Source organism: Chelonoidis abingdonii, chromosome 5 (assembly GCF_003597395.2).
Source record: "Chelonoidis abingdonii isolate Lonesome George chromosome 5, CheloAbing_2.0, whole genome shotgun sequence".
Taxonomy (NCBI): domain Eukaryota; kingdom Metazoa; phylum Chordata; order Testudines; family Testudinidae; genus Chelonoidis; species Chelonoidis abingdonii.
The window spans coordinates 36,250,080-36,394,258 of record NC_133773.1 but is presented as its reverse complement, the minus strand read 5'-3'; the positions used below and the strand labels follow the sequence as shown (position 1 = coordinate 36,394,258).

At 41.6% G+C, this 144,179-nt stretch overlaps 1 protein-coding gene across 1 annotated transcript; it reads right to left on the bottom strand.

The window, feature by feature from the left end:
- Window positions 1-26,697: 26,697 nt before the first annotated feature.
- On the bottom strand, window positions 26,698-134,793 carry EMCN (endomucin). The gene is made up of 16 exons (XM_032763041.2): window positions 134,580-134,793; window positions 99,504-99,557; window positions 96,435-96,488; window positions 92,941-92,988; window positions 90,259-90,306; window positions 87,961-88,014; window positions 84,892-84,945; window positions 82,059-82,112; window positions 69,629-69,697; window positions 58,217-58,246; window positions 54,252-54,305; window positions 52,310-52,405; window positions 50,438-50,462; window positions 49,525-49,586; window positions 33,591-33,664; window positions 26,698-27,172 (listed from the first exon to the last, which is right to left on the bottom strand). Exons 1-16 carry the CDS (start codon window positions 134,638-134,640, stop codon window positions 27,167-27,169), a joined length of 843 nt encoding a protein of 280 aa, XP_032618932.2. The 5' UTR covers window positions 134,641-134,793; the 3' UTR covers window positions 26,698-27,166.
- Window positions 134,794-144,179: the final 9,386 nt, after the last annotated feature.

The following is a 144,179-nucleotide window of genomic DNA, read 5'->3' as shown; positions in this document are numbered from 1 at the left end:
ACTTGTTTACCACAGAGAGGAGAGATGTGTCTTCTGGTAGTTCACAATCAGTCCAATTATTAGAGGCCTACTAAAGCTGTGGGAAGCCTGGGGGTGGGGTGGGGAACCTGAACCCACCTGCTGCAACACATGGGTCTTATTGCCAAATTTAACTGTGCTATTTTTAATAGTACTCCATAACCTTACTGAAAATTGACAGGTGATTATTGTTAGCCTGCACTGGGCTCTGGCTTGAAGGACAAATCTCTGCACTGGGGACAAGGGGTTATTTGTGCTTTGTACTAAAATGAATCAAATTAGTTTTAAGACCTTGGATGGAAAATGCATCAGATTTTTTAAAAGTAGCTCAGCTATCATTAATGCCTCTCAGAAATCCACAGAACTTATGGCAAATTCAAGAAGGATGATGCTATTTAAAGCCAGAATGTCCTTTAATCCCTGAAGTATAGTGAAAGACAGGCAAGAAAATTATTGGTATGTAGACTCTTTATAAACCCAGTCCAGGGAAGTTCAAAACAGAGGAGACAGTAACATTCAGATGTCGTGTTCTTCATAGCCAATCTCTACCTATATATTAAACATAGGAATAAAACATTTGCCAAGTTCTGATTGCTTTTGAGCGTTGCTAGGTTCACATTCTAACCTGACCCCCTAAAATGACTTCTTGCTATTACATTGCACTATATTTTATTAGGTAGCTGCTCAGCTAGATGTTCACGGCTTTAGATAAATCTGCTGTACTGTTCCCTGGACATTTAGTGCACAGTTCTGAACTTTTAAAAAAGTATTACCCTACTGACTTCAGTATCAGCTTTCATTTCATGGATGAAAGCAAGATCAGAATTAGGCCACTAGGGTTTACACCATCTCAAGTTCTTATCTCTGGTCTGCACATTTTGAAATCATGGATAGGACTTGTTTGACTCACAAACTGATCTTGCCACACATGGAACTCTGGACAGCTGGTGTTGCTTCTCTGATCACTTTTAAAATTTAACATTGTCTACCAATGCACCCTCTGTTCCCTACATGAACAAAAACCCAACATTTTCTCTGTAGTTCATTTTATGGTCTGTTCTTATAAGTTTCCTCCTATTAGACAGTCATTCATAACAAACAAATCATGCATCTAATTCTGTGATGATCATGCCTAAAGGACTCAGTTCCTAAAAAACTAAAATAAGAAACCTAAAAACAAAAGCAATGAAGCTTCATGAATCAGAAATGTAGCTACAGTATCAGAAATACCAATAGCTCACCTCCACCTGCAGACATATAATATGGCTTTATCAGCAGCTCTGGAATTCCAATCCCATGTCACTTCTACAGGTCCTCTTATTTTGTATGTTAGAACTTGTTTGTGGAAAGTTATCATTGACTTTTATGCAAGACTCATTACCAACACAACCACTGCACCATAACAAAGAACTCAAAGCCAAGCAAAAAACAGAACGTAAACCAAAAGGATATGACAAATATAAGCCCTAACCCTGTTAGAGTTCTGAGCTCACAAGACTTCCATCGATTTCAGTGACAGTTCTGCATGGATAGTTTTTGCAAAATTAGGCCTATAATACTCTTTATATGGAGAACAATCCAGTGCCATGGAACTTAGAAGTCATTCTAACAGATCAGCAAATCAGGTTTTTGCTGTACTCCTGCAAAGTACCTTTAAAGAAAAACCTAGTCCAGCATCTAGTCCATGAAGTTTTTTTATATTACTTGTTTAATGCATAATTACTTGCTATCAAAATTAAAACTGAATGACTGATAACAGAAATAAATCACAGCGCTACATCTCTTGGGAGAACCAACAGGATCTCCTCTGATGTTCTTCCACTGAAGTCCCCCACATACACACGAGGATGCTCTTGATACAGCAATATACATAGATAGGGCCCTACCAAATTCACAGCCATGAAAAACATCAGACCATGAAATCTGCTCTTGTGCATGCTTTTACCCTATGCTATACAGATCTCATGGGAGAGACCAGCGTTTCTCAAACTGGGGGTCCTGACCCCAAAAGGAGTTGCAGGGGGGTCAAAAGGTTATTTTAGAGGAGGTTGCAGTATTGCCACCCTTACTTCTGTGCTGCTCTCAGTTGGACAGCTGGAGAGCAGCACCTGTTGCCAGGTGCCCAGCTGTGAAGGCGATGCCCTACCAGCAGCAGTAAGAGTGGCAATACTATCCCATGCCACCCTTATTTCTGCGCTGCTGCCTTCAGAGCTAGGTGGCTAGACAGTGGCGGCTGCTGACTGAGGGCCCAGCTCTGCAGGCAGCAGTCAGGGTGGTAATACCATACCATGGCATCCTTACATCTGTGCTGCTGCTGGCAGCGGCTCTGCCTTCAGAGCTGGGATCCCAGCAAGCAAGGCAGAGCCGCTGCCAGCAGCAGCGCAGAAGTAAGGGTAACTACCGCAATCCACCACTACACACACACACGCAGGCAAGACTCCATTTTGGGTCAGGACCCCCTACAATCACAACACCATGAAATTTCAGGTTTAAATAGATGAAATTATGAAAATTATGATTTTTTAAATCCTATGACTGTGAATTTGGTAGGGCCCTATACATAGATGATGTCATTTGATACATGCACACATTCATCCAGAACTGCTGCAATTAAAGCTGGGCTACCCACATTAAAGAAAATTCCAGTGATCATATCTGCTAGGATACTGTGCCATTGTATTGAGCTGCTAGTGGGGCAGCCCCTTTTTGTCACACACACACACGCACAATACTCTGTCACGACCTCTCTAACTCTGCTAACAGGGAGAGGACTAAGAAATACCACCATGAAACAAGTTGTTTGCTTTTCATATTAAGAATTAACACTTTAATGGAGCTTTAGCACATTATATATTGACTTAATTTTTGTTAATTTATTCTTTTCTGTCAAGCAGGACCCCAGGGTAGATGCTGTTGAAAAAAATTAATAAAGGTAGTGTTAAAGTATTCCTGTCAACACACATTCCTAACTCCCTATGGATTCCTGAAAGAGCTAGTTGCCGAGGACAGTTTTGAAGCCTGGTTGGGAAAGCGTTGTCTGGAGGGTGCTTCTATCACAGAACAGCACTCAGCTTTTGGATATACCTTGGCCATAAGTCAAAAAGCATAAAACTGCCTGAAAAAAATATCTGCACCATCAAACTCCAGAAATTTCCTTTTGGATCAGCATCCAAGCCTAGAGTTTCAAACTTAATTGAAAACTACTTGCATAAAGATCAATAGTGTTGTGAACCAAAAGGCTTGCAGTTGTTGTAAAGATGAATAAGCCCACTAGTCATCTTTCATTATGGTTTATCCAGTTACTTTTAGTATTTATAGGGCACCATAATACAAAAATAAAGGTAACATTCAATTTTATCAAAACCTAGCTTCAGCTAACCCTACTATTTTCCTAACAAGTTAGGCAACATCATTAGACTGGGCTCCCACACCCTGCATCCCTTTACTGCGAACAGTGCTCAGACAGCACTTGTGGGAAGTTCAACACCTACTTCTCTATTTACAGTGTGAACATCGGTTCCCCACAGCTCAAGGTTCTTACCTTCTCCCTCGGCACAGGGTAGGTGACCAGAGATCTCACCTCCCTGAGATCTTGGGCTTCTCCAGCCCTTCCTTCTAGCCTTGCCTATTCCCTACCTCTGTTAGCTGTCCTCAGCTGATGAGCTGAGCCACCCTGTTAATTGGTTAACCATTCACTTTTTAATCAATTCTCTCCCTATTCTGGCACCTGTGGGGATGCTTACCCAGTTTCTAGAGTGGTGACAGTATGTGAGTAGCTTAAGGCTGGCTCACCACTGTCACAGGGAGAAGCTGGATAGAGTCATTTTTACCTTAGAGCTGATGAGGATTGAACACAGGACATCAAATGTTCATTTCTTTAAGCATCTGGACCTAAAGCCTACAGAAAGGTGTCTGGTTTTGTGGCACTCTTATTTAGCAGACTAGAAATTCTGTGGCTGCTTCATTTAATTTGTTTTCCAAAAGCTAGATTTAAATCAAATACAAAATGAATAATAGAAAAAATACTGAAATTAATTTCATACCAATTCAGTTCATTCCTTATGCGAGGGCTGTACTGAGAAGTGGGTGAAGTTGGAAGGCTGGGCAGTTTGGTCTGAGATATCTGGGTGTTTTGATACTAAAGAATGCAGGTGGAATTGTAGGGTGATAATCATTACTGGATATTTCTGCTAAAAAATCACTGACAGTTAAATAATTAGTGTGATTTTAAACTCTAAAACCTAATGCTGAGAGAGAGAGAGAGAGTCATAAGTGGCCTGATTCTTTTTAAAGAAAGGTGAATAGTACTCAGAACTCCCATTGGTTTCAGTTACAGATGATGGTGCACAGACCCCCTGAAAAACACTAATGGGCATTTAGCATATGCTATGAGTGCAGGGTCAAGACCTAATTGTTCATGTAGGTACAGCTAAGGGGCAGCATGGTCTAAGTGGATAGGGCACAGAATTGTAAGGAGATTTAGGGCTTGTCTACACTTAAAACACTACAGCAGTGCAATTGTGTCACTGTAATGCTTCAGTGACCATACTACCTACACCCCTGGGTGGGGTCCTCCTGTCAGCCTAAGTACTCCACCTCCCTGAGAGGCAGGCTGGCAGGAAAGTTCCCCTGTTGACCCAGAGTGGTCTACATCAGGAGTTAGGTCCATTTAACTGTGTTGCTCAGAGGTATGGATTTTTCATGCTCCTGAGCAATGTAGTTATAGTTCCCTAATTTCCTAGTGTAGAATCTGTCACTGACACATTGTGTGGTTGGGGCAAGTCACTGCACTTCAATTTCCTGACAGAGAAAACTGGAAGTCAGGAGGTATAGGAGTCTCTCTTCTTTAGAAAGCACTTTGATCTCTATGGATGAAAATTACTATTCAAATGCTAAGTGTTATTCTCTGTTTGAGGTGGATTCCTGAATGTAGGAAAATTCTTTTCTCTAGTATAATTAAAGCTCCCAGTTCTTCCTCCCACATTCATCTTATGAGAAGATAGATTTCAGGATCCAGAATGTTCAGTTTCCTAACACCATCCATTAACTTTTCATCATTTCATCCATCAGATATGTGGTCTTTGTATATATTCTATAATAATTCATATTGGTTCAGAAACATGCTGGTAAGATAGCAAGTTTTACATATCAGACCAGCCTAAGTAAAGGAGGAACATATTTGCATAATGGCTTCTACTCAGTTAAACAATATAAAACTAATTCTGCTCCTGAAATTGTTGCAGTAAACAGGCTTAATCAGGAGCACTAGCTCAGCATAACGTAAGAGGTCCTGAACATTATTAAGGAAGAATTTACATCTCCAGAGGTCATCCCTCTATTGAATCCACAATGAATCTGTGCTGTCCCAGATATCTTGAGATAACTCTAATTTGGGTACAGCAACGGCCCATCTTTCTGCTTTTTTCTCTCTCCTGGTCATCACATTGCTGTCCTTGCTCTTACCCCTCACCCTGCCCAAGTTCTATAATTCCCAGATTGACTAATAGGACTTTAATAAATATCAAGAGCTGTCATGGGGTACAGCACTCACCACTGGTCTGACATTTCCTCCTGATCACTCTGAGCAGGAACTATTGAGCTCAGTCAACATCCCCTTATGCAGCTTGCACACTTATTTCATCTCTCACAGGTCTGCAGCAACCCAGGAACCACAGCAGCTTCTTTGTGACTCAGCCTTCCAGCCAAGTCACACAGCAAGTCCCTCCTCCCTAGCACTTCTAGGTAATCCTCCCTTCCACTCGGTCAGTGACTGCTACAGGAGCCCTAGCCCACCCTCTTCTCTGGGCTCCAGTCCAGAGACCCTCAACTCAGCACTTCTGGGCTTTCTTCTCTTAGCCCTCACAGCTCTTTCCCTGGACTGTTTCCTACCACACCTGGCTCCCACTTCTTGAGCTCCAGAGATATCAGCTCCAAAACCCTCATTCCAGGGAGCAGCTACTACCTGCTTTTCTACAGCCTACCCCAGCAACCCCTTGCTGGGCAACACTACTAGGGTTTATACTCACCCCCACCTGTTCCTGTCCAGCTGAGCCCACTTCTGATTAGTGGCATGTTCTGCTCCTCCTCCAGGTGCACCCTGTGGAGTTAATTGGCCTGCCTGGCTACATTAACTTCTTTCAGCCCTAGGGTGGGAGAGGGGGTAGTCACCCCATAACAAGGGCTAAATGGAATAGTTTGGCTCCATCTGGATGCCTGTTGTTACTAACAGCTCTTTGCATCTGTCAGTTTCAAAGTGTTCCCATTTTTGAACTGAGATATAGTGAATCATGGGTACGATCTAGGCCCCACTGATATCAACATTCCCATGGACTTCATCCAGTGGTGCCAGGATTTTACCCCATATGATTTTAGGGTTAATTTATGCCTCTACTGGGATGTAGAGGAAGTGTAACATCTGAATGAGTCATCAGGCCTGATTCTTCCCTCCTCTGCCGCTCACGTCATCTCTGTATCTGTGCAAAGGGAGTGTAGCATGCTCCACTCTTATCTGGTAGCGTTTTACACTCACTTTGCAGAGGTGTAAATGACCACACATGGCACAGTACAAGAGAGAACCAGACCCAGAGTGCCTATGTAAGATTTAATGCCACCTGAGCTGCTGGAGGAGTGCAGTGAGAGGCTGCACAGGAGGCAAAATTTAAAAGGTATAGCTCTGCGCTGCCAGTGCCACACAGGTATTCTTGTGCCCTGGGCAGGGCCATAACCAGGGCAAGGTGAGGAGGGCAGCCATCCAGGATGCAAAACCATGGGGGACAGCAGAAAAATGGGGTGGAAACAGAGGTGTCATGTAAAACCCCATTTAACGGGTTGGTCAGGCCAGCCCCAGACGGCAGGACACGCCTCTTCCACTTCAACTCACCTCAGCAGCCCACCCACCCAGCCTGTCTGGATTGTAGGAGTGTAACCAAAATATCTGGGGGTGGAGGAGAGACCTGACCCTGCCTGATCCCTCCCACACGTGTCACCTCTGGGTAGAAAAATGATGGAGAAAAACCATAGAGGGTTCAAATATGCTTGCTTGCCCCAGGTGCTAAAATGCCTACTTATGGCTCTGGCTCAGGGCCAGGCCAGAGGCCCCAACCTTTTCTCTACCCAGGCCTGGCTGCTTTGAGGGCACTAGAATGCAGAAGGCAAACTGTCTGTGCACTGGAGGAGGAATCATGAGGGAGTTCCTTGTGCCCTATCCTCCACCCCTGTCTCAGCACGCCCACTCCAAAGGGCTAAGCGTAATCTGACCCTTAGTATTTGGTTTCCTTTATTTTCTGAGGGCCTATGAAGTGTAATTCAAATAACTTAGGAACTCCAGGAAGTGAGCGTTTTGATTCGATTGTTGTTCTGCTTGTAAAGTTCTACATGGCCTGGATGCACCAGGAGAGTTTATAGCATTTTCTTAGATCTACACACTGCTCCCCAGTGCAGCTTTGTCCAATGGCCTACTACTTTAAGTCCTAATTTCACAAGATGTTCTGCATATCCAAATAAATGTGTGGGCTTTTTAAGCACGTCCTATTTAGAACATCACTGCCAAAGTGGGAAAGTTAGGTAGGTTTGTTTGCAAATGATGCACTGCTATGAAATATTCTAGAGGAGAGAATGAAATCAACAACCTGTACTGGAAAAAAAGGACCTCAAGGACCATATCCTGCAAGCCCCTGCTCACTGAAGCCTTCAGTTACAGTAGCTTTTTCTGGCCTGTCCATTCTTTTCTTTTTCAAGTTTTGCTTTTTTTAAAAAGTTTCCTTTCCCTCCCTTTGCATGGAAACTTATGTCCTGTTTTATCTTGTCTTTCATAAAACAAGTTAGTGCCTACTGGTGCCTTTTGGATTGAGCTTTAAATCTGTTAAGTTTTGCAATTGTGGAAAAGGGCTTATTGTAAATCCTCCTTTGAATGAGCTACATTTTCTCCCTCCTGCATGTGCCGGCTTGACATTTAATAGTTGGTGAGGCCTGAAAGTTGTCAGTATTTGCAGCCTGAAAGGAGAAGTAAGTGCTCCACATGCTGATCCTAGAAAGCGTCACAAATTATTAATGCCCCTAAACAGAGTAGCCCTTAATATGAGAACATAGGCATTGCCAAACTGCTCTGGCTACTCCGGCATTTTGTCTCTGACAGGGGCCTACAGCAGTTGTTCTGAAGGCCAGCTTGAGCTGAGCGTTGATGCCCAGAAGAGAACTGATCCCCAGGTTCTCATCAACTAAAGCCATGTGACCACAGGCCATTAGAATTTTTAAGGCAGCTGTGCAATAGCGCTATGCTGCTTTGCTATTCTGGGAGCAACAGGAATAAATTGTAAAACATTCACATGTTTTATGAAAAAAGCATAAGGGCCAAATTCAGAGACTTTAGGTTACACTTAAGTAAGGGGTGTCTTCCAGGCCATTTTCATCACTGGTGTAACGTCATGGTTTGGAAAGCAAATATAAGTAGGGGTAGCACCTTTTTCCTCTGGGCCATTGAAGTGTATCATGAAAGGCAAGCAACAAACCTTTGTGATGGTTGAGCTCAACACCAGTATTCCAACAGGAATAGCTTATACATCACAATCACACTTGTGGAGCCTGTTTATCCTTCTGAGGCTGTTTCTCTGACCACACTCATATTTCCACACTATGGGGATAGCAGCCTCCTTTTGGATTTACATTTGCTAATAGCAGGGTGTCATTTAGGCTTGCAAGAGAGCTATTCTTGCTTTGAAGACTGTGAATTTCTACACATATGGAACAAGCCACAGTGGTTCTCAAACTGTGGGTCTAGACTCCAAAGTAGGGTGACCAGACAGCAAATGTGAAAAATCGGGACAGGGGGTGGGGGGTAATAGGAGCCTATATAAGAAAAAGACCCCAAAACTGGGACGTCTGGTCATCCTACCCCAAAGTGGGTCGTGACCCCATTTTAATGGGGTCATCAGGGCTAGCATTAGACCTGCTGGGGCCCAGGGCCAAAGCCCAAGGGCATCAGCCCTGGGCAGCGGGGCTTCGGCTTTAGCCCCCACCTGGGGCGGCAGGGCTCAGGTTTCGGCTTTAGCTGCCCACCTGGGACAGCGCCTCAGCAGGGCTTGGGCGGGCTCAGGCTTCAGTTCCCTCTCCTGGAGTCATGCAGTAATTTTTGTTGTCAGAAGGAGGTCACGGCGCAATGAAGTTTGAGAACCCCGAGCCAGCAAGAATAGTCATTTTTGGTTTTGTTTGTTTGTTTTCAATGGAGAGAGAATGGCACATGGAAAGGTGTAAGGCAGAAAAGCCAATACTCAGAAGCTGGTTTCAATTTTGGTCTTGAACAATTTAAATGATCTAGCAATAAGTAAATTAAAAATGGGGCTAAGCCATTTGGATTGAGGCGTCTGGTAGAGATCACAAAAAGAGAGAGAGGCAAGCAGTAAACACTGGATCCTAATTCAGATCTGCACTTCCTCAAATTTCAGCAGTGTTCTGCTCCAGGATTTTGGTTTGGACCCAACTCCACTACAGCTGTGCAATTCTGAGCTCTGAGGGTGGAATTGGATCTGAATATTAAAGTCCAGATCTCTCTTAAAGCTGCGGATTTGAATCTACCACACCAACCCTAAGCTTTGATATGCTTGAAATTCAGATCTGAATTTTATGGCTTGAGCTCAGCTGAATTTATGGGGCTAAAAAGATTTGAATCCCCCCACCCAAAATCCCCCCTGGTGGAACGCTATCAAATTGCTTATTTCAATAACTTGTTATGATTATGAGCATTTCACTGTAGCTTTTAGGGCATCGACTATTTTGGATCCAATTACGTATTTAGTATACACCCACAGGAGGAAATTCTGGTCCTACTGAAGTCAGTACGGGGTTTGCATTCTCTTCCAGGATTCTGTATAAGGTATCTCGGCTTCTTGCAAGGATTGAGATCTTTGAAGGTTCAGCTCAAGAAGGCAGCTAAGCAAGTGGATAGAGCTGCTAAGTCTTTTTGAAAACAGGGTCCTCCATGTTTGTGGTGTAGAGAGACAGACAAACCCCAGCAGGAATATGTTAAATACTATTAAAAGCAACTGAAAGAGAGTGAGTAACTTAACTCTTTCAACCAAAAGGAGTTTGGTTGACATTTACCACACATCATCTTCAGTCATGTTCTCTTGAAGCCAGTGGCAGTTTTGCCATTTGAAGGGAGAATGAACAGGCTAATTAATTCAAGCACAACTTTACCTGTAATTATGCTAATATCCTTGACTGCCTCAGGACAGGTGACTATGATGAAACAGCAACCAAACAACAATTAAGATGAAGAATGAATTTTAAAAAACATAAAATTTAACTATTACTCATCTAAGTTGTCATTCATAAAGATATAGAATCTGTTTTACCCAACCCTGCAGCACAGTACGTAGAGTATATGTATACTTTAAACTGTAATTGTCTCGCCTTATAAAAGTCTATTTATATTTTATAACATATCCACAAGAAACACAGATTTGACTGAGTTTTTAATTTTCATTTTACATTGCTTGACATCTGAGTGCTTCATTTTCCAATCTGATTGTTGCCTGAAAGCTTTTCATTTTTGCACACTTAGAATGCAGTGTGACCTGTGTGGGTGTCTTTAAAACCAGAGAAAGTTCAATCAATTATCCTTCTACCAAAGTCATGGGACTAACAAGACTTATTAAGACATGGCTATTAGGTGAGTATTATTAACTATGTCTATACTGGGTAGTTCATAAGGTATTTGCTTATGATCACCTCATCACAACAATTCCCTGTGAAGAGAGACACAGAAGGATCTTTCTAAGAAAAAATGCTTGTGAATAAACACCTCCTTTGCATCCCTTCATAAACAAATCAATGCCAACACCACAAAGACATCACAGGTCACTTATATACAAATAAGGCTGGATTGACAATCAACTGCATTTTCTTTTAAGCTTTTTAGTCAGTTTGTAGTACCAAAACAAAACAAAAAAACCCCAACAAACTATGTTGGAGTCAAAGCAGGAACAAACCACAGATCCTTGGAAATCATCATGAGGAAGCTTCCAGGCAAAGCAAATTGTCATCAACTTCGCAACAGATGTTACTGAGATTGCTGTAATAGAAGCTCTATGAAATGGATCTCTGCAAGGGTATGTGGCAGATACCGGATGAAGAGCTTGCCCTGAGACAACACATCTGATCGATTGGCTATAGTCATGTGGAAATTCTTTCCTTAACTGTTATAAAAATGACAAGAACTAAAATAGCTGAACTGAAATACAAGCCCTGATAAAATATGATTGATGCAGAGGACCTCATTGGTATTATGGTGCATTACTGAGGACGAGGATGTTTTCTCTCAGCTTCTATTTGGATCAGTTTGAACTTGTTACTAATAATAAAATAGCAGTTCAATAAATTAAGAAGATCTGATAATAGGGACACAGTTGAAGTAAGACTTTTATTTAACAAGCATATTCCTTGTCTTAGTTACCAATGTAGATTGTCTGAAGCATCAGAATTAAAAAAGAAAGTCAAGTTTACTTGTACTTATTTCTTCTGTTTGCTTACTTTTTGCATTGCTCTCAGCTTGGATAATAAAAATCAGCCAGTCAAGTTCACCTTCTTGCGTTCATGCGCAATGCTGCTGAGCTGAGCTTGCAAAACTACAGAGGAATATTTTAAAAATCCTTTCTTTGAAAGATTTAAAAATCATAAACATTTCTATTCATGTTCAATTTTGCGAAAACACTTTAAAAGAAGGAAGCTTATCCTCAACTCCATCACACCTCTATTATATTGATGGAAAAGAGAGATAAAGAAAGTGGAGAATCAGGCTCCAAACCTAAGTTTCTCTTTATTTAGCAGCATCACTTTCACAGTAATCATTATCAGGGCCGGCGCTTCCATTTAAGTGAGCTAGGCTGTTGCCTAGGGCACTACAATTTGGGGGGGCGCCATTTTGCCACCCTCGGTGGCAATTCGGCGGCGGGGGGTCCTTCCCCGCTCCGGGTCTTTGGCAGCAATTCTGGCGGGTCCTACACTCGCTCCGGGACCCACCGCCAAAGTGCCCCGAAGACCAGGAGCGCAGAAGGACCCCCTGCCGCAGAATTGCTGCCAACAACTGAGAGCGCGGAAGGACCCCCACCTAGGGCACCAAAAACCCTGGCGCCTTTCCTGATCATTATGCATAACTGTACACTTCACCATCCTAAAGGGTGTCTGGGGGTGTGTGTGGCTGCTTTTCAGCTCATGTGACGAAGGAATGTGTGTTAAAGGAAACTACAATAGAGGCTCAAAACAGTGATAGCCTTCTCAAACTAAACTGAGTTACTGTTGCTACCTCACCATCTTTTCATGTGTTGTATATTTACACCTCCCTACTGTCTTTTTCACTCCATACATCTGATGAAGTGGGTTCTAGCCCACGAAAGCTTATGACCAAATAAATGTGTTAGTCTCTAAGGTGCCACAAGGACTCATTGTTTTTACTGATACAGGCTAACAGGGCTACTCCTCTGAAACATTTCTCCATGATATGGGGCAAAAAAGCTTTAAATTGCCCCATCTAGTGGACAACAACAAATGATACGAGGCCTATTGGTGTCAATGGGCTTCTCAGAGGACGTTCAGAAAGGCTGTTGATCATCTGATATAAACATTAACTGAACATTGGCGTTCTCAGATGAATACAGATTGTCTGGTAAATTGAGAAGCCAAGGCAGGGGTGGGGGATGGGAATAACTACCAGAAAACATGGTTAAGCCACTACAAACTGCTTTGCTTGACAATAACTCAGTGGATATGGCAAACTACTAATTGATTCATTATTGAAATTGAAAATAGGCTTTTTTAGATGTGTTGATTGGGAGTGGAATGTATAAGGAAGCTCTGCAAGCTGGGTCTGTGGCTCTTCCGCAGGTTTGGATTGGGAGCATGGTGAACGAGACAGAGGAAATAATGTAAGGGAATAGAGGTAGCAAGAAATATACCGTACATTCTAGTTTATTTTTGCATCAAGGCCCCAAGGCGAATATTGCAATAGCAGAGAAAGTGAGAGCCTGCAGCCCTACTGCAACAACCACTTTCATAGACAGCAATGAATCTTGTCACATAACACTACTGCAGTGCCTTAAAAACACTGCTCTGCCATTCTTAGCTGTTGCATGATACTATTTACCATGCAGATCCAATGCAGTCATGAAATATGATGCATTTTGGGAACTGGTATGCTGAGATGTGATGTAAATATGCAGCAAAGTAAGTTTGTATAAGCAAAGCTTTGGCATTTGCTTTAAAACAAACAAACTAACAAACTAAGTGCTTTGACATGGATTTTAGCTGTCATTTATTTTTTCATATCCCAATCAAATAATGTTCAGTAAGTATTTGCAGGCATTACTGTGTGTCTTGCCTAGAGAAAGACTGAGAATCTGAATGAGGGAGAAGAAAGCAAACATTGGGAGCCTAATTCTGTTCTCCCAGCAGTGCAAGTCAGGACTAGTGTCTATTTCACATCTCTGCACATTGCATGTACTACTGCAAGGCTGAAGCTCATCTGTGCAGGAGACAGAGTATTCTTGGGGACTCCTGCAGGAAGCGGGAACTGGCTCAGAGCTCGCCATCTTCCAAACCAGTTCATGATGCACGTCGTCAACCTGACCTTCATAAATAAGAGCACTTACCCACAGGGAAAGAAACAAAAACAAACCAAAGGGACAAAAAAATAAAAACACAAAGCCACCCACAATTTTCCACTTGGGACGAGGAATGGAGAAAAACCACATGGTATAGATAATAGTCACTTTGCTTAATGGATTGTCCAGAAGATATTCAGTAACCATGGTGTGGAAGCAGGGAAAGAAATAGAGGGTTTAAGTGCAGCCATTTAAGTGTTAGAGACAGAGCAACTGTTGAGCTAAGTTTTAGCCTGAGATGGTGAGTCCTGTAGAAGCAGGGCTCACATCAGAAGTGAGTAAAAACCAGAAAAATAGTCAGTGTAACCTAGCTTTAAAATAACAATATTTAAAAAAAAAAAAGGAAAAAAATACTAAAATAAATAGCAAATAGCCTAAATAAAATGCAAATTTTTTAAATTAATGAATGTCACAAAGAGGTATAAATGCTTGTGTAATTTTGCTTGTATTTTGAAGAAACGGAGGCAAAAATGCTCTCTGCCAGCTGTGTTCTTCCCTTGCAATTGCTTAAATAAAGCTGGCTCTAATTTTGTTGCTTCCACCCTAAAAGTAAAGTTTGTTTCTTCCACAATGGTGATGGGAGCAATATAAGAACCTGAATAGACTAGAAAAGAGATAATGGAAGCCCAGTTTTCTTTAACCATAACCTTCTTCTCTAATATCTTCTTGGACTAGGTGCTATATTTTAATTCACTCAGTAAAACAGGATATTGCTTGAGATGGGTAAAGCTCAGGGTGGTTTTGCAAAGCTAGCATTAGAGGTGGTTCACCTCTGGGTCCCATTTTATCTCAATGCCCAATGGGCCTAATTCATTACTTTTGCCCAGAGTGTTCAGCAAAACCTCAGCTATGCAGTAAGATTAAGTCATTGCCTTTTGCATTAACTATAAAAATCCCGATAAAGTACTCTGCTATGTATCCCATGCAGACAGCAACTTGGGAAGTCAGAGGGATGATGCCTGTTGCTGGTGGCCATCTCCCTGGCAAGTGGTCCAGTGGCAGTCTGTTGCCTGGCAGCCAACCTCCAACTGCAGCTTGCCAAAATGTCTCCACAGAGGTCCACGTCCATGTCAACCTGGCAGTGTGGGCCTGCCAACTCACTGTCTATGCTGCATGAGTGTGTACACCCACAAACGACAATCCTGACAGAAAATGGGAGTGAATGGGAAGGGAACACCTGTTTTCATCCTCTTATGGGCATTAGTCTTAAGTCAGTCCTGTGCTCTGACACTTACATGCTAGAAAATATCACCATTCCATAGCGCTACCATGTGCACATCAGGGAAGCTGCTATTGTTAGCTGGCTCATCCCATCCCTACAGGAGAGGCATGAGGCAGATGTGTATTATATGTGTAGCAGCGGCCAAACCATCTTTTCTGGGCTGGGATATCCAACATTCAACACCTCAGCCAGGTCCAGCCTTTTTTCCCCACCTGTACCAGAGAAGAGCACTGGCTTCTGTATGAGGGCATGCCTAAGAAGGTACATAATCAGATTTTGAATTTGGAAGTGAATTTACTCCACATAGCCTTGCTTATTTGACCTGAAAGTTCAAGCACCTGGTGCCAGAAATTGACATATTAAACTTAAGATATGCAGAATGACTGATGGAAACTAAGTAGTTAATGAATTTTGTTATTACTTTGTCTGGCTGATTTTCTTCTTTGAGATAGTCTCTTAAATAGGCTTGGTTTCATTAAGATAATCCATTAAATACAAGGCTTGGTTTGGGGAAATCCTTCCAAATTTTGGATTCTTGGCAGTATAGTATTTCCACTGAAAAACAAAATTAGCTGAAGTCCAAGCACTAAGTCTTTTGAAAGAGAAAGCTCTAGGGATTACACTAATGTGTTCACAGTGTTCCTTTCCTTTAAGTAAGACTTAGAAGAAGATCACTGGAAAATATGACAAAGGCTGATGAGGGTGATCAAAATCCAGCAAGATCAACTCCCCCAGACCTTATTTAGGCGTAGTGCCCTCAGAGGTGGCTGGTGTCATGGCATTTAACTGTTAACTCAGGAAGAGTACGTATCACTTTTCATAGCCCTAAGGGACAAGGTAACATTCTACTTTGCTGCACAACTGTCCACCCTAGAGATGGGTCTGAGCTGCAGAGTTCAGAGCCTGGTTGTAACTTCCCTAAGGTCTTCAGCCCTAAGCCTCACTGGGTATGTCTACACTACGGGATTATTCCGATTTTACATAAACCTGTTTTGTAAAATAGATTGTATAAAGTCGAGTGCACGCGGCCACACAAAGCACAATAATTCGGCGGTGTGCGTCCATGTACCGAGGCTAGCGTCGATTTCTGGAGCATTGCACTGTGGGTAGCTATCCTGTAGCTATCCCATAGTTCCCGCAGTCTCCCCTGCCCATTGGAATTCTGGGTTGAGATCCCAATGCATGATGGGGCAAAATACAGCATTGCAGGTGATTCGAGTAATGTTCATCACTCATCTTCCTCGTGAAAGCAAAGCAGACAATCATTTGCGCTTCCTGGATTGCCCGGCAGATGCCAGATGATGGCAACCATGGAGTGTTTTGCTTTGTCAGGAACTCTATGTGTATGGAGGCCACTGAAAAGGGTACTGCAGTGCAGCCAGCAGCATTCATTGCCTTGCAAGGAGCAAGATGGTTAATCAGTCGTTCTGATAATGTGCTGTGCCATTGTAATTGGAGAGTAACAGTATCAGTCGTTCTGTACCGTCTGCTGCTGTCATGGGTGCTCTGACTGGCCTTTGCTGAGGTTCAGCCGGGGGCAAGACAAAACAGGAAATGAATCCCAGTCTATCCCTTTAGGTTAAGCTGAAAAATAAGGGCGTCCTGCCTAAATAGGGGCAAGTGTATTAAGAAACATGTATCAGAAACAGAGAGAACAGCCGCTCCATGTCAGATGCCTGCAGAAATGATGAGCTGCATGCCCATTCAGGGGGCCCCTGCACCAAACCCCACTCGTTGTTCTCTCCCACCCCGGGCTCACCCGGCAGTTCCCTTTGTGTTATGAAGTATAAAGATTGTGCGTGAATTTATTAGAACACTGAGGTTTTAGTGAGGTAATGAGGGGGAGCAGCTCCAGCCTAGATAGTCCAGGAGACAGAATCTTTCTTTAGAGCATAAGGTGGGGGGGCGCTGATGAACCAGCCCACAGTTGTATGATGAGGATGTTACAGCTTTGTAACATCGATCCGCGAATGGACCTAATTTATCCAAGCCCCCACCGCCTTACCGAGGCAGCAGGAGCCATTCACGATGCAGGACGAGGAATGGCTATCAGTCCTTGTACTGGGACCGTGCAGGAGGAGGGGAGGGGGAGAGGATGCGTTCTATTCATGCGCTAGCACCGGCGTCTACCAGCAGCATGCAGTAGACCTAGGGGAATAAAACAAGACATTTTTCCCCTTTTCGTCATTGGGGGGCGGGTAAATGGGCGACATATACCGACACCCGGAAACGTGTGACACGCATTGGGAGCTCAGCCCAAATGCAAAGAGCTTTGCGGAGACGGCGGTGATGTGTGGATAGCTGGAGCTCAGTACCTCCTCCGCCATTGAGTGTCCATTTATTCTTGCTTTCGTACGCTGTCACACCAGTGCTGTGAGCTCGACTTGTATCATAGCCTGGAAGATTTTTCACCATGCTGTCTTTCATTTCAGCTCTGTATGGATGCTGTTGTGAGTAGAACAGAATTTGTCTCCCCATACAGCGATCAGACCCCTATTCCCATAGGCATGTGGAGCTCTTGGATTTGGGGACCCTCGCCCACGACCCAGTGATCAGAGCTCTCACGCTCTGAAAACAGGAAATTGAAATGTCAAAGTTTGCGGGTCTGTTTCTGTCATACTTGTTCCCGGTCTACTACGAGTTGCATCCGAGTTCAGATTGCTGTCAGGTAGCGGTCACAAGTGCACCTGTGGGATACCGCCCGGAGGCCAATACCGTTGTTTTGCGGCCACACTAACCCTAATCCGATATGGTAATACCGATTTCAGCGCTACTCCTCTCTTTGGGGAGGAGTACAGAAACCGGTTTAAAGAGCCCTTTATATCGATATAAAGGGCCTCATTGTGTGGACGGGTGCAGCGTTAAATTGGTTTAACGCTGATAAATTCGGTTTAAACGTGTAGTGTAGACCAGACCACTGTTTCAATTTTAACAGCTGAATTCAAGGGCCCCATCGCGTGCAGAAAAGCCTGCAAAAGAGTTCAGAAGCCTTAATTGTAACTAGAAAAGGCCTTAACTGTAAAGCTTACGGAACCCCTGAAGGGCAGCCGCTATTATACATCAACATGCGATGGGGTCACATACATTTGTTTCAATTTCTCAGAACCACTTTCATCTCCAGTTCTTAATTCTATTGCAATGTGCTTTGAAGCTGCTTTTGAATCATTTACAACCAGGTCTTACCCTGCATGCAAAATGGCTTCAATTATTACTTTGCTTTAAAAACAAAACAGAAAAACAAAATCGCAGATTTGCCTACATCCGAAGGCTGAGAGTCAGTCTTTGATCCAGATGTAGTCAATCCACATCATGTTCTGCTTAGTTGGCTTGTTGCTATTTTATGCTCTTCTTTTTGTGGTGTGTTATAATGGCCTTGTATTTTAGTTGTATGTTTAGCTCCCCAAGAACTTCAAGCAGGGGTGGTGGATTTGGCTAAGTAATAAAAGAAAGTGAGGAGGGAGGACAAATGACAAATTGCATCAGTTAAAGAACACAGTAGTGCACAGAGAAATGTCCCACTGATCTAATCAGAGAGCTACAAGCTGTTAATAACAGCAACAGCAGTATTAGCATAGTCATTCCTCTATCGAATAGAGCCACATCTGGAAAAATGTTAAAGAATAATTGAAATTAGAAATGAAAAAATTCATCTAGCCCCCATGCCTGCCAGCACAGAATTGTTCTCTATAGTAGGTTTAGTTTTTTTCTTGTTAGAAGAATTTTGAATCAGATTCTCTGCTGTAAAAGAAACTTTGAGCTTCCTTTGTATTCCCTCAGTTCAGAGACTGCTCTGTGCAGTGCCATTCCCCTGAGTGCTGCTGTAGCTTGTACCAGCTGCCTATGGCCCCAAGGACTCATAACAGCAGCTGAGGATCTTTGGTGGACAGACACACGCCAACCAGGCCCATTGTACTGGCATTGCTATGGTAGCTCTCCATATGTTATTTGAGGAATGCCCTCGTCACAGAGAGGGGGGCATTTTCCAGGGGACAAATAAACTTTGCATTGGCAGGTTGGCACTAGCACAGCCTGAAGTCTGGCCCTTTATGTTTGCAATAGGTACAAAAAGGCTGTTGTAAAGATAACTGTAAGGCAGGTCTTGAATGAAACTGGAATACAGAGTGTTATTCTCTAGCACAGACATGACTATACAGCACGAATTAAAAATACTAAGGAGAGAGAGAGTTTGAGAATTCTTGGTTTGTTTTCTTTCCATAGCAACAAGATCATAGATGAGGAAGAAAGTCTCTTTTAGGGAGAGATGCTACTAGTAGTAAGCATAAAGAGAGGGGGTAGGATTCAGAGGACTGAGGGGGTATGTTCATGTAAAGAGGGGGCATTACACAGAGGTGCAGGTATGATCTGTGCTCACATATGGGCTGAATGAAGTAAGAGGTTTAAAGACTGATTTGTGTCCTAGCATCGGTGTGCAAATGGGGGAGAGAGCGAATGCCAGGAACCTTCCCCATACGGGAGCTGAACACAATCTCAGTTTGGCATTCAGGCAAGTGTAAGTGTGGACACAGACTAGCACCGTAAGGGCAGGGCCACCTTGCACCCACCCCCAGCTAACCCCGCCCCCCCCACAGCAGCTAACTCAGCCCCCCACCCTCTTGAAGAAACTGGGAATACAGAGTGTATATTCTCTAGCACAGGACATGACTATACAGCACCGAATTAAAAATATAAGGAGAGAGAGAGTTTGAGAATTCTTGTGTTTGTTTCTTTCCATAGCAACAAGATCATAGATGGAAGCAAAGCTCTTTTAGGAAATGTACTAGTATTTGTAAGCATAACGGAGAGGGGTAGGATTCAGAGGACTGAGGGGTATGTTCATGTAAAGGGCATACACAGAGGTGCAGGTATGATCTGTGCTCACCATATGGCTGAATGAAGTAAGAGGTTTAAAAGACTGATTTGTTGTCCTGCATCGGTGTGCAAGTGGGCGGGAGAGAGCGGAATGCAGGAACTTCCCCATATCGGGACGCTGAACACAATCTCAGTTTGCATTCAGCAAGTGTAAGTGTGGACAAGAAGCACCGTAAGGCAGGGCCACCTTGCAACCCAGCCCAGCTAACCCGCCCCCCCACAGCAGCTAACTCAGCCCCCACGCTGGGAGCCGCCCCAGCAGGCTACCCCCCCCGCACCCGGACAGCTAACCCCTCTCCCTCTGTACCCCCCCTCATAGCTAACCCTGCCTGGGGAGACCTCCTGCAGAAGCTAACCCTGCCCTAGCTCACCTCGGCGCCGCCTCCTCCACTGAGCATGTTGGCGCTGCTCTAATTCTCCTCCCCGCCCAGGCTTGCGGTGCCGATTGGAGGAGATGTAGAGCTGGGCTGTGTGCTCAGCGGAGGAGGCAGAGCGGAGGTGAGCTGGGGCAGGGAGCGGTTCCCCTGTACGCCCCCCCTCCTTATTGCGGGCAACTCTCTCCGTGCACCCTCCCACCCAGCTCACCTCCACCGTCTTGCCTGAGGGGGCTTTTAGGCGCCCCCAACCAGTAGGCACCCTAGGCGGCCGCCTAGTTTGCCTGAATGGTTGCACCGGCCCTGCATAAGGGGGCAAAGGAAGGACAGAGAGGTGGCTGGGCTATCATTTGCCTTGAATGGAGTACGTTTTGGAGGGTGGCTTTCTCCCTGCTTTCATTGTAGCACAGGGCCAGCTCCTCAAAAATATGTTTAGGTGCCTAACTCCAGTTGATTTCTATGCAAGTTAGTTTACTAAATACCTTTGAAAATCTGAGCCATAATGTCTCCCAGAGCTCCTGCTGGGGCTGTGTATCTCTGCACCATCTCCAACCCAGGGCAGTGCCTATATCTGGTAAACCACATACAACTGTTTAATACGACTAAGTTATAGCCCATCCTTCCAGCAAGTTGGCACAGCACAATAATAAATCAACATTCTAAAGTGGGATCTGTTCAAATGTGTTAACCAAAGAGTTTCTAAAAATGAGCATAAACTCTAAAAGGTAGAATTAGCCAGAACTTTCAAGTCAACATTAGAAAAAATACTTCTTACAAGGCTGCCAAATCTTCTGTAAGTCTGGGCAGGAACAAACCCAAAGAAATGCAGACACCATATAAAATGTAGACACTCTATGGACAAGCACTTGGACTCAAGCTGAATGCTGCCTAATACAAACACCGAGCATTCTTCTCCCCTGACAAATGTGACTCCCAGGTGCTTTCTTAATCATGACTCAAGACCTAATGCATCTTTGAAGGAGCTGAACATAAATTGTTTGCCGATCAAAAATGTCCGTTATTCCTGAATTGCAGCAATGCACATTAATTACCTTCTGATTATGTTCAGACTGTTGAAATTTTTGAATTTGGTTCATATTGCCACACAGAACAAATACAAGCAAAATTCATGCCTTGGATCTAGCTGTTGGTTACACAGAAGGTCAGACTAGATGACTTAATGGTCTCTTCAGGCCTAGTTTCTATTTCAGCCATGTTTTACTGACAGGTATCATCTCACTGGGCTTGATTTTGCATCTCTCCTAGAGATCCCATGAGTGTTTTATGTGTGTAATGTTTACCTTTCTGTTAATCTAAAGGCCTAGTTTCTCTCCTTGGTGGGGAGTTTGTCCCCCAGCTAGACCATTAAACATCACCCTTTTGGGGTAACAGAGTCCCAAAAGGGACTTTTCTAATCTCTTTCCCTGGGTCACAGCACTTCCTCAAGCATCTGTCAATCTTCTCCATCGTACAACTCAAGTACCCCTTACTGGTCATCCAGAGAGAAAGACTTGGCCCCTCAAAAATGAAGCAGGGGCAGGTCTGACCACTAGCTTGTCCCACTGAGAATATTTCCTTTGTTCTGCTACAAACATCCACTTCTTGGGCTAAGTTAGCCTGTGAAATTAGCCTGGCTGTCTTCCGAAGCCTCTTCCCAGGCCAGACTCCTTTCCTAGTCTCTCTCTTGCTGCTGAGCCCGGCTCCTGCCCCTCTCTCTCCTACACTAAGAAAGAGAGCTCTTTATATCCCTAGCCTCTTCCCCAGAATGCTTTGCTGCAAGGCCTAAAACTCACCGGTGTCCCTTGGAGCCACAATGCCAAGAATGCTTCACTGCAGAAACAGGGTAACACTTGGACCTGAGGGCTGCCTCATGCAGTCTGCAACAGGAAAACAGGGTCAGGTCCAGTATTTGTATTTGGTGTGGATTATATATTGTGTATTTGCAGAGAGAGAGAAGAGAGGCTCTTAATACAGATACAAAGTTTTATTGTAAGATTAACATTATCTGGACACTTAATGACAGTTTCTGCACACTGATATTGCATAATCACTTATATTAATCTTCCACACTCACATTTCTCAGCTCTTTCAAACTGTCCTATAAAGAATGTGCAACAAAACACCTATTTTACATTTATATGAAAACTCGGGCATAGATCCTTCTTTCCATTGGGAATCCTCAGCAGTCAGAAAGCTGAAGTGGGTATAATATTTTATATAAACTCTAGAATTGCGCATTTTAGATGGCCTCACCTTTTGAAAGTACAGACATCATGAAGCTTTTATCAGAGGGGTAGCCGTGTTAGTCTGGATCTGTAAAATCAGCAAAGAATCCTGTGGCACCTTATAGACTAATAGACGTTTTGGAGCATGAGCTTTCGTGGGTGAATACCCACTTTGTCAGATGCATGTAGTGAATTTCCGGGGCGTACTAATAAGCAAGCAAGGCTAGAGAATACGAGGTTTTGTTCAATCAGGAGGATTGAGGCCCTGTTCTAGCAGTTGATGTGTGAAAACCAAGGGAGGAGAAACTGGTTTTGTAGTTGACAAGCATTCACAGTCTCTGTTTAATCTGAGCTGATGGTGTCAAATCTGCAGATGAACTGAAGCTCAACAGTTTCTCGTTGAAGTCTGGTCTGTAAGTCTTTGCTGCAGGATGGCCACCTTAAGGTCTGCTATAGGTGGTGCCAGGGAGGTTGAAGTTGCTCTCCTACAGTTTTTTGTATATCACCGATTCCTAATATCTGTATTTGTGTCCATTTATCCTTTTCCGTAGAGACTGTTCCAGTTTGCCGCGATGTACATACAGAGGCATTGCTGGCATATGATGGCGTAGTGTACGTTTGGTGAGCGTGGCAGGTGAAGTGAACGGTGATGGTGTGGCTGAATCTGGTTAGTCCGTCATGATGGGTGTCACTGGTGAGATGTGGGAGGTAAGAATTTGTCGAGGTTGGGGGGAACAAAATGTATGGGGATCTGAGTGAGGGTTTTGGTGGGGGGGGGGGTCTCTCCAAAGGGGGGTAATATTAATGGGTGGGGCTATGTGAGGGGGGGGGGGGGGGGGGGGGGGGGGGGGGGGGTTATGGGGGGGGCGGGTTTTTTTGGCCACCCCCCCCCCCCCAAAAGTTGGGGGGGGGGGGTTGGTGGGGCTAGATGAGTAGAGTTCTAGTGCGTGTGAGACTATAGTTCAGTGCGTATGATGCTTTTGCTCAGCCAAATCCTCCGAGTCACTCAGATGATTCCAGCACCAAAGATGCATGAGCTTCTTGGGGTGAATTTGATGACAGTGGTTGTCACCCATGAAGCTCATTGCTTCCAATACGTCTGTTAGTCTATAAGTTGGCCACAGACTCTTTGTATGCTTTAGCAAGATGCCAGATAATACGGCTTAAACCCTCGTGATACTTATCTATCATAGAGAATTCAAGTCTGCAGTCTGTAGCACACTGTTGTGGACTGGTGCCCAGCTTCACAGTGCTTCATAAAAAAGTTTCCTTTGGTCTCTTATCGGTACGTCTACACTTACACAATTATTCGATTTTACATAAAACTCGTTGTAAAACAGATTGTATATTAGCGAGTGCACCGGCCACCACAAAGCCACAATAATTCAGTGATGTGCATCCATGTACCGAGGCTGGCGTCGATTTCTTGAGCGTGCATTGATGGGTAGTGCTATCCTGTACGCTATCCATAGTTCCCTGCAGTCTCCCCTTGCCCATTGAATTCTGGGTGAGATCCAGATGCAGGTGGGGCAAAACAAGGGTCGCGTGGTGATTTTGGTAAATGTGGTTACTCATTCCTTCCTCCATGAAGCAACGCAGACAATCATTTTGCGCCTTTTCCCCTGGATTCACTGGCAGACGCCATAATCAGTGGCAACCATGGACCCCGTTTGCTTTTTGTCACTGTCACCGATGTCTGGATCCGCTGACAGAGGCGTACTTGCAAGGCGCTACACAGCAGCATTTCATTTGCATTGCACGTAGCAGAGACGGTTATCCAGTCGTTTCTTTGTCCCATCTGCTGGCCACTGTAAATTGGCAATGACAATGATGGTTCAGTCATCTTTAACCTCCTGCTGCTGAGGTCACTGGGGCGCAAAGACAAAACAGGGAATGACCCCCGGGTCATTCCTTCAATGTTGTATCTAAAAATAGAGTCAGTCCTGCTAGAATATGGGGTAAGTGTACTAGAAGAACCAGGAGCACAGCCAATCCTGGCACATGTGTCAGATCCCACAGAATAGTTGAGCTGCATCCTTCTAGGGGTGCCACTGCAACAACCGCACCGTTTGCTTCCCATCCTCTCCCAACTTCTGGGCTAACATTGCAGAGCCCCCATTGTGTGTGATGAAGTCATAAAGAATGCAGGAATAAGAACACTGAGTTTTTAGTGATATCAAAATGAGAGGAGGCAGGCTCCAGCTGCTATAATAGTCCAGGCAGACACTAAATGGTGGGGGTGAGGGAGCCCAGCGTCCCGCTGCCGATGATAGTCCAGGCAGTACGAATCTTTTTCTTTGACATGAAAGGGGGGTTCTGGATGGAGTTCAGCAACCCAGTTGCTATGATGAGGACGGTTACCAGCCGTTCGTACAACTCTGCTGGGAATAACCGAGAGGTCATTCCTATTTTCTGGCACCCCACCCGACCGTCCTGAGCCAGCCAAGGAGACTCACGGGCTGACAACAAGGATGGCTACTCAGTCTACTGCACGTGTACGCTGCCACCGAGACGCAGGGGAGAGGATGCTTCTGTGTCAGTGCGCCCGCACCGGTCTACCATTAGGCATGCAGTAGACAGAGGGTGACATAGAAAAAATCAAGAAACATATTTTTCCCACCTTTGTCTTCATGGCGGGGGAGGGGGAGTAAATTGACGAGATATACCTGAATCACCCCGACAATGTGTTTTGACCCTACAGATGCATGGAGCTCAGTGAAGAATCAAATGCTTTCGGACTGTGGGGACCTGTGATAGCTGTGTCCCTAGTCCCCTCTCCCTTCCTCCATGAGCGTCCATTTGATTCTTTGCTTTCCCGTTACACTTGTCACTCAGCACTGTGTAGCCTGGAGATTTTTTTCAAATGCTTTGGCATTTCGTCTTCTGTAATGAGGCTGTGAAGAACAGATTTGGTCTCCCATACAACGATCAGCATCCATGATCTCCCGTATGGTCCATGCTGGAGCTCTTTTGGGATTGGGACTGCATCACACCCTTGCTGATCAAGCTCCACGCTGGGGCAAACAGGAAATGAAATTCAAAAGTTCGCAGGTTTCGTCTACCTGGCCATGCAATCTAGTTCAGATTGCTTTCCACAGAGCGCTCAGAGTTGTGCACTGTGGACTACCGCCCGGGGCAATACCGTTGATTGCGGCACGCTAACCTAATCCGATATGGTAATACCGATTTCAGCGCTACTCCTCTCTTTGGGGAGGAGTACAGAAACCGGTTTAAAGAGCCCTTTATATCGATATAAAGGGCCTCGTTTTGTGGATGAGTGCAGCGTTAAATCGGTTTAACGCTGCTAAAATCGGTATAAACATGTAGTGTAGACCAGGCCTTAGATACAAGGTGGGACCCATCAAAGAGAAAACAAGAAGCTGATAATGCCTACCACTGGAAGAGCACTTTTCATTTTCTAAGTACTGTACAAACATTAACTAATTAATCCTCACAACAGCTCTGTGAGTGGTAGGTAGGTAGGTGTTATTGTTGCCACTTTGCAGAGCAGCAAAACAAGAAAGAAGAGCTAAGTGACTTGCCTGAACGCATAGTGGAAAGCACTAGGATTAGAATGCTTGGTTCTCAATCCTGTGTTTAGACCACTAATCAGACTCCTGTGTCTCATTTTCATATTTCAGCAAATAAATGGAACTTGAATCAACAGATTGAGATTGATCAAATTATTATAATTTCCAAAGGTTTGTATATCTAGAAAAGCAGACCACATGGAGATAGCAGCACTATTTACATACTTACCTAAATGCTTTCTAAATTGAGATCTTCTGTAATTATCACTGGAAGGAATCATTAAATTTCCAGAGTTGATAAATAATGAATAGGAATTCCATGCATTACTCAAAATTGGAGAAACAAGGCCTATCACTGTTGTTATTCCCTTGACAAATGGAGCCTGTAGTATTGTAAATGCCTTGTAGTTCTCACTGTATATTGTAGATTAATTCTGAAAAAAATATTCTTACAGCAGATATAACGAAGTGACTACCCAAGGAACAGTAAAAAAACAAACAAACCCTATAATATTTGTTTGTAATTCGTTTGCATTTTAAGGCCCATGTGCAGCAATTTACAGTGTTTTAAAAAAATCTAATGTAAAATGTAATTGGTAAAATCACCCCCTTCATGGAAACAAACAAAACCAAAACCACTTTGATATTATCTCCAAGTGCCCCATCCTGCAAACATTTACTACCAGGTGAAGTGCATCCTATTATGAGTAGCCCCATAGAAGTCAATGGACGTACTTGTGGTAATGATAATTTTGCATACTAGTGTTTGAAAGATCAGGCCCCAAGTTTGCAATCTACTACATATTCTTTCAGAAGACTATTTATTGAGCATATAAGAAAATATATTAACATATTACTTCCTGTATGGGAAGAAAACATTTCTATATACAAGACAGACATCATTATTAGTCACACACCACCAGATTTTTACAATATTTGTATCATTTCTGAAAGTTTCTCTGCTTTAATATGTGTAGAAATAATAAATATGTACAGTACACCAGTTATGTAGCCGTTAAGAAAACACAAGAGAGTCTTTCCAGCAGAAGACACAAGGCATTTAAAGTATGGAAATTAAGAGCTAATCATAGAACAATTAACACAAATGTTCTGCCTGTCTATAGGAAGCTGCAGCTGATCCACATGTCCCCTGTGGAACTATAACTTCAGAGGGCAGTTCCTTTATTCTGTAGGAAGTTGCAGCTGATCCACATGTCCTCTGTGGAACTGTAACTTCAGAGGGCAGTTCCTTTATAATGTGGCAAAAGAGGCAGCTTCACATCTGAAATGGCAATAAAAATCTCAAGATTATCATCCCTATTCAGATTAGTCAGTATCAACTATTGGCATACAAACAAGGTTTTTATTATGGTGCCAAAATCAAAAGATAACTATTGGAATTATAGATGGAATGTTTATTCTCAATTGCTTACATCTGTAGGAATTCACATTATTTGTTCTCCCAGGGCAATATTTGATCAAAGGCCTCACCTGAGAACAAGGACTTGCCTCAGTTTATAAAATATTGATTTCAACTGAGCAGAATTTCTCACCAAATCTGTCTGGTCACGGAATGTGCAAATTCATGAAAGAAAACTTGCTCCTTTAAATCATTTGCCTACAACAGGCGCACACTGGTGAAGTCTAACCGAGCACCAAGCAGAACCCCAGCCTATAAGAGCACAGTGACCAAAGTTCCTGCTATGCCCATACAAAGGCTGACCCTATGAATTTACTATTATTCTCCAAAAGGCCTTAGAATGAAGGACAGGGGCAAGTTTGGCTATTTGTACAATAAGACTCCCCCCAAAAAATGACCAGTAAAAACATTGAGTGAATGCATTGTTTAGGAGCTGTTCCTGCTGCACTCATGAAAGCCAATGGGAGTTTTCCACTTCCTTAAGTGCAAGCAGGACAGAGCCGTCTGTACATTTCTCATTTGTTGTTTCTCACATACTCACTCTGAGACCTATCCTGTGATGTACAAAGCACCAACTCACATTGGCTTCAAAAGGAGTTGAGAACCCTCCCTCCTCCGATGAGGAACTTTGCAGAACCATGGGTTCTTCCCCAGAAATGGTGCCTCATTAATATATTTTTCACTGGTAGGTACTGTAATTTAAATGCTTTCTTTTTTTATCTACTAGAGATAGAAACTGCTTCTTATGTAAGAAAAAGGTTTATACATTTTGATCTGAACACTTTTTATCTAAATGTACATAGTCTTTCTAATTCTATTTAAAGGTTCATTTTTTTCTGAGTCTGTCTGCTTGCTATCCATATCTTCATGCAGGCTTTGGTGCCTTTGCTTTGGCACGTATTGCTTGGTAGTCTATGCATCCTATATTCCCCAGAATTGTATATGGCCCATTTGGGAAATATATTTTTAAATTTTATTTCACTTTAGCTCTCTGTGCCTATACTGCTAATTCCCATCTATCCTAATATTGTGCAGCATGCTGCTCGTTGATTGGCTGCCGGCCTGAGCCCTGGAATGGCTGCGTTTCAGTGCTGTTGATTGTTTGAGTCCTATTCCTGCAATCAGACCCATGCGGTTAGACCTCTGAGCATACTTGGAGCACCAGTGAATCACTCATGTGGATCAGCTTGCAGGATTATGGTCCTGCTATATAAAGCTCAGTGTTGTAGAAAGTGCTGTATGAATATAAATGTGTTTGCATTATATACATGAATTATAGAAAGAAAATGTAACTTTTTTGCATGGTAATAGTGCTCAAGCTCTCTGTACACTACAAAAGCCACTTAAATGCCTCTGAAAATATTAATATTACTTTTAACTTAGCAGCTTCATTCATTCACAGCAACCAGGTTTCTTTTCAGTGCTACCGAACTGCTGCTCATTACTGCTTCCAGTGGAAGCTGTTATGACTTCTAGTTAAAGTAGCAGAGTCTTAAATGGCAAATAGCTGTGTACACTCAGGCCCTTATCTTCCCTGTCGCACTTCAAAATGCCAGTCTGCATTCTGCAGAGAAGTATAAAGACATATTAAAAACCAACAACCAATCAGCTAATTACAATTGTGCATCTGTGGCAGAGGCCCTTTGGGAAAGGTCAGACAAACAAAGGAAAAGTGTGGCCGCAGCCATCTTGGGAGAGGTGCAATAAACAAGGATTTAAGATAAGAAAATCTAGGTGTCTTGAAAGGAAGAGATTCCCCAGTACAGAAATCTGCCTGCCCTAAAACAAAGACATGGCCACAAAAGAAAGTAACTTCCCCTCCAGTAAACACACTATGGATGTGGGTGGAGAAGCCCTAGTCACTAAGGCTGACTTGAAAGATCCACCATTTAGAAATCAGAAAGATGAATAAAGGAGATGAGGGAAGAGTTCCAAGTCTGCTAAAGATATTTAAAAAAATGAAATTATAATAGACACCGAAAGCAGACATAATTTAAATTAAGGGCTCCTTCAAAAGTAAACTCCCAATCAATGGCAAGCTTCTTTTTCTGATCCTTTTTTTAGGGATTTCAGAAGGTTTAGGGAAGGGGATATTATTCTAGGGGGATTTTAACAAAGGACTTAATCCCAATGAAATGTGCACAGAGCAGCAAGTGCAAATTTGTTGCATAATTGAGAAAATAAGGACCTGGGTGTATGTCTGGTGGGAAAAGAAACTGGATGTCTTCTACTCATGGATTCGAGGATTTATATGATTTAAATGTTCTAGGATGTTGGCTAATCTTGTCAAAAATCCTAATCCAGAAATGATAACTAGGTCTGATCATGCTCCCTGCATATATTAATTTAAAAGATTGGGACTCAGTGGAAAGAGAAAGGGCTTGACAGTACAATAGAACTTTGTTATATGACCCCCTTAAAATGTTCAGCAATATATGGAAAAAAAATTATAAAGGAAGAATCAATAAGTGTTTTGGGGATGCTGGAAAGGCAGTAATGAGAGGGATACTAACAAATATAGCATCACACCTCAAAAAGATGAGAGCTCTTGAAGAAGAGAGATTGGTTAAAGAACTTTCTGTTTTGGAAAGTAAACATAACTCTACAGGATCTAAAAAAGAGTGTATAAGAAAATAAAAGAGATAAGAGGGAAGACTAATCTGTCACAAAGACGAAAAGCTGGGCAAACACATATATTAAACAAAGATATTATGAAAAGGGCAATAAAGTTGATAGGGTTTTGTCCAGAAATTTAACAAAGAAACAGAATAAATCATCCATCCCTCTGATTAGAAATAAAAAGGCAGATTAGTGACTGGCATCAAACAGATCTCAGAAATGTTTGCTAACCTTTTCCATACTTGGTACACTTCAGAACATCCAAACCCTGAACTTATAAGTAGATATTTGAGAAGCATGAAAATGCCTCAGCTCTCAGAGGATGATGGGGCAGCTCTTGATAGGCAAATTGCTGCAGAGGAAGTTGAAGTTGTAATTAAGAATTTAAAATCCAATAAAGCTGCAGGTCCCAATGGGTTTTCTGAAGAGTATTATAGAGTTCTAATGCAATTGTTGAGTCCTTATTTTAACTGAACTGTTTAATAGTTTAATAATATTGTAGGGGAATGACATTCCAGGTTCACTGAAAAAGAGGCAAATATTGTGGTCATTCCTAAAGAAGGAAAATGCCTTACTAAGTGCACATCATACAGACCTATTTCTTTAATTAAAGGGGATACTAAAATTTATGCCAAGGTGCTAGCAAATAGATTGGGTGTCATCTTGTATAAATATATGCACCCTGACCAATGTTGGTTTGTTGGTGACAGGCATCTGTCTAATAATAGCAGAAGAACTCTGAGTTTGATCTATAATGTGCATTTGAGCAATTCTTCCCGTGCACTGCTTTTTTGGACACTGAGAAAGCCTTTGACTGGCTGGAGCGTGAGCACCTCAGATGGATTTTGGTAAAGATTCATTTTGGAAATCAGTTTTATAGGGGCATATTGCCCCTACGTACTCATCCTCGCACATCTGCTTTGGTTAATGGTCATCGATCCCTTCCTTTTAATTTGTCCAGAAGTATGAAACATGGTTGCCAGTTATCTCCCATGTTGTTTGCTTTGGCAACGGAGCCATTTGCGATAAACATTTAGAAGCAGCCCCTTGATAAAGAGCATCAAAACGCCTTCTTGGATTAGAACACAAAATAGGTTTGTATTCTGACAACATCTTGTTATATTTGCAGGATCCAGAAGCCTAGATAGAAATTACAGAACAATGGAATTTGGATAGCTATCGGGCTTCAAAATAAAGCATGATAAATCTGAAATTTTAGGACATATTCCCAAAAGGATCAAAGTAAATTGTTATCAGCTGTATACATGTAAATGGGTAAAGGAATCCTAAATATTTTAAAGAATAAATATTGTGGAGAAACAATTGTAGAGCACACTACCAGTTTGGGGTGTCTGCCCTGTTTTTGACAGTCTGCCCTGCGGTGCGCTCTCATGGTCATTGAGCCATTCTAGACAGCATGACAGTGCACTATTAAAATTTGTAAAAACATAAAAAACAAAAGGTGAGTTTTAAGCTTCTATGGCCTACAATGTGGGATGAACTCGCTTTCCCTAATTTGGCTTCTTATTATGCATCACCATTAAAAGACATGATTCAAGTTAACAACAGACCATCCAAACATTGGGTATAAATCAAACAAAACAGAAGCCCAAACAAAGGTATTCCTAGTAATTGTTGGGTTAAAAAGAAACATAGATCACCAAAAAATAAAAAAAATAAAAGCACCCACTCAACCAGACATCCTTAGCAGCTTTGGAGAAATTTAGTCAACTCCTGTTGCTTAGGCCCTCTCTTTTATCTACTTTCATTAATGATCAGGAATGTACCCCTAGGAAGTAAAGTGACTATTCAGTGTGGGGATTAGCTGAGATTACTCAATTCTCACAACTGTTCCTGGGGCCTGATTTGAAATCATACAAATATGAAAATCCCATATTTTCAATATTTACAACTCAAACGTTTTATTGTGAAAACTGGACACAAGGCAGCTCTATCTAGACCTTGAACTACATTTGAAGAGTTAGCCCAGGAACAAATAAAGTAAATAAATACAAGATTTAATTTCTAAGATGTATACAATTTTGACTGGAAAAAAATGTTAATAAGAAAACAACCCAGATAAAATGATGGGAGAGGGATTTGGACCTGGACTGAGTGGAAATTGACCTGGATGAGTGAGTCTGTACATAGGAAAGAAGATATACATCTTCAATTTGTGTAGCTCATAAAGAAAATGTTTATAAATTACTATATAGATGGCATTTGACTCCATTATATTTTTGCTAATATAGAGGTGCTCTGTTGGTGAGGTTGTGGTGAAAGAGTAAACATACTTGCACATCTGGTGGCATTGTCCAGGAACTGGAGAGTTTGGGAAGGAAATTATTAAGAGATTCACTAACTGCTGACTTAGTGTTCTAGTAAAGGATCTGTATTTAAACAGCATGACAAATACATTTATTTTTTCTTGTAAGCAGCTAAACTTTGTTTTGTGCATTAGTGGTAAAAGGTGACTCCTCATCCTATGGAATTGTGGTATAGTAAAATATGGACTGTCCTTTTCATGAAAAAGCTTTCACACCAAGTTTATACACAAGTGAAATGCCAAAAAGAGGATAGATTTTTAGAAATGTAGGTACCCTTTGTAGTGTACCCAGAGTAGGAGATCTCCCTAACCAGCCAGCCAGAATCTTTAGCAAGGTTCTTTGAATATTAACCGATCCTGAGTAACAAGTAATGTATGGTGTAGCATGTTAACATTTTATTATAACTTTGCCTTAATAAAAAGTAAATAAAATATGATATAATAAAAATGACAAGTGATTACTGTGAAAAGAAGGGCAAGGGTACAACCACAGGGGGAAAGATGGAAAGACATGACTGCCTGAAAAGACTTTATATTTGGAGAACATCACAAAGACCTTGATGGGTTTCAAGTTTTGACCTGGATGGATTCTCCAGAGACCCCTGCTTTCCTATATTCAAAAACGTGGGACAACATTCTCAAATTTAGGGTGACTGAAATCTAGCACCTTAATCCACATTGAAGCACCTAAATAAAAACTGACTAATATGTAGAGGTCTGAAATGTGCACAACTTCCTGTGAAGCCAATGGGACTGAGGTCTTTAGCACCCCTGTAAATCTGGCTGCTTTTATTTAGGCACTTAACTTCATATGTTTAGTTTGGGCTCACATATAAAAACGTAAAGCTCCACCCAATAGGAAATAATAGTCAACAGTCAAAGCAAAGAAATGCACTCGTTACGCCCCATCCTGCAAGGTGCAGAGTACCTCCATTTTCATTGGCTTCAATAGATATTGAGAAAATAGCACCTCTTAGAATTATTTCAGCACAAAGCAGGATTGACTCTTATTTTAGTAGAATGCTACCACATGATATCAGCTGTAGCCCATATAGAAATCTTAACTTTTTGAGTACATGAGTGGCAAAATATCAGGCCAGAGCAATGGAGTAAAATTCTAATATTGCTTTTACAACATGGGGAAAACCGCCCAGCTAATTTGTGATTCTAGTTCATGAAAGTTTAGGCAAAATGGCCTTAAGGTTCTTACTGACAGAAGTTATTAGTTTTTTCTGCTTATGATTCTTTGCTTTTTGTTTTAGCTTAACTGAACCATGCTAATGATAACAGATATTAATGAAAGTTACAGAAAACAGAATAAAAGAGTAAACATACATATTTATTGCCCAGGTGTGAGGAGGATTCATCATGTTGGTGAGTTCTATTCTTTCCCTGAGAGGAGTGCTCACCTAATGTAGAGAAGGTACATTTTGATTAATTAGGCATAGAAACATAATGAGAAACAAGTGCAGCAAGAATACATCACAGGCTGCTTTGCAAAATTAGCCGAGTTTCCCTGTCAGAATTACATTACATGCAACATTCTCCATTCCACTCCACACAGTGGATCTTGACTTGGCTATTCTGTATTCTCTGTAGCTTCAATTTAGAAAAACAGGGATGGACTTAAGCATTCACTTAAGGCTTTCCTGAATTGTGGCCTAAGTGCTCATAAGTTCCATATATATCTGTTTTTCCAGAACACCCTATTCTCACTAACATGTGTATGAGAGGAGACTAATTTAAGAGGTCTATATAGTTAAATTACAATGAAGTTTGAAACATCCTTGTAAAAATGTATCATATTTATCATGATTACATACTGTATAAACATGAGTCAATACAAATCAGAGGTGCAACGAATCCAGTATGTTCTATTCAACTGAAAACCAAATTGTAGCTATTTGAAATGAATAACTAATGGTTCAAGTGACCTTACGTGGGCAGCGATATATGCCGTATAATACAGTGCAATCTTCAGAGTTCAGCAGAGAGAGACCTTGATATCAACTGGGATTCTATTAGAACTGGTTGAAAAATCCAAAAGTAATTTTACAATAAAAATTGAATTTGTTTTGATTTCAAAGTGTTTAAAATGGAACCTTGTTTTGTTTTGTTTATTTGGATTTTTTAAAAAAGTTCATAATGTCTATCAAAACCATCAAAAAAGTTTTTGAAATGGTTATCAACAAATGTTTGCTTACCAGCCCCCGACCCCAGTTTTTATTAAACTAAAAATATCGGGAACCAGTTCAGTAGCTTTTTACTATACAGATGGGGGGAGGGAGGAAGGGAAGGGGAGGGAAGGGAAAGGGAAGAGGAAATATTAGAATAAAAGGTCCGGAGTTTTTTTGGTGAAAAATGGAGCAGTTCAACAATATCAAAATATTTTGTGACAATTTTTGTTTTCAGACAACTGCCAAAAATGTCAGCCAACTCTAGATGCAATACCGTTTTGTCTCAGCCAACTCCACAGATTTTTAAGGACCCTTTCTGACATCTTCATGGGTGATAACAGTCCTCCCCTGCCACAAACACTTGTTTTTTCTTCACCTGCATGTTTTAACCTTGCTCCACTTTTGGTCATCTGTACAGTATTAAGATAGGGGGTGGAAAGGAAGACAACAAATAGAACTGGTTGAAAAAAAATGGGGAAGGGGAGGAATTCCACAAAAAAAATTTGCCAAGATTTCTTTTGTAGAATTTCAGATTTTTCAAGATTTTCTGATCAGCTCTTCTGCCAAAGGTACCCCATCCCTGTTACCCACCATGAAGACATTATAAAAGAATCACAATGCCCCCACTGAAACAGGACAGTTCTAAAGCCTTGATCCAAAGCTGTTGATGTCGGTGTAAACGTTCCTCTTGTTGTGAATGATCTTTGGCTCGGGATCTAAAATGAGGTGTGTTTCTTAGAACTGGCAATAATGACTGCTTCAGAAAGCTGAGTATCCAGACTCAGCCCTGCCAGTAATAAAGAATTTGCTTCCTTTAAGGTCCAGGGAACACAGGACTACATTAGTCTCTCCCTGGATGGCAGAGACATTTAGTCCAGGCATGCTGCCTAACACATGATCTAGCCAGTGTGATGTCTGTGAAACCCATAGAAAGACTGATCCACTCAAAAATTGCTAGGTGTCAATGTCCTCTTTGCAAGATCAATGAGCAGCCACTGGGAATTTGATCTGACAGTGCAATGCCTCTATGGTTTTTTTTTTAATTGGTTGTCTGTGTTAACATATCACCTGGTGGGGAGTTTTGTGGGTAGAATTCTAGAATAAACCATAACAATGCTTGCTTCATCTTTGCTCACATATTTGGATTACACATCCTTAGTAAACACAGTATTAGAGTCTATATCTATTACTCCAAACCAACAATTTAGTGAGGAGGACAGAATAGAATAGAATTTCAGAATAGAAAAGGGAACACAGGAAGTCTCTGAACAAAAGAAACTACGGCAATAAAAGGACTCTTTCAGAAATAAGATCGGATTATGCCTCAAAGAAGCTATAGAAAATTTTAGCATATACATGGAGCACCTGGACAAGCCTACAAATGGGATATTGGAAAGCAGGAAAGGGAGCAGTATTACAACTGTTGGATCCAAGATGTTTGCTCTGCTGAATATCTTGAGGCACCAGGGGAAAAAAAACAAACAGAAGAAACTAATTTGAATGTTCTTATTGAAGTGTGAAAGGATTTTCATTAATCCAAAAAAAGTCTTAACTGAAAGATATTGTTCCCAAGACTGTAAAAAAGTAAGTTTTGACCCGTGTGTTTTATAGCAAGTCGAAAGGTTTGGTTTCCATGTGCATGTTAGAACAGCTGAGATTTCAATTTACTTGCAGAATTATTTAGCACTAAACTGTGCAGCATGTTGCTAAGTGTGGCTTACGGGGGAAAAGGTGTCTTGGTCAAAATCTCTGAATATAGTGAATCATTTTGAAAGTACTGGACACAGAATGCAAAAATATTGCTGTTCTCAAGCAATCTAGATAGGTTACATGGGCACATTGGGGGACTGTTGTTCAGAGAAAGAACATGATACAGGAATCACCAGAAACACCAAAATAGCTAGCCTTCAAAATCAGTGAGAAACTGACTTTTGTTTCCTTTAGCTGATTCAAGATTGTCTAGTGAAAGCTAAGCAGCATACTTAAGAAATTCCACCATTGGTGTAGGAGATGGAACATACTGAAGGACTATATAAAAGAGTGTGAGGTCATCGGTGACAACTGACACAGAGCTGCCTCTCCCCGTATGTTTGTACAGCACCTAGCACAATGGGACCCCAATCTCAATTGAAACATATATGTAATAGTGTAATAATACTAATGAATTTTCCCGGTGCCAGTTAATTACTGTTGAAAATTCATTTCATGATTGTCTACTCTACTAAAATCACTGATGGAATTGTTATAAAAAAGAGAAAATATGGGAATTAGGAGGTATTGACAGAAAAAAATTGATGCAGTTAAATGTGTTGTCAGTTGCACAGGTGTAAGTGCAATGGGACCCCACTTTACCTGTGATCTTGACTTACAACACTTCTCCAGTTGGAGTAGGAATTATCTCATATAAATTGGCAGAGGGCAGTGAGAAGCCAACTGCACATAAATCATGCACAGCTACAAAAACTGAAAGAAATGATGCACAGATTAAGACAGAGGTCTGAGGTACAGTATTAGGATAATGGAATTACACAGATACTAGCCCGGAAATTTTATTTGACAACTAACTGTAAAGCCTTACTGAAATCTTAAGATTTTGTTCCTATTACTTGTATCTTCCCTCTCTCTCATTCCCTTGCATTAGTTAAAAGAACAGGAGTACTTGTGGCACCTTAGAGACTCAGGGTATGGCTACACTTGCAGCTGTACAGCGCTGGGAGTTAAACTTGTCTTCGTATAGTTGAGTAGGAAAAGCGCTGCAGTCTGTCCACACTGACAGCTACCAGCGCAATGTCGTGGCCTCATTTGCAGCATCTGCAGCAGCATTGGGAGAGGTGCATTATGGGCAGCTATCCCAGCGTTCAAGTGGCTGCAATGTGCTTTTCAAAAGGGTGAGGTGGGGTGGAGCATGACAGGGAGCATGGGGGAGAGAGAGAGTGGATTTTTGGAGCCGACGCTGTGTCAGTGCCCTGCCTTGCAAGTTCCAACCCCTTCCTCTACCCTTCTCTCACTCACTGAAAGCAAACAGCAACTTTTTTTTCCCCTCACAGACCAGATAAGCAGCCGCGCTGAAATGGACCCCCCCCCACCAACCGTGGTGCTTCTCTTCTCAAGCCCCCTCCCTTCCAGCAAACACTAGCTGTGGGCATTCCAAAAGGGTCCCCCCTGCCTCTGCCCAGTCACAGCAAACACTAGCTGTGTTTGTTTTTTGATAACCAGCTCCGGAGCCCCGAGTTCACAACAAAACAAACAGAGGCATCACAACAAAACAAAGAGAGTTATCTTCACTTAAAAGGATTATGGGAAGCTTCTGGAGGTCAGTCACAGCGTAGTAAGATTATTCCCTGTTTACACTGGCGCCCCAGTGCAGCGCTATACTCTTTATTCCTCTCGTGGAGGTGGAGTACAAGCAGCGCTGTAGCCACAGAGATACAGCGCTGTATGTGCCTTGCCAGTGTGAACAGGGAGTGAGTTACAGTGCTATAAAGCCACCAACAGCGCTGTACTTCTCAAGTGTAGCCAAGGCCTAACACATTTATTTGAGCATAAGCTTTCCTGGGCTGCAGCCAACTTCATCGGATGAATGCAGTGGAAAATACAGTAGGGAGATATATATATACACACACAGAGAACATGAAACAATGGGTGTTGCCATCAGGGGTGGCTCTAGGGATTTTGCAGCCCCAAGCACGGCAGGCAGGGTGCCTTCCACGGATTGCCTGTGGAGGGTCTGCTTTTCCCGGAGCTTTGGCGGACCTTCCGCCTGTGGGAGATCCACCAAAGCCGTGGGACCAGCGGACCCTCCGCAGGCAAACCGCCGAAGGCACCCTGCCTGCTGCCCTCATGGCGACTGGCAGAGCGCCCGCTGCGGCTTGCCGCCCCAAGCACGCACTTGGCGTGCTGGGGCCTGGAGCTGCCCTGGTTATCATACACACTCTAACGAGAGTGATCAGTTAAGGTGAGCTATTACCAGCAGGAGAGAAAAAAACTTTTTGTAGTGGTAATCAAAATGGTCCATTTGCAGCAGTTGACAAGAAGGTGTGAGGAACAGTGTGTGTGTGTGTGGGAGGGGGGAATAAACATGGGGAATAGTTTTACTTTGTGTAATGACCCATCCACTTCCAGTCTTTATTCAAGCCTAATTTAAGGGTCTCCATTTGGCAAATTAATTCCAATTCAGCATTTTGATTACCACTACAAAAAAACTAGGATAGCTTCACAAGGAGTACTGTAATTCAGCACTGATCTTTGATATGGTCAGCATGTTATTATGGCACTTACTAAAAATTGTTTTTTGCAGCCTAGTAATTCAGATACTCTTATCAAAGTCATCAAGCGAAATTCAGGCACCAGACTATAGTCTGATATGCAGTTTCCTTCTTTTTGCAGCCAGTTGTCATCCTTAATCAGGATGGGGATGGAGGAGATAAAGAGCAGAACTTGGTTATCATGTGACGGTAGATACAGTTCTTGATTCAATAATGTATTTACTTGAAATAAATGGGAAATGTAGATCAGATGCTAGCTAATTGCAAACAAGATTCTGCAGAGTCCCAAGTGACAGTGTCAGGTTCACATCTTTTCAGTAATAGCACAGCTGAAAACTTAAGTGTTGTTACTGAATAAAACCATTAACCTGCAGCAAGCCAGGAGTCTCCAGCTATTACACCTAATGTACTAAAAAGTACACAGTACTAAATAAATTGATATGAAGGGGAAAATATTGTATTTAGTGAAGCAGTTTTTATTTGTTGAATGAAACTTTCACTTGGGTGGGGAACATATGGCATACGTAACACACATGAACATGTTAATTAGTTCTTGTAAGTTGCTGCCATACACAGAGTGTCCTGACAGATCAGCTCATGAACATCTATTCTGACACTGTTACGCTTCTGACTTGTGTCTCATTGGTTGAGTGTATTGTGACTCTTTGCTCTACAGGGGAATTTTGGGTTCTGAAATAGACATATCTCTGTTTTATATTTTTTCAGGTACCTGAAATTTATAACAGAGATGTTAGGTTTCCAGTTTGACTCAGGATGCTAATATTGTTACCCTGGGGACAGATATAACAATATCCTGGACAAAATTTATGAAATTAAGTTAAACCTTATTGAATTAAGTATTTTAGGAATCCACTGTATTAAAAAGGCAAACTTACATGTACTATTGTGGTATTGTACAGAATTTCTTCAGGAGGAAGACAGGATTAATGCAATCTCTGGGAAGCATTAGGAACTTCAAAGGAATTTTTGGGACACTATATGTGATGTGCATTTCTTAGGAAACACTTGCAGGGAAGTGAATGCAAACAACCCACAGAGGATTGCAATTTTTTTCGTGCTTCTCCTTGAGCAGAAAGGCATTGTCAGGCTGCATTTTCAAAGCAAACTGGCTAAATGAAAAGAACGAGGAGTACTTATGGCACCTTAGAGACTAACAAATTTATTTGAGCATAAGTTTTCATGGGCTAAAATCCACTTCATCGGATGAATGCAGTGGAAAATACAGTAGGAAGATATATATACACAGAGAACATTAAAAAAAATGATTATCATTACACAAGTTTTTCTCCTGCTGATAATAGCCCACCTTAATTGATTACTCTTGTTATAGCTGGTATGGCAACACCCATTTTTTCATATTCTCTGTGTATATATATCTTTCTACTGTATTTTCCACTGCATGCATCCGATGAAGTGGTTTTAGCCCATGAAGGCTCATGCTCAAATAAATTTGCTAGTCTCTAAGGTGCCACAAGTACTCCTGTTCTTTTTGCTGATACAGACTAACACGGCTACTACTCTGAAATCTAGCTAAATGAGTGACTCACAGGAGGCATGAAGGTTCTTGTTCTGAGGAAAGGGTGTTATGAACATGAACCCTGTGTGGGGTTTGAAGCACTGCTCACCTGCCAAAGCTCATGCTGGTGTTGGGGTAATTTTTGATAAGCTCATTAGCCTGCATGCAGGTTATTTTATTGTTTTTAATGTTTTATGTGCAATGTTTTATATCTTAAAATAAATATGCTTGCTTAGAAGGAACTGTGTGGTAATTTATAACTGTTGGTAATTACTCTGTTATCAGTCTCTGAAAAGAAGGCACAAGAAGCCTGCTTTGGCAGTCTGTCTTTTGCTGGATGATTCCACAGCATAGTCAGGGAATCATGCCATCTGGAAATACCCTTGTCAGAAGTGAGAGAGCTGTATGTCTCCACCCCAGATAGACAATGTCTGGGGAGATGGAAGCCCAGAGTGGGTGCCCTTTCTGGGCCACAGAGGGGGAATACATGTGCAGTTGCCTTGAACAGTGATAATCCCAAGCACAATACACATGCAGGACATAACCAGAGAAGCATGTGGAGTAACAGCAGCTGTCCTAAGGACAGGTCATTCAGAGGCCTTTATACTGCAGAGACAAGCACAAGGAGCTCTTTGAATTTAATAGGAGTGCTGCCCAAGTAAGCAATGTAGGCCATCAAAAATAAGAAGCTGTATTTTGTGTTAGATTTCTATGGGATGTTATTAATGAGGCCAAGTGTGCTTCGGTGTCACTCCACCACAACATCTATCAGCAAAAAACCCGGCATGTGTAACAATAATTTTGGTATAAAGCAATTGCAGCATAAGTGTGTCTTGGTCTGATGAAAATGTAACAATAGAGGCTAATTTTTCATAAAAGTGCAAAAGACATCTGTGGAGACCAGAAGCTGTATGTTCATCACTATAATTCTAAAATTAAAAAGGGAGGGAGTGTAAATAATGCTTGAAAATAGAACCACACTGAACTGAAAATGCAGCCACAGCAAAATGAGGGAGTGCAAAAATAAATTCAGTGATGACTACACAGTTGATTGTGGCCTGTTCAGCTAGTAACATTCACAGTAACACACTAGGAAATAGGAGACAGTGAGAGGCAGGTAATAGTAGGGGCAAAATCAGGGGACAGGTAGCTCTCACTTGAACCCAACCCAATGCTGATCTCCTGGCCACACTAGGCCTAACCAACCAATAGTTCCTTCTCACAACCAGCAGGACAGAAGTACCTATCCAGACAACAATGTCAGTTATGGGGCACAATGGAATAGAAAGATAAGGGATAGGTAGCTATCTACTGCTCAATAGCCAACCAGGGAAAGATGCAGAAAGAGGCAATTCCCCTGAGAGAAGGAGGTCTCAGGATACAGCTGGCAAACCAAGTATCCTGAAAATTCAGGTGCATATATCATTCCCCAGTGCTGTGATCCCTTAGCAGTCCCAAGAGTTTCTCCTCAGTGGCTGGGATAAACTTTGCTTTAAAAACTCTTGGAAACACATACAGGACACAGAAATAATAAACAACAAAATAACACTCATTTAAAAACACAACCACAGAGATGTGCAGAAAAATGTGTAATTGGACTAGATAGTAGCACTCAGAGGTCTCAGTCAGAATTGCGTGGTGGGTGCTGTACAGAAAAATAAAAGACATTCACTGCCTGGAAGACCATGTGGGGAGTTTATTTTTCAATTTCTATGAGGAAACAACAGTGACAGGTCATTATAAAATAAGAGACAAACTAAGAGAGGTTAAGAATAAAAATCAGACAGAAAGAAAAGAAGTACTTAAGGCCTGGATTGACATAGCCCTGGCAAGGATGACTTAGTTGGGGTTGATCCTGCTTTGAGCAAGGGATTGGACTACATGACCTCCTGAGCTCTCTTCCAACCCTAATATTCTATGATTGTATAATTTCTCCCAGGGGAGGACTTTCCATCAACAGCTCCAAGACTATCCACCTTCAAGGAGAAAAACAAACAAAAAAAGGCATTGAAAGCACAATAACAGAAGCAAAGATTTACTAAGTAGTCAAAGTCACCACCTTAAGTACGTGGGAATGCCTTTACCATTTCCAGGCACTGAGTATGCCAGTGGTCTGCTGCCTGCTGACCTGCATTGGAAGTCTCCTCAAAAGAGAAAGAGGGAATAGAAAGCACTTCCTACATCAGAGGGGTTTACACTTTCAGGTGACCCTGGATTCCTTCCTGTAGATCCTAGAAGAAATAAAGGAAATGAGAGAGAATGAAACCACTAGTGCAAACTGAAAAATGTGGTCTAATGTGGAACTATTCCCCATAGCCAAACTCCCTTTGGCATGAGCAGGGCACCCAGGATTGAGCCCACACTGGGTCAAACACACTGAAAACCTCAGAAAACAAACAGGTGCCTTACCTCCTTAAGCCCCATCGCCCAGATGTGCATGTGCTTATCACAGAAGATGCCTAGTCTCTAGGCCTGTAGATGGAGGGATAATTCCTTGTCTTCCTCTGACATGGTTCCAACAATAGCATGAGGGCATCATGTCTCGAGCACATTTGACCACAAATATGTCCTGACAGAACAAAATGCTTAAACAAAACATTGACTCCCCAGTGGAGTGAAGATGGGGGCATGCCTTAATTGTGAAATGATGGAAAACCATCGATCCAAAACACAGTTGCATAGGCATTTGCTCTGAGAGCTGTGCTAAGTATTCAGGTATAAGTGCCACAATGCACACATATTCCAATGTGTGGAGTGTTGAGTGAAGTAACAGACTCTTTTTTTCTGTCTCTCACTGACTAAATTCTGTCTTTCACTGATTTTTCTCACTCTCACTGTCTCTTCATCTCCTTCAGACACCACGTGCAGCATTCCTTATCATAAAGAGGGAAGCTGCGTGTTATGGATCATAGAGGTCATGGTGGAGAACAGCATGTTAAACAGGGCAATGGCACAAAGAATTCACAGGCCACAGTACCAAAATAAAAATAAAAATCCATTCTGTCAAGTATCTCACATCTTCAGAATATGCAGCTCACATGACTGTGCATGGAACATACCTGTGGGCAATATCATGGAAACCTGGTAGGTTCAATTACAACTGTTGGATACGAGAAGACCTAAGTTCATTAGTATTATTAATATCCAAAAGCAATGGTTGGAGATGCTCAAGTATACAATGGACCTGGGAAATACTGGGGAGTGTGGCTCTGTGTTCTGGGTTCGTGATTGGTTCAAATATTGTAGTGTGCTATCCGTGAGCACCTTGAACAGAGAGATGCCTCTTTCCTTCAATGTGGTTAATACCGAGGAATCATGGAACACTTACCAGGAAGGGGAAACAAGAACCAGCTGAGGGGAAATCACTATTCACAGACATCCATTCTGTCCCATTTCCCTCTGGTTGCATTCATCCTCTTGGGGAAAAGTATAGCAGCCCAAGAGAAAAGGAGAGGACCGTGCATGGACTGAGTACCAAATTGCCACCAAAGACCTGGATGTGCCACCTCTTCCCATTGGCTGCCCCAAGCACCAGAATGCTGCACTGGTGCTAGGAGCTGGCCCTGGAAGGAATGACACCTGGTGTATCAGAGTACATTCAGGTATCTGGATTCTCTAGGCAATTTGGCAATAACTTTTACATTGCCACATTCTCAGGAGACTTCATATTAAATATCATACTGGTGTGATAACAATATCAAAGACCATTGCTACAGTCAGACAGCTGCTAGTGCAGCTACTCCAGTCTTGGTTCCAGAGTGATGATTTATGATCCCCTATCCATGTATCAGTACAGTTCTACCATGTGCACTTCACATTTATGGGACATCCTCACTCCAAATGCTATGCCTCAGGGCTTTCTACAGATCTGTGATCCACTTCTTTCAATTGCCTTTTAGGGAGGTTAATAAATACACAGTCTACAATGAAGTAGATGAGAACCCAGCTCCCACTACAAAAGGAGATAGCTAGGATGTCATGTTGGGGTTTTTAAGATGTTAGACAACTGTATCTGGGTGATGACTGTACTTGTCTCTCACTTGTCAGAAAATCCTGCATTATTACTCATTGTCTGGAAACATGCCTAAAGTTGAAATGTCATATATAGAACTCTGTGGTGAATGCTCAGTCCTAGAACAGGAAAACCCAACGTAAGCGCATATATTCACAATTTTCCTGGCTGACTCTTGTGATGCATGCTACAGTATGTGATGGCTTCTTGTTGCTACCATGCAGAGCCCTTCATTTGCCACATAGTCAGTCTGGAGTGGCAAAGTGATATCTCTGCATGCTCCATGTAAAGCTTTCCAAACTATACACAGTATCCAAAGTTCTTGTCCAAGTCAAATTTTCACCACAGGGTGCATTTATACTCTCTCTCACTTCTCAGGTATTCTCATGTACTACTAAACTCTCACATGAAATCCATACCTTATAGACATATATTCTTCAGCACACACATTTTTCTTATTTGTTTCTAAAATGATGAGAACATTAAACTTAGTTTTACATGGTTTTCCTAATGTCATAAGGCCCATTGGCAGAACAAATGTATTTGGCCCAGCTCTTTGGTTGGAAGACATTTTCTGCTCTTTTTCAACATTATTTGTAGATATCCCTCTGTATGTTCTAAAATTCTTCGCTACTTCTTTAAAGTATGATCCAAATGCACTGCTGAAATAGGCCAGTCTCCTTTGTTCTCTATTGCCAGAGATCAGATGCAAAATTCTGCCTTGACACACATCTCATCCACGCAACCTGCATGGATTGCAGAAGACAGTGAGTTTCCAGGATTGCATGTCAGGGCAAAATGTTTCCTGGTACTTTCATTTGCTTTTCTAAAAAGTCATTGTTCCTTCCTCATCACCAAATTGCTGTGGATAAATCCAAAAACACCAACTGTGCTTATTGACAAAGCTTACTTCAAATACAAGATCAAGATTAGCCATTTATGTAAACTTCCCAAAGCACACTGCCTCCATGGAATATTGAGTGACAATACACCCAATCAGTGAAACAACAGAAGCATTACCATTGGTTGAATATACACTTTGAGGGCAAGACACATCTAAAACCACTGAGAGATGATTACGATACAGGAAAACATTCAAGCATGTGTTTAACTAACAAACTGAATAGCTCCATTGACTTTGATAGAACTACTCACACATGTACATTCTTAGCTGCTTTCCTGGATTAAGACCCTCAACTTTTTGCAGATTACATATGCACCACAATAAAAATAATAATAGAGTCAATGGCAGCCAAAGTGAAGTCCTTTCAATGCTATTTGTGAAAATGAAGCTGGCTATACTACGATTTCCTCTTTAATTGAAAAAAGAACAGGAGTGCTTGGGGCACCTTAGAGACTAACAAATTTACTTGAGTCTTTAATTGAGTTGCTTTTCCTGAATCTAGTTTAAAAAAAAAGGAATGCATATAAAAGTTTATATGACAGATATGGCAGTTTGGGAGATCTTATTGAATTAAGCTTAAATAGCTTTGGAGTCCATTGTACTATAAATGCAAAGTTGATGTGCTATGTGGGTTTGTATGTAATTCCTCTAGGGGGGAGATATGGCCAATGTAAACACTGGGAAGGATTATGAGCTTCAAAGGACTATTTGAAACAATGTGCCTGACAAGAATGAATTTTGGGACAAAGTGAAGTGTGTTTCCCAGGAAATCTCTAGGGGGAGGTGTGTGCAAAGGTATCACCTTTGATTATGCAAAAGGTCAGCCTTTGGAAACGACACGCTGAGGAGGGCACCTTTGTCTCCTGATTACCTATCCCTGGTCTCGAAAGATCAAAGGCCTAAGCTATACAAAGAGGTGACTCTCAGATTCATGGAGGTGATTGTTCTGAGCCAGCAGCTGTTATGAACTTTTAACCATAGGAAAACCCTTTGGTGGAATTCAAAAGATGGATCACTTGCCAGAGTCCTTTCTGGAGCTGAGGGGTGATCTCTGGTAAACCTATTAGCATGTGTGTAAGTTCTTTTATTGTGCTTTAATATGTTTTTTCTGTGATGCTCTCACATGAATTTACATGCTTAGAAAGAACTGTGTGGTAAACTATAACTGTGGACAATTACACTGTTTATAGCCTCTGAGGAGAAAGCAAAATGCAGACGCAGGCCATTTAGGCAGCCTGGTAAAACACTCCATCACCAGGGAGAAAGATGTGGGTCTCTTCCCAAGAGAGTTGATGGCTGAGGAGCTGGGACCATAAACGTGGGTGCCACTGTTGGATCACTGAGGAGGAATGCAGGTGCACTGTGACAGTTTACATTGCTCCAGAATAACTTTTTCACAATGTAATTGTTTTTAGTATACTCACTAACTTAGTCTGACACTTCGTACTTTTCTGTGTATCTGTGCTATTATGAAATGACTGTCTTTGGGCCCAAATCTGCAACCTGTATTCAAATGAGTAAATCTTTCTTACATTAATAGATACTTTGAGGTGACTAGGACTTGTGTGAGTAAGGAGTATTTTCATCAGGTTTGTAATATGAATGGACCCTTTTTCAGATTTTTTTTAAAATTTAATTAAATTAAATCAAATCATTTTAGGAAACTTGGAAGAAAAATGCCATTTATACCCGCGGATATGTATTTAATTTCAGAATTTATTAAAATGTAGAATTTCATCAGTAAAAGAGTCAGGTGTATTAAATATGAATAGCATTAACTAGGGGGGAAATTCATGTTCCCTAAGTGGTTATGATTCATATCTTCCAAATGTAGCAAACATACAGCATACCTCGGTAAAAGAGAATATTAAGCATTCTCTCCACAGAAGGAGTTCAGATAGCCAACTTGTGATCTAGAAGCTGATTAAAAAGACCTCAGGCCCCATCTTGTAAAACACGGGCACCTGATTCTCTTCTCATTTAACTGATTCAAAACAGGAGTAACCCACTGAAATCAATGGCATTATTCCAGTGTTAAAATTGGTGAGAGGGAAGAATTAGGTCCTGTAGGTGTCCAAGAAATCTAGTAACTACCAGAAGCTTTATGCAGCTTTTTAAAGAAATACTGCAATTTTACAAACACACACACACACCACTCCAATCCACTTAAAATACACCTATGATCTCAGTTTCTAATAATACATTTTAAAAAATCCCCAAGCAAGCCCTGGAATTCAATTTTGTGTTTTATAAGACCTGGATTCCATTTGTCTTGCAACAGCAGGTCAGGGTCAGTTAGAGAGTGAAGGAATGTGGCTCTGCAGCCAGCCTAGGATAAATGGGTACTGCTCCAGCCAGGCAAAGCATTTGGAGCCTGATCTCTTTGACTGCAACAGGCCAACGGGAGCAACGGGATTTGCAGTGCAGCCAGTAGACCGCAGACTGTACCACTCCTTGCTGCCATATGTGTGAGGTAGTTTGGGTTGGCTACCAGCCCCAGAAGATCACACAGGATTTTGAGGAGAGGGCACAACAGCTATGTAGCAGCCCCTTGAAACTGCCACTGGGGGGAAGCAGCCAGCCAGGACCCATTAAAGACTCCAGGAAGAGGAAGAAGGGTGGAGACTTGAGGAACTCTTTCCCTGCAGATTTGTGATGGCGAGTGTCTACAGCTGCGGTGGGGAAGGACCTATGTAGGTCAGGAAGGGTCCTGTATTGGGATGGAGAGGGAGTGAAATCTCAAATCTCATGAGGACAGTTGTTCTCATGAGAAGGTTTGCTTTTTTTGGTGCAGTAACTGGGATTCAGATTAGCATGGTCTGAGTCTTGATCTAAATCACTATCTCAGTCCTCCTGCATTTCACAATATTTTCTTGTAGCTCCTAGTTCCACTGCAAGTTCTGTAGGGATATTATTTTATTATGCTTAAAATGAGGAAAGTTTAATTCCTTTCACAAACATTATATATATCCTCTGTTTCCTCCTTCAGATTTTATGATGTCAATAATTTACAATAAACAACATCAAGTTAGCGCATGACAGAGTAAATTGTAATACAAAGCCATAATGAGGGCAGTATTTTGTAACAAAAGAGACTGTTGAGTGATAGAAGCAGAGCTGGGTGAATACTGCAAAAAAGTAATTGCACACATTAATTCAAACCAAAAGTAGGAATTTTGGAGACAGTATTTGCAACTCCTTTTATTTGCTTTCTGCAAATACTCATAATCAGCCAAGTTTTGTTCACAAAAATATCTACATAATGGGTCACACATGATTACACTCCTGGAAACGTTTCCTGGGTCATCTTAAAAGCCAAGGTCTTTGTGGGGATGAGAGTCATACAATCAGAGTAGAAACATAGCTGACTGTACATAACTTGAACAGTAGATTATGAACAGCAAATACTAGAAGTATGTTAGCAAGCAGTTTGCAAGCAACCATTTGCTGAAGAATTGTGAATAATGAACAAAGTCTGTTCACAGATCATTTGCCAACAGAAAAAGGGGATTATCAAATATGTTAATAGTTCACCCTGCTCTACGTAAGAATGCAAGTCCCCCACATAAATAAATAAATAGATAGATAAAAGAAAGAAGTGTTCTTGTGAAGTCACAAGGATCAATTATCCAGACTTACTACATTTCCTAGATTTGGGCTCTTGTTAATGACTGGTGTTTAAAGGGACAACAAAAACTTTAAAAAATCACGTTTTAAAAATTAAATTTGAACAAATTTTGAAAAAAAATTATTTTCACTATAATGTTTGAGTCTGATCCAAAACCTAGTAAAGAGACTCCCATTGACTTCAGTGGGCTTTAGATCAGATCTTTTACGTCCATTTGGCATTTCTCTCAGCTGGGACAAATGAGAATCAGTGAAGTCAACTTCTCAATGCTGCAATGCTTAGGCTGCAAATATTGCAGACCACTGTTTATTGAGTGGGACAGCTGCTCTGCAACTGTTGTCCTTGAGTACTTGCATTTTAGGTCCTTATTCCATATGTGGCATCCTGACAACGTGAAAGTACCTTCTGTCCACACCATTGGGTCAATTGGAGTTCTACTCAGGGAAAATGGCTATTCCAGAGGAATACTGAACTTGCTTCTAGCATGGTGCAAATTCATAATACCAAATGTCATTATGATTGTTTCTAGGTTTTAGCTATAAACATAGCTTTAATCTCCTCAGACAAGCAATTTTTCCCCAACTTTCATTAAAGACAGAGTCTGCATTTACTTCAAGTCACTATTTGGCTGCTACTAAGGAATCATTTTGTGATTTTTTTACAGGACAGGGACAGCGTAAACATCAATCGACATCCAAACTCTTCTTCTCCCCAGCCTTTTCGATCAAAGAAAAGCATCCACTTACCCGTCTCAGGAGAAGCTGTCTTTACAGAAAGAAGTTTGACACCCTCTTTATCTGTTGTGGCTCTGTTTTAGTTGGGAGACATTTGAACAGACAATTAGCATCTGACTTCTGCATATTTGTCAGTGCAGAAAGTACTAAGGGTATGATCCTGTATGGTGGAGTCTGTCATGTTGGGAATCCCCACTGACTTTAGTAGGGCTTTGCATGGGTACAAAAATCTTCTTGCATCACTCTGATTGTAGGGCCTAAACCAACATTTTTCAAAGTGGGTGTGCAGAGGAGAGGGCTAATGGGAGAAGCTGCTGTGGGATGAGAGAAGCTTCCTTTTCTGCTCCTGCAAGGTCTCTAATACACCTGGCCACAGAAGCAGCTCAGGCATACAGGGCTACAGGTTCAAGAAGAAGCGCGCCAGCCAAGCTTTGTGTTTCTTCACTCAAAACACAGTTCAGCTTCATGGACACGTCTCGGCCCCACTGAGTCGGCAGTGGGCCCTCCAGCCATCCCAAGAAGCATGTACCCTGATGGATCTGTCTCAATTTTACTCTGTGGCAACACATGTACAGCTCATCGTGCCAATGCAGTCTCATTGAATGGAAGTGAATTAGTGAGTTAGGGAATGGGGAGGAGAGCAAAATAAAAAAAAAAATAAAAATAAAAGAGAAACAAGAGAAAAAAGAAGGGAGATGGGAAAGAAAAGGAGAGAAAGAGGAAATGGACAGAAAAAAGCAAAGAGGCACAACTGTGCCCTGAAATACATACTCTCAAAATGGTGTTTCCCCCTTTTGGATATTTTTATGGGTGTTAACAGTTTATTATATTTCAATTGAGAAAATTAAGAACATTCAGAAATTGCTGCCTTCACAAGAGCCACGTGACTAGGCTTAAAGGACTGCAGGGGCATAGTTTAACTTACTGTTCAGTCCCAGTCTCTTGTCTCTCTGGAAGAAGAAACAAATTTATGTTATTCTGATTGCCTAGATATGGGCTAAATAACAAGCTTAAACACAGCCTGACTAGTATAAGCCTATTTTGAGATTTTGTAGCTCTGCATCAAATATTAATACAATAATAAACAAACAGGAATAACAACTTGCACTTATCATGCAGGGTCACCATGATTTGTAAAGGTGGCCAAGTATGATTATCATAATTTTTACAGAAACTCAGGAACAAGGATTAAATGACTCACAGAAGATCACATAACAAGACCACGAAGCTAAAGGGAACTGCTGTATGGGTTTTCCTGTATCGATTGTCCAAGTTACAATCACTGCCCATCAAAGAATAATCTCAGTTTTCATGGGTTTGTTCCAGGTCTTGCAAGCTTAATTTTGCAGCCATGCCATGTTTGGAACTCCCACCGTCCCCACACACCAAGGACAGTTAGACACCTGAACTTTTTGTTTGGGGCTTCTCATGTATCAGTATTTTCACATTGATCCTAATTTCATGGCGTTGGATCGACACAGAACATCAGAGTACAATGTGATGACAGTATCATCATGGTGTGATTTGAGACACAAAAGTTTTCCCTTTTTTTTTCATATCTGTAACACTCCAAAGTTACCATGTTGCAGTCTCCAGCCTTCCAGACAAGAAGTGGACACAGACAAACAAAGAATTATGCGTGCTATGTATTCCACATTCTTTATTCTTGTCCTGTGGGTGGGTGGGTGAGGGAGGAGGGTTAGATTAGATATATTTCTACAGCACTGGTTTTAAGAGTGTGGACGTTTAGTGAGCTAGAGGTAGGCAAATACTTCAAAAGATGTCCACAAATATTCATTACAATTTTAAAATGAATTTGCTTTGATTGAGTTTGTATTTGCAGGGGGAAGTCAGAGAAATTCTCTCCACTTAAAATCTTCACTCCTTGGCAATGAAGATTCAGTAATTTTCCAGGCAAGGAATCATTTCCCTTTTATGTTTTTGCGGTCTGCATTGTCATTTTCAAAATTTATTACAACATGCTATTTACCTTGGCCTGTAGCTTCAAGGCCTTGTTATAACTCCACATTTCCAGCCCCCAGGAATTTCACAGCTAAATCCCTGCACAGAGCTCCCAGCTCTTGCCGGCTTGAAAGCAGAGAGACCACATTATGGATTCAAATTTGTCTCTCCTACTTAATAACACACTGCATTTGCCTCTGGCCCACTAAGCTCATTCTCCAATACGTCTGGCAAAATTAATGTAGTAAAGTTATTTCCCCCTGTGAGCCTCAATATTTTATGGGTAATACTGGAAATGGTGGCAGACTGCTCTGTCCAAATCACTGCTTATTGATGAAAATACTGGTTTCCCTGGGATTTTATGTGGACAAGGGAAAATATAAACATGGGATCTCTCCAAAAAAAGGAAAAATTGATTTTTCCCCTTGTGCTTTGAACAGAGCTAAAATGAACACAGCTGATTTTAACAACAAATGCAACTTATTTTGCCCCTTGCTTTTCCAAGCAATTTCTGTCTGCAGACTATGGTCATTGACAGCGTCACCACAGCTGTTTGTTAGGTAACTGCTAAAGAAGAGAGAGCATTAAACACATTGGATTTGTGTGTTCTACAACAGGTGTTGTTTCCTCCCCTACATATACCCCATAGTGATCTTAATAAAGAAGTGTTAATTCCTTTTTTGACTAAATATTTTCAAATCAGCACGGTTATCTATCCGAATACAATAAAATTTGTATGCTAGGACAGATTTTAATACAAACATTTGCAGTGTTCCTTTAATAACGAGTAGTATATCGAAGAGTTCCTGGCTGCAGAAAAATGTTGAACAAATACCTGTGGTTTTCCTCTGGCACATTCTGTACAAAGCCACCAGAATGAACACAGAAAGGGTTATTACTATCAAGGCAATCACAACTGGCAAAATAATATCTGCAAAAAGTGGAGAAAATAATTTTACCAATCACATTCCACTGGCATAACTTTAAACATATATAAATATCAAACAAATTAATCTCTTCTCTTAGCTCCTCCTCCATTAGTACAGCTGAAGCTATTAATTTCTCTTGAATCTTGTTACATTTGTTACTCCTCATGCATTCACTAGGTGTCAGCCTTGCAGCCTTTTTGAAAATCAGGCCTTTAGGCAACAAAGAAAGATTTAGTGGCTTCCTCCCCCATCCCTGATCATTTTGGAGTCTCTGTTTAAATATCAGACTCCTAACAGTACAGAGTGTATTCACATGCACATGTCTTTAGGTCATTAAGGTTATAATTTCTCCACACATGGGAATACTCTAATCATGATAAAAATACAAAATGTTCACCTTGAGAGTTAATAGCCCCAATATACATTTTCAGCACCCATATTCCAGGAACAATTTAAAAAAAAATCATGTACTGCAAAACAAGGCAGATTTGAAATTCAGTGACTAAAGTGATTATTTCTTTTTTATTATGGTAATCACAGAAAGACATGTAGGAGTTACACAGTTTAGTAACATTCTGCACAATACCTATGACAAGAGATACAAAAAGAAAGATTTCTTTTAAAAATGAGGCAGTTTGTCTCCTTTTATTATTTCCAACCATCTGTTGTTTCCTGACAGGTATTTCCCAGCCACGTAGTAAGAACGTGTACAAGGAAAGATTTATGTAATAAGAGAGACTTTCTGGAAAATGGCCCCGTTTCTCTCTAATTATAATTTTTCATGGCTCCCTCCTTCACGTTCAAGTTTAACAGGCTAGCCTGGTGGCCTAAAGGAGGGTTCTCTGCCCTGCAACGTGGGAGATTCCCAGACATACACTAGCACTCCCGAAGCTGATAGAGCACTGCATCAATTCAACAGCAACCTTCTCTCACTGTTTAAACAGTGGTATTGTCTGGATTCTGGGAAACCTAGCTTTATTTCCTAGACCACCTCCAGCTCTCTCCAGGCTAAGAATGATGAAGAAGCAATAGGTTCAGATTCTGCGGAACAGCAGTGGGGGGATACTTTGCATTATTCAATAGCAGTCTTTCTGACAGGCGAAGCACTAGCAGTGATACTACCTGGATCCAAAGGAAGAGCTGATCTAGATAAAAAAAGATGGAGGCCACTTAGAAGGGCCTCCTTGGTAGGGGGATAAAATGGGGAAGTAGAATCATCATAGCTCCACCAAGGATGGAGTTGATCCTTTCCAAGTTTCTTGAGGTGATTTAAAATATAGCTACATCTGCACTGGAGCTAAGTTTAGATCTTAGAGAAAACTGAATATGCATATAGCTGAGCAAATATTAAGAAGAGTATTAGAAAGCAGACCTGCAATAACACTTCCTCACAAGATGTACATGCGTTTTATCATATACAAGAAAGGGAGTAGCACCCTCAGACCAACTGCTTGAAGAAGTTTGGAGAATACAACCTAAGACTGCACACATTTACCCTGTGCCTTGACTGGCTCTCTCAGTGCCAAATTAAAGGTATGTGAAAGGCAAGCAATTTAGTCCTGTATTTCCCCAGGTCACTTTTTCACTCATGTCCCATTGCCTTCAGTCCATGGGAATAATTGCGCTGTTTTGAGTTGAGAGTAGTGTTAGCTCAGTGCTCATTAAGCCTTGCTTCTCTATGAGTAAAGCCTTATAACAGAGACAGTTCAATCGGTTTCATAATGGAGCCCATAATCCAGGAAGGACTGAGATCAGGCTTCTTGTTTCATTGCTGTTCACTCACCTAAAACCAAACAGTTTCTACCAGCAAATTCTAAAGACAGAGAATGAAGAAATATATGTACTCACTGGAATACTGGTCATTATCCGCTTGTTTGTCATTGCTACCAGGACTGCCAGGACCTATTGGCAAAGAAACTAATTATCTCTCAGGTGAATTCAGACCTTGTTTTATAAAAGCATCCCCTCTTTAATTTTATCCAACCAGTCCTGGAATAAGAGCACAGCTCCTTCCCTCCCACCCCACCGCTGTCATATGTGTTCTATAGAGAAGGTATCATTTGGGCTGACAAATTGCTTTGGTGACTTGGGCTCTGCAATGGGGAGGAGTCTAGCTGAGGGGAATCTGCTGTGGGCTAGGAGAAAATGCTCATCAGGAATGTGCACTGTGAATGTAGCATAGCATCCAGCCCTGGGACCATCTACATGCTCTCTCTCTCTCTCTCTCTCTCACACACACACACACTCTGAGTGTGCATGCTCAGTGTTTCGGTACACATATTTCCTGCCATGCAAAAAAATAAATAAATAAAATTGTGGGTGAAGATTAGACGTGCATCGAAAAGAGCAACGACGATAAGTCTGACTAAAAGAATCCACAGTCAGAAACCAACAATAAATGAAAGAACACAACAGGCTGAAACTTCAGAACTTTAACCACTTTCTTGAGAGTCAAGTGTTTTCGTGGGAGATGAATGCTCTCTCTGCTGTGTTTATAGACAGAAATGGTTGCTTAGTTTAATCAGTACTAGGAGTACTCTAGGGATTTTCCAGGATCTGTCTTCTAACCACTGTTTTCTACCTTTGGGCACTAATTTGAATTGAAATCAGCTATCAATTACCAAAGTAGTTTATTACCTCACTGCAGAAAGGTTAAAGAAAAACAAAATCACTGAATCTGAAAGAAAAAGCAAACACCTATGCTTCCGTGCTTACATTTCACTGCACACATGACTACATTTTTTAAAAAAGGAGGTCTGAGTCACACAAGATGTGGTATCGTGCACCTAGAACTGCATGTGCAATTACTGCAACTAAGCATACAAACTGGGCAAATGGCCTGTCTCAAAAAAAAAGGTGTTAGGTGCCTAACTATAATAAAACAATAGCAGAGCCACAGGATTCAGGGAGCCTGGGGCAAAGCAATTTCGGGGGCCCCTTTGATAAAAAAAAAAGTTGCAATACTAGAGAATACTATATTCTCGTGGGGGCCCCTGTGGGGCCCACGGCCTGGGGCAAATTGCCCCATCTGCCCATAGTAAGGCATAGTATTTACATACAGATACAATATAAGAAATAGCTCTATAATGGAGTAAAAAAAGAGAAAGGTGGATTCAAGAGAGCTAATAGCACACAGAATCATAGAGCTGAATGCCAGAAAGGACCAACAGATCGACTCATTTGTATATCACAGGCCACCAACATCATCCTCACACTAAACCCAACAACCAAAAGTAGACCAAGGTATTACACAGCCCACAGAAGACTAGCCTATTATGTGTCACAGACAGAGTATATAGTAGGGTTATGTATAATACATAGCATAGTTATTACTTTTTTATGTATGTTATGGTGGCCCCTAGAGGCTTCATTCAAGATGGAGTCCCACTGTACCACAGACTGCTCAGCACAACACACAGACACACACACACGAGTCGCCATCCCAACGTGCTTATAATCTAAATAGAGTGAGAAAAAGGAAAGCCCCATTTTACAGATGGAAATTGAGGCACACACAGAGATTAAGTCACTTTCCCAAGGTTGAAGGAAATCAGTGGCAGAGCCAGAAATTGAACTCAAAGCTCCTGAGGCCCAGTTCTGTGCCTTACACTCTAGACTATCATTTTCTTATATTGGTACTGTAAACATGTAGGGATAGCATATAATTGTAATAACAAACTGAGCGTGAAACTCAGCTAAGCCTTAGAGCTGGGGTCAGCAACATTTCAGAAGTGGTGTGCCGACTCTTCATTTATTCACTCTAATTTAAGGTTTCGCATGCCAGTAATACAGTTTAATGTTTTTAGAAGGTCTCTTTCTATAAGTCTATAATATATAACTAAACTATTGTTGTATATAAAGTAAATAAGGTTTTAAAAATGTTTAAGAAGCTTGATTTAAAACAAAATTAAACTACAGAGCCCCCTGGACCAGTGGCCAGGACCCAAGCAGTATGAGTGCCACTGAAAAGCAGCTTGCATCCCACTTTTGGCATGCGTGCCATAGGTTGCCTACCCCTGCCTTAAAGCATGGGCTGTCCCCTGCTGTACTAATTTCAAACTCAAGGCCAATCTAGAGGGAGCTTCAGTTTTTAATCTATTCTTCTTAGATTGCCATAACTCTGTGCTCAACTATAAAATAGTACCTTGCCTACAGCTGAAGAGGAGGAGAAGGGACAGGATTGCTTCTCTACAGGCTTGCTGGATATTACAGGGTTTATTGCATTTTTCAGATAACTTTAAACAACAGGAATGTTTATCATGCAACATGTCTGGTTGGCAGCAGCTACGCTGGGAGTCATGAGATCTGGATTTTATTCCAGGCTCTGCTACTGATTGGCTATGTGACCTTGGGAAAGTCACTTAATCTCACTGTTTCCCTTCCTATCCTATTTCTGCCTTGTCTAGGATTTTAAGATCTTTGTGGCAGGGATTATTGCTTACTATGTACTGGTACAGTGCTTAGCACAAGGGGGCCCTGATTTTGATTGGCATCTTTAAGTGCTATAATATAATATAGATAATCATCATCCAAGGCCCTTATATCTGCAAAGTACAAGTTACCTCTTCTGGGGTGTCTGTCTGCTGGAAAGTGAAAATGCAGGAATGGAATTCATAAGCCATCATAAAGAGCCTGAGATAATTCTAATAACTTTCATAATTCAGTGCTATCTCTTCAGATTTCTCAGAGGAATATTATCAAAACATTCTTTACATTTCCTGTACTTGCTATAGCACGAATTATGCAAGCAAACAGAAAGCACAAATTCAACTGATCATGGATACTGTTTAAATCCAGTAACAAACAAATTAAACAGAAAGGCTTGTCACAATAAACGTGGTCCCAGAACTCGGCATGCGTGTTCTCAGGTGAGAAGCTAAGGATTTTCATTCATCCTTGTGTTTTCTTCTAGCTCACTTCATTAAATGATGCATAGTAACACCCACTTATGTGACTGACTGACTGATTGACTGAAGAATAAACCATTTACAGGACCAGTAGGATAAATCACTGGCATTTTATATATATGAAATTCTCAAAAAGAACTGCAACAGTTAAAAGGGATCTCTATTAAGAAGCTAAAATGGGTAAAGGAATACAAACTTGTACTCAATTATCAGTTTTATTAGCTAAAATTCTCCCCCACACCAAGCCCACCCACCTATACTCCCTGTCTGAATGTGAATTTGGAAGATGTTTAACAAAACACAAAATGATCTGTGCAAGTCTTAGAGTATGGGGAGAGGGTTAGTCCTCCTGGTTGCAGGAGGCGAAGTTCTAGAAAGAGCTGGAAGAGACAAAAGAACAGCATACAGAAGAGCCTGCTCTTTGATAACTCCAAAGAGCGGTCGAAAGGACAATACCAGCTGAGCGGCTGGCACAGAACACTGTTGCCCCCTGAGATCTGCCAGTACTTGCTAATTAAAAGAAAAGTGATACAAGAATTAAGAGTGACTATAATAAGCATCTTAGAATATTTTGGCAAATATTTTATTCTTGTATCAATTTTCCACTGCAACCTAATCTCTCTTTAGCCTTTTTAGAGAGCTTTAATTTTGTGCCTGTACCCTGTATGTTTTCAGTGTCTCCTGCTGTAATAATATGTTCAGTTGGATTATCAGGAGAAACTATCTCTTACAGCAACAAATATATGTCTCCTCCCATTTTAGTGCTATACTTCGAACTCATTCTTTCTCCCTGGAGCTTCCTGGTGTCCTTTATATGTATGATCCCTCTTTCATTCTGTTCTCCCCTCCCTGCATTCAATTCCCTTTAATGAACGTGTAAGGACTAGGTTCTTTTCTCACTCTTACTTGGTGTTAATGGTGATGTCCAGTGTGAGCCTATAAAAAAGAGACAAAAAGAACACTATGGTTAGCAGTTGCTTTAAGATTAGTGGTACCGTGCTGTGTGGATACTTGGAGGAAACTGCTTGCATGCCTTAGAAACTAATAAACCCCAAAAGCTGGTGTTGCTTTAAAGAATTCGAAACTTGCTTTGTTTGAAAAAGTTTTGCACTTAAAAACTCTTTGTTATATGATAGAGGAACAGGCTTTAAATTGAATGCCCATCCCAGCTGCAGTGAACATTTTTCACTAAGGGTGGCAAAGCTTTTTTGCATGATGCTTAGAAAGCTACAACTGGAAAGATACTAAATCAGTAGGACTTATTCATGAGGCACTAGATAGCCACTTATTCAGTGAATTGCATGGGAGTGAGCTACAGAGTAATTGGAGTACGCTCTCCCAGTATTGCATTGCTATTTTTGAAGCATCATGGGTGCATGTCACCATGCATCACTGTAGTAACACAAAGCAGTGCTGAGATGTAAGGCTCTGGCTACTTTTTGTGACTCTCTTCGATTCTGTTCAACGTGATAGCTTCTCTCTTCTTTCCAGGCTCAACAAAAGAAGCTCTGGTCAGACCAATGGATTCTACAAAGAATGCATGTGGGTCCCCGACGATACCTGGGGGTAGGTATGATTACCCTAAGGATGAAATTCACCCTGTGCAGAGAGCCAGCACCAGGCCTATTTTGAGGATTTAAGAAGTACATAGGCTTTGGGTTCACCCATGTACAGGTTGTGAATTTCAACCTTTTGTTTTAAGAGAGTTTAGATCCCTAGCGCAAAATTAGTCAGAATACATTGAGGTTACTTACTGTAGAATTACCCTGTTACAACCTGTCTTTTAGGTTAAGTCTGTATTGCAACAGAATACACAGGAGCAGTAGCAAAAAAGGGGAAAGCAAAAAATAAAAGCATGTACATTTGAAAAAGAACAGTATCTAATAGAAAACAAATAGCCCCTATCTTCACTTTTGTCCCCCACTTCTTCCTCTATGTTTCTGCTACCTACAATCTGCGCAGTGAAACTTTTAGAAACAGCAGTACTTGCCCGTCCTGGGCCCAGCGACTCTGCTTTCTAGCCATGTTATGAACAAACAGAGATCTCTCCTGCACGGTATGGAGCTGCAGAGGGCTTTCAGTCTGCTCTGCTCCTCAGAAGATTTAGCCCTCCGACTTGTTTTTAGAAGATAATATTAGGCACTGTGTACAATGAAGTTTCTTTTTTTTTAAAAAAGGAAACATAGTTCTAATTGCTTAATCTTAGCCTAAGAGCAAGAGTAGTAATAGTTTAATCATTGTGTTCTCAGTGATGTAAGAGCTCCTGTCCACCTCTGACCATATTGCTGTAACCCTTGTTCCTCCTTGCCCCATTCTCTCCATAACTGCCAACTGACTCCTAGCTGGTGTGACAATAACAGATCTCCTATGCTTATGGGACTGGGTGGGGGTGGAAGTGACCTTGCACAGCATCAGCAGGATCAGAGAAGCATAAAGCCACTGGTGCTATGTGCCATTTGATTGTAGCCAAGGGCCTGTTTGCTGCAACTAATATATTCCGAAAAAGTTCTGAGACTACAACTTGAGTACGTGCCTTTCAGTAGATAGCTGGTATTTAACTGGCAAACATCCCAAGTGTCTTCAGTGCCTCATTGTGACAGGTAACTAGTTACTTCAGACCCTCAAGTGTCACAAACCCTTTAAAAAATGAATATTCATTAATTAGCTTAGTGATTTTTGGCTAGTAGTCTGCAGAGCAGCAGGAGTAATGTGCATCGTTAATGAAGAAGAAATGGACCTAATGCTTGCTAACCTATTACTGTTAGATGCAACATTTTCTCCAGTAATTGTGTGGTACAGTAATTCCTATTCTTGTTAGAATGCTGCTGTGCCATGTCTTGACTAGAACATCTTTGGAAATTAAGAAGGCTAGTGAATATTTCAGATTTGGAGCCATGGATTGTCATCACATCCAACAGTGGTCTTTATGATACACTGTTAAACTCTCTCACATGTGCATTGTGAAAGTCAATGAGAGCTGGGCACCAAACTCCTCTTTGAAACTCTCCCCTTTTATATACTGTTAGTGGAATGCTGACCCTTTAGTGTGACAGAGGCTTCCCCAGCATGGGCTAGCTGACTGTGACTGTTTCTATCTGGTGTGCACCTCACTGTCATCATCCTTATCTTGGTGGTCTCCAAACTGACTTACTGAAAGGGGGCTACCTTTAATGAATATTCAGAAGCTACAGATGGTGCAGGACACAAAGCCTGATAAATTAGTGGTGTGAAAAACAACAACCAGTCCTCCTTTACAGACAGCCCCCCCAACCTGAAGCAAATACTCACCAGCCACTACACACCACACAACAGAAACATTAACCCAGGAACCAGTCCCTGTAACAAACTGCGTTGCCCATTCTGTCTACATATCTATTAAAGGGACCCCATCATAGGACCAAACCACATCAGCCACACCATCAGGGGCTCGTTCACCTGCACATCTACCAATGTGATATACACCATCATGTGCCAGCAATGCCCCTCTGCCATGTACATTGGCCAAACCAGACGGTCTCTACGTAAAAGAATAAATGGACACAAATCTGACATCAGGAATCATAACATTCAAAAACCAGTGGGAGAATACTTCAATCTCCCTGGACACTCAATAACAGACTTAAAAGTGGCAATTCTTGAACAAAAAAACTTCAGAAACAGACTTCAATGAGAAATGGCACAGCTGGAATTAATTTGCAAACAGGACACCATTAAATTAGGCCTGAATAAAGACTGGGAGTGGATGGGTCACTACAAAAAGTAATTTTTCCTCTGCTGATACTCACACCATCTTGTCAGCTGTTGGAAATGGGCAACGTCCACCTTGATTGCATTGGCCTCGATAGCACTACAAAAGTAATTTTCCCTTTCTTGATGTTCACTCCTTCTTGTCAACTGTTAAGAATAGGCCACTTCCACCTTAACTGAATTGGCCTTGTTAGCACTGACAGCCCTCCTCCCCGTCCACCACTTGGTATGGCAACACTCATCTTCTCATGTGCTGTGTATTTATACTGCCTACCGTATTTTTCACTCCATGCATCTGATGAAGTGGGTTTTAGCCTACGAAAGCTTATGCCCAAATAAATTTGTTAGTCTCTAAGGTGCCACAAGGACTCTTGGTTGTTTTAACAACCAGATAGCAGCTGTTCTCCAAAGCTTGTAGAAGCTTCCAGTTTGCACCTGGGTGCAATTCAAGGTGTTAATTTTGATCATGAAAGTCCTACATGAGTTTGGCCTGGCTTCCTTAGAATCTGCATCTTTCCACATGTGCTACCCTGGCCGTTGAGAGGAGCTAGGATATTTTTGCTAACAGCCTCTAACTGGTGCACTCTCAGCTCTGGAATTCTCTTCCTCCAGTTGTCTGACAGAACCAGCCAATTTTGTGTTTAGTGAAAGGCCTGTCTATTTTCTTAGGGCTTTTTCTTTGCAGGGTGATAGTGAGGACTGCAGTTCTCTGATTTTATCCTGGAAGAATCTGTAAGGAGAGGTAGACTACAACTCTGCAAGAGAGACTGGCATGTGATCTGCACTCCAGCTCTTCTGGATGGTGAAGCAGCCCAAATGCTGCTTGAGGGAAAGCTGCCATAATTCAGAGCAACCCTCTGGCTACTCTAAATGATACCAAGGGCTAAATCAGCCCCTGGAGCAGACCAGAATCCTGGAGGTGTGTAAAGACACTTTCAGGCCAGGCTCCAGGGGTTTTGCCACCCCAAGCAGCCAAAAAAAGAAACCCCAAAAAACAAAAACAACCCCCCCCCCCCGCGATCGTGATCATGATCTGCGACAATTCAGCGGGAGGTCCTTCGCTCCAAGCGGGAGTGAGGGACCCTCCAATGAATTGCCACCAAATACCTGAAAGTGCCGCCCCGCTCCGGAGTTGCCACCTCAAGCGCCTGCTTGATAAGCTGGTGCCTGGAACCGGCCCTGGTCACTTTTGCCCATGTGCTGGCCCTCTGCATAATGGTGAATTACTCCAAGTGTAATCCTGAACAGTTCACTCATCCTCTGGTGTCCTACACTGCCCTTCTATAAAATGCAGATATTACTTACCATACAAGCATACTTACCATACCTAATGTCTGAAACACTACATAAGTGCTATTGGTTATAAACATTAGTATTACTAGCCAGAATATGCTCACTAAAACACAGAATGACTGCTGCTGTGTGTTTGTCTCTACACCACAAATGTAGTAAGAAGGAATCATATGGGAAGAGTGGGGTCAAAATGAACACACAGATCTACTTACATATTACCTGTCCCCAAACCCTACTTTAAAAGAACATTACTAAAGTTACAAAGTCAAGCACACAGGAGTCAGGAAATGCAACCTTAATTTGGCCTTCTTGTACATACGCAGTTTTTTTGTGTCATTTCATAGGTTTTTAAAAAAGCAAATTGAAAAAAAGAGAAATCCCATCACGTGGCCTTATATTGACACCCACAGGGTTCAGCAGCAGGGTTGAAACCTTGAGATCCATCACAAAGATCTCTGCTGCATGCTGTCTGGGCACCAGGCTCTATCTATTTAGCTTAACACAGAGATGGTTAAGGGATGACTTGATTACAGTCTGGTAAGTATTTACCTGGGAAACAAATATTTAACAATGGGCTCTTCAGTTTACCAGAGAAAGGTATAACGATCTAATGGCTGGAAGTTGAAAGTAGACAAATTCAGCCTGGAAGATGTATTTTAAAAAAAAAAGAGCTTAATTAACCATTGGAACAACTTATCAAGGGTCGTGGTGGATTCTCCATCACTGGTAATTTTTAAATCGAGATGTTTTTCTAAGAGACACACTCTTGGAATTATTGTGGAGGAAGTTCTTTGATCTGTGCTATGTTGGAGGTCAGACTAGATAATCACAATGGTCCCTTCTGGCTTTGGAATCTATGAATAATGCACACTGCTGTTCTGACAGATCTCTGTTCACTTTAAAGACAGACAGTGAAGGGCATTAGAGGACTCTGAAACTATTTAAAGGGATACTACCCACTTTAGCAGCCCATCTTAGCCAGGGATTACAAAAATCACCTAACTCATGACCATTATTATGAAGTATTTTTTCCAGATGTGATCTGCATTCTACCAAAATAGAAAAGAGAAAATAGAGAATAGTGAAGAGAAGGGAAAAAAAAAAAAAAGAACTGGCATCTGGGATCCCTACCCTCTCTCTTTTCCTTCCATCTCCAGTCAAACAACTGGCCTGTTTGTTCTGGAGGTGGCTCATCAGTGATATATAACCCACATGTTCAAGGTGACCAACACAGTAGATGTTTTCAGTTTGTATTCTCTAAATATCCAGCCAACAGACAGGTGTTTGGAGGGGTCATACACAGCTGTTTTACAGAAAGAGAGATGGGAAGAAAGGCAGGAGTAAGATACTGCAGTTGTTCTGTCTGTTCCTAGTCAACCTCATCCCTTGGGGCTGTAAGTTAGAGGGGCAGATGCTCTGTATAAATAATCTGGGAAGACATCCAGATTCATCATTGAAAAGTGAAGTGTACAACATTGGCTGCGCTCAATCCTTGTTGGGTGGTGAGCAAAACAATTTTTTATGGCACAACTGACCACAGTTTGGTTTGAAAATACCTGACTCAATCAATTCAGAGATGGTTAGAAGATTGACAGATGGTGAAAGAGATCAATAACTAACCTCCTTCCATTGTATTCTCAAAGGTCCTCTAACTAAATAGCCTCAATAGCCTGTAGTTTACTATTACAATTTTGGAGGGTAGCCACATGAAACTGATATACAAGCAAAACAAATGCTTAAAATACAAACCTGGCAGATTTCTCAGAGGGGATTATTGCAATATAAATCAGAGTAGAACAGACAGTCTTATAAATTCCTCATTGGACTGACCATACTTTTCTGTCCAGATCTATAATTATGTAAAACAAAACTTTTTTTTGCTACATTTGACATATCCCAATCTCCTCAATTGATTGTCACATGCATCTTGTTGCTCAGAAGTTGCAGCCACTGCAGTAGCATTAAGATAAAGACTCTGATAAGAGTTTCTATATAGTAGTTTGCTTGTGTACATGAAGGATCAAACCCTTGTGGCCTCACCCACATGAGTTGTCCTGTTGGTTTTAGGGAGATTACTCCTGTGATTTAAGTGAGTGGGATTTGGTCTGATCTGCACAATGAAGATACTCATAGTTGTAGGGGGTCAATTCATTTGACTGTATCTTAAATCAGCCTGTAGTAGGAATCACTTAATCCTAACACCCTGCTTGGTGGATCTACACTCATATTGCCTTAACCTACAGAGTCCATGAGTCCTTCAGGAACCATCTCATGCATCCTTTGTTGTTTAAATCAAAAAATAAAATGGCACACTATCTGGTATTGATCATATTCAACTGGATTCTAATCCACCCCATAAATATCCTTCATCTGCTTAAAAACAGAAGACTGATTAGCAGTATGTGCTCATTTGCTCAGCTGGAGGCATCTCAGAATGTACCATTTGTCTATTAGTATGTATATTATGAGGAAGGGTTAAAGTAAGGTGAATGTGTGTGCGAGTTGGGGGCAAGAGTGGAGCTTGCTCTCTTTTGCTAAAAGCCATGGGGAGCTCCACTTCCTCTTGCTGGCTTGGGTAAGCAGAACTATCACAGAGCCCTCATACTCCTAGGTTGGCTGTTTCAATCTACTTTAATCACTGCATTACAGTATTATTGGTCTCTGATATTCCTTGAAGTTCTTATATAGGCTCCCCCACTCATTTCAGCTGCTTTCCAGCTCTCTCAGATATGCCTGAGCCACTGCCTACGCTTTCCGGGAGAGCTAGCTGGAAGCTGTGAAGAAAATGTAGTTTCTGCAAAAATACTTTCAATGGGAAAATTTCAAGTTTGCGAAAATTTGTTCCATTTCCTGTTGGGAAAAATCAAAAACAACAAATATTTTGTTTCAAGTTGAGTAAAGCTAAATCAAACTATTTTGGTTGGTCAAACAAAATCTTGATATTTTATTTTGGATCAATTTGATATTATGTTTGTCCACCTGAACTGCCCATTCTCCTGGGCTGGACTACATTGCCCATGATGCACTGCAGTTTCCCATACATTTGATCTGCAACAATACATTATGGGAGATGTAGTCCAACCAAAGAGTCTGGCCCCTATTGGAGAATAGGGGCCTGAAGCCTTATATCACTGGAAATGGAGATCCGCAGCTTCTCAATGAGATACATGGCATTTGTTTTAGCTCTACAGGGGCACTAGATAATGAACTGTAAATTCATATGATTGTTAAAGCTATTTAACGGTTTCTGTTTAGTCTTTGATCTCTGAACAATTGGATTCATGGTAACTTTATAGGAGGAGAACTACAAAAACAACCAATAACATTTGTAAAAAAACTCTAAAACCTACACACAGTGTATGATGAGACATTGTATGAAGATTTTACTGGTACTTGTTCACTGGTGGCTTTGCTGCTCATGAGTATGCTCAGGGAGGGTGTATTGCCTCTTCGAGACTAAAGGAGTCCCCAGAGCCATATCTCACTGAGGTGATTCTTCTGCAAACAGAAGCAAGGGACAAAAGTGTGATTGGAAAAGTAATTCCAAGGTGGCTACTAACTTTAGGTAGGGCCCAATAAAGGACTCTTAAATGTGGAAGGGGCAAGTCGCCCTTCTCTCTCAGCCAGACAGCTGGAATCCTGGGAAAGGTAGTCCTCAGGCTGATGGGGGTCATGGGGCTTCACAGCAGAGTAGCAAAGCAAAGTTTTCTGTGTTTACAAAAACCAAAAACAGAATAAAACTTTCCTCGCAAACTTTATTATAGAACATAATTGTATAAATAATTTAATACACCCCAACATCTATCAATCCATTGTTTCAATTTCATTTCAACACGTAGAATTTACCTGTGTTGCTTAAAAAAAAATCAAATACCCTTAATTTAAAAATGGTGATTTATTTGTATTGCATTATATCAAAATTGAAGACTACATATGGGGCATGACATATTTGCCAAAGGCTGTCAAGCGAACCAGTATATCAGAATAATTTCCAACAGTGTATGTGCCTTGTGGCTTTTGTCCCAAACCCACTGAAATTAATGAAGACTCCCAGGGATTTCAATGGACCTTGGATAAGGTCCTTTAAAAATGACCAAAAACATCCTTGCTAAAAGGCTGATGCTTATACATTTTCTTTAGCAACTAAGTAAATATTTCATTGTATAGAAACATTGGACAAGATGAAGTACTGTGTTTACACTCCAGTTTTATACCTGTGTATAGCAGAGTCACACTGGATTAAGACAGGAATAATGCAGTGGTGAATGAAGTTCATCATGTTTAATCTAATCACATCAAAGTGCTACAATGGGCCCATAACTTAGTTTCATGCTCAGCTGACGCATCTCTCTCAACAGATATACTTTATAGGGCTCCAACCAGAGAATAAGCCATTTGTGGGAGATCTCAAAGGTGTTAGCTACTCTTTTTATCAGCTGCTCAAAGGATAGGACTTTCCCATCTCCAACGAAAGAAAATAAGTGGTGGCTTTTGCATCTTACTCTGCAGTAGGTACTATGGAAAGCAAGCAGCAGTGATCTCCAAAGCTACAGCTAAACAGCTTTTAGCAGATCAGTTCATAGCATCCATGTATGTGGTGATCCATCTGCTTTGAACAGCTGCTGAGATCTGGAACATATGCATCTGTGTTAAGCTGAAGCTCACATCAGTTGTTATATTTCTATTAGTCAATGGAGCCTAGGGCTCTTTCTTACGCTATTCTTGGAGAATCTAGTCTGAGTTAGAACCATTTTCTGCTGGAAGTGTATAAGGCTAGGTAATAGTGTCTGCTTGCTTCTAAGAGAGCTGATTTTGAACTGTGCTGACAGCTGCTACAGACAGCAATCTGGATTGATCTTGGACTCTTGTATGATTTTTTTCTTCATTAAACTTTGGTGTTAAAGTTTGTGGGCCAAATTTTCCTCTTAATTTACATGCAAGCAAAACCATCATCTTTAGTGGATTTGTACAGGGTATAAATGATAGCAAAATTTGGACCAGTAGGCATTAAAAGAAACCCAAATAGGTAGTTTGTGATTCCTCGACAGACAGTAGAGGTAAACCAGACAGAAACATTGGACTCACCAGATCATAACAAACCACTTTCCATCTAGTCTGTCATCTACTTTCAGCCATGGCCAGTACCTAATGATTCAAAGATGAAACCTCCACACCAGCCAGTTGTACCAAGTGGCTCATGTGCTGTTGCGGTTACAGTGACATGGAGTCCACTTGCCCATTTAGCTAAGGGTGGCTCCAGGGCCCACACCCAGTTGTAATCCCACAGGGATCACATGTTCCAAGAGTCACCTCACTACTGGCAGCAACCCCCAGGTCTAAGTACTCTACTCATATTTAGCTGCTATGAGAACAGATTGTTCTGGGTAACATGTGTATTCCACAGTGGAGGATCAGTGAGAGAACATAATCTTCATTTATCTTTTTCAATACAATTTATTCAGCGTGGGCGAAATTCATTCCTGTACAGAGGGATGGCCAAGGTACTGTTATGAACTGGGTAAAACAGAGTTAAAAGCTCCTTGAGACTGGGCATGAACACACTTTTCAATCACCAATACTGTCAGGATAAGTTAAATTACAAGCCCCCCCACCCAAGACAAAAGTGGTTCTTCATGCTACCCAAGAGTTTTGGGCAGAGGTGTTTTGCTGAGCATTGTCTGGATAAGTGTGTGTGTGTGTTGGGTCAGGGGAAAGGGGAAAGGCAGAACACGCAGAAACACAGAGGATAGAGAGAGACATACACACACACTCAGGGGCAGACCACAAAAGTCACTGTAGGTGCAGCTGAAAGCACAGCATGGGACCCTGGAAAAAAACCTAGGGGGAGGTTATTTGGGTCAGGAGTGCTGCCAGAAAAGAAGCTTGGGCCTGTAAGCAATAGAAACTATTTCTTGTTACTTTGATTCCTACTGCATTCAGAGACACAGGACTTGGTACATTCTTGGTAAATAAAACTGCATCAAAGAAATACCTGAGGGCATGTATACATTTAAAACACTGCAGCTGCGCTGCTGTAGTGCTTCAGCATTGACAGTACTTATGCTGATGGGACGGGTATTTGCATTGGCGTAGGTAATCCCCCTCTCCGAGAGGTGGTAGCTAGGACAACGGAAGAATTCTTCTGTTGACCTAGCACTGTCTACACCAGGGGTTAGGTCATCTAGCTACATTTTTCAGGGGAAAGATGTAGCTATGCCAATGTAAGTTCCTAATGTAGATCAGGCCTAATGTATCACCAATTTTAACTCTGAACTGGAACGACCTATTAGACGCTGAGTTTTTGGCTAGCTGCTCAGGTCAGAGGTAGGGATGTAAAATATCAAATGGTTAAACTGTTATCTGGTATTAGTCTAACCATTAACCCACCCTAATTGTTAAACCCTGGCGTGCCGGTTGGAGCGGCCTCAGCCCTTTAATCGGTTAGCTAGTTAAATGATATAATTTTTATCTTTTAAACAGTTAAATATTGTTTAAATAGCTACATCCCTAGTCAGAAGGGGTACTTATGCCTTACTTAAAACCTGATGTAAAGCCCATTGCAGTTATTTAGAAAGAATCCCATTAACTTCAGTGGGCTTTGGATCAGACCCTTAAGCCTATACTGAAGGCTGAAGTGGGCACAGGCCCTCTACGCTGCACCCAATGTGAGCCTAAAGAGGCAACCAAATGAGGAGATTCTCTTAATTCAATCTGTAATTTCCTTTACAGTTAAATCTCAACAGCTGATTTGGGGCCTGCAGTAGTATCTAAGCCTCGTGTCTAATACACAGTATTTGGATCTCCTAAGTAGATGGAGCAGTTCTTGTGCCAATCCTCTAAAGAGGCTGACTCATTCAGATATAGCCAGTGCTTATAAATGCAAGAGCTGCATTGAGCCTGCTAGAGATTTGGATTTTGATAAAACCCATAACTCAGATCTATAAGAGACTTAATTTGATGTAGGAAGTAGAAGGAGACAGTGTAAATCTGAGTTCTATGCTTATTACAATGCCAGTGTTCTGTAATAAAATCCCCTCTTGGGCACTCAGCAATCCAGATCTGCCCTTCCCACTGACACATCACTGCAGTAATTCATCATGTGCTTATTCCGCCAGCTGCAGAAAAGATTTCTGCATGCTTAACAGGAGGAGGCTGAATTCACAGCAAAGCATCACAGCAGAGAAAGCAGGTTGCTGCTGTAAAACAGAGTCACATCATTGTTTAATGGGTCTGTTGTCAACAGTTGATTATAAAAAAGCTTTTAAAGGGATGCCTTACCAGCCGTCATCAAAGTGGAGTCTGATGCTGCCGTCACAGAACTCCCTGGCAGTGATTCAGTTTTCCCTGCTGATATTTTGGTAGGATAAATGACAGTATGTTAACCACTGTTCTCAACACATATTTGTCAAAGGAATAATCAGCAGGAAAGCACGGGGGAAAACTGGAGCTGTTCTGTAAATCTGCTGTCTGAGCATCAGGTTTTGCCTACTACTTGTGTCCAATAGCCCTTCATTTCTTTTAATTAACTGAAATTTTACATATATCCTCTCTTGATCTCAGGGTGAGTTACCACTTATCTTATATACAATCCACATACATTTCAGTTTTTCCATATAGTACACTTAATTTCCCTCCCCGCAGGCTGCTAGCTAACTGGTTTTGATATTAGAACCACATCAAATAAGCCAAAAATGATTGTGAAGTGCAGAGAACATCAAAACCAAAATTATCTGTGTGTAAAAAATTATGTATAGTCAACCAACTTAGCAATTCATAGACACACTTCAAAAATTGAGGCTACTTTGGCTAAGCATCTTTCAGGCCAAAAGAAAGTGTGCATTTCCAATCAAAATCTTTCTATTTCCCATAAGAGATTTTAAGTGGAAAACAAAGTGATTTCTGTGGAGCTTATACCTTACACATACACACACATAGAGGACCAAATTTTAAAAGAGGATTCACTCAGGTCTGTAATTTTGCACCTATAGTCAATAGCACATGCAGCTGATTGCAGATGTGAATAAAACCCAGCTCTTATCAGCACAACTCAAAAGCACATTATAAAGTCAGCCAGCATCATTATTCCCATTTAACAGATGGGGACTCTGAGGCAGAGAGCAAGGAAGTGACTTTTCAAAGATTACCCAGCAGGCCAATCGCAGAACAAGGTCTCCCGAGTTCCAGTCCAGTGCTCTATCCACTAGGGCATAGCGCAACATCAAAATCCTCAGGAACAGGAAAGCCCAACCCCCATTCCAATGAATGGTAAATCATTGTTCAAATAATCAAGGCAGCTTTGAAAACCTCGCAGTAAATGTCTACTTGATTGTGCTCCTGGTAGTCAGAGGTCTAAATTATATTAATTATAGAATTCTAATATTTATATACACACTTGATTGTGTCTGCTCTTTTGCATCTGTAATTCACTACAAACAAATATACCAGACACATAAAGCGGGTGAGGTAATATATTTTATTGGACCAACTTTTGCTGGTCAGAGAGACGAGCTCCGGATCTTACGCACAGCTCTTATTTGGGAGTGTGGACTGCAGGGCAGATACAGTAGTTTTTTGATTTAGTAAAAGCTACTGGGGTTGTCCTCAAATACTAACAGAAGACAAAGGAGAGTGGCCTAATATATCAATAAACAGAGGCAGAGGGAAAGAGTGCCTGTGGAGGGGAAGAAATATGGTAGACTGAGAAAAGAGGCTATTTCATTCTTTCACAAAGCACACAGACTTTGTGAGGGCTTTTCCAAATCTACAATGAAAGGTGACAGCAGCAACAGAAATAGTAGCAGAGATGAGGAAAGCTGTCAAATCTCTGCTGTGTGGATGGGATCATCTTCAGAAGCTTTTACCAGGGGTTGGCATGGGGAAAGTGATTTCCCCAGTTAAAAAGCAATATATATGTTCTTTTGCAGAAAGTCCTCATTTTTAATATTGATCCAGCCTATTGGTTTTTTTAAATTTCATTAGGCAATCTTGAATTATTGTCATTTGTCCTCTAAGAGGCACTGAAGATGGGTAGTGGGAGGTAATGAAGAGTAGCTGAAAAAGAAAGGCAGTGGCCAATATTCTAATAGACTAGTCTCCGTTTTATGGGCAAAATTCTGGTCTGTCTTTTGTACTTTCACAGAGGGAAACGAGGACACAGGAAACTCCCCTCCCCTATCCCTCCAGTGTTCAAATAAAGATGGTGGAATGCAGGTAATGAAGCCACAATCACCTTTCGTGAAAAATTATGAGGTCTCAAAATATGTTTTCATTCTGCATCAGAACAAGAGTGACTCACCCCAGAATAGCCAATTGAACGTTTGGGATGCAGGAAACCTAGGTTCAAATTCCTTCTGTTAATCAGGCAGAATAGTGACTTTAAACTGAGTCTCCCACCCCAATCCCAGGTAAGTGATCCATCAGTCTTGCTATTCTGCTGTATTGCTTTCATCAGAAATTCCATCCTGGCCTTGAGAAACTTTCCCAACAATATTTGTGTCAAAACGGTTACATTTCTGCAAAACATTCTGGCTTTGATGAAACTGCATTTTGGGATGGAAAAAAAAATTGTTGATTTTTTTAAAAATCCAACGCTACCCTTGCCTTCCAGAGACAGCTAGATACTGTTTTATTAATTTGCAAATGCAGTTGGAGCGCGCGATGGATGGAAGAAATCTTGCTGTGTTTCTTCTGCCCCTAGAGTGGACATGCAAGAAAGGCCACCCTTCATGTTGTTTTCAGTCAGAACCTTAACAGTGAATGAAAATTGAAATGACCTTACTTTGATTATGGGGCTAAATCCCACAGTGCTTAATCAAAGCTCCCACTGATTTAAAGAGAGTAAAGGTTGGGTAAGGACTGCAGATGTAATCAGGGAACATTTGCCTCTTTGGTAGTAGTCTATAAATGGGAATTAGTTGGTTAAATTGAACATTTTAGTTTCTTGCTCCAAGTGTTAGGGCTTTATAAGTAAGAAGATCACATAATAAGCACCACCCATTAAGTTGCAGACAGGATGAGGGTGTGTTGGGTAGATAAGGAAAATCATATCAGTTGAAATAGTCCTGAATTAAAATGTCAGCACCCATTTCAATTCAAATTCCCACAAATTTTGAGGCCCTATATCCTTGGGCCTTTTCCAGCTCAAGACCATCTCTATATATTAATGTATGTTTTGTTTCTGGAATACACCACTCACCAGACTTCCCCCACTTTCTTTCTTCCTTATTGCTTCAAAATATTAAAGAGGTTTCCAAGCCTAGTCTACTCCAGGATGTCAATACTGACCACCACCGGGAACTAAGCTGCACAGATAGAAATGCTTTTCCTCATCAGCATTTCCTCACATGCCAGGAGCCCTACCTGTTGGAATGTTTTAGTTTCAGATGGCTGTGCTGCACTGAAACTCTTGAGTCAGGAACTTCTATCAAATCGAAAAGAGCCATATTAGTGATTTTTGCTTAGGGCTTTTGACACTTTCTCCCACACTTCAACAGCTTCTGCATTGGGGATGTTTTAGCCTGTTGTTCACCCATGCTTTCTGCAATAACAGCTCCTGAATGGCTGGTCAAAATATAGTGGAGAAGGATGATCAAACACATTAGACTGTTCAATACAAAGGCAGAGCCTGAATTTTGATGCATACAGACTCTGAAGGTGCAACTGACAAGTAAAAAAGAGGACTAATTTTCAGGCCCAAAGGGTGGGGACTGAGAGTAATATTGTTACTATTGTTAACATTGTTAAAATTGTCACTCTTCCCTAGCCTAAATTATCCTATGCTCACTTTGAAGCAGTTAAATCCGTTACATTATAGAACACAGATTTAAGGAAAGAAAAAGAAGCCTTGATGACTTATACCATTTAAAACTAGACTCAACAACGTTTTAGAGAATATGCTGGGAAGCCATTACGCACTATTAGGGTGCTGGACTACACGACCAAATAAATATTTCCATCTTTAAATTCTATGCTAACTTAAAAAAGGAATATTTTAAAGGCCCCAATTCAGTGAAGCACTTAAGCAAGCGATATGGTGAAGTCCTTTTCTATTTGGTAAAGCATCTAAGCATATGTAAAAAGTGCATCCTTCAGTGTTTTGCTGAAACGGGCCAAAGTATTACTCTAGCTTTGAAAAGTAATGGTGAAAATGGCACTTTCTTACTCAATAGATCTGCTCTAAGTCCAGGGCTGGCTCCACGGGACCAGCGGACTCTCCGCAGGCAAGCCACCGAAGGCAGCCTGCCTGCCATCCTTGGGGCGGCAAAATGCCTAGAGCCGCCCCTATCCAAGTCACATCTATTTACTTTAGGGACAAAAGTTTGTACTGAATTTAACTCCCTTTTCAGTCAACACAGCTGAGGGAGAGGCAGCTGGATTCTACTCCTGCTTGTTTGTAGCAGGGTTAGCTCTGCAGCACCCTGCCTCCATTTTCCTCTCAAAGCTCCTTAATAAATGATCTGTTTTGAGCCAGTACTAGAAATGTGTAAAATCTGGGCTTTATTGTTTAAATATGGGAATGCTATTCTGGGACCACTCTGATCACTTTATATGGTCATGTCTTGATTATCCACTCTCTTTTAAAAAACAGACAAACCAAAGACCTTATCATCCCACCTCCTCAAATTACAAGGTTGTTCAAATCCAGTGCATTGGCTCAAAGCCATCTCTCTCATAAAAATAAAACACTTTAGTGTCTGAGCCACTGGAGAAGGACTTCATTATGGAGAGGTTTACTGTGGAATGAAGTATCTGAGAAGTAAACTTAATAGCTAAGAGAACACTTCCTCTCAAATCCCTAATTTTACCACCATAACTACATTGTTTGTGCTCTCTACTGTTCCACACTATTGTTTAGAAATGCAGCCTCCAATGGGTCCAGAAGTTGATCAGCAAAAGTTATTGCTTATCACTACTAGTTTTGTCACTTGCTTCTGTTATTGATGATGGTGATGTAGTGACCTTTGTTGGTGGTTGTGAAGAGCTGGTCTGGGAAACTGGTTCCCAGGTAACATTTGAAACAACTGAAAGAAAGAACATTCAAGTTCTCTTTATTTTACCTATTCCCCACCCCCTGTAAACACATGTAGCTTCTCTATCACATATCTCTAGGCCCACTTGCATTAATATCTTTTTTAAAACACCATCATTCATCTAAATTGACAACATCAGCAATACTGAAAGAACTCCCCTCTCCATACAGAAAACCAGTAAACCAGAATACACCCACACGCTCCCTAATAACTTACTCCACTAAGGAAAAGCCTATCTAAATACATGGGGTAAAATCCTAGCTCCACGGAAGACAATGACAAAACTACCATTGATTTCAAAGGGGGCTGGATTTCACCCATTAACTTGGCAGCACATGAGGGCTGCTTGCCAAGACTGCCCCTGTGACATTTGGGGGTTTATCTGGGATTTCCCACTCTGGTGTAGGCAAAGAACTGGAGAGAGAAGATGATGAGAAGGAGTGGCAGATTGGGCAATATGGAGACATTCCTGTGCCGGGTAGCTGAGCAACAAATGGAGTTAAAGAAACCCCTTCAGGTGTTTCAGATGACCCAGTGCACTGAGAGATAATCCTTGTTTTCCTGGCCAACAGAACAACAAAGCCTACAGCAATTTATTGCAGGCTAATTACAGGTGCAGCAACAGCTCCTAGAGAAGCTGTTGAGTCCCTCAGTAGGGAGTGATATCTAAGTGATAGACACAGGCTTGGGCAAAATGGGTCCAGTGAATGATCCCAATGGCTTTTTGTTTATGTTTGAGAAAGTGGCTTTGGGAGCAGGCTGGGAAAAGATGGTAGGGAGCTTCCGATTAGCTCCATATCTCTCAGGAGAAGCTCAAGCTGCCTACATGGTGCTGAACAAGCTGCGGATTAGGATACCATAAAGGCAGCCATTTTAGATCATATGAGTCTGTTGGCAGGATGAAAGAGGCAAAGGTTTCAAGCAGCAAGCTGCATTGCACAAAAGTTATTAGACTGGACCAGCTGTTGCAGAGTCTCCCCTGAGGTCACCAGGGTTTGATGCAGGGGCACCAATCTGCTACTTTAGAAGCTGCCATTAAATTCACTGTGGAGTTCATGGAGGCTGTTGTCCCTAGTAAAACAAACTGTCCATGTAAAGGGCATGACCCACAGAGGAAAAGTGGGGAACAACCAACTACAAGAGAGGGGGAGGAAGGAAACCCTGCCCACAAACTGTCAAATTGTTTGTTACCAGTGTTGGGGCTCAAGACATCTGAAGAGGGACTGCCTCTACATGGACTGTAATCTTGCTGAATTCTGTGAGTGGATGGAATCTTTGGGAAGCAGTCAAAACAAACGCATACCGGCTCCATGAGAGTTGGCAGTGGGGAGCAATGAGGGACAAGGCCTTATAGATTCTGACACAGGGTGCTCATTGGTTAGGAGAGATGGGAGGAAGCCCTACTGGATGAAGCTGGGGGAAAGACTGAAACTAACGTGCATTGATGGGGAAGGGAAAGTCTGTCCAGTAGCCAGGTTGTCTCTGGAGATTTGGGGAACATTTTGGTGGAAGCAGGGGCAGATAGTCAGGACATGTTCCAAACCTGTGTTAACTGCAAAACATTTGAGCCCTTTTCCTTTGAGGAAGAAGAGAGATGCCCAGAGAAGCAAATGGCTAGAGAGGGAAGGACTGGAGCAGGTGAGACAACAAGAAAGAGGCCAAGAAACCAAAGGAAGAAATAGGACAGACTAGACAAGAGACAAGCTAAGAACCAGATTCCTGGGGGAGAACCCCAAGATAAAGGGGTATGAAAAGGGGGAAGAAGTAGAAGCAGATAAGTTAGATGAAGATGGCGAAAGGCAAGGCAAAAAGGTTGAGGACCGAAGAGATCCAGAAGCAAGGGCAACAGCTTATTGACATCCAGGGCAAGGTGGGTAATATTGTAGATGGGGAGACTTCAAAAGTGGGCAAAAAGTCTGATGCAAAAGGTTGCCCATGGTATGAAGAGAGATGGGCAGACACTGAGAGGAAGAGGCTGCCCCTCCATCAGAATGTACCTTTTACAGACGGAAAATGGAGAGGGTGTCTACAAAGATTTTAGAGAGCCAGATTAAAGAAATCTTGCACATGGGAGGGGACAGCAGCCCCTAGAGGAAAGAAAGGGCCCAGGGAGGAAACATTTTTTTAAAGGGGGGAGAGGAGAGGTAAATGACAGAATGGGAGTAACCTATGACTGGGCTCACATGGGCCAAATTGGGAGACTGGACTGGATGATTAACCAGTTAAAGGGATTCAGGTCATCGGCTGGGGCTGTTAACTGGGAGAGAGGGAGGCTGGAAGAAGGGCGAAGAAGTTCAGGATCTCAGAGAGGTGAGACCTCTTATTCCCCCACCCTGTGCCATCTGGGTATGTTGAAGCTTGAAAAAAGCCTTAAGGTGATGAGACACGAAGCTGCATAAGACATAAATAAAGTACACTGTGGCGAATTTACATAAGTGTGTGTGAGGACTGCCTGCAAAGGGAAATCCAGGGTGAGGAGCCCACCCTGAGACACTTACATTAATTTTATACTTAATGTAACACTGCAGGATTCATTGCAGCTGTTCGTGATCAGAATCAGGCCCTTGATGTTTACTGAAGGGAAAGACTTTCAGTTGGCAAGGGAAAGGCATATTGCAGACTGTAACTTTGCCAATGTAACTCAACTCCAGCTAGCTACAATACCACCTGTTATTTCAACCTTAGGTCTCTCTGGAGCACAGACTGCCAACTGTACTGGATTTTATGATCTGAGAAATTTTCCTCATAGGGGGTCCAATCCTGAAGTACTTCGGCAAAATTTCAATGAGAATGCATCTCATTGATAGTTTTCCTGACTAGGGACTGAATGGAGACTTCGGGAGTGGACCCTGATTTGGAAAGACTCCAAGAAAGAAGGAAAAAGGATATATGTTAAAATAGGTTAAAATGAAAAGCAGTATGTTTCTGGGGGGTGGGGAAGGGGTGGGAAGGGGGGAGTTCTGCTCTCACTGACATTGGTGTAAATCAAAAGTAACTATTTGCTTCAGTGGAGATATGACTTTTTATTTACATTGGTGAGAGAGCAGAATTAGACCCAGTGTTTGCACCCATGTTAATAGATAAGACATCATCTGGAGGACTGATTAATATTTATTCTTTGGAGATTCTGGGATTGCTTACCCTATGGAAAAACAAAACAAAACCAACTTTGGAATTAAAAATAGCTCTGGTCACAGGGGTAGTAGGATCAGATGAGCAAGTCAAGTGTCCTTTGTCCTATTTGAAATCCACAGGACTGATTGACAGGATACTCAATCTGGCAACATAAATAGTCCGAGCTAATTAGTAAAATGAACTCAGTAGGTTGCAGCAGTCAGTCTGACTACTGACCAGTAATGTAGGATGTCTTCTGCAGGCTGAATTTTTCTGAGAGGAGGGGGGAAAGTTTAGTGAAAATGTTCAGCCGTTTCCAAGAACAAGCCTAGGGAAATAGTTTTGTTGTTTTGCTCATGTTAAAAAATTCTGATAATCTTTTCTTTAATCAGCTGTAGCACCCTTAATCTTTGGAGCAAGGACTAGAAATTTGGCAGGAAATGGCTGTTTTCTCAAGGATGTGCCTTTTTCCATCCTCATGAAAATTCACCAAAACTTGGCCTTTGAAAAAAATCACAGTTCATACATGCTTAACAGAGACTTCTTCAGATTTAGCAGCTAAAATCTCTGAAGATTCCATCCTCACCAGATACTCTATCCCCTCACAACTTCTAAGGATGACAGACTTTGTTTTTTCAGTTTGCTTTTTTTTAAAACCTGAGAAATTGCATTCAAAAACCTTACGTTAAAAGAACATTGTTAGGATCGCAAAGTTAAGCCCTGAAAAGTTAGGAAATGCCAAAATTAAGGTTGCCAATACAACCTTAATTCATCCCTCCTTGTGCATATGCATTATGACATAGTCTTTAACTGCATGATCACACAGTATTTTTTCCACAGAACTCCTGTGTTATTTAGTGCATATGCTGGACTTGTGCTAGGGACAAATCAGAGTTGTGTAGTGAAGGAAACTGTTGTCCGGGGAACCCCTGCGCATCCATCCTGTGCAACAAACAAGGCAGGAATCCAGTGGAGAAAACAGTATGCAGTCATGTAATTAAAGACTATATTATAATGCATATGCACAATTAAGGTTGCACAGGCAGCTCGGTGGAGTTCAGCACAATTTTCTACTGACATTTATATTCCAAAACCAAAAAACATCTTCTTTAAATGCATGCTCAAGTTTGTGGTGTAGAGAATCTCTCTCATTGTCTCATATGCACAGCAGGTGATAGAGACCGCTGAATCCCAGGCAAAGTGAAAACATTGAGACATTTGTACTACTGCTTATGCTAATGGTTGAATCACTGGAAACTGAAAAGTAATATAAAGGATTGTGTTAGTGCAGACAATTTTCAGGTCTGTTTGGTGCTAAAATATGAAAGTTAATAACGTGCATACAAAACATTTGTAACATTTAGGATCCTAATGCTTTCCCTTATGTTTCCAAAGATGTGCAGGCTTTAGCTATACCACTCTGGCCTGGTCTATGCTGGGAGTGGGGGGTCGATCTAAGATACGCAACTTCAACTACAAGAATAGCATAGCTGAAGTTGACATATCTTAGATCAACTTAGAATCACTTACTTCACATCCTCGCGGCGTGGGATTGACTGCAGCCGCTCCCCTGCTTCCACCTTTCACCGTGGAGGAGTTCTGGTGTCGATGGCAGAATGGTTGAGGATCAATTCATAGCGTCTACACTAGATGTGATAAATCGATCCTCGACAGATCGATCACTACCCGCTGAGTAGTACAAGGCCTGATACTATTCAACATTTTCATGAATGATCCGAAAGCAGATATATCATCACAGCTGATAGAATTTGTGGATGACACAAAGATTGGTGGTATGATGGGGCCAGGGTAAGCATACAGAGCTATTTGATCACTTGATAAACTGGGTCCATTTGGATAAAATGCATTTTAATATACCCAATTGAAAAGTTATTCACCTAATAACAAGCAATAGAGGCCAAGTCTACAGAATGGGGGTCTGTATACTAGAAAGCAATAACTCAGAAAAGGATTTATGTATTGGTCACAGTAGTCAAGCAACTCCACATGAGCTCCCAAGGCGATGCCATGGTAAAAAGGGCTAATGAGATCCTTGGATGTATAAAAAGGGGAGTAGTAAGTAGGGAAGTTATATTACTTCTTAATACAGCATTGGTGAGACCAAATCTCGAATAGCATATATAGTTCTGGTGTCCACATTGTAAAAAAGATATTAAAAAATTGGAAAGTGTGCATTACAAAGCCACAGAAATGGATTGAGTGCTGGAGAAAATGCCTTAAAGTGAGAGATTTAAAGAGCTTATTAAAAAGAATGTTGTTGGGGTGACTTGATTATAGTGTGTAAACACCTTCACAGGAAGAAAATACCAGGTACTAAAGGGTTCTTTAATCTAGCAGAGAAAGGGATAAAGAGAACTAAAGGCTGGAAAGAATAGTAAATATGGCAGGCGACCAGCCTGGCTTAACAGTGAAATCCTTCCTGATCTTAAATGCAACAAAAGACTTTACAGAAGTGGGAAGATGGAAATGCACATGGAGGAGTATAAAATATTGTCAGGCATGCTGAGTGAAATGATGGAAGCAAATCACACTTGGAATTGCAGCTAGCAACGATTTAAGAGTAACAAGAAGGGTTTCTTCGGGTATGTTAGCACAGAAGGTCAAGGAAAGCGGGCCCATTACTGAATGAGGGAGGCAACCTAGTGGCAGAGGATGTGGAAAAAGCTAATGTAAGCGTTGTTTTTTTTTTTTTTTTTTTTGCCTCTGCCTTCACAAACAAGGTCAGCTACCAGTACTACTGCACTGGGGGAGCACAGTATAGGGAGGAGGTGACCACACCTCTGTGGAGAAAGAAGTGGTTCAGGACTATTTAGAAAAGCTGATGAGCACGAAGTGCATGGGGCCAGAAGCACTGCATCCAAGGGTGCTAAGGAGTTGGCAGATTTGATTACCACTGGCCATTATTTGAAAACTGCGGGCGATTGGGAGGCGGAGGTCCCGATGCGGAAAAGGCTAATGTAGTGCCCATCTTTTAAAAGGGAAGGAGGACGATCTGGGCAACGCGCAGTCACGCTCACTCCCAGTCCTCGGAAAATCATGAGGCAGGTCATCTCAAGAATCAATTCTGAAGCACTTAGAAGGAGAAGAATGAGTGAAACTAGACTGTCAGCATGGAGTTCACCAGCGGCAAAGCTCATCGCCAACTATTGCCTTCTATTGATGAGATAACTGGCTCGTGGAGAGGGAAAGGCCCTGTGAGACTTAGCAAAGCTTATTTAATAGCTGCCCACAGTATTCTTGCCAAGCAAGTTAAAATATGAACCGTAAGTCTGAAGAAGCTGGCTAAGATGTAGTTCAATGTAGTGATCACTGATCCATGTCTAGTTGCTGGCGTATAAGTGAGTGCCACAAGGTCGGTCTAAGCGGCATAGTATTGTACAATATCGTCATTAATGAACGGAGTGGGATGTTCACTGCAGCAAGCTTTGCAGATACACAAACAGGAGGTGTAGGATACTCTGGAGCGTATGCATAAGGATACAGAGGACACTAGTCAAATTAGGGACTGGCCAAATCTGATGATGTTCCAAATCAGAACAAGTCGCAGATCTTGCATTGATGGAAGTATTTCTGATATGACACGTTCAGACAGCATGTTGTAGAAAGAATCTAGAGGTACCTGACAATGGAAACTGGTAGTTGAATCAACCGTTGGTCCCTTGATCAAGAAGGTAACAGTCATTCTGTGTATAATAGGCCATGCAGCATTCAAGGGACATGATGTCGCCCCTCTCATTTGGCCTTCGCGTGGCCTAACTCATACCTCAGTGATCCACGTTTGTACCCATAACTAGAGTATTGTGGTTTGGAGGTTATTCAGAGGGCAACAAGATTAAGGTGACATCATAGACTTAATGAGAGGGTGAATGGGATATTAGGGTGATTACGCGAAGCGAATCGGGAATTTTACAGCTCGTTTTTAATACTGAAAGAATGTTGGAGTAGTCCAAGGGAAGGATTCTGACTTCTCAGTGGAATGTCAAACGGATATAATTCTTACGGTATTACAATTGACTGTAATTAATCACAAGGCTATCGATATTAAAAGGAAAACAAAGTTTCTTCTTCACTAGATGCGTTGTTTGCATACGCCTAGAAGAGTTGCTTCCAATACATGATTAGTGGTTGGATCTCCTTACGCTTAGTGATTTGAAGTTCTTGACAAAGCCTGCTTAGGAATAGTTGAGGATTTCATGCTTGCGCCAGAGTGGTATATCTTTCGTCCTTCCAACCTGATTTCTATGATGCTCTTACTATAGCTAAGCAGAAAATTCAATGAGATATGAAGATCTATTTTTACAGTGAAGCTAAATCATTGGAGCTCAAAGGATGTATCTTCTTTCAGATCAAGATGGATGTCTTTCGATAATATACTTTACAAACCACAGTATTCGGACTTATACAATAGGAGTGAATAACACAATGCTGTTTCATCGAGTCGAAATAAAGATGAGCGTCCTTTTGCTTAAACTTAGAATTATCTAACCCATAGATTAATGTGTTTTAAACATTATAAATAAGATTATAAAAGGATGTAGTCTTACCTGCAGTTGACTGAATACTCTTGGATGGTGTAGTCATAGATGAATTTTCTTCTGCTGATATTTTGATAAAAGAAAAACTGTTAGTCAGTTAACCACTATTCTGAACAGATGTCTGTCAAAGGAATAATCAATAAACAATGGAGGAAAAGTGGAGTCATTCTGCAGAGCAGCTCTCTTTGAGCAGGTAGTAATACTTTCCTTTGATGGTTTATAGATTAACCTTTTCTTTTAAAAACTGCCAATTGTTTTGTGCATTTTGTGATGCGAAGAAACATTTTGATCTCTTCTGGAGTGTGTTTTCTAACAGCTTCCCTGAAGACTCCTGCAAATTTTGCAAGTGCATCTATTTTGTGCATTGTTACCTGTGAAGAGATGCCACCACAAATATTGCTTGCATAATTAAGAAGTTTGTTTCAAACTTTGACTTCATATCTTTTCCTTTAACAGGTTTGTGTAAAGATTGTGTTCATTTGTGTAACAGCTACTAAACTACTAAAATTACAGCAACTAACTATGGGGTGTTGAATATATGCAGTCCTGGGCATATCTTGATCTGCTATATTCCTGGATTCCATTCTGAGTGGAGAAGCTTGGCTTCTTGTATTATGGCCAGATAAGTAACTGAATGAGAGTCCTTGGGAAAAACCAGGTAGGAAGCATTCAGAAGGAAACTCTTTCTTTACTGGACTCTTCTCTTTTAAAAACATCCCAGTAGGGTGCATACTGGCATTATACTGCTTGAATCATCATCATTCTAACGAGATGTAAAATGTTAAGTAGCGAAAAATCTCACAGCACTCTTCAGAAGGGCAAGGATATTAACCTAACATCAGCATTCTGGTCAAATCCCAAGGTGGATATAATCTGCCTACCTGAAATTCCCTCTTTCATTCAATATCACATTCTTCTCTTCCTCTCCTAAAATTGAGATATTGTGTAGTTTTACAATATGCTTGGGAAAGATTTAGCACATTTCACCAAAAAAATGACTGCCTTTCAATGACAGTACATAAGGCCAAATTCTGCCCCCGCACCCAAGACACACCATTTCTTAATAGGAGTGTGTGCATGTGTCTGTCAATTTGTATCTAAATGTAGAATTAGTTCAACAATTTATATAAAAACCATAATTTGTTACATTCAGTCATTGTGTCAATATTCTCTGATTTCCCCTGACATTTTCCTGTTGGTCACTCAGTGATACAGTTCTGCCCTTCCCGCTGATACCTTACTGCAGTAATTCATCAAGTATCTACTCAGTCAGTTGACTTTGAGGTTCTTCTGCAGAAAAGATATGTGTCTGATTGGCAACAGCAAAACCAAATTCACAAGAAAGCATCACAAAACAGAGAAAGAGGCTGCGGCACAGAACAATGTCAGATAAACCTAATTTTATTCTTTGCTGAAATTACAAATTTGGTTAATCTAGTAAAGCTATTCCTGATTAACTATTCCTGATCAACTCCAAGTGTAAGAGTGCTTTATTCAAATTAGTTGAGCACATGGATTAAGCTAAATTGAAATAAGGCACTCTTATTCTGGCATAAAAGCGTCCATAATTAGAAATAGTCAGGAATAGTTAATTGGCTTTAAATACATTCTCTGCCTTCTTCCAAAGTAAACTTTCATGTGTAGATAAGCCTTTAGACTTTTGTAAGGCATTGACTTAGTAACGCACAACATTCCAATTAAAAATTAGCACTACAGAATGCCAGTAAAGCATGTGACAAGTAGCTAAATGACTGGTCTAAAAAGTTAGTTCTCAATGGGGAATCATCATCAAATGGTGTGTTTATCATGGGGTTCCCCATGGATTAGTACAAGGCCTGATACTATTCAACATTTTCATGATGATCCGAAAGCAGATCTATCATCACAGCAGATAGAATTTGTGGATGACACAAAGATTGTCCTGGCCCCATCATGCCACCAATCATACAGAGTTATTTGATCACATGATAAACTGGGTCCATTTAGATAAAATGCATTTTAATATAACCAAATGAAAAGTTGTACACCTAGGAACAAGCAATATAGGGCATGTCTACAGAATGGGGGTCTGTATCCTAGAAAGCAATAACTCAGAAAAGGATTTATGGGTCATAGTGGTCAAGCAACTCCACATGAGCTCCCAGTGCGATGCCATGGTTACAAGGGTTTGAATGTATAGACAGAGGAGTAATAAGTAGGGAAGTGATTTTACTTTTGAATACTGCATTGGTGAGACCAATATTGGAACAGGATATATAGTTCTGGTGTCCACATTGTAAAAAAGATATTAAAAAATTGGAAAGTGTGCATTACAAAGCCACAGAAATGGATTGAGTGCTGGAGAAAATGCCTTAAAGCGAGAGATTTAGAGAGCCCATTAAAAAAAAAGTTGTGTGGTGACTTGATTAGAGTGTGTAAATGCCTTCACGGGAAGAAAATACCAGGTACTAAAGGATTCTTCAATCTAGCAGAGAAAGGCATAAAGAGAACCAAAGGCTGGAAGATGAAGCCGGACAAAATTCAAATGAGAAATAAGGCACACATTTTTAAACAGTAAGGGTGATTAATTATTGGAACAAGCTACCAAAGGAAGCATCTATTGATGTCTTCAGATCAAGACTGGATGCTTTTCTGGATAATATGCTTTAGCCAAACACAAATAATTGGACTCAATACAGAGGTAGCTGAATGAAATGTAATGGCCTTTACTATACACTCGGTCAGATTAAAAGAGCTAATGGTCCTTTGTTGCCTTCAACTTCAGGAACCTATGAAACATCATTGATTAATGTGTCAGTTCTAAACAGATCATAAATAAGATTATAAAAGGATGTAGTCTTACCTGCAGTTGACTGAATGCTCTTGGATGGTGAAGTCATAGGTGAAGTTTCTTCTGCTGATATTTTGATAAAAGAAACACTATTAGTCAGTTAACCGCTGTTCTGAACAGATGTCTGTCAAAGGTATCATCAATAATCAAACAAGGCAGGAAAAGTGGAGTCATTCTGCAGAGCAGCTCTCTTTGAGCAGCTGATAATACATTCCTTTGATGGTTTATGGATTAACCTTATCTTTTAAAAACTGCCAATTGTTTTGTGCATTTTGTGATGCGAAGAAACATTTTGATCTCTTTTGGAGTGTGTTTTCTAACAGCCTCCTTAAATACTCCTGCAAATTTTGCAAGTGCATCTATTTTGTGCATTCAGTTACCTGTGAAAAGATGCCTCTGCAAATTTTGCTTGCATAATTAAGAAGTTTGTTTCAAACTTTGACCTCATATCTTTTCTTTTAAAATGTTTGTAGAAAGATTGTGTTCATTTGTGTAACAGCTACTAAACTACTAAAATTATAGCAACTAACTACGGGGTGTTGAATATATATAGTCCTGGGCATATCTTGATGTGCTATATTCCTGAATTCCATTCTGAGTGGAGAAGCTTGGTTTCTTGTATTATGGCCAGATAAGTAATTGAATGAGAGTCTTTGGGAAAAACCAGGTAGGAAGCATTCAGAAGGAAACTCTCTCTTTGCTGGACTCTTCTCTTTGAACAGCATCCCAGTAGGGTGCACACTGGCACTATGTTGCTGGAATTATCATCATTCAAATGAGATGTAAAATGTTAAGTAGTGAAAAATCTCACAGTACTCTTCAGAAGGGCAAGGATATTAAGCTAACTTCAGCATTCTGGCCAAATCCCCAGGTGGATATAATCTGCCTACCTGAAATGCCCTCTTTCATTCAATATCACATTCTTCTTTTCCTCTCCTAAAATTAAGATGTTGTGTAGTTTTACAGTATGCTTCGTAAAGATTTAGCACGTTTCACCAAAAAATTGACTGCCTTTCAATGACAGTACATAAGGCTAAATTCTGTGTACGCGCGCACACACACACACACACACACCCCCCTTTCTTAATAGGAATGTGTTCATGTGTCCACCAGTCTGTATCTAATGGTAGAATTAGTCCAACAATTTATACAGAAAATATAATTCGGTAGATTCAGTCATTGTGCCAATATTCTCTGATTTCCCCTGACATTTTCCTGTTGGTCACTCAGTGATACAGTTCTGCCCTTCCCGCTGATACCTTACTGCAGTAATTCATCAAGTATCTACTCAGTCAGTTGACTTTGAGGTTCTTCTGCAGAAAAGATATGTGTCTGATTGGCAACAGCAGAACCAAATTCACAAGTAAGCATCACAAAACAAAGAAAGAAGCCTCTGTACAGAACAATGTCAAACAAACCTGATTTCATTCTTTGCTGAAATTACAAGTTTGGTTAATCTAGTAAAGCTATTCCTGATTAACTATTCCAGATCCATTCCAAGTTTGGACACTCTTATTCCAGAATAAAAGTACTTTATTCAAAATTAGTTTAGTACATGGATTAAACTAAATTGAAAGAAGGCACTCTTATTCTGGCATAAAAGCGTCCACACTTGGAAATAGTCAGGAATAGTTAATTGGCTTTAAATACATTCTCTGCCTTCTTCCAAAGTAAACTTTCATGTGTAGATAAGCCCTTAGACTTTTGTAAGGCATTTGACTTAGTACCGCACAACATTCTGATTAAAAAATGGCATTATAGTATATAAATAAAGCATGTCTCAAGTAGCTAAATGACTTATCTAAAAAATTAGTTGTCAATGGGGAATCAACATCAAATGGTGTTTTTATCATGGGGTTCCCCATGGATCAGTACGAGGCCTGATACTATTCCACATTTTCATAATCATAGCTGATAGAATTTGTGGATGACACAAAGACTGGTGTTATGATGGGGCCAGGGCCGTCATACAAAGCTATTTGATCACATGATAAACTGGGTCCAATCAGATAAAATGCATTTTAATATAACCAAATGAAAAGTTATACACTTAGGAACAAGCAATACAGGCCATGTCTAGAGAATGAGGGTCTGCATCTTAGAAAGCAATAACCTAGAAAAGGCTTTATTAGTGTTTAAAGGGTCATAGTGGTGAAGCAATTCCACACGAGCTGCAAGTGTGATGCCATGGTTAAAAGGGCTAATGCGATCCTTGGATGTATAAACCCAGGAGCAGTAAGTAAGGAAGTGATTTTACTTCTGAATACAGCATTGGTGAGAAAAATATTGGAATAGTATATATAGTTTGGGTGTCCACATTTTAAAAAAGATTAAAAAATTGGAAAAGGTGCATAACAAAGCCACAGAAATGGTTCAAGGGCTGGAGAAAATGCCTTAAAGTGAGTGATTTAAAGAGCTTATTAAAAATAAGGTTGTGTAGTGATTTGATTATAGTGTGTAAACACCTTCACGGGAAGAAAATACCAGGTACTAAAGGTTCTTTTATCTAGCGGAGAAAGGCATAAAGAGATCCAAAGGCTGGAAGATGAAGCCAGACAAAATTCAAATGAGAAATAAGGCACACATTTTTAAACAGTAAGGGTGATTAATCATTGGAACAAGCTACCAAAGGAGACTTCTATTGATGTCTTCAGATCAAGACTGGATGCTTTTCTGGATAATATGCTTTAGCCAAAGACAAGAGATTGGACTCAGTACAGGGGTATCTGAATGAAATTTAATGGCCTGTACTATACACTAGGTCAGACTAAAAGATCTATAACATAATATAATATATGGAGATATACCTATCTCATAGAACTGGAAGGGACCCAGAAAGGTCATTGAGTCCAGCCCCCTGCCTTCACTAGCATGACCAAATACTGATTTTTGCCCCAGATTCCTAAGACGCCCTATCAAGGATTGAACTCACAATCTTGGGTTTAGCAAGCCAATGCTCAAACCGCTGAGCTGTCCCTCCTCCATTGTGCCCTTAAACTTCAAGAATCTATGAAACATCATTGATTAATGTGTCTGTTCTAAACAGATTATAAATAAGATTATAAAAGGATGTAGTCTTACCTGCAGTTGACTGAATACTCTTGGATGGTGTAGTCATAGATGAATTTTCTTCTGCTGATATTTTGATAAAAGAAACACTATTAGTCAGTTAACCACTGTTCTGAACAGATGTCTGTCAAAGGAATAATCAACAATCAAACAAGGGAGGAAAAGTGGAGTCATTCTGCAGAGCAGCTCTCTTTGAGCAGCTGATAATACATTCCTTTGATGGTTTATGGATTAACCTTATCTTTTAAAAACTGCCAATTGTTTTGTGCATTTTGTGATTCCAAGAAACATTTTGATCTCTTTTGGAGTGTGTTTTCTAACAGCCTCCTTAAATACTCCTGCAAATTTTGCAAGTGCATCTATTTTGTGCATTCAGCGACCTGTGAAGAGGTATTGCTGCAAATTTTGCATGCAGGTCCTCCTGATCGCGGCTCTCACTGGCTGCGGTTCACTGCTCCAGGCCAATAGGAGCTGCCTGAAGTGGCGCCGACTGAGGGACATACTGGCCACCATTTTCAGCAGCCCCCATTGGCCTGGAGCAGCTAACCACGGCCAGTGGTCCGGCCTGCCAGGGGCTTTCCCTAAACAAGCAGCGTCCCAAGTTTCGGAAACGCTGCTTTAGGGAAAAACAAAACCAAACCACTTTGGAATTAAAAATAGCTCTGGTCACAGGGGTAGTAGGATCAGATGAACAAGTTAAGTGTCCTTTGTCCTATTTGAAATCCACAGGACTGATTGACAGGATGCTCAATCTGGCAACATAAATAGTCCGAGCTAATTAGTAAAATGAACTCAGTAGGTTGCAGCAGTCAGTCTGACTACTGACCAGTAATGTTGGATGTCTTCTGCAGGCTGAATTTTTCTGAGAGGAGGGGGGAAAGTTTAGTGAAAATGTTCAGCCGTTTCCAAGAACAAGCCTAGGGAAATAGTTTTGTTGTTTTGCTCATGTTAAAAAATTCTGGTAATCTTTTCTTTAATCAGCTGTAGCACCCTTAATCTTAGCAGCAAAGACTTGAAATTTGGCAGGAAATGGCTGTTTTCTCAAGGATGTGCCTTTTTCCATCCTCATGAAAATTCACCAAAACTTGGCCTTTGAAAAAAATCACAGTTCATATATGCTTAATAGAGACTTCTTCAGATTTAGCAGCTAAAATCTTGAAGATTCCGTCCTCACTAGATACTCAATCCCCTCACAGCTTCTGAGGATGACAGACTTTGTTTTTTTCAGTTTGCTTCTTTTGAAAACCTAAGAAATTGCATTAAAAACCCTACATTAAAAGAACATTATTAGGATTGCAAAATTAAGCCCTGAAAAGTTAGGGAATGCCAAAATTAAAGTTGCCAATACAACCTTAATTCATCCCTCCTTGTGCATATGCATTATGACACAGTCTTTAACTGCATGATCACATAGTATTTTTTCCACAGAACTCCTGTGTCATTCAGTGCATATGCTGGACTTGTGCTAGGGACAAATCAGAGTTGTGTAGTGAAGGAAACTGTTGTCCATGGGACTCCTTCTTCATTTGTTGCAGAAGTTGGAAGGTGCGTAGTGGATGAGGCAAGCATTTGCAGGAATAGAAAGGATGGTCCCATGGTTAAGACAGCTGAATGCTGCTCTGGAAACTGGATTCTATCCCTGTCTCTGCCAGAGTTCTTGTGTGATGGCAGGCAAATCACTTGAACTAAACTTTTTATGGGCGGTTACTAATTGTGTGTTTCTCATTTACTGGCTGCCCAACTTGAGACCCTTTAGTCCAATTTGCAGAAGTGCTGAGTGCTCACAGCTGCAATTGAGTTCAGTGGGAGCTGTGCTCTGACATATGAAGTGCTACATAATATTAAGAACTCTGAAAGATCATATTCTAGACAGCTTAAATTGGGTACCCAAAATTAGTGGATATTTTGACCTTAATCTCTCTGTGCCTCAGCTCCCCATCTGTAAAATACAAATAACAGCACCCCTTCATCTCACATAACAGTTGTAAAGAGAGATGAATAAATGGATTGTGAAGCCCTCAAATACTATAAGTCATCAGACTGCCAGAGAAAAGCTCATAAGGAAATTAATAATTCTGTCTTCAGAGCATGATTTCAACAGTGTGCATGGGGCCATACATTGATCAATGAGGATAAAAGAAAATATTGAATAACTGCTCATCAATTGGGTGATATCCATCCTGTGCAACAAATGAGGCAGGGATCCAGTGGAAAAGATAGTATGCAATCATGTCATTAAAGACTATATCATAACGCATATGCACAATGGGACTGAATTAAGGTTGCACAGTGAAAACCTTGAGAGCTTACCTGAGAGATTTGTACTACTGCTTATAGTAACGGTTGAATCACTGGAAACTGAAAAGTAATATAAAGGATTGTGTAAGTGCAAGGTTAACTTTAAAAAATTAAGAAAATAGTTAGGAAGTAGATTGACGCCTGAGAACTTGTGGATCTAAAGGCCTGGAATTACTTCAAGTCAAAGTTGCAGAAACTATCAGAAGCCTGTCCCAAGAAGTGAAAAAATTCTAGGCAGGAGTTGTAGACCCAAGCTGGATGGGCAAGCATCTCAGAGAGGTGATTAAGAAAAGCAGAGAGCCTATAAGAAGTGGAGTGGGAGTGATCAGCATTGGAAAGTATTTATTGAGATCAGAACATGTAGGGATTAAGTGAGAAAGGCCAAAAGCCTGTAGGCTGGACTTTGCAAAGGGAATTAAACCAATAGTTAAAGGTTCTATTGCCTTAAATAAGAACACAAAGAAAGAAGAAGTGGGACCACTAAATACTGAGGATGGAGTGCAGGTTAAGGATAATCTAGGCATGGCCTAGTACTAAAAATGTTTGCCTCAGTCTTTAATGAGTATAATGAGGAGCTTAGGATAATGGTAGGATGAAAAATGAGAATGAGGATATGGGGTAGATAATACACATCTGAGGTAGAAGCCAAACTAACAGTTTAATGGAACTAATCAGGAGGCCCAGACAATCTTCATCCAAGAATATTAAAGGAACTGGATATGAAATTGCAAGCCCATTAGCAAGAATTTTTAATGAATCTGTAAACTTGGGGGTTGTACCATATGACTGGAGAATTGCTAACATAGTTCCAATTTTTAAGAAAAGAAAAAAAAGTGATCCGGGTAACTACAGGCCTGCAGTTTGACATCTTGTATGCAAGGTCTTGAAAAATTTTGAGGATAAGTAGTCAAGGACATTGAGATCAGTGGTAATTGGGACAAAATACAACATGGTTTTACAAAAGGTAGATTGTGCCAACCACCTGATCTCCTTCTTTGAGAAGGTAACAGATTTTTTAGACAAAGAAATGCAGTGGATCTAATTTACCTCATTTCAGTAAGGCATTGATATGGTTCCACCTGGGGATTATTAGCTAAATTGGAAAAGTAGGTTCATATGAAAACTGAGAGGTCGATAAGGGACTAGTTAAAAGGGAGACGACAATGGGTCGTACTGAAAAGGTGAACTGTCAGGCGGGAGGGAGGTTACTAGTGGAGTTCCTCAGATCAATTTTGGGACCAATCTTATTTCATCTTTTTATTAATGACTTGGCACAAAAGTGGGATATGATAGTAAATTTGCGGATGACACAAGACGGGAGGTATTGCCAATACAGAGAAGGACAGGAATTCATACCGAAGATCTGGATGACCTTGTAACTGCCAGTAATGTAATAGGATGAAAATTTAATGGTGAAAAGTGCAAGGTCATGCACTTAGGGATCAATAACAGAATTTTTTTATAAGCTGGGGACGATCAGTTGGAAGTAACAGAGGGGAGAGAACTCGGAGTATTGGTTTCATCCAGGAGGACTATGAGCCAGCAATGTGATATGGCCGTGAAAAAAGCTAATGCAGTCTTGGGATGCATCAGGCGAGGTATTTCAGTAAATAGGAAGGTGTTAGTACCATTAGACAAGGCACTGGTGAGACCTCCTCTGGAATACTTGTCCGGTTCTGGTCTCTCATGTTTCAGAGAGATGATTCAGACTGGAACAGGTACAAAGGAGGGCTACTAGAATGATCCAAGGAATGAGAAACCTGTCATATGAAAGGAGACTCCAAGCTTGCTTGTTTAGCCTAATATAAAGGCGGCTGAGAGGAGATATGATTGCTCTCTATAAATATTCAGAGAAATAATGACGAGGAGGGAGAGGAATTATTTAAGCTCCAGTACCAATGCGGACACAAGAACAAATGGAATATAAACTGGCTAGGAGTTTAGATTGAAAATTAAGATGACGGTTTCTAAGCATCAGAGATGTGAACGTCTGGAACAGACTTCCAGGGAGCAAGGGGGGAAGGCATATCTGGCTTCAAGACTAAGCTGATAGTGTATGGAGGGATGGTATGATCGATAGCTAATTTTGGCAATTAATGTCTTTTACTTTAGGGGTAATATGTCCAATGCTGTGATTGGATGTTTAGTGGAGTGGGATCTGGGTTACTAAAGAGAATTCTTTCGGTGGTTCTGGCTTGGTGGAGTCTTGCTCACATCTCAGAGTTTAACTGATCACCTATTTGGGTGGGAAGAATTTTCCTCCAGGGCAGATTGGCAGAGGCCTTAGTTTTTTTTTGCCTTCTCTGCGGTGGGGCATGAGTCACTTGCTGGAGGATTCTCTGCACCTTGAAATCTTTAAACCATGATTTGAGGACTTCAGGAGCTCAGATATAGGTTAGAGGTTTGATACATAAGTGGGTGGGTGAGATTCTGTGGACTGCATTGTGCAGGAGGTCATCCATAATGGTCCCTTCTGACCTTAAAGTCTATGATTCTATGAATTAAGGTTGCACAGGTAGCTCCGAGGAGTTCAGCACAATTCTCTATTGACATTTATATTCCAAAACCAAAAAAATTCTTCTTTCAATGCATACCCAAGTTTGTGCTGTAGAGAATCTCTCTCATTGTCTTACATGCACAGCAGGTGACAGTGACCGCTGAATCCCAGGCAGAGTGAAAACATTGAACGCTTACCTGAGACATTTGCACTACTGTTTATAGTAATGGTTGAATCACTGGAAACTGAAAAGTAATATAAAGGATTGTATTAGTGCAAACATCTTCCAGGTCTGTTTGGTGCTAAAATATGAGAGTTAATAATGTGGATACAAAGCATTTGTAACATTTAGGAGCATAATGTTTTCCCTTATGTTCCCAAAGATGTATAGGATTTAGCTATACCATTACATTCACAGCAAACTGAAATTAGTGGGCGCTGCATGGCTAAATCACATGGAAGCATAGGGGTTTCTGTTGTAATGTTTGGTGGTATCGAGAGAATTATTCTAGTGAACAACTGATTTGCTAATTTCTCCTGAAGATGGCTCACCATTCTTATTCAGTTGCTCATGCTGTAATTCTCTCACAGTGGAGTGAGAGCAACACCAACTGTAGGCCTTGTCTATGTTTGAAAGACCTAGTGTTCTCTTGCTGATATGGTTTATACCAGTTCCCCAATCAAAATGAGCTTGAATGGTAAATGTAACTGTTGTTACACTAGTCAAACTCCTAACCCATAAATTACACTAGCAGAAATTTTAGGTGTAGGACAGCCTTAGTCTCATAAACAGTCCATGATTTGTTGTTTAGAGCATGGTCAAAGGAATGGGAGACAAACAACAACACATGGGTGTGCAGCATGGTCAAGGTATCTTGTGTCATAATCTACACCAGTGAAAAGCCAACTCTTGGGAGATTGTCACAATAAATGGTGCTTTTTTTTAAAAGCACCAGTGGCTGGAACCAAGTAATTTTGTGAAAATCTTAGCTTTGATCACAAAAAATTTCTAGCCTTCATGGATGTGGAGAAAAGTTCTGAGAACATGATCCAAGTGCAAACTAAAGGCTCAGAAATTAGAAGACAAATTTAAAGAACCACCAAATTTATACATTTTTTAAAATCTTCTGATTTTTAAATCTTTTTTTTTTTGCTTGAGTCATGATTTTTGCATGGTGGGGCTGGCAATATGATTGCACAGTGGGTGTAAAACACTACTTTTTTACACCCACCCCATACTGCTGCCAATGACTGCATAAGGTGCGGGGCAGCAGACAATCAGGGCCATGATAATCAAGTTTAGGCAGAAGAGATCGGCTTCACTAGTGAATAGAATCAGCAGAGAGGCATAAAATCATCACACAGTGTGACATCCTGATGTTTGGCTTTGCATCATGACATGTTGTGATGATTAACATTCTATGGTGTAGGTATAGAGCAGCACACTGTTGTTATGATGTGACTCCATTCATAGTACTCTCATGTCGTCCCCCTGTATTGGCTGCTGAGCGGAGCAGTCAGTTTTGTTCCTTTTGCTCAGAATACTGCACTCGCATTAGCATTTCTGAGACCAGCCAGACTGAGAGAGCTGAGATATGACCTGTAAAGTATTAGCTGATTAGAAACCAGAGGAATCGGTGCGCTCTATACTATACTATAGACCTGTGAATGGTATATTAACAAAGCTGGCCTAAAATGGCAGAGTCATTCTTTCCTTGCCCATATTTCATAGTAGGGCTACAAAGCTCTGTTTAGACACCCCCTTTTCTATAAATCTAGGCTTTGTTTTGTATGGCATGAAGTATATTGATAATTTGCTAATTCACATTTCTGGAAGATGCTAATCTCGATTTTTCTTTTCCATGGGGAAGTTCTCCAAACAATGGCTCCTTATGAAGAAAGGTTCCTATTCCTCCAATTTTTTCATATTCAGAAGTGCATCCTTTATCAAGTAAGCTGGAATATGGAAATACCCTTAGAGACCATGGAGGGAAAGGGTCAGATATGGGGCTTTTAAAAATATAGGACAGCTTAATTTTTCACCTTATTTTATCATTTACTTTGTGCCAAGTGCATGCAAAATGATAAAGGATGATTTAGTAATATTTCACGCCCATGCGGCACAGCTGTAAATGGTGACACAAGGCAGTGGGGAATCCAGCTCATTGTGTGGTTTTAAGAGGTGGTTCTCCCCCCACCCCCATTAGTGATATCTGGCCATATCTGAACTGGTGGGCTAGAAATAAAAAACTCTGTATTCTACAAAGTCTTGAGCCTCACGGTCCTCTCCTGCACCCCCATTTGCTTACCATTTAGTGACTAGGTTCAAGCTGCAACATATGGTGCTAGCTCATTGCATTACCTTGCTATGCACAAATTTTTTAATCTGAACTGCAAGGCAATAAATAAAGTCTAACCACTAAACTTTCAACATAGTGCACAGGCTTTGCAGCCTAGCAACTACTCTTGATTTAAACACAATCAAATAGTATAATATCTATGTACCTCTTTGAAAGTGCAGGGTAAAGAACTCTATGCTAGAGGCAGTCATTGTGTCAGTTTTCTCTGATTTCCCTTGACATTTTCTTCTTGGTCACTAAGCGAAACATTTCTGCCCTTCCCACTGATACATTACTGACATAAAAAATTAGTTCTCAACGGGGAATCATCATCAAATGGTGTGTTTATCATGGGGTTCCCCATGGATCAGTACTAGCCCTGATACTATGCAATATTTTCATCAATGATCCGAAAGTAGATATATCATCACAGCTGATAGAATTTCTGGATGACACAACAATTGGTGATATGATGGGGCCAGGGCAAGCATACAGAGCTATTTGGATGACATGATAAACTGAGTCCATTTGGGTAAAATGCACTTTAATATAACCAAATGAAAAGTTATACACCTAGGAACATACAATGCAGGCCATGTCTACAGAATGGGGATCTGTATCCTAAAAAGCAATAACTCAAAAAAGGATTTATGGGTCATAGTGGTCAAGCAACTCCACATGAGCTCCCTGTGTGATGCCATGGTTAAAAGGACTTGAATGTATAGACAGAGGAGTAGTAAGTAGGGAAGTGATTTTACTTTGGAATATAGCATTAGTGAGACCAATTGTAAAAAAAGATATTGAAAAATCAGAAAGGGTGCATTACGAAGCCACAGAAATAGTTTGAGAGCTGGAGACAATGCCTTAAAGCGAGAGATTTAAGGAGCTTATTTAAAAGAAGGTTGTGTGGTGACTTGATTAGAGTGTGTAAATGCCTTCATAGGAAGAAAATACCAGGTACTAAAGGATTCTTAAATCTAGCAGAGAAAGGCATAAAGAGAACCAAAGGCTGGAAGATGAAGCCGGACAAAATTCAAATGAGAAATAAGGCACACATTTTTAAACAGTAAGGGTGATTAATTATTGGAACAAGCTACCAAAGGAAGCATCTATTGATGTCTTCAGATCAAGACTGGATGCTTTTCTGGATAATATGCTTTAGCCAAACACAAGTGATTGGACTCAATACATGGGGAGCTGAATGAAATGTAATGGCCTTTACTATACACTCGGTCAGATTAAAGATCTAATGGTCCCTTGTTGCCTTAAACTTCAAGAATCTATAACATCATTGATTAATGTGTCTGCTCTAAACAGATTATAAATAAGATTATAAAAGGATGTAGTCTTACCTGCAGTTGACTGAATACTCTTGGATGGTGTAGTCATAGATGAATTTTCTTCTGCTGATATTTTGATAAAAGAAACACTATTAGTCAGTTAACCGCTGTTCTGAACAGATGTCTGTCAAAGGTATCATCAATAATCAAACAAGGCAGGAAAAGTGGAGTCATTCTGCAGAGCAGCTCTCTTTGAGCAGCTGATAATACATTCCTTTGATGGTTTATGGATTAACCTTATCTTTTAAAAACTGCCAATTGTTTTGTGCATTTTGTGATGCGAAGAAACATTTTGATCTCTTTTGGAGTGTGTTTTCTAACAGCCTCCTTAAATACTCCTGCAAATTTTGCAAGTGCATCTATTTTGTGCATTCAGTTACCTGTGAAAAGATGCCTCTGCAAATTTTGCTTGCATAATTAAGAAGTTTGTTTCAAACTTTGACCTCATATCTTTTCTTTTAAAATGTTTGTAGAAAGATTGTGTTCATTTGTGTAACAGCTACTAAACTACTAAAATTATAGCAACTAACTACGGGGTGTTGAATATATATAGTCCTGGGCATATCTTGATGTGCTATATTCCTGAATTCCATTCTGAGTGGAGAAGCTTGGTTTCTTGTATTATGGCCAGATAAGTAATTGAATGAGAGTCTTTGGGAAAAACCAGGTAGGAAGCATTCAGAAGGAAACTCTCTCTTTGCTGGACTCTTCTCTTTGAACAGCATCCCAGTAGGGTGCACACTGGCACTATGTTGCTGGAATTATCATCATTCAAATGAGATGTAAAATGTTAAGTAGTGAAAAATCTCACAGTACTCTTCAGAAGGGCAAGGATATTAAGCTAACTTCAGCATTCTGGCCAAATCCCCAGGTGGATATAATCTGCCTACCTGAAATGCCCTCTTTCATTCAATATCACATTCTTCTTTTCCTCTCCTAAAATTAAGATGTTGTGTAGTTTTACAGTATGCTTCGTAAAGATTTAGCACGTTTCACCAAAAAATTGACTGCCTTTCAATGACAGTACATAAGGCTAAATTCTGTGTACGCGCGCACACACACACACACACACACCCCCCTTTCTTAATAGGAATGTGTTCATGTGTCCACCAGTCTGTATCTAATGGTAGAATTAGTCCAACAATTTATACAGAAAATATAATTCGGTAGATTCAGTCATTGTGCCAATATTCTCTGATTTCCCCTGACATTTTCCTGTTGGTCACTCAGTGATACAGTTCTGCCCTTCCCGCTGATACCTTACTGCAGTAATTCATCAAGTATCTACTCAGTCAGTTGACTTTGAGGTTCTTCTGCAGAAAAGATATGTGTCTGATTGGCAACAGCAGAACCAAATTCACAAGTAAGCATCACAAAACAAAGAAAGAAGCCTCTGTACAGAACAATGTCAAACAAACCTGATTTCATTCTTTGCTGAAATTACAAGTTTGGTTAATCTAGTAAAGCTATTCCTGATTAACTATTCCAGATCCATTCCAAGTTTGGACACTCTTATTCCAGAATAAAAGTACTTTATTCAAAATTAGTTTAGTACATGGATTAAACTAAATTGAAAGAAGGCACTCTTATTCTGGCATAAAAGCGTCCACACTTGGAAATAGTCAGGAATAGTTAATTGGCTTTAAATACATTCTCTGCCTTCTTCCAAAGTAAACTTTCATGTGTAGATAAGCCCTTAGACTTTTGTAAGGCATTTGACTTAGTACCGCACAACATTCTGATTAAAAAATGGCATTATAGTATATAAATAAAGCATGTCTCAAGTAGCTAAATGACTTATCTAAAAAATTAGTTGTCAATGGGGAATCAACATCAAATGGTGTTTTTATCATGGGGTTCCCCATGGATCAGTACGAGGCCTGATACTATTCCACATTTTCATAATCATAGCTGATAGAATTTGTGGATGACACAAAGACTGGTGTTATGATGGGGCCAGGGCCGTCATACAAAGCTATTTGATCACATGATAAACTGGGTCCAATCAGATAAAATGCATTTTAATATAACCAAATGAAAAGTTATACACTTAGGAACAAGCAATACAGGCCATGTCTAGAGAATGAGGGTCTGCATCTTAGAAAGCAATAACCTAGAAAAGGCTTTATTAGTGTTTAAAGGGTCATAGTGGTGAAGCAATTCCACACGAGCTGCAAGTGTGATGCCATGGTTAAAAGGGCTAATGCGATCCTTGGATGTATAAACCCAGGAGCAGTAAGTAAGGAAGTGATTTTACTTCTGAATACAGCATTGGTGAGAAAAATATTGGAATAGTATATATAGTTTGGGTGTCCACATTTTAAAAAAGATTAAAAAATTGGAAAAGGTGCATAACAAAGCCACAGAAATGGTTCAAGGGCTGGAGAAAATGCCTTAAAGTGAGTGATTTAAAGAGCTTATTAAAAATAAGGTTGTGTAGTGATTTGATTATAGTGTGTAAACACCTTCACGGGAAGAAAATACCAGGTACTAAAGGTTCTTTTATCTAGCGGAGAAAGGCATAAAGAGATCCAAAGGCTGGAAGATGAAGCCAGACAAAATTCAAATGAGAAATAAGGCACACATTTTTAAACAGTAAGGGTGATTAATCATTGGAACAAGCTACCAAAGGAGACTTCTATTGATGTCTTCAGATCAAGACTGGATGCTTTTCTGGATAATATGCTTTAGCCAAAGACAAGAGATTGGACTCAGTACAGGGGTATCTGAATGAAATTTAATGGCCTGTACTATACACTAGGTCAGACTAAAAGATCTATAACATAATATAATATATGGAGATATACCTATCTCATAGAACTGGAAGGGACCCAGAAAGGTCATTGAGTCCAGCCCCCTGCCTTCACTAGCATGACCAAATACTGATTTTTGCCCCAGATTCCTAAGACGCCCTATCAAGGATTGAACTCACAATCTTGGGTTTAGCAAGCCAATGCTCAAACCGCTGAGCTGTCCCTCCTCCATTGTGCCCTTAAACTTCAAGAATCTATGAAACATCATTGATTAATGTGTCTGTTCTAAACAGATTATAAATAAGATTATAAAAGGATGTAGTCTTACCTGCAGTTGACTGAATACTCTTGGATGGTGTAGTCATAGATGAATTTTCTTCTGCTGATATTTTGATAAAAGAAAAAGAAACACTATTAGTCAGTTAACCCACTGTTCTGAACAGATGCTGTCAAAGGAATAATCAACAATCAAACAAGGGAGGAAAAGTGGAGTTTCATTCTGCAGAGCAGCTCTCTGTGAGCAAGCTGATAAATTTACATTCACTTTGATGGTTTATGGATCTAAACCTTACTCATTTTTAACAAACTGCCAATTGTGTTGTGCTTTTTGTGATGCGAAGAAACATTGGATTCTCTTTTAGAGAAGTGTGCTTTGTCTATACAAGCCTCCTTAAATACTTCTGGCAAATTTTGTTCAACAAGTGACTCTATTTGTGCATTGACACGTTACCTGGTTGAAAAGATGCCTCTGCAAAATAAATCGTCTGCTAATTAAGACGTTGATTCAAATTTTTGACCTCGATGTCTTTCTTAAAATGTCATAGTTATACATCTGTTGTAACAGCTTTCTAAAACCTACGGTCTAAAATTGTAAGGCAACTAAACTGGGGCATTGAATAATGTATGTCCTGGTGATACCTTGATCTAGCTCATCAAGTGGGCTTCCTGTGGGTGGAAGAAGCTTGGCTCTCTATGGTATTCATGGCCAGATCGAATCGAAGGAGAGTGCTTGCCGGAAAGCCACTGAGGGCCAAAGCTTTCTGGAACACAATCTTCTCTCAAATGTCGACAACAACATCTCTATCATCCAACTAAGGCGTGTACACTGGCACTATGCTGCTGGAAATAAAAATCATTCTGCCCTCACAAATTGAGCAACTCATAAAATACTTTAAGTAGTGAAAAAATCCATACAAGTACATGCTATCAGAAGGGCAAGGATATTAGCTAACTTTTCAGTATTCCTGGCCATAATTATCCCCAAAACGGATGCATAACTCTGCTACCTGAAATCCCTCTTTCATTCAATATCACATTCTTCCATCATACCTCGTCCCTAAAATCTGAGATATTGTGTAGTTTGCATCATCCCTCTGCTGATGGGAAAGATTTAGGCATGTTTTCATCAACAACTTGTGACTTTTGCCTTCCAATGACAGTACATAAGGTCCAAATTCTGCCCCCCACCCCACCAGATACAACATTTCTTAACAGGACTGTGTGCATCGTGTTCCATATAGTATGCCTCTAAAGGCGGAATAATAGACCCAAATAATTTTATACAGAAACTATGATGTTATAAAAATGCCCTGGGATCACATCTAGGCAGGATTCTCTATGTGATATAACATAATCACCATTAAAGAAAACTATTCCCCGAATTGAGAGAGATAATGCAAAGATCGAAACAGCCTATTAAAAATACCTCTATAAAAATTTAGTGCAGTTCCCTTAACCGCTATAATAATTACCCACAATCGCCACTATGGGATATGGCAGTCAGGGGATTAAGGCCATTTAAAAAAAGAAAGTCAACACATCAATATACAGTTTTAGACAATACCACTGAGTGCAATTTGTATTGCAGAAAGCAACAGGGATCAGTAAAAGATGGCACGACAGCCACCCTTTAAGTGCTGCACATAAAACTTGCTTTTCTTTAGCTAAACATAACTTTAAGTTGGTTGCTTGCTTCAGCCAACTTCCCAAATGTACCAGACAGCAGTCATCACTGCCCACGTTCACTTTCCAGCCCCACACCTTCTCTCTGAAACTCTCCAATGATAGCTAGTCAAGTCGCCCAGCTCCCTGACTTTCCAGGGGCACATCCCTTTTCATAGTGTGGACTCATTTTCGCTTCCGACTAGTTGGCTTCTGCCTCTCGATACTTTACAGGATCCCCACGCTAAAGGCAGTATATCTGTGATCTGTTGTTATAAATAATAGCAATGACAGATTTAACGGCCCTTCCCTCCTAGATCAGCATCTCGTGGGCTGGCGGTGGAGAACAGATGCACACATAACCTTATAAATGTTTTATATATTAACCAATAGCTGTAAATAAACTAACAATTGGTGAAAATCTAAACCTCTTCTCCTAGTTGCTTCTGCGGTATGATTCTCTCATGAGGTAGAATTAAAACAGACTTGCTGAAGTTCCATACACGCAACACTGTCCAGGCAATATAAATTTATTTTCACTTTGCTACATTCAACCTATTATTTAACAAGAAATATACAGAAGTAAACGAAGATGACAAACTGGAACTAACAATACACCCATATAGCAAGAATCCAAGCAGGTTAAGATCATTAATAGATCACAGAAAAATTAGGTATCTAACCCATATTAATACACAGCGCTTTACCAGATTTACGCCAACTAATTAGAAGCATCGCTGTGAAGATGTATTGATGACCATCTTTGCTTATTGCCGTTAAAAAACAACCATCAGGGAAGTGAGTTAGACTATATTGAAACTAGTAGTTTGCCCTTCGTGCATACTGTACTTCTCACTGACAAGCCAAATGAAGAATTAGGTCCTTAATGTAACAGTCTTGGACCAGAGGATCTAGGAAGTTCTCTGATTTTTTCAGTGCCAAGGCTAAAAGTATAGCACCTCCGTATACACGAATCATCTGAGTATTCAGTCTTTTCAGTATTAGGAATCCTAATGTATTGATAGTGGTCAGTGGTAACACATACTAATTTATTAAGATATATTAATTGTAAATATTGCCATAACGTGATATAGGAACAATAGGACTATCTTTAGAACCCATCGTATCCTATATCTCACTGTGGATGGGGCCCATGTGCAAACCCCAACACCTGGAAAGGAAGGTAGTTAAAAGCTGCTCTGGCCCCACCACACCTTGCGCCAAAACATGCCACAGTGCTGAGAGAAGGCCACTTAACTTCCATCTAGGGGAATGATGGTCAGGATCCCCGTTCGAGATACACATGAGGGGGAAAAAGAGTCCAGTTACGAGGCTGGCTTGTTATTTCTAAAGACAACTTTCCATTGAGGGTTTGCAGAAACAAGCCCATCCTGACTGTGATCAGAAGAATAGCTCTAACACACCTATGGCAGGCAACCAGCCTGGCTATAACAGTGAAAATCCTTGGCTGATCATTAAAACAACAAAAAGAGCAAGCTTTACAGACGTGAACGATTAGACAAATGACCAGGGAGGAGTTATAAACCTCCATATGACTCAGCCCATGCCAACGCGGAGTGAATATCCAGGAAGGCCAAAATCATCACGTCTGAAATTGCAAAGCTAGCACAACCGAACGGATGTTAAGAGTAACAGAAGAGGGTTTCTGTCAGGTATGTTTAGCCATACAAGAAGGTGGTAAACGGAAAGATGGGCCCCATTACTGAATGAGGGAGGCAATCTAGTGGCAGCAGGATGGGAAAAAAGCTAATGTAAGCACTGTTTTTCTTTTTTGCCTCTCCTTCACAAACAAGGTCAGCCTTCCCAGACCACTGCACTGGGGGCAACTAGTATGGGAGGAGGTGACCAGCCTTCTGTAGAGAAAGAAGTTGGTTCAGGAACTATTTAGGAAAAGCTGGATGACCACAAATGGTATGCATGGGGCCCAGAAGCACTGCATCAAGCAAGGCGTACTGAAAAGCGCCGTTGGCAGATTTGATTGCCACTTGGCCATTATCTTTTGAAAAACTGTATGGCGAGATACGGGGGACGCGCTCCCGGATGACTGAGAAAATAGGATAATATAAGATAGCCCCAAATCTTATTTAAAAGGTGAAGGGAGGCAGGATCCAGGCAACTACAGGCAGTCAGCCTCACCTCTCGAGTCCCTGGAGATATCATGGAGGCAGGTAGCATCAAAGGAATCAACCTTCTGAAAGAAAGATGCTAGAGGAGACCGGCCAAGGGAACCCAATGAACAGTCAGCATGGCCTCTCACCAGGGCAGTGTCAGCATGGATTCACCAAGGGCAAGTCATGCCTGATTAACCTAATTGCCTTCTATGACGAGATAACTGGCTTGGTGGATGAGGGGAAAGCGGTGGACATGTTATTCCTTGACTTTAGCAAAGTTTTTGATACGGTCACCCACAGTATTCTTGCCAACAAGTTAAAGAAGTAAGGACTGAAAGAATGGACTATAATGTGGGTAGAAAACTGGCTAGATTATCGAGCTCAACGGGTAGTGATCAATGGCTCCATGTCTAGTTGGCAGCCTGTATCAAGCGGAGTGCCACAAGGGTTGGCCCTGGAGCCAGTTTTGTTCAATATCTTCATTAATGATCTGGAGGATGGCGTGGATTGCACCTTCAGCAAGTTTGCAGATGACACTTAACTAGGAGGAGTGGTAGATACGCTGGAGGGGAGGGATAGGATACAGAGGGACCTAGACAAATTAGAAGATTGGGCCAAAAGAAATCTGATGAGGTTCAGCAAGGACAAGGGCGCTTAGGATGGAAGAATCCTATGCACTGCTACACACTAGGGACCGAGTGGCTAGGCAGCAGTTCTGCAGAAAAAGACCTAGGGGTTACAGTGGACAAGAAGCTGGATATGAGTCAACAGTGTGCCCTTGTTGCCAAGAAGGCTAACGGCAGTTTGGGCTGTATAAGTAGGGCCATTGCCAGCAGATTGAGGGACGTTATCATTCCCCTCTATTTGGCATTGATAAGGACTCAGCTGGAGTACTGTGTCCAGTTTTGGGCCTCACACTACAAGAAGGAGGTGGAAAAATTGGAAAGAGTCCAGCAGAGGGCAACACAAATGATTGGGGGCTGGAGCACATGACTTATGAAGAGAGGCTGAGGGACCTGGGATTATTTAGTCTGCAGAAGAGAAGAATGAGGGAGGGATTTGATACCTGCTTTCAGCTACCTGAAAGGGGGTTCCAAAGAGGATGGATCTAGACTGTTCTAGATGACAGAACAAGTAGCAATGGTCTCAAGTTGCAGTGGAGGAGGTTTAAGTTGGATATTAAGAAAAACTTTTTCAAGCACTTGAATGGGTTACCTAGGGAGGTGGTGGAATATCCTTCCTTAGAGGCTTTTAATGTCAGGCTTGACAAAGCCCTGGCTGGGATGATTTAGTTGGGGATTGGCCCTGCTTTGAGCAGGATTTGGACTAGATGACCTCCTGAGGTCCCTTCCAACCCTGATATTCTATGATTCTATGAAAAGGGGAGCAGAGCAGCTCAGGAGGTGGCAGACAGTGGAGGTTAAGAGATTTATATTCGGAGCTCCTGTGAAGGAGCATGGCAGGAGTTCCTGAGGTCTGTTTATAGGGACTTGGTCAACTCCTTGAAGGAGGAAGTCACACCTCTTCAAAGGACTTTATCTTTGAGTTCAGCTAATAAATGATTTTATCCATTGGGAAGAGAGGGGCTGGTAGGAAGTATCCAGGGAGGCAGAAGTATAGCACTTTGAGGCACAGGATTTAGCTGCTTACTAAGGGGCCCTTGAATGGAACCTGGTGGAAAGGCTGGGCCTGGGTTCATGTACCACTACCTAGGGAGTGCCAAAGACAAAAAAGTCTACCTTTGGTGTGGGAAAATCTAGTCAAGGGAAGGCCTTGAAAACAGAAGAGTCTGGACCACGAGACCCTGACCCAATGGGAAGCTGGGAACCCCTTGCCCCAGAGGACTACGCCATTGCTGGACTTTTTATATACCCAAAAGATGCAGATGCAAATGAATGACCTGGCCTTAGGGATGAATTTATGCTTGACTTCAGATTCACCATACCCCCAACCATGCATGCTCCTACAGCTGTAGGTAAGCACCTGTCAGCTCTTTGAAAATGCTTACCTGTACTCCCCATGTCGGCAGTAATCCCTAATATAGCCAGTGGTGGGAGCATCTCATGCTTACAGGGCAGCAACTGGCTCACTCAAGCTTCTCTTGTTTGTGTTCCCCTGCCACTAAATGCAGACACGTGACCTATGACTATGGAATTCTCAAGCCTGGGCAGCATGTTCACAGCATGGTCCCTGAGAAGCTTGTAACTTTTGTCAAGTAAAGAATAGAGAAGATAGAGCTACTTTGATGGGGAGTCAAAAAATAATGAAAGAGCCAAAAAGACTAAAAATAAAACATAATGAAGGGGGAATAACAGGATGGCAAAAGAGGACAGAGGAAAGACAGGAGAGGTAGAGTAAAGAACACAGGAAATGAGATGCAACGGAACTGTGTTGGGACATGATGCAAAGGGATGTGAAGGAAATGGGAACACCCATCTGCCGAAACAAGCCAAAGGGGGCTCCTGCAAAAATAGTTAGGAACTATTGTATACAGTGGTGGAACAACTCAGCAGAAATAAACAGTTGTAAATCAACAAGATTTCTTCCTCATGTGCTTATTATAAAATAAGAAAGTAAAATACTTTCAGAAGCATAGAGTAAACACAAATTCCAGTATGGGGTTCAACCTACCACCCTTGGGTGTGGAGACCTATTCTCTTAAAAATATTCTCTTCATTTTGCTTCAATCTTCACTAAAAAAATTAATTGTGAACAGATACTTAACATAATATTAACAAGGGGGAAGGAACACAAGCCAAAAGTACGGAACAAACAGGTTAAAAAGTATTTAGAGAAGTTAGATGTATTCAAGTCGGCAGGGCCTGACAAAATTCACCCTACGGTATTTAAAGAATTAGCTGAAGCCATCCCGGAACCATTAGCAAAGAGACCCTGCAGAATTATAGACCAGTCAGGTTAACTTTGATACCTGAAAACAGGGCCGTCCTTAGGATTTATGGTGCCCTAGGCGAGATTATTAAACTGGTGCCCCTGTGCCTGTCTTGCTCTCAGAAACACAAACATAAGCTTACAGTATTAGAAAACTTGCCACAGGCATGTTACTAAAACCAGTTTAACTTAATTAAGCACACTGTAATGCTGATGAACTAGCACTAAGAAGTAGCATTACAGAAAAAATTCTCATTTGACAGAATGATGCAAATAATATAATTTTTTAAATTTGTCAACATTTTATTGGAAATGTATATGAAGAGGTATTGAAACAAGTCTATGAAGAGGTATTGAAACAAGGATGTTGTTTTTAATTAAAAGCAATCTGGTCTGGCTTTTTGCAGCTGCAAAATCAGTAATAAATGTCATGATATGACAAATTGCACAAAGTGTTGTATTGTTTGACTGCGAAGAATAAGCCAAGACCCAGTCAAGTGCTCCTGGACTCGATCGTTGTAGCAGCGGAGATAGTTTTTAATGAGCTTTTAGTTTTGAGAAAATCCGTTTCTCCTGATGCTACTGTTACAGGAATGCAGTAAGAATCACGAGTAGCAATTACACATAGGATATATGTCAACAAGTTGCTGGTGATGAGTAAACTGGTACAATGATCCATTCAGTCGATTTTGTAGTGGCCCATTTGATGACAGTGTACATCAAATTGTTCATACAGTTCAAGTCCATTTTAATCAAATATAAGAAATAATCGATTGCCAATGCTTCAGGCGGGCTCTCTAGGTCAGGGGTCCCCAACGCCGGTGGCTCTCCTGCTTGGATGCGCCACGGCGTGCCACGGGGGCTCTTCAGTGCGTACCTGCGTACTGGCCAGTGGACGAGCGATCCGGCCAAAATTATCGCACTGAAATTCGGCTCAGCATTTTTGGCCGGTGACGCCTCTGGGATGACACGCTTTGCCGCGCATGAACAGCGTCATCCAGAGGCACCGCCAGCTGAAAATGCGGCAAATTTTCGGCGGCATTTCAGCGGATGCCCGTTCCACTGCCACGGCTCTTCGTCTTGCGCCTGTCAGACGAAAAAGGTTGGGGGATCACTGCTCTAGGTTCGTTGCACTTTGTCATTAGTTGCTCTTGTTCCTATTTCGTTTGAATTTAGTCCCTCTTCAGCCAGCCTTGTCCAGCTGAGTGAATGGAACCCAAGGCGACAGGCGGGTTGAGTGGCTCAGCCGGTGGACTCAGGTGGGCGTCGGCCTGCTCAGGCTTGCTGCCAGCCTGGGGTTCCTTGGGGGTCCCAGGCCAGCAGCAGGTGCTGGAGTGGGGCTGGTGGCCGGGACCCTGGTAAATGCCAATGGGCAGGGGTCAGCCGAACCGAGGTCAAGAAGCAGCGGATAGGCTGAGCCGCTCAGCCACGCCACTGCGTGCCATCAAAAAAATCAGCTTGCGTGTGCACTTTGGCACTATGTGCCATGTAGGTTGCGACCCCTGTCTCTATACACTTAGTAAGGAGATGAGCATTATTACAGTTGTTGGAGGTTGCTCTATTTAGCAGTAACAGGGAGCTATTAGGAAAAGTCAGTCATCATTTTTTTAGTTTCTCTGATGAAAACTGGCCCACTCCCTTCCCCATATCAAACTTGTCACAAATAATTGTCAACAACTTAATTTTCTGTTTTTGGCTAAGAATATTGATTTTTTTTAAAAAATATATATTGAAATTGAATTCAGGCATTCGTTTAGCAAGCATTTTTGGCAAACAAATTTGTTAAATGACAATCTAAATGCGGCAACGCAGCACTGCTTTCATGCTTGGCTCACCCCCAGGGCCTGCTGGTCTACAACAGCTGCAGTAGAGGGAGAGATAGGTGGAAAACTGCAGGACCCCAAAATCCACCTCTTGGGTGCAGAGTGGGCAACAGCAAGCAGCAGCAAAACCCTCAGGTCTCCGATCACACGCCAAAATGGCACCACCGCCAGGCCCAACGCGAGACCATGGTGACAGTTAGCACAGCATCTTGATCTCAGGGATGCGGCAGGCCCATGGAGCCACAGGCAGCTCATTCTGCGCCTATGCAGGCTCCCTTTAGATTGAGATGGATTTCACTGCCAGCTTCGGGGGATGAGACGCGCTCCCCAGGCTAGGGTGACCAGATCCCAGATGTCCTGATTTCTATAGGGGCCAGTTGCCCGTATATTGGGGGCTTTGGTCTTATTTATAGCACCAATTTACCCACCTAGGTGTGTCATATTAGCAAGTTGAAAATTCAGAAGAGTTATTTATTTTTTTTGGGGGCAACCAAGCTATATAAGAAAAGAACCAAAAATTGGACTTGTCCCTATAAAATGGGACATCTTGCTCACCTACCCCAACCCCTGTCCGATTTTTCACACTGCTATCTGGCTATCCGTCCAGCCTTGTGTGACCATTCCTCAATTCTGCTAGCTCCAGTGGAGAGTTGCACGTTTTCCCCTCAAGTGAGGGCTTTGGGATGGGGCTGGGGTTGGCGGTTCACACTGCAGCAGGGTGCTTCAGGGTTGGGGCGCTGGGGGCACAGACTCTGGGGTTTGTGGAGGGCTGGAGGATTAAGGAACTTGGGATGCAGGGAAAACCCAGGGGGCTTTTGCTTTTTCTTAGGTCTCTAGGCCAGAAGAGCACTCTCCCCCCTTCTGCTTTATTGGCAGAGCATAAGCTCCAGGGAGAGGACCTCGTCCTCTCCCCCCTGCCCCACGCGTGACACTCATCTGCACCACGGTCACTGCACATGCTTCCTAGACTCTTTCAGGATCCCAGAATAGCCCATGCTCCCCTATGAGTGGTACCAGGCAGGTTGCATCATGTTTGGCCTCCCCACCCTGCTGCTACACCGGTGCTTGGGGCGCGAGGGCGAGAGCTCCCGCATGTGCTGTCCTTTTCCCCCTCCTCTCTCCCTCTTCCCCTCCCAGTGCTGCTACTGCCACTAGATCTCTATAGTCCTTTAGGCAAAAAGCAGCAAAACAAAGGAGGACACTGCTGTTTTCTTAGGCAGGGAGCTCCGAGATGGGAAGGAGATACCCGCTCCAAATTGGTGGAAGCACAATCCCCAGCTTGAATATTCTGGTGCGTTGAGCACCGTCTCATGCTTTCCCCTGCAGGGTGAGTCCTTTCTCCCAGCCCTTCCCAGCAGCCAATCACCTCCCTCAGACTGTGCTGCATTCAAGCTCTTTCTAGCCCAGCAGCCTTGCTCTTACATGCTCCACTGCTTCCCGTCTGGTGCCCCCAGACCTTTTGGGGCCCTAGGCGGCTGCCTATTTTGCCCATGGCTAAGGACGGCCCTGCCTGAAAAATACTAGAACAAATTATGAAACGATCAATTTGTAAGCACAGAGAGGATAATCACCAACATGGGTTTGTCAAGAATAAATCATGCAAAACCAAACTACTTTCTTCGGTTTACAGTGTTACTGGCCCAGTGGATGTGGGGAAGAGGTAAACATGATATACCTTGATTGTAGTAAAGCTTTTGACAGAGTCTAGTTTGCACACTCTCATAAGCAAAGTATAGGGATACGTGGGCTGGATGAAATCACTATAATGTGGGTGCACAACTGGTTGAAAGACCACATTCAAAGAGCAGTTATCAATGGTTCACTGTCACGCTGGGAGGAGATAACTAGTGAGGTCCCACAGTGGTCTGTCCTGGGTCCAGTATTATTCATCATTTTCATTAATGACTTGGATAATGAAGTGGAGAGTATGCTTATAAAATTGTCAGATGACACTAAGATGGGTGGGGTTGCAAGCACTTTGGCGAACAGGATAAGAATTCAAAATGACCCAGACAAATTGAGAATTGGTTGAAATCAACAAGATGAAATTAAAGACAAGTACAAAGTATTTCACTTAGGAAGGAAAAATCAAATGCACAAATACAAAATGGGGAATAACTAGTGAGGTGGTAGTACTGCAGAAAAGGGTCTGGGGTTTATAGTGGATCACAAATTGAATATGAGCTGACAATAAGATGCAGTTGTGGAAAAGGCAAATATTCTGGGGTGTATTAAAAAGAGCATTGTATATAAGACACAAGAGGTAATTGTCCAGCCAGCACTGGTGAGCTCAGCTGGAGTAATTGGTCTAGTTTTGGGTTCCACACTGGACAAATTGTAGAGAGTCCAGAGGAAAGCAACAAAAATGAAAATGTTTGGAAAATCTGATCTATAAAGACAGGTTAAAAAAAACTAGATATGTTTAGTCTTGAGAAAAGACGATGGAGGAAGAGGGAAACTTGATAAATCTTCAAATATGGTAAGCTCTGTTATAAATAGGACTGTGATCAATTGTTCTCCATATCCACAGGTTACTCTAAATTCACCGATCAATGTATGTCTACACTGCAGTGAGCAACCCAGCCCAGGTAGACAGACTCATGCAGGCTTGGCATGATCTAAAAATAGCCATGTGGACATTTTGGCACTGGCAGAGGCTCAGGCCACCCACCCAGGCTCAGATGCATGGGCCATCAGCATTGAAAGGCTGACCTCAATTTCCCCGAAGTCTGAAATTGTTTGGAGCCTTGGTTTTGGTGCAGAGCCATCTCTAAAGATATTACCCAAAAGGTATTCCTTGAGCCAGTACAGATCACAGAATCTTTTCAGCGTAATTTCCTCGCAGTACACCTCATGTTCAATTGAATAATGTAGATAATAATAATTGTGGACAGTTCATTGTTGGAAAGAAAATGTGTGCATAAGGGGTGATTCAGATGATAGGATAGAAGAGAAGCCATGATGGAAATTTGTCGCTTCAATTACTCCTCTATTTGGATTTCTCATCTTTCCTGTACAATTATTCCTAACAATGAGGGTATGTCTACACTGCAATGTAAGCCCAGGATTCAAACTCAGGCTCAGACCTAACCCTCCTTCCAACCACACGCAAATCATACTAATGCAGGGCTTGGATGCAGGCAGGGATAGAGAGTCTGAGCATAAGGCAAGCTGGGACCCAAGGTTCAAGCCCTATTGTGACGCAGTGCTCTGGGAATCTGCCAAAAGTATCCCACAATCCCATGGGCTGACTTTTTGTCCTCTGGACAGTGAATTTTGTTGGATAGTCAAGTTTTCCCACAATGCACCACAAACAAAGGAAGTCTGAGATATGGGTGGTTGGACTTGGGCCCACTTTATGCAATATAGACGTCAGAGCTCCAGGTTGGGACCCAGGGTTCAACAGTTTCTAATCTGGGGTTACAAATTACTGTAGATGCTCAAACCCTAGATTAACAAACCCATGGTCTGCTAACTCAAGTCCTACTAACCCTGGGTTTACATTGCAGTTTTGACATATGTTGAGTGTTAAATGAATTTGAATGGGAGGAGTGGAAATGGATCACATTTTACTACAGCAGTTTCAATACCATGTAAGGAATGACATTTTAAGGGCAACCAGGATAATGACAATGAGTGGAATTCATTAAAGGAATTCTTCTAGCCCCTTGTCTCCAGTAGGCAACACGCTGTATATAGCTAGTTCATTTCCATCAGATGTGACTTTTGTTACTCACTGCAATTAAGAGAGTCAACTAGTTCCATGAGCAGTTCACTACCAGTAATTAGCAGGGTCAAAAGTTCCAGATACTCTTAAGAGCAGAGTGGTTTTGATCTTTGGGTACAAAACTAACAACTCAGTATAACCCTCCCTATAATACTTTACTTTATAGGAAGCTCAAAAGTAACTCATCACTTAACATAGTTCTGTTCCTGAAAAATGCGACTTTAAGTGAAACGATGTTAAGAGAATCCAATTTCCTCATAAGAATTAATGTAAATGAGAGGGTTAGGTTCCTGGGAAATTTTTTTCAACAGACAAAAGACTATATATATACATACATACATACATACATACACACACACACACACACATACACAGAGTATAAGTTTTAAACAAAATTTAATACTGGTACACAGTGATGATGACTGTGAAGCTTGGATAAGGTAGAGGAGTCAGAGGGTGGGATATTTCCCTCACTGCTAAATGATGAACTAGCAATTGGCTGAGCCCTCAAGGGTTAACTCTCTCTCTACACAAGGCAGCAGGAATGGAGGGAGATATGCATATTTCCCTTAAGTTCACTGCCTTGTTAATTAAATCAGCTTGCTGAGAAGGCAGCTGCTGCAAGCTCCTTCTGTCCTGAGCCCTGCTCTATGGAAGATGGGGTAAGCGGGGTGCAGGAGAGAGGGGGACACCCTGACATTAGCCCTCCTCTTCCTTCTCTCCCCCTGCACAGCAAGCAGGAGTCTCGGGGAGCAGCTCCAAGGCAGAGGGCAGGAGCAGCACATGGCAGTGGGAGGAGGGACACAGCTGAACTGCAGGCAGCTGCTGCACAGGGAATTTAGGGGAGTGGGGAGCTGATAGGGGGGCTACCAGTCCACCCTGGTTCCAAGCCCCCACCAGCTAGCTGCAACGGGCTGCTCTTCCTGCAAGCAGTAGACAAAGCAGGAGGCTGCCAAACATTAGAAGGGAGCATTACACAACTTTAAACGAGCATGTTCCCTAATTGATCAGCAACGTAACAATGAAACAATGTTAACTAGGATGACTTTAAGTTAGGAGTTACTGTACACCATTAAGACTGAAGCCTTTAACCCCACTGTATGCCAAAGTCAAACAGCAACAGGGGAGATAGATGATGGAGAATTCACATTTTGCATTGTACGAGGCTCTTATATTACGATCTTGATTGCACAGCATTAGTAATTTATTACTATTTAACATTTAGATTGCAGTAATGCCTAGAGGCCAACCACATCAGGGCCCCATTGTGTTAGGTGCAGTACACACAACCATACCATTGATCAGAATGCTAGTTATTCAAAATATTTCTGAGACATTGAAAATAGTTAGAGAAATGATGGTTCAGTTAATCAGGAGTAACCTGAAAGTTACATATACTGCAAGACAATGCTGAAATGTAGCCATAGTGTGTCAGTTAAGTGGTGTTTGAGTAAATGCTGTTATACCATACTATACATATCAGAAAGATCAGTGGGCACCACAGAAATTCTGGGGAAAAGGATTTGTATCCCAAACAGAATGCACTATCAGGACGTTTAAACCTAACTTTAATAGTGCCTCTTTAAAATCAAATATGGTCACTATTTTCAACCTAGGCATTCAAAAATCATGAGATTAGAATAAAACTCGTGAGTTTTTAAAAGTAATAAACTTGGGGTGGGGAGTTGGTCTTCTGGTGTTTGGAGCCCTTTGGGTTCACATTTTCACCTTTTCTTTCACTTTCCTCTGTAACCACGAGGACTAAAAACTAACTTTTTAAAAAAACGTAAACGCTGAGGTTCTCATGTGTTGAACCCAGGGGCAGGACCTTTAGGGGAAACACTAAATACTGCAAGACTTGTGATAAAATTACACTAAATGTAGCCATTTGTTAATTTCATCGGGCAAAAGACAAACTGCCTCCCAGTTTGTTTATATTTCTACTACAAGCTCATGCAGCAGTTATAACACACTTAATGCACACATTCAAAAGTGCTTGCAATGGTAAACAAATATTACCAGCCAATTTGAAATTGCATTGCCTATCACCAGCGTACCTTACGCAGGCACACACAATGTCATTCTAGAGATAATGTGGATACAAAGTGCTGGTGTTGCAGGGGCACCATTGCAAGTGGTCTTCGCAGCACAGTCCCTAACGCTCGTGCAACCCTTTCTGTGACTACTCTGTGCACTCTCTCTTGTATTCCTGTTTTTTTCTAGCTCTGAGGTACTGCAATTTCAGTGATTTTATTCATACAAGTTTTCTGTTTTAGAAGCTGCAGTGCAATGATTGAAGGAAGTGGTTATATGTAGTGGTTCTCAATCTGGGGTCTGGGGCTCCTTGGGGGACCGCAAGCAGGTTTCAGGGAGTCCACCAAGCAGGGCCAGCATTAGATTCGCTGGGGCCCAGGGCAGAAAGCCAAAACCCCATCACATGGGGCTGAAGCCTGGGGCCCTGAGCCCTGTCACGCAGGACTGAAGCCAAAGCCTGAGCAATGTAGCTTCATGGGGGCCTCAGGCAACTGGTTTGCTTGTTACCCCCTCACATGGGCCCTGGCTTTTATATGCAGAAAACAAGTTGTTGTGGCACAGGTGGGCCGTGGAGTTTTTATAGCATATTGGGATAGGCCTCAGCAAGAAAAAAGCTGAGAACCCGTGGTTATATGGACAGGCTGAACAGATTCACAACGGCCAGGTTTAATTGCCCCATTGCAAGTTGTAAAGGGGCATTTTTCTAGTACAGACTAGACAAAAAAGTGTAAGCCAAGGAGACGTGCCAATTTCTTTAGGTTTAGGTGCAGAGCAGCATAAAGCAATGGCCCACCCTCATTTCAGTTTGCCAAACAGACACCCTGCCCTTCAAATACCATCCCCCACAAAGGGCAAATTAAACCTCAGTTTTTAAACACACACACAGTTGCAGACCCCTCTTCCAGAAGCAATGAAGAAGGGAGACATCCACTCCCACAGAAGGGGGACATTCAGGCCTTATGGGAAGCTAGAAAGGCCAGAGCATCTCGGGACAGTAGTCCTACTATGACCTGTTGAGGGTAGAGCAGCTCTCTGCTTTGATGTGGGAAGCGCAGGGAGTAGAAGCAGCTGGGAATAAGAGGAGGGAAGGGCAATGAGTAGATAGGAACCAGAACCCAAGCTACTGCAATGGGAAAGGGGGGTAATGATGCTGCTGAGAGGGAATCTAAGCCACATAGAACACGAGGCCTCTTACCATGACAGCTGGGAGTGATCAAAGAAAGGAAGGGGTGGAAGCAGTGGAACCTGATGTAATTTCTCTAAAAGAGAACAAAGAGTAGCAGGAAGTGAAACATTGGTGTTGATACTTCTCCTCCTCCTTCCCAGAACACATGAGTACCACTCCTTGTGCGCCAGACAAACAGTCCATAAAAGCTATTTATATCCAAAGTGCACAGAAAACTGTTCCTACACAAAATACTATAGAGCGGAATGAACAGAATAATAGTGATTCACTACTGGCACAGTGGCTTAAGATAATTAATGGCATATTGTCAGCTTACAAATCAAACTTTTGCCTAACTATTTTTACCCATTGTCATAAATAGCACTTAAAATAACTAATGGACTAAGGAAAAAGCATTTCCGTCACTTGCTGTACAGTTTGCAAACTTTGTGCTCTGACAAAGTCTAGTCAGTTTCACAGATACCCCCCTGTATAATCAGGCAAAAACCAATCAAAAATACCTACTACAGTATCTCCACCTCTGCATTTCCAATGAACTGTGTGTGCCCATGGGAAGCTCTACACTACAAACTTCAGCCAGCATAGCTCTCAGGGGTGTGATGAGATGCAGTTCCTAGCCAGCATAGCCATGTTAGCAAAAGCCCCTAATGTAGATGAGCTTTTGCTGGTATAGCTTTTTTCACTCAGGGGCTGGAGCTGAGATAAGCTATACTGGCAAAAGCATGAGTTTTACCCGTACAAACTGCATCTACATTACAAACACTTGTTGGTATAGTATACCCTGTATGCTCAAAGTGTTTCCTGCATAGACCTGGCACCTCGTACTATGCTGAGTAGTGCAGGGTCATTCTCTATTTTTGTGTATTACAGAGTGCCATATGCCTTACCTGTGCTATACACTAGCAATGAAATGCTGTACTCAGCACTTCACAATCATCTGGGAAGCTGGGCTCTCAGTTCTAGAAAGATCTGGAGGTATTTACACATCCAAAACAGTGGTTCTCAACCAGGATATGTGTTGGGAGTACACAGAGGTCTTCCAGGGAGTACATCAACTCATCTAGATATTTACCTAGTTTTACGACAGGCTACATAGAAAGCACTAGCAAAGTCAGTACAAACTACAGATTCATACAATGACTTGTTTATATTGCTGTATGTACTATACACTAAAAAGTACAGTATTTATATTCCAGTTGATTTATTTTATAATTATATGGTAAAAATGAGAAAGCAATTTTTCAATAATAGGGTTGTGCTGTGACACTTTTGTATTTTTATGTCTGATTTTGTGAGCAAGTAGTTTTTAAATGAGATGAAACTTGGGGGAATACAAGATACATCAGACTCCTGACAGGGGTAGTCTGCAAAGGATGAGAGCCACTGCTCCAGACGATCTCCCTCCCTTCTCCTTTTTTTTTGGCGGGGGGGGGGGAGGAGGAATTGTAGGAGTCACTAAGGGATGATTTACCCACAAACTTGGACTGGTTTAACTAAATCAATTATAAAATACAGTTTTGATTAAACCGGTGCAAGTTTGTGTGTAGACAAGGCCTCAGGCTCCTCCTGTGCACCATATGGAGGAGTAAGGGAGAACAAAGTGAAAACCCTTTTCCCCTCACAACAATCAAGCGTGGGAATATTGATCCCCTTCCAACTCACCCCACCCAATAACTGAGAGAAGGCTATAGCACGCTGAAGCATGCTTAATTGCTATTATGTTGAGACCTTAATTGCCAAGCTTAATCCTGGACCATACTTTTAAAGAGATAAAATGGAAGTCCTAGAAGATCTTAAACTATAAAAAGAAACAACCATTTTAAAACAAACAAGGTATTTTATTATAGTTAGTATGTTTAGCACAATATACATTTCCCAAAAAAGCAGAATATACTTAGTCTTAACAGAGTCTGCTTTTTTGGCCTAGTGTGAAAGATTGACGACAGGGTATAGGACTCGTATACTGATGCACTTATCATATTCAGTTAAAAAGTTTGCCAAACGTACAGACAAGTATAAAGCTGTCTTCGTTGCTTTACAGGCAGTTGTCATACAGTCACTAAACGGGATCTCTTGCTCAACTTTTGATAGTTAGGGTAAGATTTTTCAAAAGTACCTAAGTGACTTAGTGAAAGTCAATGTGACTTGGGCCTCTGAATTATTTAGGTGCTTTTCAGAGTTTTTACCCTAAAACATTTTAAGAATGTGAAGGGAAAGGACTCAATAATTACTGAGAACTGGCTAATACCACTGCCCTGCATCGGATGGAATCAGAACCACTTAGCTGTTTGCCACGGGCTCTATACTGCTAACAGCTTATTGAGATTCTCCATTAGAGGGGAGGGCCTTTTCTTTTAGAGCACAAAGATCTTAATTCTGTTCTTTCTATTGCCCGGAAATACCAGGTGGTCAAGATGCACAATGGTGTGACAACTATGAAGTCCTACATTGTCATAAACAGATTGTTAAAGGGTTAATGTCTCTTTTACCTGTAAAGGGTTACAAGCAGGGAACTGGAACACCTGATCAGAGGACCAATCAGGAGACAAGATACTTTTAAATCTGGGTGGAGGGAAGCTTTTGTGTGTGTTCTTTGTCCGTTGTGTGTTCTTCTCTTGGGGGGTCTGAGAGAGACCAGACATTACTACAGGCTCTCTAAGTTTCTGTTCAAATAGTAAGTAAGAACAGGCGGTTTTAGTCTTTTTAATTGGTTTTCTCTATTTGCAAATGTGGATTTGGCTGGTTAACTTTTATATGTGTAGTTGCTGGGAATATTTTGATTTGTATTGGTACTGGGGGGGAAATTCTCTCTTAGTGTCTGTAAGCTTTAGACCCTGTAATATTTATATCTTGAAGTTACAGAGATAATTCTTTACTTTTTCCTTTCTTTTATTAAAGATTTCTTTTTAAGAGAACTCGATTGATTTTTTCCCTGTGTTTCCTTGTTTAATCCCAGGGGACTGGGTTTAAACTCACCAGGACTGGTGGAGCAGATGGGAGGGGGAGAGGTGAATCTCTCTCTGTTTCCTTGAATCTGTTTGCCTCTTTGTGAAAGGAAGAGACATGCTTCTCTGTATTGTGATTTAAAGAGATTGGATCAGTAGTCTCTCAGGGTAGCCCAGGAGGGAAAGTCTTGGGGGGGGAAGAGGGGGGAATGGTTTATTTCTCCTTGTTTTAAGAACCCAAGGGATTTGGGTTCTTGGGGTCCCCAGGGAAGGTTGGGGAGATCAGAGTGTCCCAAAACACTATATTTTTGGGTGGTGGCAGTGCTATCAGATCTAAGCTGGTAATTAAGTTTAGAGGATTCATGCTAGTATCTCATTTTCTGAACTCTAAGGTTCAGATCTGGGAAGGAATACTATGATATTCATAGATTGATTATAGTACTTTTTTTGCTTCCTTCAAATCAGTAAATTTTGTGTATGAAAATAAGTGGACAAAGTAGAACCTGAGTATGAGTCAATGGGTACTTATCTTCTGTCATGCACTGTCACTGTAGCATGCAGTAAAATCATGGGTTTGTGCCTAGCTCTAACCCCTGGTCTACACTACAGAGTTAGGTCAAATTTAGCCGCGTTAGGATGATTTTATAATGACTGCGTCTACACAAGCAACCCCATTCCATCAACCTAAAGGGCTCCTAAAATCGACTTCTGTACTCCTCGCCGGCGAGGGGAATAGCGCTAAAATTGACCTTGCTGGGCTGAATTTGCGGTAGTGCGGACGCAAATCGATGGTATTGCCCTCCGGGAGCTATCCCAGAGTGCTCATTGTGACTGCTCTGGACAGCGCTTTGAACTCCAATGCACTAGCCAGGTAGACAGGAAAAGCCCCGGGAACTTCTGAATTTCATTTCCTGTTTGGTCAGCATGGTGAACTCAGCAGCACTCAGCAGCACAGGTGACCATGCAGTACCCCCAGAATCGTACAGTGTAGAATGTTTCTGTGCTCCCCCTATCATCTCCATCCCTGAGGTTATTGCAGATTAGAAGGCAAAAAAAAAAACGCACTCACAATGACATGTTTTCTGAGCTCATGCAGTCCTCCCGCAGTGATAGGCACAGCTTAATGCATAGAGGCATTCAGTGGCAAAGGCCAGGAAAGAATTAAGTGAGTGCGAAGAGCAGAGGAAGGATGCGATGCTGAGGCTAATAGGAAAGCAAACAGACATGATGAAGCATCTGTTGGAGCTGCAGAAAAGCCAACAAGAACACAGACACCCTCTGCATCCATGTATAACTGCCTACTCTCCTCCCCATGTTCCATAGCCGCCTCACCCGGATGCCCAAGAATGAGGCAGGGGAGAGGAGGTAGGGAGAGGCTCTGGGCACCCAGCTGCTCCACTCCAGAGGTTGTCCCAAGCAACAGAAGACTGTCATTCAAACAGTTTGATTTTTAGTGTGGCTACAATAAGCAATGTGGCCTTGTCCTTCCTTCCTCCCCACCCCACCTGGGCTACCTTGTCCGTTATCTCATTTTTTTTTAATTAATAAAGAAAGAATGCATGGTTTCAAAACAATAGTTACTTTATTTCGAAGATGGAAGGGTGGTTGGCTTACAGGGAATTCAAATCAACAAAGGGGGTGGGTTTGCATGAAGGAGAAACACACACAACTGTCACATCGAAGCCTGGTCAGGCATGAAACTGGTTTTCAAAGCCTCTCTGATACGCAGCGCATATTGCTGTGCTCTTCTAATCACCTTGCTGTGTGGCTGCTCAAGATCAGATGCCAGGCGATTTGCCACAACCTCCTACCCCGCCATAAATGTCTCCTGCTTACTCTCACAAATACTATGGAGCACACAGCAATAACACTGGGAATGTTGGTTGTGCTGAGGTCTGACCAACAGTGGCAGTGAGCTTTTAAACATAAAGGCACATTCTACCACCATTCTGCACTTGCTCATGCTTGCTGTGGTCTAGCGTCTGCACGGGTAATCCAGGAGAAAAGGCATGAAATGATTGTCTGCCATTGCTTTCATGGAGGGAGGGGCGACTGACGACATGTACCCAAAACCACCCGCAACAATATTTTTGCCCCATCAGGCACTGGGAGTTTAACCCAGAATTCCAATGGGCAGAGGAGACTGCGGGAACTGTAGGATAGCTTTCCACAGTGCACCGCTCCGTAAGTCGATGCTAGCCATGGTAGTGAGGAAACACTTCACCGACTTAATACGCTTAGTGTGGACATACGCAATCAAGGGTATAAAATCGATTTTTAAAAATCTTCTTCTATAAAATTGACTTAATTTTCTAGTGTAGACATACCCTAACAGAGTAAGATTCAACTTGGCCTAACTGTATAATGCAGGAAGGGGTCATTGCAGCTGCTCCTAGTATGTGTGTATTTTTAGCATATCCTGTATCTGCTCACTCCAGCCACACCCACACTTGCCATTCTGCTGCTGACATTTCTCCAGAAGCATGTGTGTTTGGAGCTTCAGATACAGCCTGACTCCCACATGAACTTCTGTGGGAATGTTAGAAATTGCTTTCATAATTACTTTAATTCCATACTGAATTAAGTCCCTGTTCATCTTTTTCCACAATGCTTAGAATAAAGCCACAAGAACTAGAAGGTACAGAACATCCCAATATTAAAGAAAGCAAAAATGAGGTATTTGTTATCACTTTAGCCATTGGTGCATGCAGAGGATAAAATATCTCATATCTGTAACTGGGGGCAGACAAATGTCTGGGGGAATTAATTGACCATGGATATTGACTAAATGGGTCCACTAAGTAGTCACTGTTATTTTCAATCTGCACCAGCCAGAGGGTACAGTTGGGTTCAGATTCTAAATGAATATCTTTCTCGTATGCTTTGATGTTGCAGGGGAGAGGTGGGTGTCACTAACAGTTGAGGCAGTAGGTCAACACAGCATCCAGAACAGGGTGCTGTTAAGAGGCAATGAAGAAGCAGGAGGTAGAGAGCATGGCACTACTGCCACTGTCTGCTGAAAGAGATACAGTTAGATAAGGTGTCCTAGTGTAACCCACACACCTCTTGGGTGTGGTGCTGTCCCATGTAGTGGCACTGAGACCACTAGAAATTAATAAATCTGCTATAGCCTTAGCTAAGAGCCATGTGGCTTTTAGCTCATGCAGTAGAGGCTCATGCATTTAGCTTCAGAGGTCTCAGGTTCAATCCTGCCCACCTACAACTGGGGTCTGTCAGCATTATACTAGCAGATTAAGTTACGCTTATCTCTACATTTCAATCACATTACAAAGTAGGTGCAACCACATCACTAAATTAGCGTGCTTATGAAAAGGGGTGTATCAAGGTACTTGTATGTAGAGTTTCGATTATTGGCAGCATACCTCTAGTACTGTATTATTCTGCAAGTATTTTAATAACTATCTTCCTCTTGATATTCACTGGAACTCCCATCAACCAACAGCTTCAAACAGAATCCAGTAATTCAGCAAATATACTTTTTGCCCTCGATACCATCTACCGCAAATACAGTAATATACTATAGCACCCTGCTGTTAAAAGAACACCATTCACAAAAAGACACTCTGATGTTGCATTAATATAATAGGGTGTTTGGGCAGCCATCCTTTCAACACTAAAGCGATATATTTCCAAAGCTCACATGCTGTGCTACAAGCTGGTGCTAAATTCTGCAGCAGGGAGCCTTGGATTCTGTAGGATTCGTATTTCCATGGCAGCCCTCAAGCAAATTTTAAAATTGAAACTTTTAATGAACTCCCTATGAAATTGAATAACTACCGTCATTAAAGTATCACCAGTGTCATTTACTTCGATATTCAGTTCAATTGCGCGAACGTTCAATTTTCAGTGTGCTGCAGCATTTTGTATTAGCAATACATCCGTATTAGAGAAGCTGTCAGGGGGAAGCTGAAAGTTTTGTCAGCTCTGAGAGAGATATGTGGAGCTTTTTGGCATCTGGGGAAGTAATTGGGCCAGAGGACAGTTGAAGCTATAGGCACAGCTGAAGGGATAAACTACTCTTTCCCTTCTTCTCTTGAAGTGTTTCATGTGATCATTGTGGGGATTAGGGTTGTTGACTTTCTAGTTCCTTGTTAGCAACTAGCTTTCCCACTGCTTCTGACAACAACTTTTCACTTAAATGGCCAGCTGCAAAACAATTAGCAAGTTTACATTATTTGATGTCCAAGTTCAATCATGCTGAGAATATGGGTAATGCCCGTAGCCTGAAATCATCTCTCTGAAATATCTACAGCCCTTGATATATAATCACTGTATTTGTTTACACTGCAAAGGATATCGTCGCAGCCTTAAAGGCTAAGATTTATTTATTTTTTAAATAAAAGTCTACATTCTGTGTTGGGTGATGGAACCCGTGGCAAATTCTGCATCCACAAAGTCCTGGGATATGCCAAATTGATTATTTCTAGTCACTATGAAGCAAAAAATTCACATCTCAGACCAGGAGGGTAATTACATTATAAAATTGTATATAATTATTATATAGAAAAGAGCTAGATTATCTGGCCAGGAAGGCAGCAGATGCTAAATTTACTGCCACTGTTTTCCCTGGACTAGCTAAAAGTCAAGGATTTGGGCATGTTAGTTAGTGTTGCCTCACTAGCCATACATGTCAAGCCCAGATACGGATCCCTTTGATATATGAATATTCTGCTAAAAATGATAAGAAGAAAGAATTAACAACTCATTAAGACGACCAACGATTCAATTAACTTAACCCTAATGCTTGAATTGCACCAGTGTTCTTCAGAAAAGCTTCAACTCTGTGCATTGAGATGTTAATACAAACTGAATGTGCTCTTGAAAAGGATTACATATCTTGTAGGATAGCAATGCTGGAGTATATCTCCCATGCTGGCAAGATGCACAATTTCATTAGAATGATAAGGCAAGGCAGAAAGACTACAGTCCACGTATGTGACGAGAAAATACCACTCTGGTATTTGCTTCTTGCTCTCCGCCACCTGCAGTGTGCTGCTATCTACAACCTACAACAAACACCTCAGAACATCCTAGTGCAAGTGAAAATGAGATTAAATGTTGTTTTGAAAATACTTTATCAACACATGGGAGGGATGGGAGGGGGGCTCAACAGTCAATGTGAATTAGGTGCCTTACTCCCTGAGGCACTTCGTTGAAAATCCCACCCACATTTATTAGTTCAATATGTAATGCTTAGTACACTAGTATATTCTAGCATGGCAGCTGAAGAGTACATATAGTTAGGTGCTTGAATCCTCAGGTGCATGAGATCAGCATTTGGGAGTGGAAGTGATGGCTTTTGCCTTTTTTTTTTTTTTTTGCTCTCCCCTCAAACCTATGGCTGGCGAATGGCTGGTTCATGCCTGGCACTATTTAGAGCACTCTCGGCTCGAGCCCAATAAGCTGAAGCAGTGTAAGCCCTGTAAGGGCCATTATACCAACCAGGAATCATAGTGTTCTCTGGCCACGCCCTCTCCTTTCCCACACACAGTGGAAAAGGGATCAGCAACAGATGATATAGAGATGGTGTCATATTTAAACATGCCCAGCCCCACGTGTTTCCTTTTTGCTACTGGGCATGTCCACTCTTTGCTATGACTCTAGCTCTACACCACTGAGGAGTCCTCTGAGACAAAGCGAATTGCCAGTTGACTGTTTAAGAAGATATTGTATAAAAGGGCTGCCACCACCACCAGGCTGCCATCCTGCATGGCTGTGGAGACACAGGAGAGTCCTGTCTGTTTTCTCCTACAGTCCCTGAAGCCGACCAAGTTGTCCATCGTCTTCACCACAGGTTAGACTAGTGGTCATGTCCCCCTCCTGGAAAAGGAACATTGTCCCTCTCAGAGTCCAATTCTAGACCTGAACTCAGGAATAATTACTACAATTCAACCTTCAGCAAGCTCCTCCAAGTCAGAATTCCGCTCTCCAATCCCAAAGTAAGGCAGTTTAAAATGCAGCGGTCCTCCAGCCCTGCACTCCAGGGCCCATCTTCAAGCCACACATCCATGAGTCAACAATTCCTCCAATTACTATGCCCCTATTCCAGGGCCTCCACATCTCCAGCAATTCTCCATGCTTCTTGCATCTCTTCTCTCACAGCCCTCAACTCAGCTGTTCTGCAAGTGGGCGTCCCTGCAGCATTCAACTCCTCGGCCCTCTTTGCTTGGAGCCCCACCCCTGCTCATGGGAACCTCCCTCCAGAATCAACTCTCTGGTTCCTGGGTTCAGCCTGCACTGACTGAGCTGGTTCTTCCCCTTTATCGAGGACTATCTGCACAAGTCTCCTACTCAGCAGGGTTCCCTCACTCTGGCCATTTTTGTCCAGCAACTCCTATCCATAGCACTCTCCCAACAGTTCTCTCTCTGCACTAGGGGTATGGCTACACTTGAAACTTCAAAGTGCTGCCACGGCAGCGCTTTGAAGTGTGAGTGTGGTCGCAGCGCCATCGCTGGGAGAGAGCTCTCCCAGCCCTGCATGTACTCCACATCCTCATGGGGTTTAGCTTGCAGCACTGGGAGCCGCGCTCCCAGCGCTGTGGCACTGTTTACACTGGTGCTTTACAGCGCTGTATCTTGCAGCGCTCAGGGGAGTGTTTTTTTCACACCCCTGAGTGAGAAAGTTGCAGCGCTGTAAAGCGCCAGTGTAACCAAGGCCTAGGTCTCTTCACCAGCAGCTCTTAACTACTGCTCTCGAGTCTCACAGAGTTCTTGACAGGCAACTGTCACCAGCTCCTTACTGCTCCTTCCCTATCCCCTTTTCACAACTGCTGCCTGAGTCTTCATAGAGGCCAGGTGCTCTCTATCAGGCCTAGCTGGGAAGGAACTAACCAATCACAGGAGAACTGGACCTTTTTCCTCTTTAAGGGGCCTTATGCACTACTGGAGCAATTCAAATGGCTTATAGCACAGGCCAGGATCTGGCCCAGGGATTCTAATACCCCAGTTTAAGAAAGAGATACCTGTTTCTTTGCATGCTGGCCTGGTCCTGGGCTTGCCAAGAGCAGATTATGGGATTTTATTAGAGCCTGGCCTAGATTCCTGACTTGCTGTATGGACGCAACAGCTCCTGCACATCCACTGGGCAAAATTCTGCGTTAAATGATGCCCCTTGTAATCCTATTGAATTTTGACAGTTTTGCCGAGAGTTTTAGTCAGGGCAGAATTTCTCCAGCAGTGGCCATAGTTTTACAGGATCCTAACCCCGACAGACCTTTTTACTAACCAATTACAACACAAATTTTTAAAATGGTATTTATAAAAAGTAAATGATCAGTCTTAAATTTGCTTCAGCAGAAAATCAGAAGTTCACTGCAGTACAAAATCAGTAACATCTCTCTGTGGTTTCATGCTATGTGGTCTGAACATTCTTTAAGCTATAATGATAGTTTCCCGGCAGAATGTCACCAGTTAGAACCTTCATTAGTCTAGTAGGAGAGAGTATGTCTCAAAAGAGTTTTGTCATTTATGTATCTACAGATTTTTGCAGAGGTTGGAGATAAGCATGTAGGTAGACAGAAGGTCATACACTGAGCTTCTAACTCATTCTGTAATTAGGAAAAGCTCATTGACTTCAGTGGATATTTTGCCTGGATAAAGTCCTCTGGATTTGGACCAGATATAGGAGACAGAAAAAAAAATACACCAAAATTATTTCAAGTGAGAAAATGTATGAAAGCAAGACAGCCTCTAGTCTGGTATTTTTAATATTATATAGTATCATGTTTGCAGCCAGAGGTGGCTGAATTTAATATGCCTTAAGGATCCAGCTTCCATTTGTTCTGGCTGCACATCATGCCCTGCTGACCAGTCAAGTGAGCTATTTCTACTCTCAGCCAGGGCCGGCGCTTCCATTTAGGCGACCTAGGCGGTCGCCTAGGGCACTAGGATTGGGGGGGGGGCGGCATTTTGGCACCCTCGGCAGCAATTCGGCGGCAGGGGGTCCTTCTGCACTCCAGGTTTTTGGTGGCAATTCTGCGGCGGGTCCTTCACTTGCTCTGGGACCCACCGCCAAAGTGCCCCGAAGACCAGGAGTGCAGAAGGACCCCCCCCGCCGCAGAATTGCTGCCAACGACCAAAAGCGTGGAAGGACCCCCGCCTAGGGCACCAAAAACTCTGGCGCCGCTCCTGCTCTCAGCTTGTGTTCCCTTATCTTATCCACTTGTGTTGAACCTGACTTTGTGTTTGGGAGTAAAACATACTACGGAACAGAACAAAAATCGTAAGTTTACCTTTGAAATCCACAAGCCATTATTGACCCAACATGAGACAGCAGTAATGAGTCAAAGGAATGTGTCAGGAGGGAGAAAACCACCTGCCCAGGAACTAAAGCTCAATTAAAGGCTGGAATAAATTCCATTTACTGTAATTTGATGTTTGAAAATGTCCATCTTGCAAAATTGATTTCAGATGTCCCCACCTACTAACAACTGACAAACCCCAAAACGTTTAGAGTGCAAGTTCAAGTTCAGTTCAGTTCAGATAAGCATTCAAAACTCAGTCAGTCAATTACCCAAAGCCTATTTAATTTCTTGAGTTTGCACAACTGAGCTGATGAGCTATTTCAGCATTTGACGTCTCAACCAAAACGGAGGGAAGGCGGGGAAGGAACACAGAATAGGAAGAAAACACATTCAAATGTTGCAATAGCTCAAAAAAATGGTTCCCTTTTCATCTAGTTCCTAAAACAAATGAAGGTTTGTATATTTGGGGACATGGGTGAGGGAAGGAGAGGAGAACAGTTTGTCCATCTTTTCTGGGTACAATTAACGATACTTACAAACTTAAAGCACATCTAATAGAAATGCAAACAACCATCACTTGAAAGTGCTCCTGTTAATTAGTATAATTTGTCTCAAGCTGCAAAGCTGGAATCTGTCAGTTTGGTTTGTCTGGTTATAGAGATGGGGTGACCCACAAAGCTCAGTAGTGTTCAGATCTGCAAGATTTGGTTGAGGTCCATCTCATTTAGGGTTTGACACAAAGGCTAATGAAATCAATGGAAAGACTTCAAATGACTTCAGTGCCCTTTGGATCAGGCCTGTAGTGCCAAATTCTGCCCCACTTCCATCCCACACACCTGCCCACCCACACTAATTTAATAGTACCTTTCTCTTCAAGTACTCCTGTTTGTTTCAAATGCCTGATTTTGACAGGAGTGCTTGGAGGGCAAAGTGCTACCTGCTGTCAGGAAGAGTCACAGAATCAGGTGCTTAGTGAATATATGTACTGTGCTTTTAAGAAGAGATGCATTCTAGAAGTGCTAGGTATTATTCTATAAGCACATGCTAATGCCTACACTGAAAAAAATTAGAGAACAACTTCACTTTAGTCATGGTTTATTTCCTCAGGAAAATAAACCTTGGTGCTGACTCAGGAGTGTCTGTATTTGATCATCAAAGGGAGGGACCATCGAATCGTGGAGGTAAATGCGTGGTTACACAGGTGGTGTCAGAGAGAGGGCTTTGGATTCATCGACCATGGAATGTTGTTCCAGGAAGAAGGATGGCTAGGAAGAGATGGAATCCACCTAACGAAGAGAGGGAAGAACATCTTCGCAGGCAGGCTTGCTAACCTTGTGAGGAGGGCTTTCAACTAGGTTCACTGCAGGATGGTGACATAGGCCCCGAGGTAAGTGGGATACCAGAGGGAAACACAAGGAGGAGGGTGCAAACAAGGGAGGCCTCCTGATTCATATTGAGAAAGTAGGGCAATTGACTAGTTATCTTAGGTGCATGTACACGAACACAAGAAGCCTGGGAAACAAGCAGGACGAATTGGAAGTCCTGGCACAGCCAAGGAACTATGATGTGATTGAAATAACAGAAACTTGTTGGGGTAACTCACATGACTGGAGCACTGTCATGGATGGGTATAAACTGTTCAGGAAGGACAGGCAGAGGAGAAAAGGTGGAGGAGTTGCACTGCATGTAAGAGAGCAGTATGATTGCTCAGAGCTCCGGTATGAAACTGGAGAAAAGAATCTTTGGGTTAAGTTTAGAAGTCAGAGCAACAAGGGTGACGTGGTGGTGGGCATCTGCTACAGACCACCAGACCAGGAGGATGAGATAGACGAGGCTTTCTTCGGACAACTAACAGAAGTTTCCAGATCACAAGCCCTGGTTCTCATGAGGGACTTCAATCACCCTGACATCTGCTGGGAGAGCAATACAGAAGTTCACAGACAATCCAGGAACTTTTTGGAGAGTGTTGGGGACAAATTCCTGGTGCAAATGTTGAAGAAACCAACTAGGGGTGGTGCGCTTCTTGACCTGCTGCTCACAAACAGGGAAGAATTGGTAGAGGAAGTAGAAGTGGGTGGCAACCTGGGCAGCAGTGACCATGAGATGGCGAGTTCAGGATCCTGACAAAAGGCAGAAAGGAGAGCAGCAGAATATGGATCCTGGACTTCAGAAAAGCAGACTTAGACTCTCTTAGGGAACTGATGGGCAAGATCCCCTGGATGCTAATATGAGGCGGAAAGGAGTCCAGGAAAGCTGGCTATATTTTAAAGAAGGCTTCTTGAGGGCACAGGAATAAACCATGCCGATATGCAGAAAGAAAGCAAATATGGCAGGTGACCTGCTTGGCTTAACAGAGAAATCTTCGGTGAGCTTAAACCCAAAAATGAAGCTTACAAGAAGTGGAAATTTGGACAGATGATCAAGAAGACCATAAAATTTTGCTAGAGCATGCAGGAGTGTAATCAGGAAGGCCAAAGCACAATTGGAGTTTCTCCTAGCAAGGGATATGAAGGGTAACAAGAAGGGTTTCTACAGGTATGTTAGCAACAAGAAGGTGATCTGGAAAGGTGTGGGACCCTTACTGAATGGCGGAGGCAACATAGTGATGTGGAAAAATCTGAAGTATTCGATGCTTATTTTGCTTTGATCTTCACTGACAAGGTCAGCTCCCAGACTTGCACTGGGCAGCACAGTATGGAGAGGAGGTGAGCAACCGTCAGTGGTGAAAGAACAGGTTAAGGACTATTTAGAAAAGCTGGACATGTACAAGTCCATGGGGCCGGACCTAATACAGCCGAGGGTGCTGAGGGAGTTGGCTGATATGATTGCAGAGCCACTGGCCATTGTTTTTGAAAACTTGTGGCAATCAGAGGAGGTCCTGGATGATTGGAAAAAGGCAAATATAGCGCCCATCTTGAAAAAAGGGAAGAAGAATCATCCAGGGAACTACAGACCAGTCAGCCTCACCTCAGTCTCTGGAAAAATCATGGAACAGGTCCTCAAGGAATTCATTGTGAAGCAACAACTGGAGGAAAGGAAGGTGATCAGGAACAGTCATCATAGATTCACCAAGGGCAAGTCATGTCTGACCAACCTGATTGCCTTCTGTGATGAGATAACTGGCTCTGTGAATATGGGGAAAGCAGTGGATGTGATATATCTTGACTTTAGCAGTGGATGTGATATATCTTGACTTTAGCAAAGCTTTTGATATGGTCTTCCACAGTATTCTTGCCAGCAAATTAAAGTATGGATTGGATGAATGGACTATAAAGTAGATAAAAAGCTGGCTAGATCATCAGGCTCAACAGGAGTGATCAACAGCTCGATGTCTAGCTGGCAGCCAGTATCAAACAGAGTGCCCCACGGGTCAGTCCTGGGGTTGATTTTGTTCAACATCTTCATGAATGATCTGGATGATGGGATGAATTTCTCCTAAGTAAGTTTGCAGATGATGCTAAGCTGGGGAGAGAGGTAGATATGCTGGAGGGTAGGGATAGGGTCTAGAGTGACCAAGACAAATTGGAGGATTGGGCTAAAAGAAATTAGATGAGGATCAACAAGGACAAGTGCAGGGTCCTGCACTTAGGATGGAAGAATCCCATGTATTGCTACAGGCTGGGGACCAACTGGTTAAGTGGCAGTTCTCCAGAAAAGGACCTGGGGATTACAGTGCGCAAGAAGCTGGATATGAATCAACAGTGTGCCCTTGTTGCCAAGAAGGCTAATGGTATATTGGGCTGCATTAGTAGGAGCATTGCCAGCAGATCGAGGAAAGTGATTATTCCTCTCTATTCAGCACTGGTGAGGCCACATTCTGAGTATTGCATCCAGTTTTGGGCCCCCACTACAGAAAGGATGTAGACAAATTAGAAAGAGTCGAGCAGAGGGCAATGAAAATGATTAGGGGGGCACATAATGTATGAGGAGACGCTGAGGGAACTGGGGTTATTTAGTCTGAAGAAGAGAAGAGTGAAGGGGGGGTTCCAAAGAGGATGGAGCTAGGCTGTTCTCAGGGATGGCAGATGATAGAACAAGGAGCAATGGTCTCAAGTTGCAGTGGGGGAAGTCTAGGTTGGATATTAGGAAAAACGTTTTCATTAGGAAGCCGGTGAAGCACTGGAATAGGTTACATAGGCAGGTGGTGGAATCTCCATCCTTAGACTTTTTTAAGGTCAGGCTTGACAAAGCCCTGGCTGGGATGATTTAGTTGGGAATTGGTCCTGCTTTGAGCAGAGGATTGGATTAGATGACCTCCTGAGTTCCCTTCCAACCCTGATAGTCTGTGATCCCATAGCTCACAGCTCTTTGACCCAATTTCTCTCCCAGCTGCCCCACCTACCTGTCAGATCTTTTCCTCAGGTAATAGATAGTTAGAAGCATGATGCACCAGCCCAGAAAGCATTTCTGTGCCAAGGTATATGTTTATTTTGGTGCAGACTGGGATAGTGGGAAATGTGATTAGGCCAGAGCCCTTTAATTCTAGAGTCAAGAAATTCCCAAGTCTACTGTGAAGTTTGGGATCCAGAAGGATGAAGAGAAGCCTTTAGACTAGAGTTGAGTTGTCAGGAAGGTTCTGGGGCTATTATTTTGCTATCAGTGGATCCTGAACATCTCTAGATTCATCCAGCCTCCAATAATACACTTGTAGAGGGTGACTACCTGTCAAAATGCATGAGAGTCCAAAGAATTTCATATCCAAACTCAATTGGAAAATTGGGAAAATATTGCTAGCTCACAGACTGTATTTAGATCCTAAAATTCTCCAGTTCTGTGGGGCTGCCAACTTCTCTCTCTCTCCCCTTGTATTTGTTTCTTGCAGGAGATTGAGTTCGGTACCCATCAAGCTGCAGTTAACCCCTGAAGGCTAAGGAATAGGACAACTGCATGTCCTTTTGGGGAGAACATTCCAAAACACTGCAGATCATAATGTATTTTTATGTGTGTGGAGAGGTTCCAGACAAATTCACAAATCGCAAACATTACAATGAGAATCAGGCCCAAGGTGCACAATCTGATGCAGTTCCAAACTTCTCCATAGTGTTGGGATGGGAGTGTTCACCTCTTGGGCTATGGTTTGGCTGAATCTATAATTTCAGCTAAATATAATTCTAAAATATGACAAGTTTCAGAGTAGCAGCTGTATTAGTCTGTACCCACAAAAAGAACAGGAGTACTTGTGGCACCTTAGAAACTAACAAATTTATTTGAGCATAAGCTTTCGTGGGCTACAGCCCACTTCATCAGATGCATAGAATGGAACATATAGTGAGGAGATATATATACATACAGAGAACATGAAAAGGTTGGAGTTCCCCTACCAACTCTAAGAGGCTAATTCATGAAGATGAGATATTATCAGCAGGAGAAAAAAAAAACTTTTGTGGTGATAATCAAGATGGCCCATATCAGATAGTTTGACAAGAGGTGTGAGGATACTTAACATGGGGAAATAGATTCAACGTCTGTAATGGCTCAGCCATTCCCAGTCTCTATTTAAGCCTAAATTGATGGTATCTAATTTGCATATTAATTCAAGTTCAGCAGTTTCTCATTGGAGTCTGTTTTTGAAGCTTTTCTGTTGCAAAATTGCCACCTTTAAGTCTGTTACTGAGTGACCAGAGAGATTGAAGTGTTCTCTTACTGGTTTTTGAATGTTATGATTCCTGATGCCATATTTGTGTCCATTTATTTTTTTGCGTAGAGACTGTCCCACTTTGTAGGAGGCACTGTCACAAAGTCTTTTGCCAGAATGTGGGATACTTACACTCCATTGCACAAAAAGGGATGCACACAGGACTGTACAGTTTTGAGATGCATTTGAAGGCACCCAACACACATTAGGATAGGGAGACGCAAAATAATGGCTCTGTCATCTCCTGCCTTCATTGGTAGTCAATACCTGATGCTTCAGAAGGTGATGTATGCCCTCCTCGCACACCCTATAATGCTCCCAGACAATTGTGAAAGGCCATACTTCATCTGAAGATCTGAGAAGGGGAGACCACTGAAAGTCTTCAGAGTATGTCTAAAGTGTAGCTGAATGCAACACTCCTACCCCTGGCAGACACTCAAGATAGTGGAGGTGGAGCTAGCTTGCTAAAAACAGCAGTGTGGGGGTTGCAACTCAGGGTCCTGGATCTGAGCTTGAGTGGCTAGCTAGAATTTCTGCCGCAGCTGCAACTTCCCACTCTAGCACGAGCCCCACCATGAGTCTTTCTACCCAGGTCACTGCTAGCTGCAACGAAAGCATACTCTCAGAGACTAGAGGAGCAGCCAGTCAGCTTTGAGAGGGCCACTTACTAGGTCCCTAAGATGGGAAAGTACTGAACATATGTCACCTGACTTAAAATAAAGTGAGGTTGCCATAACTGCATTTTACTTAAAGGGACACTGTCAACTTAAATCACAGTTACTGCCTGACATTTTTTACCTGCTGTTGTTGCAAGGAACACCTAGGATTATTGAAATCAAATGAAATTAAAAGAAAAATAACCCTCATTTTTCTCAATTTTTACACTTTGAGCATTTGACAGAACTTTGTGTGTATAACAGTTTCACTTTCCCCATATAGTCTCTGGGTGAGTCTTTCACATGGCACTAGGAGAGAAAAATATTTTTAAAAATAGGAAAGTGGGATTATAAAATAACAGAAACTAACAAGGGGATTCAGTAGCAAGTGTAGTACCTGAATTTGCTCATCTCATTTTTTGAAACTGATCAGATTTCAAGTTGACAGTGTCCCTTTAAATAAGATTGTGTCAGACATGAGTGGATTCCTTTCTGTCCTCCACAGATTATCAATTTATGAAGTTTTGCAGCTCCTCTCATGTTTCATTTGTATGGTAGAGATGGAGACATATAACTTGTATTTTTCCACCCACGGTCTTCATTTTTTCTTATTACTTTACCAATGGAGTTTCAGCACGTCTGCCTTGAGTTTAAGATTTTTTTTTAACAGAATACAATAGTTAAAAGCAAATGTCCATTACTTGATGATATTTGCCAATTCAGCATGATGAGCTCTACCCTGCTGCTGTACTACCCAATCATTCCCAATCAGCTGCAGGACAGGTGTTAGGAAATTCATTCTACAGAAAATGCATCCCCTTTAACCTGTACATGTTGCTTTCTAATAGGCTTTTACAAACAGCACTGTTGAGCCTGCTCCTACTGAACTAATCCCACCTTGCTTTTCAAAAGACCTGCAATGAATTCAAGGTTTAACAATGGCAGGAAGACTGCTCATTCTAACCCCAGCAGACAGAGCATAAACAGCAGACCGAACACGTACTTTCAGAGTTCACACTGACCTGGCAGGGTTTGAAAAGCAATTTTCCTGTAGCAACAACATTACATGTCAATGTCAATCACGTTTTTAACAACAATGAGCCAGAATAAAAACACAAGTTACACCACACAAGACACACTTGTTTATTTGTGCATCAATTTCTAACACATAACCCAAGTAAAAGTCTGAGGACACAGTGCCTGCAATTACTTAACCCTTTAATAACAGAATTTCTGTTCACTGGTTAGTAGCCAGTCATTGAAAGCGGTCTGCTCTAATGACATCTGTAAAACCTATGACTACAGATCTTCTGCATAATGGGCCAACAAAATGAGAGAGAGGAAAATCAGCTTTTTTTCAATCCTTGATAAAGATGAGATGATAGTTTAAGTTATAGTTGCTTCCTCTGTCATGAAAAGTAATTTATTCTGCTTTGAACGTACACAAACTTTTACGCAGAAAAACATTAGAAAAAGCAGGTCAATGGTCATTATGTCACCTAATAACATCAAGTATTTGGAGGCAGGAGTCACTTTTTCACATTGCAGAACTCCAACATTACTGCCCTGGGCATTGTGGGATTACACTGGAGGAATGCTACAAGTCTACATGTATTTGTGGTCAACATACACTGGCTTCTGATAAGCAGACTTGCCCAAATTCATTGCTGGTGTAATTCCAATGAAGTCAGCAGGGTTACACTAGGACACGCTGAGTCCACTGTAAGTTCCCCCAATGTGTTAAATGGTGTTTTCAAATCTGAGAAACATTTCAAATCCTTTTAAAAATCCCCCAAAAGATATTTTTCAAAGAAGAAGGGGGGAAACATTTTTTGAGTAAGTGGCTTTTCCCACTTGCTGGGTGCTTTTAATCCCTCAGGTTTGGGAGGCTCATGACAGCTGGACAGAGATATGCCATAGAAACCGATTGGTCACTACACTATTTTCACTATAGACATTTAATTCAATTAAAATCCATTACCCTCCTTGCAGTGCCTCTTCCTCCAAATGCAGTTTACTCAGCCCATACATGTGGGAATGAACCACTGAGCTGCTATAGTACACTGAGGTGAAGCCTTCACTAGCAGAAACCCATAAAGAGATAACTGTGCCCAAGGGCACTTAGCTGCTTACCAAGAAAGTCAAAGGAGTGAGAGAAGAGTGCACTCTTACCATTTGCGGTGCAGATGCTGAACACAGCCAGAGAGAGAAGGGCAGCTTCAAGCAGCTTCATGCTTGTAATCTGTCGCACTGGAATTCCCCTGCAGAGCCAGGCAGGGTGTGTGCTCTCTCTGTGAGGCAGGCCCTAATTGGTAAGTGGAAAAGGTGTGCAGAGACTGTGTAAAGTCACTCCCCATTCCAGCTTATTTTGGGGACTTTGATAAAGAACAGGAGGAAATGCAGCATATTCCCTCTGAGAGTTCAGTACAGAGGAGATTTATTGTTTCAGTCCTTACAGGAACTCATTTCCTTTGGCAGTCAACTGTGTTTTTGTTAATACTTTAGTTTGGGTTTTTTTCAGCCCAGAGGTCAGGAAAGGTTCTAAACAGAGGTAGATCTTTCTTTAGAATATGGTGTACATCAGACCAATTTTCGTAACATATTTTTGGATATTTTTAAAATGGATTTTTATTAATAGTGACAATCCAAACAAGAGCCATTTTATAGCAAGGTATGGAAATACAGAGCAAACTGCAATTTAATATAGTCTGCAAATGAATAAATAGCAACATTTTAAGACTGGAAACCTTGGAATCCCAACTGCATTGCCAGAGATGACTCAAAATCAACAGTGAGCACCAGGTGGCCTGGCATACAAGTAATTGCTTCTGGTCTTCTCCAAAAAGAAGGGAATGCATCGTGAACCCAGAATACCCTTTCATTACCCTGAGGTTATGTCCCAGGATGGGACGATCTAATTATGAAATGCAGTCTGAGTAAGTCATACTCTGCATTTGATATGAAATGGTAAGTCATTTTAACAGCTACATTCCATAGTCAGAAGGAGAGGCATTTGGACTGCCTATGAGAAACTTAGATTGGCTAACTCCCATTCTGTACTCTGTGCAGCAGCATTCAAATGATTCTTGGTCAGTCACTACTGATAGGGCTGGTCATAAATGGGCTAAAAAAACCTTCCGTTTTTCTCTAAAAATGTTGAAAATTTCAAAACCAGCTCTAATCACTGCATCCAGAGTCTGACTCATAGTACCATGAGATATATTCTTGTTCTGCTGTACAGTGATTTCTAATCTTAATTCACTGCACCTTGTGATGAGACTATATCCTTAAAAGTGTAACTCTCTACCAGGCTTTCTAATGAGCTAGAGTCCTCCTCTACTTTGACCTCCCCGCCTCCTCCTTCTCAAAAGAGAACCTGGTGGAGCTCTGTGATACAGCCATTGGTGCCAGCTGTCAAAGGGTTCGGCAAACTGTGTCAGCAACTCTTAACAGGCCTGACAAACTCACTACATCTAACACCATTTGTAGTATTTATCCAGCAAGTGTCTTGTAAAGGTATCACATGAAAGGCGGTGACACACATTGGTCATTAATATAGTGAAATGTATGCATTGACACTATATGAGGAATTACATATTTTCTACTGATATTATGCTTTCAAATACGTATCCAAGGGAGAAACATATTTTTGGCACTGGAGCACCAAGCCAGTGAGTACATAAACTGAAAGGGGTACTTTTCCATGGTTCTGCAAGCACTGGTAGATCACAAGGGACATTTCACCAACAGCAACGTGGTATGTCCAGGAAAGGTACATGACACTTGCATCTTCAGGAACTCTGGTCTTTTTCAAAAGCTGCAGCAAGGGACTTTCTTCCCAGACCAGAAAATAACAGTTGGGGATGTTGAAATGTCTTTAGTTATCCTTGGGGACCCAGCCTACCCCTTAATGCCATGGCTCATGAAGCTGTACACAGGCAGCCTGGACAGTGGTCAGGAGCTATTCAACTATAGGCTGAGCAAGTGCAGAATGGTGGTAGAATGTGCATTTGGACATTTAAAAGTGCGCTGACGCAGTTTACTGACTCGAATAGACCTCAGCGAAACCAATATTCCCACAGTTATTACCACTTGCTGTGTGCTCCACAATATCTGTGAGAGTAAGGGGGAGATGTTTATGGCAGGGTGGGAGGTTGAGGCAAATTGCCTGACCGCTGATTACGCACAGCCCAGACAAGCTTTGAAAACCTGTTTCATGACTGGCCAGGCTACGGTGTGAAAGTTCTGTTTGTTTCTCCTCGATGAGCCCCCCTCACCTTGGTTCACTGTACTTCCCTGTGAGCTAATCATCTTCCCCTCCCCTCTTCGATCACTGCTTGCAGAGGCAATAAAGTCATTGTTGCTTCACATTCATGCATTCTTTATTAAGTCATCACACAAACAGGGGGATAATTGCCAAGGTAGCCTGGGAGGGGTGGGGGAGAAGGAAAGGACAAGGCCACACTGCACTTTAAAACTTATTGAATGCCAGCTTTCTGTTGCTTGGGCAGTCCTCTGGGATGAAGTGGTTGGGTGCCCGGAGGCCCCCCCATCACATTCTTGGGCATCTGAGTGAGGATGCTATGGAACTTGGGGAGGAGGGCGGTTGGTTACACAGGGGCTGTATTGGCAGTCTGTGCACAAGCTGCCTTTCCTGAACCTCAGCCATACACTGGAGCATATCAGTTTGTTCCTCCAGTAGCCTCAGGATTGCCTCTTGCCTTCCTGACGCCACTTATCATCTTCAGCTCGCCACCTGTCCTCGCGTTCATATTGTGCTTTCCTGGACTCTGACACTGTCTGCCTCCATGCATTCTGCTGGGCATTTTCAGTGTGGGAGGACTGCATGAGCTCAGAGACCATTTCATTGCGAGTGCATTTTTTTTGCTTTCTAATCTTCACTAGCCTCTGGGAAGGAGAAGATAGTGTGAGCATTGAAATCTTTGCAGCTCACAGAGTTAAAAAGGAGAGAGTGTGGTAGTTAAAAACACACATTTTAGAGAACAATGGGTAGACTCTTTCATGGTAAACCTTGCTGTTAACATTACATAGCACATGTGCTTTTGGTACAAGGTTGCATTTTGCCTCTTATTCAGGGTATGCCGGTTTGGTGTGAGAGATCTTTCACACAGGGCTGGGCAACAGAATTTGGCTTGCAGGCAGCCATGGTATGATACAGTCTTTTTGCTTCTTTAACCTTCATAACATGTGGGAATGGTTTCAAACAGAGCACCCTCATTTCCCATACCAAGCACAAACCCAGCTAAACCACACACACGCACACTTCTCTGAGATGATCGCTTCACCCCTCTCCCCACCACATGGCTAACAGCAGGGAACATTTCTGTTCAGCCACAGGCAAACAGCCCAGCAGGACCGGGCACCTCTGAATGTCCCATTAATAAAATCACTCTATTTCAACCAGATGACCAGGAATGATATCACTCTCCTGAGGATAACACAGAGAGAGAAAGAACGAATGTTGTTTGAATGCCAGCAAACACCGGGACCATATGCTGCCATGCTCTGTTATGCAATGATTCCAGACTATGTTCTACTGGCCTGGCATGGTAATGTCCTACCATGGAGGACGGAATAAGGCTGCCCTCCCCAGAAACCTTTTGCAAAGGCTTTTTTTGTTGTTACTTAGCAACTAAACCATCCACTGCTTGGCTGACTCTTGCCTTTCTGATCAGAAGTCACATTCCTGACTTGGAGAGGCAATGTGTTACTAACAACAAATATCCAACTAAACACCACAAGGAAAGGAGGAGGGGAGATGCTTGTGGGTAACATGAGAAGCTGCACTTTCAAAGAACTATTAATACTGATGTGTTAATATTGCCACATCACTGATTAGACACAGACTCAGACATGCTGACAGCAGCAGTGGAGGGAGGGAGAGAACGTGACTGGCTGCGTCAAGCCAAATTGCACGCTTATGGGTGGGGAATCTAGAGAGCTGCAAGAGAAAAGTTATAAACAACAATTCAGGAGGAAAATTAAATATGGAAGCTTACAGATTTGTGCATGTGATTTTACATCTTGTAAAAACTCCCAAAATGTGTTAACGAGCTTTGCATCCTGTCCTGAGCTAATGAAATGGGAAACAATGAGTCAGTTTCAGATTCTCTTGTGATTTGAAATGCATGGAACGATTATAATCTTGGCTGTCTCAGAGGAAACAAAACAGAAGTATGTGTTCGGGCCAGGCCTTAATTTTCCAAAAAGATTGAATAAACCTAACCACTATCTTTCCAGACACAAATCTTGTCTTCATTGTGTTAAATTGAAATGAGCTAATTCTTTTGACATGGTTAAAAATAAACAGCAGTGTAGGAAGACAGGTACCTAAAGCATATCTCAATACTGTGCATCCATATTTACTTTCTGTTCTGTCATTTTCAATACGCGTAGGCATCATGCTGAAGAACATTAAGGTGCTGATGAGCTGAACCTTCTGTGGCTCTCTTTTTCCATTTGTTTTCCCCTGGAAAAATATATCAGCTTTCTGATCATTCCTGAGAGGGCATATACAATATATTGGTCTAGCTACAATATTTAACTATGTCAACTTTGTGTTCAAACCACTAGTGCCCCAAAACCGTGTTTCCTCTTAATTACAGAACATTTGATTGTAAAAAGCCCAAAATATGAAAACATAATACAGTATTATAGTTTTCTCATCAACAAAAACTACGGTGAAGTTTGCAACCCAGCTTCTGATATAAACCTGTGTTTTCATTCACTCATAATAGAAGTCACTGAAAAAGAATTTCTACAACTTGCGTGAATGCAAGATTTGTAACTATCTTCATGTCTTTTGACATTTGTACTTATGGGGGTTTACGGGAGGATTCAGAGGGTAGAATATGGGGCTACATCAAGACAGAGCTTGCAGGTGGTATGACAGCTGGGAGAAGCTAGATCTATAGTAGATAAAGGCAGTGATGAATTGGATGGTCCAAGACATTTGTTTAAATACTCTCCTTCACCCTGCCCTATCATGGGTTAGACAGGATTCATAATTTGTGGCTGCTTCTGAAATGAATAATAAGGTCTCCAGAGTTAAGAAATTCTGATTCTTGATCCAATTGCCACTTTGAATGGGGTTTTTGTTGTAAAAGGCCACTCATGAACCTTGACACTTCCTAATATTTTGCTTTTTGCCCATTCCTTCCAGCTTTCTTTCCATTACTCCAATCCAACTTTCAGCACTGGTAGGCTTGAACTGTTAGCGGCTTGAACCGCTTATCTACAGCAACAATTGCTGCCTCTCCTCTGCGTCTGACTTCCCATTCTTGCATTCCTTTAGTGTTTTCAGACTTCCTCTTGCTAGGATCACACAGAGCCCTGCCAAACAGGCACTTTTTGATGTACAGCAACAAACGAGGCACATCCGATTCAAAATCTTGTCTGATAATGAGGAGACAGAGTATCCAAGACAAAAGGGCAAGATCCTTGAGGTATTCTAAAATATACCCCAAATAATTCAGCTGCTCAGTGAACTGCATAGCTGCTCCTTTACAGATCTCTCAAATATTTTCCGGTTCACTTTCCAATTTATGTCAGATATAAAGGGGATAAAATATTTTTCATTGGATGTATTGCTATCAGCATAGCCAGTAAGTGTCCAACTGAAAATAAAAGCATCTTGGGTATTTCAAATTATCCACAAATAGTTGGAAAGTGTACATAATTTTGCACACACATGCTTCTAGTGATTTGTTAAACCTCTGGTCAGTTCCTCATTATGGATGCTCCTGTACACATCTGTCTCTACTTATAGCTACTCCAAATTCTAAGTCCAGACAGCTTGGGTACACCTAGAACCTTTTTCTTTTTTTTTAAGCTGGCCTACAGAGTAAAAACTGCCTAAAAGGGACCATTACTACCTGAATTTCAGGAATATTTCATTCAGGATTGTTCTGTAATAATGGGAATTGATTATATTAACACAGGGTTGAATCTTGTCAGCTTTGTACATTAAATCATTAAAAAAAAGATAAGCACTGCACTATATTCAGTCTGCAATATATTCAGATTTGTGACTGTACGAACAGGGACTGAGTACTCCTCAAACAGGCCTCTATTTGTATTTTCATGTGGGTTTAGATGTTTGGATTTGTACAGTAACGATCTATATGCTAAATCAACCCCTGCTGAAATATGTTCTTGAATCAGATCCAAAAAAGGGCTAAGCAAAGAATGACACTAAAGACTACTTTGCATGGGAAAACATAGGAAAGGACCAAAAATGTGTAAGCTACTGTATATCTACTACTATATAAATAATGTTTTGCATATCAGGCTTATGAGGTCGTAGGAGATCACATATTGATTCTTAATATGAATTAGTTTGAAAGTGGCCCCTTTCACAGCTTACAAGCCACACACATCACATATATAAAAAGAGATATATGAGATACTATCCCTAGATATATAAACACATGTCCCAACCATGAGCTAGCTCATTCCATTATTTACAGGTACATTATGGGCTTAATAAACCAACTTCCTCTAAAATTTCAAGGAAGTCAAGTAAATTACTCAGAGTGGCTTGCTGAGCATCAACCCCTTTTCTCTCTTCTGTTTTCTTACACAAGCCTGAAGTTATGGTGCAAGTTGAAAAGTGCGTGTGTTTATGTAAATGAGGGACAGTGATAAAGGTTCGTAAGCAACGTTGCATCACACTGTCCAAATCCAGTGTGATCTGCTGACTAAAATAATATATCTCTGAGCTTTCCTAGCCTCACAGCTAGAGGTGATGGCTACAGCTACAGGTTATCTCAGCAGCAGCCCGAGCAATGGCAGTTGCTGTTGTCCAGGGTCATTTCCAACCAGGACTGACATGTCTCTACATTTATACTGCTGGCTCTGCTCTATGTATCTCTGGAAAGATTTAAATGGCAAGAAAACACAGTTCTCCTGCTGAACTATATACAGGATGCTCTAGTGTAGTCACCAGCCACTGATGTAATTTATGCATATTAAACTGGAGACTCCTGAGAAAGCAGCACTTCACCCAAACACACAGTAGCAGTGCCGTGGCCTCATCTGACTTCTGCTTCGGCAAAGATACATTTTGGTCAGGCTCATTCTCTTTGTTATTCCTGAAGAACAACAGAAGGGCAAGAACACATACAGACAGGGCAAAAATGGCCCTATAGCCATCTGACTGCCTTACCTAGAATACAAAAAAGTTTGAGTTGTTTTAACAGAAACTTACTCAAGTTTGTGCACAGCTTAGCCAGGACAGAACAATGCAAGCAACTTAGCAAAAAGGCTGAGTGAAACAAGCAGAAGCAAGGATTTCTTGCACAGTTCTGAGTGCCCAACCCAAGAAAGTACTTGAGCAACACTAAATGCAAAAAATAGAAAAACTCAAATATTGTCTCTAAATAAGGCAATCTAGCCCCGGAGTTCTAGGATTCCTCCCCCTCCTCCCTTTTTGTTGTTGTTGTTGTTGTGGCACAGAACTGTTCTAGTTTTAAAAATGTGATTATACTAAACAGTTATATGCTTTGAAATAGCCAATGCAACAGAAAGTGATTTCAAAACAGAGCTATAATTTCTCTGTACTGAGGTCTGTTTTCAGAGGGACTATTTATGGTGCCTAGCATACCACAAGGTATTGTTTTTCTTAGTTGCTCACATATATGACATCCTAGTTTGCTGCTCTAATTACATTGCTACATTATATCCAAAGTCCCTATCCAGTGCTGCTTTTGAGAGTTCATCTTATTTAATGCAACAATCCTGAAAAAGCATGGTCACCTTGCCTACTTCCCTTTTTTCCTAACCAAAGCTTTAAAATACATTGATGGTGCTAAAAAAGTGAAGCACATACGTGGTATAAGACTGTTGGTTTGCTTTAATTTCTGTCAATGATATGAGTAGCTGGCTGACATCCACTATTTCTAGACTGGTTTTCAGAGGAGATACTGCAATACACAGGACCTTATGATGGAATAATCATCACTCAGTGAAATTATTGCATACTGTTGCCACACAAATTAAACTTTCTCCTGATAAGCCTGTAGTCATTCTTCCTGCTGGGGTTTTAGAAAGGAGGCATTCTTGTGGTCTGGAAGATTTATCATTTAATCCATTCAAGTAACTGTGATAAGAGTGCATTACAGACTCAAGTCCATCAACTATTATTACAAGAGCTGTGGAAGCGCCCATAAAAGCCTCATAGATAGAATGTGTCATACCTACAAGTTAACAAAGGATGGGTGTTTAAGATGATGGAAGACATTACTGAAGCAGAAAGGCAAGCAGGGAATAACTGATTTAGTCATTAGTAACATTGTCTATTATACTCATTTCACAATGATGATGTCAATGTCGCCATTACAGCATGTGACTGCAATCAATTACAATGCAAACTTAATGAACAAGTTAAGTTTGGACCTAATCCTACGCTTGAATGGAAAATGACAGGAAAAAAATAGGTGTTGCACGAGATAATATTAATCTGTTAGTGCTGAACAAAGGCTCCAGCTGAGGACTAGCTGGAGATGTTATCATTCAGAGAAAATAGATCCAACTATTCCAGTTAGAGCTGTCATGATTAACTTTTAGGAATCATTGGGAAAGGGATAGATAAGACAGAAAATATCATAATGCCTCTATGTAAATCCATAGTACGCCCATATCTTAAATACTACATGCAGATCTGCTTGCTCCATCTCAAAAAAGATATTGGAATTGGAAAAAGTACAGAGAAGGACAACAAAAATAATTAGATGTATGGAACAGCTTCCATATGCAGAGCGATTAAAAAGACTGGGACTTTTCAGCTTGGAAAAGAGATGACTAAGGGTGAATATGATAGTGGTCTATACAATCTCGAATAGTGTGGAGAAAGAATAAGTGTTATTTACTTCTTCACATAAAGCAAAAACTATGGGTCACTCAATGAAATTAATAGTCAGCAAGCTTAAAACAAACAAAAGGAAGTACTTCTTCACACAATGCACAGTCAGTCAATCCTTGGAACTCTTCCCCAGGTGATTTTGTGAAGGCCAAAACTATAACTGTGTTCAAAAAAAGAACTAGATAAGTTCATGGAGGATAGGTCCATCAGTGGCTATTAGCCAGGATAGACAGGGATGGAAAAACATTATCTGAGTGTCCCTAGCCTCTGTTTGCCAGAAGCTGGGAGTAGACGACAGGGGATGGATAACTCGATTGCACATTCTGTTCATTGCCTCTGAAGCACCTGGCATTCGCCACTATCAGAAGACAGAATACTGGGCAAGATGGACCAAGAGTCTGACCCAGTAGGGCAATTCTTATGATTAGAATTGCACGAACTACAAAATTTCAGTTTGCAAGAAAACTAATGTACACATGAGTATTTTCTAATTTTTATTTATCTATCTTTCCCAGCCAGCAAAACAACAAAAATAGTTACTGCATGGCACTAATACACTATGCAGAAGAACATTAGGAGCCTGATTTTCAGAGGTGCTCAGAACCTAGGGCTCCTTGTATTTACCAATAAATGGAAGACAGATGTCACTAAATTATATAATTGAATGCATAAGTTAATCATAATTATTGAAAAAGACAAAAAGAGGGAATAAAGAAAAAGGCAGCAGGACCAGAACGTGATAAAGCTAGCGCAATGCAATTTCTCATTTGATCAAAGATGATTCTTTGCCATTTCTACCAGCAAACAGCAAAGTTCCATCCACTCACAAAATACTGCACTTTTATTTATTTGTCAGTTTCACAAAGCACTGTTGCCGTATTTACAGCAAT

Coding starts and splice junctions, on each gene's coding strand:
- EMCN (XM_032763041.2), bottom strand. CDS start 134,640: ATGAAGCTGCTTGAAGCTGCCCTTCTCTCTCTGGCTGTGTTCAGCATC. Junction 90,307..92,940: donor CAGTAGTGCAAATGTCTCAG/GTAAGCGTTCAA, acceptor ATTACTTTTCAG/TTTCCAGTGATTCAACCGTT. Junction 50,463..52,309: donor GTGCCAGAGGAAAACCACAG/GTATTTGTTCAA, acceptor TTCTTCTTCCAG/AGAGACAAGAGACTGGGACT.